The sequence below is a fragment of the Simochromis diagramma genome, unplaced genomic scaffold (assembly GCF_900408965.1).
Source record: "Simochromis diagramma unplaced genomic scaffold, fSimDia1.1 OVJJ01000302.1, whole genome shotgun sequence".
Lineage (NCBI taxonomy): Eukaryota > Metazoa > Chordata > Actinopteri > Cichliformes > Cichlidae > Simochromis > Simochromis diagramma.
Window position 1 is genome coordinate 4123993 of NW_024386792.1, and position 120485 is coordinate 4244477.

Below are 120485 nucleotides of genomic sequence, written 5' to 3' on the forward strand. Positions count from 1 at the left end.
TCAGAGGTCTTTTAGAGGTTTGATCTTTGGTCCTTTCATCAGACAATGCTGTAATTCTAATCTAAACCCACTGTGTAAAATGACACTGTTCCTGCAACCCCCAACCCTCACCATTCACACTTACATACACACACACATCCAATTTTGTTCACCCACGACAAAGAGATTCCCTGGGCTCAGTGTGGAGGGTGGTCTGCCCTGGTTTATTGAGTCGAAGTGTCAGAGTCTGACAGCAGCTGTCACGGTCACTTGTTAGCTGGGACAGTTAACCCTTGATAGCACAGTTGTCAGATGCAGCACATTGTGCTGGGTGGTGACATGTCGAACTTCACCCAGCTGCTGACACAAGTTTATCTGGGGCTGGGCACTTTGATGTGCTCAGAAGTTTGGTCATGTATGTTTTATGGAAAAATGTACAGGTTTTCTTTCTATTTGGAAAGATGTAAAAGTCGAGGTAAGTTTGAGATGCTAAATTGCCTCGGTGTGCATTCTGCTTGAGATTGAAATGGATTCACATACAGTCCAATTCAATTTTATTTATATAGCGCTAAATCACAACAACAGATGACTCAAGGCGTTTTATACTATAAGGTAAAGACCCTACAATAATACAAAGAAAACAGAGAAAATCCCCAAAATCATATGACCTCATGTGAGCAAGCACTTTGGCGAAGTGGGAAGGAAAAACTCCATTTAACAGGAAGAAAGCGCCAGCCGAACCAGGCTCAGGGAGGGGCGCCCATCTGCCAAGACCAGTTGGTAGTTAATGGATGAAGACAGGACAAAGACATACTGTGGAAGAGAGGCAGAGATTAATAATACCAAATTACAAGGTGTATAAACACATAGTGAGTGAGAAACACTGAAGAAGAAACACTAAATGCATCATGGGAATCCCCCAGCAGCCTCTACCGATTGCACCGTAACTAAGGAAGGATTCAAGGTCACCTGGTCCGGCACTAACTGTATGCTTTAGCAAAAAGGAAAGTTTTAAGCCTGATCTTAAAGGTAGAGATAGTGTCTGTCTCCTGAATCCAAACTGGAAGCTGGTTCCACAGAAGAGGGGCCTGAAAACTGAAGGCTCTCCCTCCTATTCTAAGCCTGCAGTCCGAGAGCGAAGTGCTCTAATAGGGTGATATGGTACTATAAGGTCATTAAGATAAGATGGGGCCTGATTATTCAACCTTGTATGTGAGGAGCAGGATTTTGAATTTGATTATGGATTTAATAGGGAGCCAATAAAGCCAATATAGGAGAAATGTATTCTCTCTTTCTAGTCCCTGTCAGTACTCTTGCTGCAGCATCAAGAAACTCCCTTTTAAACCTGCCAGCAGAACAGGGCTCAGGTAAGGGCGGTCATCGACCAGTTGGGGGTGAGGGGAGGAAGACAGGACAAAGACAAGCTGTGGAAGAGAGCCAGAGATGAATAATAGCTAATGGTTAAATGCAGAGAGGTGTACAGAGACATAATGAGTGAAGAAGAAACACTAAGTGCAAGGCCCCAGATGTCATGGTCCTGGGTCTGTGACCCAGCGTTTATGAGTCAATAATATGAGTTTAAGATTCTGTTCTAGGTTTTGGTTTTTGTGAAGTTTGTGTGTCTCAGGCTCTGTCTGCATTTTTTGCATTTTTCATGTTGTATTGTGATAGTCACTTGTCCTGTGTGCATCATGTTCTTTTTTGCTTCCCCTTGTTCCATTAAGCGTATCCGGTTCAGCTGTGTTCCCATGTGTCTCCACTTTAAACACCTGCCTGTGTATATTTGTCTGAGTCTCCGTCTGTCCCCTGTCAGAGCATCTGTTATGTTCCCATTATGCATTATCTGTTTAGTTCATGTCCCCTGATGCCCACCTTGGCATCTCCCTGTTCTGTGTCATACCCAGTTTAGGTTTTCGTTAGTTCCTGTTTATGTTTTGGACTTTTGCCTTTGTTTTGGACCAGTTTCACAACCTCAACAAAAGTGCTTGCTTTCTGTTAAACCTCTGCTTCTGTGTCAGCATTTGTCTGTCTCTGTGTGTTAGCCCTGCAACTTCCCTGCTGGCAACATGCACACTTGGAATGCCACAACCAACTGATGAGTAAATACAGTGGGGCAAAAAAGTATTTAGTCAGCCACCGATTGTGCAAGTTCCCCCACCTAAAATGATGACAGAGGTCAGTAATTTGCACCAGAGGTACACTTCAACTGTGAGAGACAGAATGTGAAAAAAAAAAAATCAAAAAAAAAAAAAATCCATGAATCCACATGGTAGGATTTGTAAAGAATTTATTCGTAAATCAGGGTGGAAAATAAGTATTTGGTCAATAACAAAAATACAACTCAATACTTTGTAACATAACCTTTGTTGGCAATAACAGAGGTCAAACGTTTACTATAGGTCTTTACCAGGTTTGCACACACAGTAGCTGGTATTTTGGCCCATTCTTCCATGCAGATCTTCTCGAGAGCAGTGATGTTTTGGGGCTGTCGCCGAGCAAAACAGACTTTCAACTCCCGCCACAGATTTTCTATGGGGTTGAGGTCTGGAGACTGGCTAGGCCACTCCAGGACTTTCAAATGCTTCTTACGGAGCCACTCCTTTGTTGCCCGGGCGGTGTGTTTTGGATCATTGTCATGTTGGAAGACCCAGCCTCGTTTCATCTTCAAAGTTCTCACTGATGGAAGGAGGTTTTGTCTCAAAATCTCACGATACATGGCCCCATTCATTCTGTCCTTAACACGGATCAGTCGTCCTGTCCCCTTGGCAGAAAAACAGCCCCATAGCATGATGTTTCCACCCCCATGCTTCACAGTAGGTATGGTGTTCTTGGGATGCAACTCAGTATTCTTCTTCCTCCAAACACGACGAGTTGAGTTTATACCAAAAAGTTCTACTTTGGTTTCATCTGACCACATGACATTCTCCCAATCCTCTGCTGTATCATCCATGTGCTCTCTGGCAAACTTCAGACGGGCCTGGACATGCACTGGCTTCAGCAGCGGAACACGTCTGGCACTGCGGGATTTGATTCCCTGCCGTTGTAGTGTGTTACTGATGGTGACCTTTGTTACTTTGGTCCCAGCTCTCTGCAGGTCATTCACCAGGTCCCCCCGTGTGGTTCTGGGATCTTTGCTCACTGTTCTCATGATCATTTTGACCCCACGGGATGAGATCTTGCGTGGAGCCCCAGATCGAGGGAGATTATCAGTGGTCTTGTATGTCTTCCATTTTCTGATGATTGCTCCCACAGTTGATTTTTTCACACCAAGCTGCTTGCCTATTGTAGATTCACTCTTCCCAGTCTGGTGCAGGTCTACAATACTTTTCCTGGTGTCCTTCGAAAGCTCTTTGGTCTTGGCCATGGCGGAGTTTGGAGTCTGACTGTTTGAGGCTGTGGACAGGTGTCTTTTATACAGATGATGAGTTCAAACAGTTGCCATTCATACAGGTAACGAGTGGGGGACAGAAAAGCTTCTTACAGAAGACGTTACAGGTCTGTGAGAGCCAGAGATTTTCCTTGTTTGAGGTGACCAAATACTTATTTTCCACCCTAATTTACGAATAAATTCTTTACAAATCCTACCATGTGGATTCATGGATTTTTTTTTCACATTCTGTCTCTCACAGTTGAAGTGTACCTCTGGTGCAAATTACTGACCTCTGTCATCATTTTAAGTGGGGGAACTTGCACAATCGGTGGCTGACTAAATACTTTTTTGCCCCACTGTAAGTAATTACACATTACACATTTTATAAAAATCTGATCATGTATCAGAAAGAAAGAAAAAATCTGATTTCAGCCAGGTGTTACCTTTAGCATGCACTGGGATGATTCACAGCTATGTGTGAAATAGCTGTGATGAGAGTCAGCACCTCAAAGTCTGCGGCCATGGTTCTCTACTAAAAAAACAGAGCAATGTTGTTATGGTGACGAGAGAGCTGAGACCAAAGATGAAGGTTCTTTAGATCCATGTTCAGTTCCTTACCCTTGGTCATTATATCTGGGTAAAATCTAGGAGGATAAGGTTGTGAATACAAGCGACTACAGTGAGTTTCCTTCATATGGTGGTTAAGCTTTGCCTTAGAGATAAGCTGAGGAGCTTGGTGATCAGAGGGATTTTGGAGTAGAGCGGTGGTTAGGTTCTGGTTAGGGTGCCTCCTGGGCGCCTCCAGTTGGAAGTTTTCAGAGGCATTCCCAAGTGGGAAGAGTACCTGAGGTAGACCCAGAGCTCACTGGAGAGATTATACGTCTCATCTGGCCTCAGAATGCCTGGGACACCCCAGGAGAAATTTGTAAGTGTTACTGGGGAGAACACTTTCCCCACTTAGCCTGCTGCTCCTGCAACCCAACTTCAGATAAGAGAATGATAATGGATGTAGACTAGATGGATTGATCTTTGAAGTACCTGAGTAACATGCTGCTTTGAGTGAGACAAAATATAAGTGGATGAAATAATTTAATAACTCAACACACATTTATTAGATTTACCCTGAACTTTACTCCTCCCAAAGGAATTTCCACATTTTCTGAAACAAAAATATATTCCTAATGATAAAATAGTCACCAAAAATATGAGGGTAGTCATACATCAGCACACAATATTACACAGTGACACACACAAACCTAACTGATTTGATCCAGTAATTTCCAGTAATACAACACACTTCTCTCCAGTGTTAAGTATTGCATCAGATCAAACCTGATTCTTTCCAACCAGATCATCAAGCAGATGTTCCATGTGAACACGCGCACTGAGGTCATACCTCAGGAGAGGAGGAGGTCGGTACATCTGGATATGGCTGAAGCATTGTAAGCGATAGCCATCATGACATCACCTCTTCCTGATTTGGCCTCTGAAGACAGATCTGCAGGGCAAAAATAGACTGGTCCTCAAACAAAGATCATGACTGCTCACAGAAAATCATTACACTATAGTGGGCAAACCACAAAGAGATATGAGGTCAAATGTCAAAGAGCAAAGCAAAGTGCTATAAATGGATAATGCGATTCTGTTAGATCTATTTAATGCCAAGTGGATCAAAAGTAAAACAGAAGAGAAGTTTTCCTTAGGACGGTGCAAATGCTGTAGGCATTTACGCAGAGTAACTTATTTTAAACATACCTGAGATTTTTTCTCAGGTATGTTTAAAAATAGGTTTTGGGTTTTTTTTTTAAACTTCTGTGATGCATGATTACTGTTGTGGCCATTTTGAGCAACAGATGATGTTTTTCTTTGTGCTTGGCATCATTTAAGTTATGTTTGTGTTTTTTCCCCACCATTTGGAGCATTTTTTTAGTGGAATGATCCATTAAAAATGGCTTGCTATGCAGTTAATTGTGCTAGCAAACAGTCCAAGACGTTTATGCGTTAGTTTGCTAGAAAGGCCCTTTGTTCCTCCTGGAGAATAGGCCCACTTCCCACCAATGCTGCCCACCATGAGGTGGCTTTATCACCTGCTTCTATTCCAGTCTTAGTTCTATGACATACGCGACAAAAGGTCACAGTGGCAGGAGTTTTGCTGCCGTTCCCTGTTTCTTCTTTTTTGTGGGTTTCAGCAATTTTGTGTTGTTGTTTGACATCTTTCTCAGAGTCTGCTTGAGCCATCCCCACCTTTAAGATCTATTCTTGTATCAGAAGTTGCTCATCTGCTGCTAAAGGTTGAAGTCGCTAGTTTTGTCATTTTTCTCATAACTGGATTAAGAGGATGTGGTGTAGGCACTGGTTCAGAAAAGTCTGGACTTTAGCTATGGCTTTTGTAGCTTTTGCAGTTGTCTGTGTCTCTGCTGTACATAGCAGCACTGGCTTGCTGTGCTGATTTTATACAACTTTAAGTTGTATAAATGTAGCTTGGTGGAAATTCTAGTTATTCATATGATAGTGCTAATTAACAGGCAGCCATGTTTGCAGCGCCTTCTAGTCTGCCAAGCTAAATAAGCTAGCTAGAGTCTTTAGCTAAAATCATACCCAGTATGGCGGCATCTGACACCAGGAAAACCAAAATTGTTGTTGCCAAAACCTTAATTGTGAGGTCATAAACTAGCAGGTAAAGTCATGTCAGCTATCTCAGCAAAAATCACAGTGTTCAAACATAAATAGAGGTACAACAGAGTTTGTACAATTCTAATGAGCTTGAAAGTTATTATTTGTCTTTATTCTTTAATCCAGCCTAAACTCTTTTAGTCAAACTTTCTTTGGATTTCTTGAAGGACATTCAAAGCTCTTCTTTGGACTTTTGCTGCCTTTTGTTCTGTTCTCAGTCAAGATGATCCCACACTGCTTCATTAACGGTGAGCTCTGGGGAGGTCAATTCATGACCATGTTTTAGGGATGACTATAGGGACTCACTGTTGTACTTCTCTCCTGGCCCTTCATACATATCGATGATGATTTGAAGCAAAAACCAAATTTGGATTCATGGCTCCATAAGCCCTGTTGACACTGATTATCAGTACATTTTTTGTGTGGTGACAGCCACATTTCCATCGAGACCGTTACCAGTGAATCTTTGGCAAACAGTAGATGGATCAACTGAATGGATAGATACATCTCTCACGTCATGTGTCAAGTCTTTGTTGATTTTTTCCCCCATTTCTCAAGAACATACTTTCAGGTACTGTTCATCTGCTGTTGACAACTTTTTAGGCTTGCCATTTCTTCCTTTTTCCACACGTGTCCAGTTTCCTCTAAATTTTTGAGTACACACTGCACACAAATTGTGGGGTAAAGACAGCTGTGTCACAGCCTCACAGAGCTGCTCTTAGTCTTAGTCTTAATCTGCTGGGTCGTGCTTATTTAGGTCGCGCTTTTGAACATTGTGTATTTGTTGAAATATTTAGAAATATGTGATTATTAACCCCCCCCCCCCCAGCTGTAATCACCAGTTCCTTACTGAATGAAGATATCTGCATAAGAATAGGATAATGAGCTTGTCTAAGTGACTGGGTCGTTTCATCTTCTTAAGCATTGTCACAGCAATAGTGATTAAATCCTGACACTTTATTTCAACTAAAAATGTCAGTGGAGTTTAACACTGGAAGCTCAAGCTACAGTGGGTGAAAGGAGCCACGAATGAACTAAATACAGACATGAGCGACGTGGGAATTCACTCTTCATTTGCACCCTGAGACAGAAACCATACCCAGACACTGAGATGATGTCACCAATCTTTAATTGATCCCTGTGGTTGCAGCTGTCATGTGACTGAGACAGATGTGGATATCCATGTTAAATCAGCTTCATAAATTAAATTATAATCATACATAACCATATATAATATAATCAGGGCTTTCTAGAAAAAATGGCTTTACAATGTTATTACATAAACCTCCATCTCAACTTTCACTTAGCTCATTCCCGAGTAAACTCACAGAGGCTGTAGTGAGGTGTCATGTGTTCAGCTGGCTAAGTGCACCACCCAGCTTCTCTCTCCATCGCCTATCATCAGTTTAAAGGCTTGGCTCACCCTTGGGGGTTAGGGGGCATTTACAACAGTTTTGCTATAGGACACCAGTGCAACAGTTTTTACCACTACTGTGCTTTATGAAGCCACAATAAATCTTTAATATGGTATCCGCACTTAGTCACTTACGTCATTTTCTGTTTTTATCAAATCAGACTAAAGCTTACGTGATGATCTAAACAGGAGATACACAAAATAGTTAACATTTGAACAATGATTTTATTCAAAAGCACTAAGCCAAATTTAAATCAGTTTTACTTTATTTACACAGATAAAAATAGAAAACCGATCTTCTTCAATCACCTATTAAGGTCCCCATTTATTTTTCACACAAACCCCCTTTAATCATTAGATGCACAATACTCCACATACACCAATAAATAAACCAAAGTGGGGCAACACACACATTTTCATAATACTTCAAATTTCACCCAGCATCAAATTGCACAGCAAGTGAGTCTGCGACCAGATAAAGAGGTTTAAAGTCCTGATTTTATGGCTCTATTTATAACTAAAGCCATAAAATAAGTAGAATTAACTTGAAAGTATCCTATAAACAGAGCTCTACGCCAAACAATTCATCTAAAAGTAGATTCAGTGCACCACCTGGTGGTAAAGAGTGGTCAGTAAAAAAGAAAAAAAAAAAGCTTTTTGGGCGTTTGGTGAGTAGCTCAAAAACATGAACACGTAAAATGTGTTTACAATTTAAAAAACATCCTTTAAGGATATTTAAAAAGCAAAAAAAAAAAAAAGAATCAATCAATCAATCAAAAACAAAGCAGTGATCCTAATGAGGTAAAGGCACACAGCCCAGCGTCATGGTCTCAAGGTTTTTAAGCATTTGCTTGGTTGGTTATTTTGGATTTTGTGATTAATTAGAGCTTCTTTTTTTGTTTTCATGGTCTTAGTTTTTACTGTTATTGCTTATCTGACCTTTGTTTTTTGTTTGTTTTATTAAGTATTCTGATTCCAGTTCTTTGAATATAGTTTTTGTATTAATTGCTTGGCCTTCTCCAGTGTTTTCCTTAGTGTAAAGTTGCTGTACATATGTATGTGTTTGGCCTCTGTTAGTTACTTTCTGTTGTGGTGTCTGTTTTGGCCCATTTGCCTGTTTATTATTATACCCAAAGACATTTTCTGGTTTCCTGTCATTTATAAATGTCATGGGGCGAATATAATAGAAAAGGAACGAAGGATAAAACTCAGACTCTCCAGCTCCAGAATCCTTGATCCCTGGGAGTGCACCTCAAAAAAGAAGATACAGCTAGGTCAGTAATTTGTTGGACAATGACACAATTTTTGATGTTTTTGTAGTTTTGCCTCTGTAAGCCGCCTCAGTGGTTATGTATGCGGCTGAAAGAGATTTACAGAAAAAAATTGGATGAAATGTTTTGGACTAACAGTCATTCTAACACACAGCCAAAGGCTCAAAATAAATCAGTAAAACTAACACAGGGGACAACCTTAGGAAAGCTTCTATAAACCTACTAGTATCAATAAAAATGATCAAGTATCATGTTAAAAACAAACCCAATATCCTAAAAAAAGGAATTTTTTTTAGTTGTTTACATTGTTTTTATTGTAATATCCAATAATATAATTAAAGTGGATCCTTTTTCCAGGATTAATATTAAAGTTTGTAAAATAAATTATTCTTACTATTTTTCATATAAAGTATGTTGCTATAATAACTGAAGTACAAAAGTCCCCCTCAGTGAGTTGGTAGCTTTAATCGCTCTTCCCCCCTCTGTTCTGTTTAGATAGAGACAATAGAGCCTGAATTATATGTAGTATATGTATGTGTATGTCATTAGGTGTCATGTCTGTATGGGGATATTTATGGATGCACATCCTCTGGTCATCCATGAGATGTCAGTGTTGTACTACTAACGGTTAGCGTGGCCCAAAGTGTTGCCTCAAAGGCGCCTTTGAGAGTCTCTTGGCAGCACCTGACTCACAGCTAAACACTGGAACATTTGGATGGAAAATGAGACTGTAACTCAGGCTTCAAGAAACATTCCACGTCAAATTATTTAAACTTTTCCGTCAAAATAGACTACATTTTTTTGAGAAGCCTTTTAAACTGAAATGGTTTGCCAGTAATTCATGGCGCTAGCATGGAGGCCAGTGTTGATTTCTTTGATGCCAAAATAGACAGAGTAAAGCCTAAAGTAAAACAATATCTCGAGCGATCGTTTATAACATCTCAGATCGACTGCCAGCTGTGGTTGCAGTGCGGTCAAGCTGAGGTGAGGTTTTTGGGGTTTGCCAGTTCGACCTCAAGTTTAGCTTAAGTGGACATTGAGGTTTGCTCTCATTTGTATGGGTTTAGAAATGGAGCAGGAAATGGGGGAACTTCTTGAGCACCATGCAGGTATTTCAAATTATGAAAAGACGGACAGCATATCAAAAACGGGCTGCGTGTGTCTAAGTAGTGTAAACACAGAAAGCACCCTGTTCTGTGCTCTGGTTTTGCACGTCAAAACAGCTAATTTGGACATCAAATCAAGTGTATAAACATGCAATTTGAGCACTGCGGTAATAAAACAATTTCCATCCATTGAAGTTTTTCGCAGAACACGCTGTTTCAATTTCCCAATTCAACTCTGAAAATTTAGAGTGCGTCCCCGTGGGCAGGGTGGGGTCACTGCGAGCACAATGAATGGGAAGGTATTACACAGTGTGACTAGAGCCCGTCTCCGCGTCTACATCTATGCTCCCCGACTTCTGCCCTTGTGAGATCATTGACCACTGACAGGGAATTGGCTGCAGTCTGCTCTCACTGAGTGATTCCCCAGTGGGACAACCTGCCAGGCAGCGAGCTTGCCAGCTACCCTCTCATGCATTTCTCAACAGAGTGGCCGCTGCCAGCTCGGCAAGTCTGGGTGTGTGCCACACAGAGCTTCCTTAGCTATCCCAGACACCTGAACTAGCACAGGAGAAGAGGGAAAAAAAGGGGGAGAAAACAGGGATAGCACGGTGGGGGAGAGAGCTCGGTTCAATAGCCAGCAAACAGCCACTGCAGCTGTTGTGGCCTTTCTCACAACGATTCCACTGTTCAGCCTTCCAGCACAGCACTAATTAAAACTGTGCCCATCCCTCCGCTTGCCAGAGCTTTCTTTTTACACATACATTTAGGGCACATGCAATCAGAAAAATGCTCTCTCAGACTCATATGGCATCCCCAAATCTACACAGTCTTTGCCCCCTCACAGTATATTACCAGTTTGCTTCAAGTTTGTAGTTGAGAGTAAAGCATGCCTGGAAGATGTGGGATATAAAAGGTAAACAAAAAGCGGGAAGAAGATTAAAAAATTAGGAATATTGCAGAACTGGATCAAACTTGTCTAATGCGATTGTGACTTGTCATCCTTCCTACTTTTCTTTCACTGTTTTTCCCTCCTATCATTGTCAGTTATGTATCTGTTTTGTAAGACTTGCCTGTTATAAAAAAAAAATAGTGATGAAAAATTCTTCATTCCTTGCTCCCAAAACGAGTTAATCCCTTTGGTTCCCCGGATTAAAAGATAGACTGTATATAAAAGAAAGAAGACACCCTTTTTGTGACCACACCCACATTATTAAATATTTGGATTAGCCATATTTGCATCAAATATCATTAGTTCTGGATCAAAATGTATTGCAGAACTGGATTTTCTCAACTGTGATATCGCTTCCTTTAGGTTGGTGATTTCCCAACTGTTGGCAGGGGGCCCCCTTGTGTGCTGTGAAGGTACTGCAGGAGGGCTGCAGTAATAACAGAAATTGAGTTTGAAAGTTACACATTTATATGCATCTATTTATTTACATAAGAAGTGAATTAAAACTGTAAACAAGAGGTGGTTAGCTTATACATATATCACTCTTTACTTTGACTTAAATTTACCACTCTTGTATTGAAGTTTGTGTCCCAATGGTCTTCGGGTCACACATTTAGCTTAACACTTAGCATATGATTGGGTAGCATTAGCAATTTACAGCCAACAGCCTGTGCTGTTTATGCTTTTTGAATAAAAATATCAAGGACATATGTCACATTCTTTTGTATTTTTATTAGAGTGAAAATTTACAATTGTGTGGGCCCCATTGGGATTGGTTGTTAAGCGGACCGCAGCACTCTTGACTTTAGGAATTGCTGCTTTAGTGGTATCTTTAATTTAAATATATGGCAATTAAAAATAGCTTGTCGTGTAGTCAGTTGCTCTGACAGCATGTTTAAAAACGCTGTGCTCCAGTTTTTTTTATCAGGTGTGTGCATGATCCACTCATATATTTATCTGCTAACCACATCTGCTAACCAAGCTAGCTAGCGTTAGCTGATCTATAGAAGTCCAATTCGGGTACAGGTTGAACTGGTGGCCAGGCTTGTGCCACAAGGCTATTGGAACAGTCGAGGTTTGAGCCTGTGGCTCTGTGCTCCCCTACACAGCAACAGGCTCATTATAAAGGCCCCCAAAATATTTGTTAAAACACAATATGGTTACTTCCGGCTTTAAAAGCAAGATGGTGATGACCACACTGTTAAAGACAAAGCTAGTTCACAAACCAGTGAATGACATGGATAACACTGTGGTTACTAGGTCCACCTTTTAAAACCAAAGCGCCTTCATTGAAACGAAAATGTGAAACAAAAGAAAGTATTATTTTTGTGACTGATTAATCTGTACATATTTGTTGTCAAGAGCTAACACAGCTAGCATAGTCAACAAACTGTGATAAAATGATAAAAACAAACCCTCACATTTTTTTCCCCAGACCATCGCAATGATACAAAAGAGAGTTGAGCAATGGATCATACCACATGAGCAGCTGGAAGCGGCTAATGCTTGCTTGATGAATAACACAGAATTAAACGATGGTCAGAATTGTTGATAATTAAATTAATTAGAGCAAATCACTTCTGCAGCAGAACAAAACAAACGCTTCCCTCCTGCTGGAGGACACGCAGGCTGCAGCTGAACAGAAGTACACTGCTTTCCTTAGCGGCTGGGCCCTACTCGCTACCCAGTGTGTTGGCTTCCAAGAAACCTCTGGTCCCAGCCACTTCCCCTCACCTTCTCCAGAGTGGGCATTCCAATATAGATTAGCTGGAAATCTTTCCTGTTCTACTGAGGATAATCCTCCGAACAAGGCTGCTCGGCTCTCATATCAAGAATGATTTAGGCACAGCGAATTCCGGTCAGGTTGAGACTGCTTTCATGTTATGATGTGGCTGTTTCAGTTCTCCTACATACTCTGTGGAGAGAATGGGAGCTGACAGAAGAAAGGAGAGGAAAACTGAGTTCAAAGTCATCATGTGGATTTGTAACATGAATTAGGGTCACTGTTACACTACAGCTCCATCCATTTCAAAGAAAAGAGGAAGTGTGGGTGTGTGCAGAATGAAGGGTGCCTGGGAGTTAACTTTAAAGACGTTTGAGGTCTTGGGGATATTTCCACATCAGGTTTTCCTTCAGCCTCACATGCACACACACACACAAACACACACACATTACCCACCACATAGCAAAACATTCATCAGGACTGTGTTAGTATGAATGGGAATGACAAGAAAGCCCTTCTGGGGGTCACACAGTGGAGAGTATTTACTCCACATAATGTGATTTAAAAGTGACTGAGAGGACACTGCTGCCTTTAAGATAACAGGAAGCTTTAATTATCACCATGTCAAAACTGGGCTAAATGGGTTAGTTAGGCTGCTGTGATGTGACTGAAACAAATGAGCCGTTCGTTTTTCTCAATATATATTCAGCTCATTTCAGTCAAATTCATAAAAAGAAAGAAAGAAAGAAAGAAACCCGGGGAGGTTACCACAGGCAGTGAGCCGTCACACTTTCTCCACTCCGGGGTGGATTTCTGTAGGCAGAGGCAAGAAACGAGAAAAAGTCTTCCTAACAAGATTTATAATTTTACGCCAAGGGTTCAAGCTTTTTGGCTTGTTCTACCCCCGAGTGGGATTGGTCAGCATTTCGTTCTTTAATTCATTCATGGAAACGCCACCTTATGTTCTTCCTCACAGCGAGTGTGTGTAAGAGGAGATGGGTCCAATCGGAACACAATGCGAGTTTTAGCTGTGGAGAAAAAAAATAAGAAAACACTGGCTCGTTCCAAACGAAAGTGAAAAGGACAGTAAGGGGAAGGACAGGGGTTTTTAGTGGTTTTACACTTCAGTGGTGCTGTTTGAAAGGCCTTTCAGCAACTTGGGTGGCACGGTTGTTCCTAGCATCTCCGTTAATGTATTGTCATTGGCTCCGTGCACTTGTCAGCATCATTGCTCACTTTCTCGGGACAAAAATGTTGATTTTGCTTTATATAAGGCGAGGCCAGGCAGCAAGCAGCAGCTCCTCAGCGTCGTACGTGAAATCGGGCTCGTTTTGTGAGAGCTTGTGTCACCGCAGACACGTCCAAATTCCTCTGACGTGTTTATTGTTGCCTTTTATTTCACCGAGGTCATACTGCACGGCTCACCCCCCCCTTTTTTTGCTGCCCCTCCATGAGAAATCTTGTGTGTCGTGTAAACAGAGGACCAGAAAATAACAAGCACAAGAAAAAAGGAAAATTTCCACCCCGGCGTCCCCTCGCCTCCCTCCCCTTTCAGTGTACCCACTACTTGTTGTCCTTTATTTGTAGCCTAAGTGCCTTGGCATTAAATCTTATTATTTTTTTGGTAAATAAACCAGTTTCTGGTAGGAATTACACACAACTTGGTGTGAGGTCCTTTTCAGTAAAAGGGGCCTGGATCCTTTTATCTAAAATGTTTTCTATTTCTGCTTTTGTAAGACACTTTTGAGTGCTTTGAAAGAGAGAAACCAGGTTTTTCTTGCGTTTCTGGGGGTGAGGTTGGGGATTTTTCTCAGCATTGTGGTGAGATTTATTCTAAGAGGCTGCATTTTTTCCTGATTTCCCTCTTTGTTCTCTGTAAGTAGTTCCAGGCCCCCCCTCACTCTCTCTCTCTCTCACACACACACACTCGTCTGTGTGTGCGTAAATGCGCACAAAGCTCTGTGATTTTGCACATGGGCGTACGCGTGTGCGCAGGGGAGGCACATGTGTGAATGTGTGCGCGCGAGGCTGAGGCGGGGACTCGACGTGACACCTGCTGTTGGGATGAATAGGGTCAGTGGCAGGGCTCTTCAGCAGGCAGCAGCTGCTTGTTCTCACTACAAACCCGACTCCCCGTGAGCATCAAAGCCTCGGGGACTACAACCGAGGGCCCTGACACAACACACAGTGCCCTCTACCACCATCTCCTATCATTACAGTTATTATCCTCAACTATTGCAATCCTCCCGCCCACCCCCTCTCCCTGGGTCACGATCTTAATCATTCGGAAGGAAACTTGAAATTGACCTGAGAAAAACATCAAAAAGCAAACTTCAATTTCCATTCTTGCGCTCTCTGAAAGCAGGAAGAGGTTTCCAGACAGCTGCTGACAGACAAGGATTCCTGGTATTTGGTTGGTCTGACCTGTCTGTGCTCTCTTGCTGTGTGGTAGTCTGCCCCACGTGTGACTTAGTGGGTCTGAAAAACATTCCCTGTGGCATAACAGAGGGAGAGGGGCAGAAGATAAACAGTGAGGTAGGAAAACATCAGTCTGTGCTTTAGCTGCTTCCAAAGCGAGTCCATCACGTTTATATACCATCTGTTTGGACAGGTTTTTTTTTTTAAATTAGAAATTAAGAAAAAAAAATAGCATCGCATTAATCCATAATCACATGGTAGACTTACAAAGTACACATCCTTTGGTAGCATTTTGTTTCACCGGCATTCTTCAGAGTTCACAGTGAAGGTAGGACAAATCCAGCATCTTCCCTTATCTATCCACCAGAGGTCAGCCTTTTATTAGCAAAATCTGAAGCCTCACAAAACCGCTTTTTTTCATGAGAAAATTTACATTAAAAGGGGGTAAAAATCTATAAATTACTAGCGATGCAGACCCTATATATGAATGATTTTGCTTTGCTGTGTTGTACAAACAGGGGCGTGTGTCTGAGGTTCTGAGATGAGTCACGGCACTAAAGCCTCCTGCTGGTTATTTGGGCTCAAACATACTATTAAAGTATACACATTGCAGTCCTTTTGCAGTGCACTTGTTAAATGAAGGGTTTGTCTACTTGATACTAAACAGGCAGCCGATGGTGCTGTGAATATTTTCAAAAAAAAAAAAGAAAATGCAAAAAAAGTTTCCAGCTGAGCTGAAAATTCTTAACAAAAACAAACAAGTCGGCTCAAAGTGTTCCCGCCTATTTTTACAGTTGTGCGTGTGGTTTTTTTGTTGTTGATGTTGTTGTTTTTGCTTATTAAATCATTCCTTAATGTTGCATGCCCTTTTTTATTTGACCCATGTAGTTTGCAGGAAGTTGAGCTAAGATGCAGGTGGCAGGAGTCTGGTCCTTTTGCTGAGTTTGTAGTTGAAGTACATGAGAGCCTTGGACTGCGGGGCTCTCCTGGGTTGGCAGGTGCGTCCGTTGCCGAAGAATCCCTCCAAACACAGACAGGTGTAGGAACCATCGGTGTTGAAGCAACGAGCATGGCGGCTGCACCGGTGAGCCCCGGTTAAACATTCATCCTCATCTTTGGAGAAGAAGAGAAGGAAATAATAGTTTGATGGCCTCACAGCATGCGAGTATGCTAGACCTGCTTTACAGTTGTTTTATCGATCAGCGGGAAGAGAGCGAAAAGGTTTTGGGACTGACTCCTCGAAACCTGCCTAATAGATAATTTTGCAGTGTTCATCACACAGATGAAAACAAAAAAGCAGCTTGCGGGTGAGCCCACAGCTGAGTGGGTGAGCTACGAGTGCTCATCAAATAAACATGGTCTCTGGATTCTCTGCTGCCAAAGCACATCTTCACATGATCCCTCTCCTCTGCCAATTAGCGCAGATGAGGAGAACATGTGGGGATGGTGCTGTGATCCATTTAGTCATTTACGGGGCTGACATGGAACCAATCTGAAAGAGATTTTCAAAAATTCATATCACTTCTGGCTTCACTTTGGTGGGAAATGTTATATCTTCTTTGCTCTCTCGCCATATTTCAGATTTTCTCAGTATGCAAACATGCCCAACCATTCAAGTCCAAGAAGACAACAAAATTCTATGAATTAGAAAACCCCCCCACAAAATACACACACACACACACACACACACATGCACACATACACACGTGACAGTCTGCTCAACAACATTGCTTTTTACCTCGGCATTTAACGGAGCCCTCCAGCGCCCCCATCACAAAACCGTCTTTGCACACACAAACGAAGCTGCCAAAAGTGTTCTTGCACGTCCGCCGTGGTGGACACACATCCTGCTGACACTCGTTTACATCTGGAACACAACGCAAATAAATGTTTGACTTGCACATCACTGAAGTTTTTGTTATTTAGGGGGACACAACAGCTCAGTATACATCACTTCAGAAGACCTTACACTGACTTACATTCATTTCCTGGAGATTTACACTAAACTCTTAACCTAATCTCACCCTAAGCTTTAACCGTGTGTTCACCTTAATGTTTGATGATGACGACTTATTTTTTCCCCATGAAGAAGACATGACCACATATTGTGACTCTGTGAACAGAGTCCAAACCATACCATGAGTCCACACCTGGACCACACACACACACACACACACACACACACACACACACACACACACACACACATGCGTGCACACAAACATGGCCCAGTCTTTCCAGGACAAGGTGCTTTCTTGTCTTCACTCAAAACAGCAATTACCTTCTAAAACACACAAATGAGTACCTGGACCTCACGTCATTGCTTTGAAAGGTGCGCTGTTAAAAGACAAGGAATGACCCAAACGCATACAAATTCAGGTGTGGACCATGAAGCTGTGTATGGGTTTTTGGCACACCCTGCAAGTCACTCATGAAAATATAAAATCATAAAGTTTGTGAACCAAGACCACAGATCTATGGAGCTGAACTAGTTTTTAAAGCCGACCTGTTTATGACACTTTAAGCGGGGTATAGATTGAATAAAACCTGGACATCACCAACATTACGTCACAAATTTGGTTTTAGATTACCAGTTTCAAATCTTCATCATTAATGTTTGGTATTTTGGAGAAGCTACCTTATATGGATGCGAGGGTAGAGTGCCTCGCAGATTCTAGATGGGACACCTCTCAATCAACACAACCACACCCCTAACTCAATTATCAAGGTAGGTGAGTTGTAAAAAGAAGAGGGGAAACCATCCACAAAGGCCAAAACGATTTTGCCCCCTCTACCAGGTTGTAGATATGCTTTTTCAGTGTTGAAAAATTGGGCATTTTATCATGGGAGTTTATAGGGATTAACTCATTTCTTTCCAGCCTCAAGTGGCCACTAAAGGAACTGCAGTTTTTGCCACTTACAAGCTGAACTTCTACATTATCTTTACTGAGGGCTTCATTAATGCATATAAGATCCTACTGAAAAAAAACAGAGCATCTTCAGAAAATTAGTTGAGAAGTACTAAAAGGAATTTCTAATATTTTGCACCAACTCTGTAAGCGATAAAGGATTTTTTTGTGTGTTATATTTGAATTATTTTAAATGTCTCTGTACCTAATAAGCTGACAACCAAATATTTCTTTCCTAGATAATATACTTACTTTAAGGAAGAGGAGGAACACCTGCAGATTTTTTAATTATTATTTGTCATTTGTCCCAGTGTCATTTAAATAGAGCAGTATTTCGGTGAGAGAAAAACAAAAAACAGTGACTTCCCACTGCCTTTGAAGTTGACTAGCTCCCACAAAGAGTGTGTGAATGCCCCTTAACAGCTGCGAGGTTCGCTTCATTACAGGACAGGAGTCGTCAGGAGTTATCGAGAGGGACTCCAGCATTTTAGGTAATTCCCTTCATTTTAGGTTATTAAAGGCTATTTTTACCACTGGGTGGACAGATCAGTGGATGTCTGGTAACTTAGCTGCAGGTAGTTGACATAATGTGCATGCTTTCATCACACTCAACTGAGTGTGGAGGCTTTATTTTTATTTTTAGGCTTTGAGCAAACATTTCCTAATAGATTCATCTACGAGTTCTAATTAAGCATTTATTCAGACCTGATAGTAAGTTGATGATTATAAATCAAAGCTCTTTAGCTCTTTAGACAGACATCAGTCTCTCCCATATATGAGAATAATGTCACATTGACAACTAACAGCAACAGCAATGGCAATTTTATTTATATAGCACGTTAGATTACACATAAACTCAATGTGCTCAACATAAATGATAAAACATGACACCTTTGTGGGTTAAAGGCAATAAAAACAACAAAATAAAGAAATAAAATACTATTTAATGTGCAGCTTATTATTTTTGAAAACTGGTTAGATCATCAGAGGAAAACAATACGTGCATTTGTGTATCATCTGCATAAGAATGATAGAATATGTGATTTTTTTTAATAAAAGTACCAGGTGGGAGCATATAGAGGTCAAAGGTAAAGGTTAAAGAGTAATGGACCAAGAACAGACCCTTGAGGAACACCTGATTAAATTTTTATATGTATAGATCTAAAATTAGTTACTGGAACTAAAAAAAACAACAACCTCTATTCTTTAAGTAGGATTATCAAGAACCTGACCTAAACCAAACCTAAGCCTTAAATTAAAATTAAATTAAATTAAAATTAAATTAAAATGTCATGACCAACAGTATCAAAGGTGAAAAAGCGAAAAAGTTCTGATCTTTTGCTGAGGAAAGAACGATTAGAAGTAGGTCTGTAATTGTTAATGAATCAAACATATTTTTCTAGAGTAGCAGTGTGATTAAAACACATTCTGTTAAGACCTGTTGATGATATTTACTGCATGGGTAAATTTAAAAAAAAAAAAAATACAGATTTGAACAGTTACCGGTCTGATTATCGGGTGAATAAAAACTGTGAAAAGTTAGAATCTAAACGGGGTGACATACTGAGGGTGTTTCTAATGAGGCACTACCTTCACAGGTCTTGTTGTCAGCAACCAGGTGGAGGCCGGGGGGACACAGACAGCGCGGCGCTCCCCCTCTCTCCATCTGGCAACCAAACTGGCAGTGCAGGGAGGAACATGCGGCCTCTCCTGGAAGACAGACAGGGAAACACTGGCTGAGGATCGGTCAGAGGGTCACACACACTGTCATGCCACCACACAGTACACGAGCACATGCTCTGCAACACTCAGACCAGTAATGAAGCTGTAAACAGAAACGATAACTGAATGCTCCTTAAAAACTAAAATCTTACATGAATCACTAATTTATGCTCTTTGCTCTTGACCCTGTCACCGCCAAGGTTTGTTATGATATCACTTTCCATAATATAAACTGTAAATTTCAGCCATAAACATTTATGCAAGGCTAAAAGGATGTGTAAGCTGAGTCCTCGGACACTTTAACCTCCTATTATGGTATGAAGACGGTGGAAAGCTTTTTGTAGAAAACTGATCGGAGAGAAATATAATCTGCCAGCACGCAGGCTTTTCTTAATGTGGATTTTAAGCATTCCCCTCCACAGGAAATTACTCACTGGTGCAGGTGTATCCATCTGCACTGAGTGTGTATCCAGGTTCACAGTAACAGCGATAGCTACCGTGCGTATTCATGCAGCGCTGGGAACACGGCCTCTCCGGCAAACCGCACTCATTCACATCTGGAGTCAATATGAAACATTATTCAAGCGGTAGATAGAAATCCTTGTGGTAAATGATGCAGAATGACGCAGGTAATGGTTAAGAAATCAAAAACATAAGACAGACAACGATTTTGTAAATGATACTCCACCTTCATTGCACTGCGGTCCTTTATAACCCATGGAGCATGAACACTTGTCCGGTCCCACACATTTCCCATTTATGCAGGACCTCTTGCACACCGCTGCGGACAACAACAGACACAATGTAACTTCTGCACACTGGTATGAGCTACATAAAGCAGCATGTAAAGCGTGCACAGGATAATGGAGAAAAACCTAATGTGAGCTATTTTAACAAGCTAAGCTATGCGTGCTAAAACAGGTGTTTAAACAGGTGTCTATGGGTGAGGACCTCCAGCTCAGCTGGTTACACTCACTGAATGAAGCTTTGTCTCATAGCGGTGCCTTCTGGGTCATTTTTGATGCAGTTATCTGACATAGCATGGCTTACACTGTGGTTAACTGTACTAAGAGACAACTTAAGAAGAAATAATACAATTCTATCATTATTTTTTATATATTAGGGCAGTTAATAAAGTTAGTTCTCATACAAATATTGTCAAACAGTAGTCTGGAAAACAAAGGGTAATGTCACAGTGGCTATATTCTTCTTTTATGTAGTAACTATACTTATACTTAGGCTCAGCACAGACAATTTTAAATCAAACAATCAAGATTTGGTTGAAGTGGCGACTTTCAAGGGATTTCACAAAACACATTGCATTAACTATTTAGGAATTACAGACATTTGTATGCACAGTCCACCATTTTTAGAGGCTCAAAAGTGTTAAGACAAATGACTGACAAGAAGTTTCATAGCCAGGGGCTCTCATTATTTAATTACAAATTAAGCAGATAAAAGATCTTTGGCTGCTTCCAAGTGGAAATGTCAACATGAACTCAAAAGACATGTCAGTACAAGAGAGGTAGGTCATGATTAGAAAAAACAAAATCAACATATTAAAGTGGCACAATCAATAATCTGGTCCATTTTTACAAACAATGAAAGCACTGACCAGCTCAGCAACAATAAAAGGCCTGAAACATCAAAGAGGAACACGAATGTGATTGATTGCAGAATTATTTCCATGGTTAAGTAAAACAACGTCATGACATCTAACCAAGTCAAGAATGGTATCGAGGAGTTCTTCAATCAAAAGGCGCCTTCATCAATGTGCAACAAGGTGCAAACCACTGGTTACACTCTAGAACAATAAGGCCAGATTAGAGTTTCCCAGGAAACGTCTAAAAGAGCCTGCAAAGTTCTGGGGGAAGAAAATCTCTACAATTCAAGCTTAACTCGTACCAGAATGACACGAAGAGAGAAACTCGATCATGCCAAAGCATATCACATCATCATCAGCATAGGCATGTATGACTGCCAGTGGAGGCGAGTCACTAGTGTTTATTGGTGATGTGACTGCTGATAAAATTATCGGAATGAATTGTGAGGTGTTTTTTCCTGCATCTTGAAGCAGAGCTAATAATACTAGACTAATTGAGCCATAAATTATGTGCTGAAAGAAACTGAAGCACCTCATAAAACCAAGGGGAATAGTTAACTCTCAGCATACATTTTACATTTTACATACAGCTTTAAATGTAAATATACAAAATATACACATTTAATTAATATCAGAAAAATGTCTCAAGAGCAATACTGTCTTTCAGGTTGTTACAGCTTATTATAAAGTACGTGTCATAATATCTCACATTTCTTTCTCTCCTGAGCTCATAAGTGACCTCAGGAGCTGGATGATTGGGGCTGTTGTATTACTGAACTGCAGAACGACTTACGCTCACAAATGCTGTTAACATTCTTCCATCCAAAACAACAGGAAGTCGTCTGACCATAGCTGCAGAGACCCCGACTTTGCTCCGGTTCATCCTCCACTAGCCTGTGGAGGCTGGGACAAGAGGTTATCTGATTATTAATCATCACCAGACCTCCAGGGCTTTAGCACAAAGCCCCTCTTATGCCTGGGAGGTAGGCAGTGCAATTAATCACCAATAAAGTTTTACAGCTATTTGCCCTTTGATGGTTTTCCCAGAAGCAGTTGTGAGACAGAGACAATAATATTAGACAAACCACACACAAAAAAATGATATTTAAATGTGAAAGAGATGAAGTAAGATAGATTATCCTACTTATGCTGAAATCAGTGTAAGGTAGAAATAATGCACTGTATAATAAATAGGGTGTGATTTTGGACATGAGATCGTCTCTTTCTCAGATAGGACATACAAGGACAAAGAAGTAACCGCTTAAGCTGAAAATGTCTTCACTTTTGCAAACAATAAAAATAGAAATGCTCTTGGGAAATCTGTTTCATAAACACCCAGAGACAAGAAGAAAAAGAGAAGACGGAAGAAGGGAAGTAACAGAAATAAATAAATTCCAGATTAGTTTTGAGATCACATCACAAGCAGGGATGAACATAAATCACAGTAAGCTGGAAACGGAGTTCAGTCTTAATACAGATGTTTCCCAGTGTTCACTGATGGTACTGCAGAGCACGTCTCAGTGTGCATATGCAGCGAACAACACAAAGCCAAAACAAAAGCAAGACAATATTTTTGGTTCATCTGCTAAATTAATAATTTGATTAATTTAGGCATCATTTGAGTTGTCGATCTACATATTACAACTACAGGACCTGTGTAGTGTATAATAATACTAAGGTTGCAGTATAAGTATGCTTACTGCTGTTTTGGGTTACAGTAGCATGCGTTATACTTATTATATTTATAAGTGTTTTAGTGCAAAGAGCAAGAAACATTTTCATTGTTTTGTTACTTTTTTCCTTCTTCACTCACCTTTTTGACTCACTTAATCATTTGTTATTATTAATCTGTGGCTCTCCTTCACAGTGTATTTTTTGTCCCATCTTCCTTCTTTCACCCCCAACTGGTCACGCCCTGAGCCTTATTCTGCTGGAGATTTCTTCCTGTTAAAAGGGAGTTTTTTCTTCCCACAGTCGCCAAAGTGCTTGCTCATATGGGGTCATCTGATTGTTGGGGGTTCCCTTGTTTCCTCTGCATTATTTTAGGGTCTTTACCTTACAGTATAAAGTGCCTCAAGGAAACTGTGATTTGGCGCTGTATAACTAAAAGTAAAATTAAACTAAAAAAAATTAATTACTTTGCACTTGACCAGAAATATAACCTTAAGGGTTAAAAAAAACTCTTTGGGGCTAAAATCACCAAAAATTCTTAATAAGATTCAAAATTAGATTAATTAGATGCACTTACTATCTACTTAAGATCTACTCTAACTTCTCTAATAACCAAGTTTGAGTAAAACTTGAAAAAGTGCAATGGAAATGGGAGACTGCTCACCTTCAAACTAAAAGTTGTGTCTCAGTGCTACAGTCAATATGTTTCAAATAGTGCAACTTTTTTTTTGAAGGCCAAGGGTCTCAGTTTTAGTATCCTCAGAGAGTAGTTTGCAAGTGTTAGTAAAGAAGTCAGCATATTCTTAATCACTTGACTGTACATATCATGATAATTGACAGACCTTCAAATTGGCGGAGCAGTTAGCATCAGATGGACATGTGTGTGCAAAACCTCCATACCTTTAGACAGATTTAGAAGCGTCTCATTAACCCAAAGTTACTTCCTGGAGGTGTCACCAAGATGTCTGCGGAGCAGTAACACTTTCTAGAAGGTCAGTTTTAAATAAGGGCTAGCTAGGTAGGTAGGTTGCTAGCTAGGTTAGCATGCAAAATGGTGAACAAAAAGGTTGCCATAACAACAGAATATTCAGCATTAACCAAAGGTTAGTTTAGCTTTTACTTTAACAACTTCTTCACTCAGTCAAAACTAAATTTAAAAAGTCTATGTTGTCTCAAAATCTTCATGATATCTTTTACTTGTATTTGGATTTTTCTACTCTTCTATATATGAATCCCCCACACTTTAAATCAGTTGTAACCAATGTTCGCTCTAAGCTGCGTGCATGCTCAATTGCGCAGTGTTGGCATGGTCTCTGCGCACATAAAATCTGTGTTGCGCACATAAAAAAAACAATCTAACCTGAATTGAAATTAAAATAAATAAGTTAACAATTCTGTTTTGCAGTGTTAGTCAGTAAGTGACTGGCTGCTCCAGTATGGGATTAGACGATGCCACCTTATCCCATAGTCCAGCCGCTGATGTGATTCACATTCGTATATACGCAGCTAATCAACGTCGACAGGCTATGACAGCGTCCGCCGACACTGGTGTTTTAGCTAGCAAAACGGCATGGCTGATGTGGAGTGAAGCCACGTTAATGACAACGTGTACAACCATTGGAGATGTGAGCAGGACAGACGGAACAATTGACGGAAAAAGTGTGGACTATGCCACAATTTAAAAACTATACCAGTTTTTAAATTGTGTTGATTGGCCACGTAAAACCATAGTTATGATAAAAATATATGCAATGTTTGTTTTTTTCCTGAATACTATTGTTGTTTATATTTACTGCGGGAAGAAACCGTAAAAACAGCGTTTTATAAGGAAAGCACTCTCCGCCTGTGAGCAAAAACACATACACACACACACACACCCTTCCACCCTATTGGTGGAAAAATGTACTCTGTGGACCAATCAAAAAATGATATGGCAACATGGCATTTATTTGTTTAGGAAGGGGGGAAGTGTTAGGCGTGACGGCGGTGTTTTGAGATGTGAGAGATTTGCGACATTTAGCACAAATCTTGTGTAGTTAGTGTGTAGTGTAGTCACTAGTTTTGTTGTGTGTTTCAGAACAATGAGACGACTGCTGAATGTTACAGGTGTTACAGGAGTGATACATCTCCTGTTGTCAGGCCTGCTTGTGATGTTCTCCTTTATCTCATAGTGGACAGAAATTATTTTTGGGAGTGTGCGGCATCAAATTTGACGCAGAACAGCTGATTGTTCTGTAAATAGTTTAGAAATGTTTATTTAAAAAAACGCCTTGGCTGCATTTTTAGGTAAACAGCTGCAAAAAACTTTGTTGTTTGCATAACTCAGTTACTTTGTTGAACAGAAGTAACTATATAATGAATTGCCCAACATTGGTCATTATATACTGTATTTTGCAGACAGAGAGTTACAGGACTCTCACCCAGACTCATACTCATAATACAAGTCAGAGCAAATAAATAAATGAATAAATAAATGAAGTTGTGTTTTCAAAATTGGAGTTCAAATTATTTTTACTTCCAATAGTGTTAACATACTACACAGGTCATGAACAAGATATTTTTTAAAATTTTCATTGTAAGTGGGATAAAGCAGTTAATTAAAAGTAGTCTAACATAAATGTAAATGCTGTAATTTGATTCTTTTAATAAACCATGTAACTTGGATGGATTCTAAGCTGGCGTGACCACAGTGCACACGTCTGCTGTTGCTCACAGTGGTCCAAGGGACCGTTCAGGGAGTTTGTGTGTTTGCTCAGACACATGAAAAATTAGAGGGAACATTGGTTGTAACTCTTGTCAGACCTTTCTACAGTTCCATATACACCCAGACTCATACTATTAGCAAAAAAAACCCCTTAATTCTTTTTAAATCACGTGGCTTTTGTTTTTTCTACATCTTTGATTCTATATTACTTCAACCATGCCCATCTGTTCATTTTTTATTGGATCTGTCAACCATACTGCTGCCTATTTAAAGCATCTGTACACTGTAACTACTTATGAAACACTTTCCTCATCCCGAGTCTTTAACAAAAAAAGTCTTTCTATTCTATACAATCACAATTTCTCCCTTATTATTTGCTTTCATCGGCAAATGTGTATTAAAACTCAATTGCCTGCAGGATCACCATGTGAGCTGCATTTGTAGCTGCTCTTAAATCTCCATGTTAACAGGCTGTTAAATGATCTAATACAAAGCAAGTGGATTAATTTAAGATGTTCACACTGTACAGGAAGAAAGAGTCACAACCATTACTTTTTAAAAAAGGCTTTTACAATATTCTTATGGTATTACGTTCACGTTTACCAGCTTTAGGGAAAACTGAAAAAAATCTGCATGTTTTTTAAGAAAGTTTAACAAATTCAAATTTCCTTCAAATAGAAATACTTTCAGAAAACTCTTACCCATCCCGATGATCAGCCAGAGAAAAGAAAACAAAATGTACCATCACCACAAAGACTTGCTGACTTAGTTTGGTCATTTTGTTCCACCACAGTTTCTATTTTAACTTCTGAACTACATATTAGCTTCTGCTATCCTCGGACGTTCTCGTTTTTCAGTGTCTGTGTGCTCGAAAAGCAGCGTTATCTTCTATCTTGCATGCCAAGGGGCATTTAGGTGTATGTGTGAGTGTTGAAGAGCGGAGGGGGTAATTGCAAGGTGCTGAGAGCAAGAGGTGTGACAGCTCACCTGTGTAAGAGACGCAAAATATAGAGTGGGACACAAAGAGAGGCGCAGGGACGAAAGAGAGAAATAAAAGAGGGAAGGAGGGTTGAGATTGCAAAGAAGCTAAAAAAGTCAGATCACTGGTCTGGGACCACTTACTGACTTGTTCCAATCCATATCACACTGCCTTCAACAGCAGATGTCGTTTGTGCTGCTGTCATTGTTCTAACAGTGCCTCCAAAGTCAAAGTGTTTGAGTGCCTATCTGCAGTCCACACTTATAACCCAATGAAAATGCCCCACTGAGACCCTGAAGAAAGATTTGGGGTTTAAATAGGCTAAACTTTAATACAGTAGCTCTTTTCCAGTCTTACAGAACAAAGCACTTAAAGCGCATACACATTCACAGAGCACATGCCACACACACTGCTGATTGGTCTGAGGCAGCTGGATTGTTTTCAGACTGTACTCCGGGTTGATTTATCAAGCTTTGTGTGACCGTTTAGCCTCACTGCCAATGAGGAAAAGAAAATCCAGATAAGAGAACGATATCCTGGGTATGTTGAACTTTTCTTTGGAGTAAAGGCCCCACGAGACCACAAGGGCAGCACAACAGACGATCCAAAAAACCAAAACAAAACATGAAAACAGTGGACTGATTGGGGATGAGAAACAGGTGGGGAATGAGGCACAGGTGACAGTAATCAGACACAAGTGGAGACAATCAGAGCGACAAAGGCACGAGACAAAGACAGGAAGGGAAAACAAAAACGGGACAATCAACAGAAAATTATCTATCAAAGAAAACGAGGGAACAACCAAAAGACAAATAACCAACACCGAGACATGTAACACTGGGGTTAAAGCAAATGAAAGTACACGAGAAATGCAAGAAAGAGTAGCTACCAACCAAAGCTTAGCACTTTTTTTCCCTTTTAGTGTTGGTTGTTGCTTACAGTACCGAGGGTTGGGACTGAGATCTCAGGGTTGGAAATAACTGCTGGCAGCCTCAGAGGCTGTGTCTTTGAAGCCTTAACTATTACCAGGACTGATCAGAGTGCAATCAGTTGTATTAAGCTCAAAGACGGGGTCCGTGTCTAGAGGCCTGGTGGTCTGCTCACTAGGCTAGACACACACTCACACACACAAATCCTGCTTTAAGGCTGCATCTGTCTGATGGATGAGCATGAGCTGGTAAAAAGTCTTTTCTTTCTTTTTAAAATAAGTTTATGTCATGAGTTAGCCTCCCTACAGCACACCAAACTGATTATGCATCTACCCACCACGCTCAAGCATTATTCAGCTCATTCATCCAGTTTTCAGTAAAATGGACCTTTTCTGCTCGCAGCCGACACCTCTGTTTGTCTGGCCTCAAAGCAACAAGTAACACATATTTGGCATGTTCCTTCAAAACCATTCAGCTAATTATGAGATTACTGCAAGTAGGTGGCCCCGGGGTGTCACCGCTGCAGAGGAGACCATAAAACCAGCATAAACACCCTCAGACTGCAAACCACACAGTTTTTAAAATCAGCCAATGATGCTTGTAGAGAAACTGGATTATTTGTGGTGCTGGGTGGGACGAAAGAAGGTGCCGTTCAGGGTGAGTTCACTTTCAACCCACACGCACAGAGGGCCCCACCCAGCCCTTCACCTTGGATGGTTTTTGTCAAACGTGTCACCACCACATGTCACAGAGCGAGTTGGAAAGAAACCATAAAATGGTTGTGCGTGGTCTGCCTCAAATTAGTGCCAAACCTCACTCCGTATCTGTCACACACAATACCATTAAACTTAATCCCGCCTGCCAAAAAGGGGAACGCGGCGAGGGGGAACGGGGGAAAGCGGAAAGTGGCCATCGACAGTGAAGAGAGAATGATAAACGCTGTCGGTGTTAGCTCAGTGTGTGGCAAGTGCAGGAGTCGATCGGGGGAGTTGAGCTCTGCTCTCTCCCATCTGCCAGCATGGACGCAGTGGGAGAGGATCAAGATTTCAAGTGTGCCTCTGAGCCAATCTGCAGATTCTCCCCCCACCGCCTTCCCCTGCCTTTGACCACATTAGAGCTGTAACACATTGGTGGTCTTTGATTCCTCAGCTTGAAAAAGGATGCCCCCACAAAGAGATCAGATATCATTCGGAGCTCCTTCGCAACCCCAGCTCGCTCCAAAGTACAGTGTGTCCGTCATAAATGATAAAGTTGAGTGAATCGCTGTGAAGTGAAAATACGATTCCTGGAACAGTTTTGGTGGTTAATCGCACAGAACATACAGTGGGCCCTTCTGCTCTTATTAAATTGCACTTAGTCATATGTGATAGTGACATGCGGGTGCGCTAAGTGACAATTCAGATGCGTTCTCACATTTTTTTGAGGGGTATTTAAAGTCAAAAGCACGGAAAGTCGAATTAAACCTAATTTTACAGCTGCTGGTAATCATTTTGGAGTTGAACGTTGTCACTAATGGATTAATTTAGACTACCTTGTCCAGGCTTCTTCTGCAAATTTTTTTCATTAGTTGGAGTTTCTGGAATATTAAATGTGTAGAGGATTTACTTGAGAATAAATTGCAGTTTTGTTAAATAAAATTATAAAAACGTGTGTAAGAAAGTCATGGAATCATTTCTCTTTGAACGACATCGATTTTTTACATAGTTCATGGATTTTCTTAACTGCTTCTTAACTTGCAGGGTGCTGGAAACTATTCCAGCTGTCAGGACACCCGGGACAGGTCGCTAGCCCTCATGTCTAGAACTGAGAAAAAAACCCTCTAGTAACTACAGTCCATTTAGATTTGTCAGTCAACCGAACAAGTGTGTTCTCCGGCATAGTAGGAACATTCAAACTCCACACAGAAATGCCTCAGAGCACCCAGAGGTTTAAATCCAGAACACTGAGATCACAAAGTCCTCGTTATCTGCCACTTTCTCTTTGAATCCTATTAAAAATTAACTTCCAGCGCTGCAGCTCTGGGCACATTTCTATCAATCTGTTATCAGTACTGACACAAAACATATAGACTTGTGGGCTGGTGTTCTTAGCGCAGTAGCTGCCCAGCAGAGATCAGAGTAAACAGCTGATAGGGGGAAAAGGCATTCAATTGACTGCACCTGAGGGGACACTAAAACACCTGCTTTCAACATTTGTATAGTTTCTGTTATGGACGTGCATGTGTACACATCCATCCATTAGTGTCTCTTTAAGTTTCATCAGGGCTGAGTCCTTATTGATAGAGCACTTTGGACTTGCGCTTTTCTCAACGACACCGATTTTCTATAGAGACTGATGAGACTGATGTGTTAACATGTGGCATGTTTAGTCGCATGTTCTCCTTAAATTGCTGGCTGTCTGAGCGGTGTCCAAAAAACGATGTGGGCTTCACAGATAATTGGCAAACCTTCTGGAGGGAACCTGGTCTTGTTAGGAGAGACGGCATCCATCCCACTTTGGATGGAGCAGCTCTCATTTCTAGAAATATGGACAAATTTATTAAACCCCCCAAAATATGACTATCCAGAGTTGGGACCAGGAAGCAGAGTTACAGTCTTACACGCCTCTCTGCAGCTTCTCTCCTCCTGTTACCCCCCCAAAACCCCATCTCCATAGAGACTGTGTCAGCTCCCAAACACACAAAAAGCAAACTAAAAACCAGCAACAAACAACTTAAATGCAAAAAATCACAAAGAAAGAACAATACAGTATCCACATCCGAACCAAAGAGTAAAACATTGAGGATTATTAAATATTAGGTCTCTCTCCTCCAAGTCTCTGTTAGTACATGACTTAATAATGGATCATCGATTTACTCTGCCTTACAGAAACCTGGTTGCAGCTGGATGATTATGTTAGTTTAAATGAATCAACACCCCCGAGTCATTCTAACTACCAGAAACCTCGAAGCACAGGCCGAGGGGGCGGTGTGGCGGCAATTTTTCACACCAGCCTATTAATCAGCGAAAGACCAAGACAGACTTTTAATTCATTTGAAAGCCTGATGCTTAACATTGTCCACCCCATCTGTAAAACTCAGAAACCAGCCATCCCTTTAACGTTAACTAGTAATGACTTCATGAACTTCTTCACAAATAAAATTTTAATCATTAGAGAAAAAATTACCCATAATCATCTCACAGATGTAATATTATCTACAGCTACTCTTAGTACCATTGATATTCATTAAGACTTTTACTTCAGTAATTACTTCCTCCAAATCATCAACATGTCTTTTAGACCCCATTCCTACAAAACTGCTCAAAGAAGTCCTGCCATTAATTAATGCTTCAATCTTAAATGTGATCAACCTATCTCTAATAATCGGCTATGTACCACAGGCCTTCAAGCTGGCTGTAGTTACCCTTTACTTAAAAAGCCATCTCTACACACAGCTGTCTTAGCTAATTATAGACCAATCTCCAACCTTCCTTTCATTTCAAAAATCCTCCATTAGAGCACTTCGCTCTCGCACTGCAGACTTATTTGTTGTTCCTAGAGTTTTTAAAAGTAGAATTGGAGGGAGAGCCTTCAGTTTTCAGGCCCCTCTTCTGTGGAACCAGCTTCCAGTTTGGATTTGGGAGACAGACACTCTCTCTGCTTTCAAGATTAGGCTTAAAACTTTTCCTTTTTGCTAAAGCATATAGTTAGGACTAGAGATGGACCGATCTGATATTACGTATCGGTATCGGTCCGATACTGACGTAAATTACTGGATCGGATATTGGAGAAAAATAAAAAAAAATGTAATCCGATCCATTAAATATCAAAAAAGCACTTCGCAAAACTTGCGACACAGCGTAACTCGGCTCATAACCGTAGCACATCGCAGCAGTGCGGGTCACGTGATAGAGCGGCTGTGTGTATTTGTAGCCTCGCTAGCAATCCGGCATTTCATCTCCGAGGAAGTGATCCCAGAGAGAAGTAAAGCAAGTGTGTAAGTTCATCTCTGAATGTTTGTAAAGCATTCCCGCGTTAAGCTTAACAACAGATATATGGAGCGACTGCCTCTCTCTCTCCCTCTCCTGCTGCTACTTCAATCATGAAACTGATTAATGATCAGCTGATCGGCTTTTCTGTCGCGAGTCCGTCTCTCTTCTTTGTTTATCGCCCACTTCGCGCCAGAAAGAGGAAACCAGCGGCTGAACAACAGCAGCACGTTTAAGCTTGATAAGCTGTTGTTAGAATTTATTTAATATTACTTTCTACACCAGGATCCTTTTCTAGGTAGCTGACGGCTGTAACTGTGCAGGGGCGGAAGTTTAGCCAGGGGGGCCGATAGGGCATTAACAGGGAAAAGGGGGCACAAAGACATACTTTTCTTTCTTATTCTCATTAAAAATGTCGAGCTTTTAATAAATAATTATCCGAATCTTACACCCAAAGTTTTAATCTGATGTAAAATGTATAGAAGTCCATTACTGTATATAGTAACTATTAAGTCTAATATACCCTAGTAAGCTATAGTACTTTTTCCTTTGGGAAGGTATCATCTGTGCAGTCTGCAGTTCTGTTGAAGAAAGATGTTGAATCTATTTGATTATTCTTGAAAAATAACTGATTTCTGTGTATTGATTACGTCAATTAAGCATCATGAGGTGGAGGGTGGGAAGTGGTTCCCTATTTTTTTTTTTTTTTTGCTGGGAGTTTTAGAACCCTATTAGTTAGGTTGCTTGATATTTCTGCTAAGTACTCTTTAAAATACCAGAATAGGAAGGATGGAGTAGGTTTAAGTTTATTAGATTGATCAGTATTGCTGAACTATGAAATATTTTGGGTGCAGTGTATTTTTTGCATACAGGTATAACAGAATAGCTTTAGTGTTTGTTTTTTTTTAACTTGAGTATGAACTTATACAAAAAGCAGCAAGATATTAAAAAAAACTGTTTTATTGATTAAAAAATACACTATATCGGATTCATATCGGTATCGGCAGATATCCAAATTTATGATATCGGTATCGGACATAAAAAAGTGGTATCGTGCCATCTCTAGTTAGGACTTGACCAGGTGACCTTGAATCCTCCCTTAGTTATGCTGCAATAGACGTAGGCTTCCGGGGAATTCCCATGATGCATTGAGTTTCTTCCTGTTAAAAGGGAGTTTTTCCTTTCCACTGTCGCCAAAGTGCTTGCTCATAGGGGGTCATTTGATTGTCTCTGTATCTATTATTGTACGATCTACTGTACAATATAAAGCGCCTTGAGGCGACTGTTGTTGTGATTTGGCGCTATATAAATAAAATTGAATTGAATTGAATTAACGTAATGCAGGATATAGCCACTAAACACCAGAACATGTATTAAGATTAATATCTGCGAACAGACCAGAGGATTTACCCCCTGCTGACCATGAGGAAGAATGCAGATTTAAAGCACTTCATGACTTCACTAGCCATCTTTTATTTACAGTCTATATCCAGTCCCCACTGAAAAGTCTGTGTCTGTGGTAAATTAACTGTTCTACAGGATGAATCAGTAATCAAATCAAGCATATAATGTATCTGAACCAAGTTTCTAACTGCATGTATGATAAACATACTACATGTGCACACTGCTTCCTCTTGTTTTATTAATGTGCAGAAACACACGTACGTCTGGTTCTAATCCACATGTGAATATCTGAATATCAGCATGTGTAAACGTCCATGAGTGTGTTTATGCATGTTTATGTTCTTCACATGATATGAAAGGAACAGACATTCCTTTAACACTTTATGAGTTTCTCTTTCTATACTTGAACAAAAAGAAACTGTTATCACAACATAAAGAGACGTACATGATTTGCTGTATTGTACATGTAAATAACAACTCTTGAAATTGTTTTAGGAATTAGGACTCAATGCAAGAAAATAGGACAGAGCAAAAAATGTTAGGATGTGTGGATGTTTTGAGGGAGTTTCTCTGGTCTATGAGGAGCTCTGCTGAGACTTCATCACTGCCTAACTAGTATACTTTTTGGTTGATGGTTTTAACAGGTGAACCCAGGATGATAAACAGTCTGGGGTCAGAGTTCACAGAGAGTACGCAAAGGAATCAGTCAGGGACGAGGGGTTAAAGGTTGAAGGTCAGAGATGAGGTCACCAGAGAGGACACCTGTGAGGGCCCGATGAGAACCATAGTGGTGGCTCTGGCAGGAAGACAGTGCAAGCTGCCCCTCTGTTGGTCTTCCTTGGTCTCTTGTGTTCTGGGGGCCTCTGGATGTCTGGAGTTTTGATCAGAGGTGGGACCAAGTCATTGTTTTGCAAGTCTCAAGTAAGTCTCAAGTCTTTATCCTCAAGTCACAAGTCAAGTCTCAAGTAATGTCAGGCAAGTCAGAGTCGAGTCTCAAATCACTGGTGTAAAAGTCTGAGTAAAGTCACAAGTCTGAAACGTTGAATTTCAAGTCCTTTCGAGTCTTTAAAAAAAAAAAGCATGTTGCAGTTATATGCTAAATGTAAATATTAGACCATGTAATTTTAAAATCTGTGTTTTTCTCAACACATGACGAAATAGTGAACGTAGAAAATATACACAAATTGTGAAATTGCACCTCTATAAAATGCAGCTCAATTAAACTTAGCTCCAAGAATAATTTTCACGGACAGTTCTGAGATAAGCTGCATGTTATTCTTGGATGCGCTTGTAGGGCCGGCTTTAAAATCGCATGACAAAAATATCATACACATTAAAAAAACTGTATCACCAACGGAGCCTGGACAACATTTGCTAGTTAGATGAAGTCAGCTACCTCATTGTAGCAAAAGAGAAGCACCACCTACCGTTCTTTATGCAACTTCAACTGTCGGAGAAAGTTGGAAGTTGTTCCATCTCTGTCTGTGATTCTCTTCTTGCATGTTTTGCATATTGCATTTTGTTTTTTGTTGACTACTTCATAGTTTATGTACCTGAAAAAAAATAACTCCTTGCAGCATTTTTGAGCGTTCTTTTTTTTTTTTTTTAAATCTGGTTAATTTGATTGGCTGTGCTACAGCTCACGCACACATACGTACGGAGTGTGGTTTGAATAGATGAATCAATGAATTGAATTAATGGTGCACACTTTCTATATAATATGTATGTTAAATTTTATATTTGGGGTGAAATATCAATTCTTTTCAAGTAAACCGGTTCAAGTCCAATTCAAGTCCCAAGTCATTGGTGTAAAAGTCCAAGTCAACTCACAAGTCTTAGAACATTTTTTCAAGTCAAGTCTAAAGTCATAAAATTAATGACTCGAGTCTGACTCGAGTCCAAGTCATGTGACTCGAGTCCACACCTCTGGTTTTGATCTCCTCCATACCTGCTTCATGCCTTGGAGGACGGGGCTGTGGCCCCCCCACACCCTCTAGCAGATCATTACATGAAGGAACCTTTTAAAAAACAAGCGCGTCCATGCTCACAGGTGTACACACGGGTGCTCACACACACAAACTACACCCTTTTTGGCTCCTACATCAAAGCACACTGTGCGCTGTCGATCTTACGTGCTGCACAATAATGTTTAATATTTAGTATTTACTGTCATATTCCCATATATCATCGTGATGTTGTTTATTCTATTGCTCTCGTTTTCTTCTGCTTGTTTTCTTTTTTCTTTCTCAACAGGTGATCCAGGTGATCGATATATGTATTTTTTTTTTGTCTGCTTATTTTGTTGGTTTTTGTTTTTTGCCCTTCTCCCCCGTCCCTCTTCTCAGCTGTTTTTCTTTCCCTCTTTCTTTCCCCCAGTCAAGTCTGTCCCGTATTCAGCAAGTGAAAATAAAATAAACAATAATAGGTGAATCAAATGGACCATTACGGCAAGGCTGGGATGGTCAATTTGGTAAAGTAAATCCGTTGGGCATCTTTCTTCGCCTTTAGACAATAATTCTGATGGCAAAAGAACCAAACGGGACAGGCAACAAAAAAAAAAAAAAAAAGGAAGACAGTGTAACAGTCTGGAGGGGGAAAATTAGGCTTCTCGGGCCATCATTACCAACTTTAAATCTTCTTTATACTTCTGGTCTGGTATGTGCATTTACAGTGCTTCAAAGCATTTGCCTCATTCCCAATTTCTTTTTTTTTCCGCAAATTTTTCACACGTTTCAGATCATTTAACAACAGAGAAGAAACAAAGTCACAAAGCCCTTTCTAAGACTTTGGGAAGGTCCCAAGTTCGCCTCCACCATCCATCCAGGTGTCTGTGTAGAGAAAGGCCCCCCATGTTTTCTTGGTTTCTTTCTGGATACTCCGGCTTCCTCCCGCAGTCCAAATACATGTAAATATTGGGGTTAGGTTAACTGGTGATTCTAAATTGTCCACGTCCGTGTGAATGTGAGTGTAGATGGTTGTCCATCTGTCTGTGTCAGCCCTGCATCAGATTGTCAACCTGTCCAGGGTGTATCCTTGTGTACCCTCTTGCCCAGCGGTAGCTGGGATAGGCCTGCACCCTTGACCAGATCAAACGACCAAAATTCCCCCATTGTTGAAGTTGTGCAAAGTATGGAACAGGATGCAATGCCACCGACATGGATGCATATTCATGCGGTAAATGTGCTCCAACCTAGCTTAGCTTCGGCACTGATTGTCTAGAGATTGCAACAAACGCACCTACTACGTTATCTGATTTATGCTTTATTCAGAAGGTTATTCCTTAGAGGCAAAGTCCAAAGCTGGCTGTAGGTGTGCTCAGCTATACAAATAAAGCAGTGTTCTGGCCTCTCTGCCATAACCACATTACAGCACCAGACCCTGAATATTTAAGTATTGTACAGAAAGCATTCTTCTATTTGGCTCTTCTCATTCTTCTCTTGGCTTCATATGACAAAATGCAAGGTTGCTGGTGTACATTGGCATATTTTATTGAAAACTAGAATCACTATCTTAATCTTACCAAGAACTTTTGGTGTTTGAAACTAAGAGCGTAACCGAACTAAGTGAAAAAAACTGTACCCCGACCACAGTCCCCCTGATTGTTAGTCTTTTGATTCTTGTCACTGTTGCCAGTCCGTCCTCCTCATGTAAACTTTGTTGCTTTTTTAAAAAGGACTGTTTGCTCTCAGACCGTGATATGGCACCGATACCAAAGAACAGTGTGTACACATCACTGAAACACCAGGAGTCCCGACAAAGTATTTAACACTGGGCTGTTCAAGCATAAATAAATGAACATGACTCATGAAAACACGTCTTCATCTTTTAACTTCTTCATTTCAACTGCATGACTTCATCCCATTCATGTGGACTGGCATATTTTCATGCTGAATGACATGAAATACAATAACTGTCAAACTGTGTACATGAAAAGTGCTTGTTGCTGCAAATGTTGCTGAAAATAATGCAGCCCTAAACCCAGAGCGCTGTGTGAGGGCAGTGTTCAGCTGCAGAGGATTCAGAGTAGATCACTTCAAATTAACGTTGCTGTGATAGAACTGGAACCTGAGCCCGAACTAAGCTGCAAACAGCATCGTGGGCTACAGATGACCAAACTATGCAGGCAAACTGCTTCCGCACAACAGTGAAGAAACAGGAATAACAGACTCAAATGTAAATGTAAAGGTATTTACTACATTAGAATTATATGGACTCGTGATGGGAGTAGCACAGAGTCATAGTATGCAGACAGGTTAGTTTTGAACCTTGCAGAAATAAAAGAAAATGCACAAAAAGGCAAAAATAAATGTTCTATCCTCTACGTTCATTGAAGTGAGTTAAATCATTTTTTAAAAAAAAATATAATAAAATAATAATAAAAAAGTGCACATAATATAAATAAAAAATAAATAATGTCAAAAATAATAATACAAAATTAATAGCACATTTAAACAACAGAAGCTTACCCAAAGTGCTTTAGAGACAGGCAGATTTACATTCAGGTCTCCAAAAAGCCCCAGTTTTAAAATATATGAAAAGCTGAAAGTTGGGTTTTATTGTGTTAACTCATTATAATGGAAAGTAAAAATCATAGTGATTTAGTGGTCAATAAAATGTATTCAGAATTTGAAAATTATTGACAATTTCTCTCATGATTCATGACACACAACTCCCCCCTACATAAGCTGTCGGTTATGCATATCGTCTTGATGCGTGCTCCATCATCCAGGTAAGTAAATCCCAGAAGGTTGATTCTGTTCATCTGGACGTAGTGTTTTCAGTGGGAGAAACGTTTCCTCACTCATCCAAGTGACTTCTCCAGTCATATCGGTATTGGAATCGGCAATACTCCTCCTATACTAACTTTGGCATCGATACCAAACTTTGCAGTATCGCCCAGCACTAGTGACGAGTGGATGGTTAAACTGGTCCTTGAATACACAGGTGGAGGGCGAGGTGATGGAAGACTGGCTTGTCTGCCAGAGAGTCGTCAGAAACAGGTGAGGTTGGGTCCTTGTGGGGAAGGTAAACCTGCATTACATTGAGACACTGACACTGGAGAGGAAATGATGGTACTCTTTAAAGGTACAGCAACTGAAGTATTGAAACAATCAAAAGAACAATAAAAGAAGATCAATCTGTACCTAGATCCTGCAGGTATCTGAGTTTTTTTCCACTTCAAACGTCAAAGTCTAACTTGAATATGCCTACAGTCACTGTGGCTGAAAAGTTTTAGCTTTCTTCCCTCGCAGTCTTTTCCTCCTGTCACCACTTTGTCATGGCTGTTAGGCTGTAGCTAAAGTGGGAGTACACAGTGTACAGAGAGGCAGTGCAGCCATTAGACACAGAGCTTTGGAGAGATTAGGATGCACACAGTACACCACCACCACCACAGGCAGTCTGTGTACCAAAACGAGGATTAAAGATTTGGCAATGGTGAGGCAGCACCAAAGAATAACTCTTATACATGCAAAAAAAAGCTATCAGGAAATTGTTAAGAAAATTTATACACCAAATGTGTTTTTCCTGTTATGTGGCACCAATGAGAATGAATTGCTTCTTTCCTAAGAAGAAATGGGCCATATTTCTTTTTCAGTGCAATATTTCACAGAGAAAAGTCTGTAATCTTCCATTTCTGGATAAAAACAACTTGAGTTATTTATGATTCATTTTGTAGAGTGCATTCTGTCACTGCAGTTCGAATTATAGGGGTGCATTTGGGTGATTGTGTGTGGGTTTGACTGAGAGGCCGTGTACAGTTGCAATTTGTTGTGCTGGCAGGACCATAAACAATCAGATTTCTGTTTATCAAGGCTTTCGTTGCCTCTTTGTTACACAGTCAGTGTTGATTTATTAGTCAAGTTAAGAGGTTTTTCCCTTTCTTTAATGTTGACCTCAAAGGAATAGTTAATCATTTTAGGAAATAGAGTTTATTTAATTTCTCGCAGCGTGTTACTCAGCAGTTTATTGTTTGTACAGTAGGTATGAAACTGAAAGCAGATTAGGAGAACTTAGAGCGGTGTGTGTAAAAACACTCCTGCCATCGTAGTAACACATGCTCACAAAAACACGTTGGTGTTTGACAGATACCACAAACCAACTTCAGTAGCAAGGTGCGACTAGTCCATACACGTACTAGACACTTTATCATATCCACCTTGTTGGTACCGGCTCAGACCTCCTTTTGCCTTCAGAACTTCTATAATTCTTCATGGCAGAGATTCAAAAAAGAGCTGAAAACTTTGGCATGAGAGCATCGCACAGTTGCTGCAGACCTTCCAGCTGTGCATTCATGATGTGAATCCCAAAGATGCTCTATTGGACTGAGGCCTAGTGACAGTCGAGGTCATTTGAGTAGGGTGAATTCATCGCCATGTCAGGTCAGAGGGCCCGGTGGCGCCAGTGTTCGGCAGCCTCGCCTCTGTCAGTGCGTCCCAGGGTGGCTGTGGCTACAATGTAGCTTACCATCACCAGTGTGTGAATGGGTGGATGACTGAAAGCGCTTTGGGGTCCTTAGGGACTAGTAAAGCGCTATACAAATGCAGGCCATTTACCATTTACCATGTCCAAAAAAAATATTTGAAATGATGACTTTTGTGACATGGTGTGTTATCCTATAGGAAGCATCAGAAGATGAGTACACTGTGGTCAGAAAGGCGTGGACATGATCAGCAACAATACTCAGATAGGGTCTGGTGGTCAAATTCTGACGTGTCCATCAATGTCACAGGAGGAATCAAGACTCATCAAGCCAGGCAACGTTTTTCCAATGTTTGGTGAGCCTGTGCAAATCTCAGCGGTGACTTCTGCTGCTGTAACCTATCTGCTTCAAGGTTCAACGTGTTGAGTGTTTTGAGATGCTCTTCTGCATACTTTGGTTGAATTACTGCTGCCTTCCTATCAGCTCAAAGCTGTCTGACCATTCTCCTCTGACCTCTGACGGCATTTCCGAGAACTCACTGAATGTTTTTCTCTTTCTCACACCGTTCTCTGTAAAACCCTGCATATGGTTGTGTGGGGAAAATCCCAGCAGATCAACAGTTTTAGAAACACTCAGGCCAGCCTGTCTGGCACCAACAACCATGACAATGAAATCACCTTTCTTCCTCCTTCTGATGCAGGCTAATCTTGACCTTTTCTACATGCCTGAATGCATTGATTTGTTGGATAATTAAATAAACTTTAAAAGGCACCAACACCATAGTCATGGCCTAGAGTTGAAATCGAGTGAATTAACACGGCAGGCACCTAGTGGCTATAAAGGAACCTGGGAATGTACTGGACACAAACAAGATGTCAGCCCTGTTGGTGCATCTTGTGGGTTTGAACCACAGTCATTGGTGTGAAGGTAAGATGACCTAAGGATTGTCACATGTTTTATTTTATCGGTTCATCATAAATAACTTTTGAAAATAATATCGAGTAAATTGAGGAGAACCTTTGCACCTCTTTTCTCCTTCAGTAGGTTAAAAGCATCAGTCACATTGTTTTAGATCAGTTTTCTTGGAAACATCAAAAGTAGAATTAACCATTTCAGGAACTGCACTTCCATTATTTGCATATCTTTTGGAATTTAGGGAAAGCAACGCCCACTCTGACTCTCTGCTTCCAGTTAGCCATCCACATCTGATTTTCAGATGCAGTTTCATCTAACTGCATCTGTGCTTAATTTCAGCCATTTAAACTGATGTAATCAGGTTTTGACTTTTGCCTTGCCTAGGCAAGACTGATCGAGAGTCCTGAGTATAAAACGATTACATGAAGAGGTCTACATTTGTTCCAAGGATGCATATAAATGCGTTTTGTGAGTCTGTGTGTTGCGCTATCACTTGTGCAAGACCCCAGCCTATTTGCCAGTGGTGTGTGATAAACACAGGAGAACAGGCCATGTTGGTACAGATAAGAAGGTGGCAGGCATCTGGCAGAGTTCACTGGCCTGGACACAGAAACATGGACAGGCTGATGCAAGCAACGGCTCACTTCTCCTGGAGGAAACCACATCTTTGCAAGCACCGAGAAACCAATTGTACTTCACTTTCTTTTTCTTCCTCTATTTCTTGTTGGGGAGCGAGTGTTTGAAGAGTAAATATGTACAAAGGCGTCACCATCACGAAGTGCTTGCTGGTTACACAGATCTAGAAAATTGTTTTTAGCCATTTCTAATTGGGAGAAACCAAACAGAAGAGCAGCAAAACCGGGGACGTTTGCACTGCTGCAGTGGTCAGGTGCCTGTGAACATGGCTGGTTTCCTACACACACACACACACACACACACACACACACACACACACACACACACACTATTTGACCCCAGTGTTAGCTCAAGTGTTAGCGGTAAGACTGCGGCGGATATCCCTCTGTTGACTCTTAGTGATGTAAGCTTGAGATGAGCCCAGCAGATTAAGAGTGAAGACAAACAAAAGGTCCTGCCAAGATGAGCCGCAGTGTATACAGATTAATTTAACAATACAGCCACACGAGCACTGCCGTAAACCATTTGCATAACTCCTTTTAATGTGTTTTGGAAAATTTCCTCGCTTTGCTTTGAGAATATACCCCCACGTGGAAACTTATACTTAGGTGGTCCATTCCAGCCGGCATCAGCTGTTTACCTAGCCTGCCCGAGGATCGTAGAGGGAAAGCAGGCAAAGAGCGCCGTGTTATCTTTGACAGCCACGCAAACGCTCATATAGACTGGATCTTACACACAGACAAATATGTGATGCATGCAAATTTATACATATTTATGAACCTTTACAGTCCTCTCAAAGACCGATAACCAGCTTAACTGAGATCTTTGTGAACAAAATGCCAGTGGAGGATTTCGCCCTGGGTCAGCGGTTCTCTGACAGATGGAACGAACCCTTGAGAACCTCTTGGCAGCCACCATGTTGTTGATAACCCAGTTTGAGGTATAGTTAGCCATTTGAGGAACTGTAGTTGCTTGAATGTTGCTTGGCTTCATTTATCACTGCGCTACACATGAACACATAGAGAGCATAGTGTTTACTTGTAAAGAATCGGACTTTGGCACCAATCATCTTGCTTGTATAAAAAGAGTCTCTGCTCAACAGAACCTGCCGTCCAACATTTCGACTCCATCTAGACGCACATCATCAGGCCTGTCAAGCTATTCTTTTTTCCCATCAGGAAATACGAAATGTGAATTTTGACAGGATCCCCTCGTCATTCTTCTTTGACATCACAGATCAGTCGAATCCTGTCTGGAACATTTTGTTTCTTCTGCAGTTCAGGACATGAAACTCCTGCCCCCCCCCCCCCCCCCCTTTCTCCCTTTTTTTTCAACCTCCATCCCTCACCCCCGTCACTCTTACCTGTCGGCCAACACTCAGTGCTGCTCTGGGCTCTCTGTGGGGGTTTAGCATGTGTTAACATGACAGATTGAGCCCCAGTTGGAACCTTAATTGCATCATTTCATGGATGCGAGTCAGTGCTGTGGTCCGGGAGAGTAAACAAGCTCCGAATCCAGGAGCCGAAAGAGAGGAAGGAGGAGGAGCAGGGGGGTGGGGGAGTGAAGGAATGAAGAAAGGATGGAGATGGGGATGAAGAGGATAAATACAAGTGCTGAGGAAGTGCTTGAGAATGGGAAATTTGAGTTAAACTGGGGGAAACTCAAGAGAGCAGAAGTATAAAGAAGTGCAGGGTTGACAGCAGTGAAAAAGAAATCTCTAAGATAATAATAATAATTAAAAAAAGAGACAAAGTCAACAGCTGATATCCACCCAAACCTCCTCCAAGGTGGTCGGCGCGTGTGGTTTGTTTTGTTATGTGATGAATGGAGAGCTTGGTGAGGGAGGAGGGAAGGCGCAGCAGCAGCCTGGTTGGAAAGCGTGTCCTCATTAGTAAGAGATCGGGGGACAGGGGGAGGTAAGATTTCAGCAGTAGTACTCAGCGAGGCCGCCAGGAGTAAACACATGAGGTCAAGGAATACACTACAATTAGCATTGTGACAAAACCTGATATACAACTGGAAAACTTCAATTAGCACATGCAGTTGCAGACATGCAAGCTCAGAAGGAACCTTCACACACTCCACATCCAGAATTATCACATAAATCAGTTTTAGCTTATTCATCTATTTTAAATCACAAGAAACCTTTTTTTCTTTGGCTTTCTGTGTGAATGCAGAAGAAACATCACTGTTGCTCCCAAGCTCCTTCCTTGACAAGACACCCTGATTTAAAAAGTTAACCTGTCACCACAAACTCAGCTAAATGTACAAACACACTCTAAATTTAACTGTGATTTTTGCGCTATTGTGGTGAAGACAGTGCTGCAGGGAGAGTCAGACAAGATATGAAGGAATGTCACAATCCTAATGAACATCAGGAGATGTTTTCAGAAAGTTGACATGTGACATGTGAGGTCACGGGTGGTGCCACGAAAACGCAATCGTCTGAGTTGTCATTTGAAATAACACAGTATAAATTGGCTTTGTGAAGGAAAGGAAGCGCCCGGCAAGGAAAAACCCTCGAGACGTCTCGTTTTTCTGGGGAATAGTTAAAGGAAACATCACCCAGGGTGGTCTAAAAAATGGATCTACCAGCTTTAAGCGGCAAATCATATATGTGCAGCATATTCCTCATACTACACTCAAAACCACAAAAAGACTGTTGAGAAATTAGGCCTTTGCCCATTTTAAACAGACTCAAATTATAAAAAGAAAATTATATATAGTTTATCCAATGCAGAAATGGCCACATGTTCCTGAACTTGCACATTTCTGCTGTAGTTTTTGTTATAAAGCTGAAGTCTATAGCCTGATTTTGACTTTTGTAGTGCCTACGACGTAACCTGCGTGACTGACAATGACTTGATTGGTATAGAAAGTTGCAGCTTAGGGTTATAGTTTCCTCTTACATCGTAAGTTAGGGCGTAGATTTCCCACAGAAGTCTATATCAGACTTAGGGAGGTGCACGTCAGGTTACATACTGGGTTATGGTGTAGGGTTCAGAGGGGTTTGATTTCCTGCTGAAGCATAAATTGGGTATAAGGGACCAAACTTTTTTTTATGGTTTATCTTTACTAAGTTCCCTTTCTTCATGTGTTGTGCTCTGAAATTTACACACAGAGAGAGAAAGAGTTTTCAGATAATGTTTTCAAGTTTTTTTTGCGGGGGGGGGGGGGGGATTCAGCTGTCATAGAGGGAGAGGTGGTGTAGGTCGCCCGTCTATCAAAGGGCTAACACTGAGTAACACAGGGCTGGAGACTGGTAGGTGACAGGCCTGGCCACCACCGGTTGCTAAGGAAAAATCACTATAAAAGTGATTACTAAAGCTCCAGTCATGCATGGCTAGAAATTGTTGCCCATCGGTCACAGTTTTTCCTATTATTATTAAAACCCTTGTTTAAAAATTGCTTTTCTTATTTACTCTGGTTATCTTTGTCTAATATTAAAATTAGACACATAGAGAGAATAGTGCCTTTAAACAGTTATAAATCAGGAAGGAGGCAAATACTTTTTAGCCATATATTTTATGCACTGCAGTGAAAGGCTAGTGCAAACCAACAAGCTGAGACAGCAGTGAGAAATGGCTCATCAGCACCATCAAAATAAAATGATTAGTAGCTTACAAAATAAATGTGTTTTAGTTAACTAACTAAATATTGTGTGGTGCTTGTGCTGAGGTTTCCACACCCTACAGGAGAACTGCATCTAGATGCTCCAGACTGTTTAGGCAATCAGACTTTTGCACCTTAATAGCAACACATACAGATACACCCTAGACACACACACACACTGGCAGCCTGAACAGGGACTGTCGCAGTAAATTTAATAGTACAACAGTTTAATCAGTCTCATCTGTTAATGTCTTGCACAGTAAGTCTAATTTACTCCTTGTGCGCATCTATTCATTATTTATAGAGGTATTAATTATCATTTGCAGTCCCGAGAGTAACTGGCGACCTACTACGAAATAGAAACACAATAGATAGAGCTTAATGAATTATTTGCTTTGTTCTGGCTGAGGAGAAAAGGAATGACGTGTCTCGTTTTAATCACGGGGCTATTGTTCTGCTGCTCTGTGGGTCTCCTTCTGTTACCCTATAAGTATTGCTTGCGCTGACTCTTGCAGTCATGTATACAGTATTATAGCATGCACTTCCAGCCATCTCAGTCCTGCAAATATTTGGTATACAGGCTCCTCGTGTTTATTCAAAGTACTGGGTTACACTGTTTGGGAAAGATAGCCAGACAAGGGCCCGTTGGGAAGGAAAAAGAAAACTATTCCAAATGAAAAGAAATGATTCATGCCGCTGATAGTGTATAAACTAAAATATATGTTGGACCTCGCAGCACTATTGGACAGTTCCACTTTATGCAATTTTGATTGGATCTGAACATTGCATAGACAACTTAGTATCGCATTACTCTAAATATGGCAGTGCGCGCTCTTTGGTGTGTGTGTGTGTGTGAGTGAGACCAGAGTGAGGTGGGTGGTCTCCGCTCACTTATCATTACACAACACAAAAGCCTCATTGGTATTTTGAGAAGAAAATTAATATTGCCATCAGCAGCGGCTCTTGCGTGTGTGCCTCCATGCTCGGACCTGTTTGTGTACTTCCGAAAATCGGAGCGGAGAATTTCCACTTCAGATGTGGAATTTTCCCAGCCTGAACTTTGAGCGATGGCATGACGCTGCATGACGACATCGCAGCCATCACTGGGCTTGCTCCTCACTGACAGCTCTGAAGGCAGCTTTTCCATTTGAAGCGAGAATGAAGGGAAAATCTGCGGTTTGTAGGCGCGCTGTCTCCGGTTTAACTTAAAATATTTTCTCAGCATCCTCTTTTTTACTCTTCTTACCTGGCCGGAGGTAAAACTGACAGTGGAAATGTTGCAGCTGAGTTACCAGAAACTCACAATATGCGGCCAAAGGACGTGCTTTTTTTTCTTTGATTACCATCCCGTTTTGACAGATTTATCCAAAATCTTCGCTAACACTTCATTTTATGAAAGCCTGCATTTAGTAACTATACTGAGGAAATGGACACTGACAGGAAACATGCTGAAGGCGAGACAGGAAATATGTTAACTTTCCAATAAGTTCCAAGAATCGTTCAGCAATTTAGCATAAAATTTGGTGCAAATTACAGGAGAAAGTGACATGAAAGGAAATACAATTATAAAGTTCAATGCCTCGAGCCATAAAAAAACAAAAATCCTGGTTTTAATTTGGGCTTTTTCCCCTTTCGAGGTCGTGTCCTCTTGCACATCTGGATAGCTTCCAGTGCTCCTGCTACTTTTAGATCTCTCTGTGGTTCTTGCACTTGTGGCTCAATCATCACTCTCTGTGAAATGACCTGACGTTCATGTCAATGATCTTTACTGATGATGGGAGCTGGGTCTTTGGCTAAAACTCAGCGTCAAAACAGCAGTTCTCAGTGGAAGATCCCACAGCGGCCATGCTAACAGTCCATGCCTCAGGTCAGGAGTGCAACATTTGACACCCATGGGGTCATGCACCCCATAGCATCAGACTTTCAGTGTGATATTCGTGCTGTGAGTTACTGGTTGAAATATTTATCCCAAATTACTAAACTGAGGTCATACTATTTGCCATTATGTGCCAGGATACAGCGCTTTGAAAAGGAGTGGTTTAGCTAAGCTCTATGCTCCTCTGTGCTTTACCCAAAATGATGCCGTGTTCTATTTACCTCAGAAGTTGGATATTGGATTTGACATCACTCTCTGCATGCGAATGTTCCAGTAATAGAGTCAGAAAACCAAGAAAAACAGGATTTGTTTTGCCTCTTAGCGAGGTAGAGCATGTGTTTTTATGTTTGCAACCACCATCTTGGATTGCTAACTGAGGGTTGGTGGGACTGCTTCGATTTTTTGAGCTGGAAATCGGACTTGAGCATTCCAGTTGAAAAAAGTTAAGTCTGGGAAATGGAAATTTTAACTTCCTACTTCAAATGGAACTCAGTATGTCCCTGTTTTTTGTTTTGAAACAGTGGAAATCCAGGAGACAAGTAGTGGGAACAGGATTTTCCCAGTGTACAGTGATGTTAACCTGAGCTGCATGAAGAAACATGGAGAGATTGCCCTAGCTGTGATTGAAAAGCGATATAATCACATGCTACTGTGAAAGGATGATTTTGTGGTCTGATTATTGAACTGCTTCCTGTTGGAGTGCTACCAAATTACTCGCCGAGGGACTTCGTCATTATGGTCACTGTCTGACTCCAGCTTGAATCAACACAGTGTTTGGATTCCTCCATCAGCTGAAGTCACCCAAATGACTGTGGTGAATGGATGTGGATAATTAATGGGATTGTTGTTATTTTACTTTAACAGTTAGTATGTAATAGTTGGTACCACACAGTGTAAAAGATGGGTGTATCCATCTACCACTGGTTTCTGGCATTTTGAAGCTTCCATGCTAGCATTTTGGCTGCTGCCTGGTTTTTTTTGATAGGGGTGCAAAGCACACACACACACACACACACACACACACACACACACACACACACACGCTAATTAGTGCTAAGTGAATTCACACAGTGAAATGGTTCAATTTAAAGATTCAAAGTAGTGGATGAGGCCTAGCAGATGCTAATCACCTAAACTTACCTGTGTAAGGACACCTGTCAATCAGAAATACCATGCCCTTAACTCAGTTATCCAGCTGGATGAGTTTAAATATAAATCATCACACTCAAGACTTGTTTTGTGGAACACACTATCCACACAGGCCAATATTACTTTTTACACTTCTCGATACTTTAACTTGAGTTTGAGTTTAACATGGGAGTCTGGGGACTGACTCCCTTTAGGACCCAGCCTGAAGTGGCACCCACAGAGCTGTAGTCTCCGTTATCCCCGCAATGGCTTCATTAGTCATCTGTAGGGATGGGTATCGTTTAGGTTTTATCCGATACCAGTACCAAACCGGTACTTTTGAAACGGTGCCGATGCTTAAACAGTGCTTGAACCGGTGCTTGAACCGGTGCTTAAAGAATGGAGAACACAAAATTGGTCCAAAAACCTCTCATGTTCAGCTGTTTTTTTTGTAAAAAGATAAAAAAAAATAAAAAAGATAACAAAAAGATAAAAAAGATAAGATGAAATAATGATAAATGATAAAATAAGATAAGATAAAAAGATAACAATGTTAGCCTTTTCTGCAGCTATGGGGCATATATGGCATCACTCTTGGCTGGAAGCAGTGCTTAAACAATGGAAAAAACACAAACTTTGTCCAAAAACCTCTCATGTTGAACTGTTTTCCACTTTTTCTTTGGTCATTTTAGCCTTTTTGGCCAGGGTGAAGGGAGTATCTGCCATCAAACAAGAAGACAGCCGCATGTAACTACGACGGTGTTTGCTAGTTCACCTTACGTGCATTAATTTAATAACGTGGTTAGCGTACTCAGCGTAAATTACACACGAACAACATTAAGCTACTCATGCAGAGAAGAACGGCTGCTGCTGCCATCATCATCAGTCATCATTTCTGCTACACTGGCAGGGCTAGTGGCCAGGACTCTACTCTTCGGGTTTTTGGGGGATGTTGCTAACTCTGTGTCCGATAACAGGCAACCCACCCGCAGTAGATGTGCTCGGTGTGAGGTCTCGCAGCAAGCTATCAAATACGGCGCATTTCTCGGCTTTTAACAAAATGCTATACGTCGCCAGGTTCGTCGAGTTTCCTCCTTTGCACAGTATCACCTTAAAGCACTTGTTGCAGGCTGCTGAGTTTGCATCTTTTGCTGTGAAGTACAGCCAGAGTTTGACCGCCTCGCCTTGGGCGTTTTTAATCTGTAGCTCTGCTCTAAAAGAACGTACGTACCTGGGCCCGCCTACTATCCTTGGAAACGTAAAATGATTGGCTAGAATCTAAAGTGTATGACATCTCAGGAAAAAAAAGCACAGAAATAAAGCACCAAAATGTGCGCTGCTTTTCGGTCTGGTTACTACAGTTTATATCAGAACCGATACCGGTACCCATCCCTAGTCATCTGTGAAGGTTGCTCCTTTTTCACCAAGCTCTGATTGAATAGGGAACCCTTTAATGGATGTACCACTCCTTCATAAGTCATTCATGAAATGTTTTCACTCCTAATAGTTACATTTATAGTTATGTTGCTCCAAGTTGGTCAATTTTAACTGTTAAAATTTTTTATGGAATAGTACACACTATGAACTGATTAGAAAATTTATATGAGAAAATCATTTTAAAAATAGATACTTTTTTAAAAACATCTTAAACAAGAGACAAATATTTCAGACATGCTATACATTTTAATAGACATATTGATATTTCTGAAGAGAAACCAAGTTATCCCTACTTTTATTTACAATACAGGAATACAAAATTGTCACATACAGTACAATGGTAAAAACAACATAGAGAATTTAAATAATTATTTTATTTGTGTAACTACTTAAATAATGAAAATGGTTATTCTATTCACACCACGCCGTCTCAGCAGCTACAATGCAACTTTCACATTAAGTGCTAAAAAATTATAATTTTCCATTTTACAGCATGAATTCCTTTTTGATGTTTTAAGACCAGGTACAGTTGTTTTATTTCAGCAAACACAAGGAAAGCAGGAGATGAACAACAAGCACATCATTTATGGCCACTAAACTTCAATTGACTAAACTTCAATTGAAAATCAAGTTATTGAAACTAGATTTTCAAAATAAAAGCTGTGGATAAAGTACAAGGATAAATATTTTCCTTAAAAACTGTTAAAACAACAGCTGTCAGTTCTGGGAAGACTGGCTTTACGGGTAGTGAAGAAGAAAAGTAAAAAAATTAAATGTTCTTATTAGGATGAGTCTCCGGTTTAAAAGAATACATCTATATGCATCTATAATAACAAACACATTCTTAAAATTTCTTGCCTTACTCTGGAAATGCTCACAAGAGAATTTGCACTTTCTTCCTCAGGTTAATGCCATCCCTGCCTCTGAGCTCCTTCCACACTGACTTGGTGGCCTGTCGGGATCTTTGATCATCTTACTACAGAAGCACAATTCTGACGGTCTTGCTGTGGGGGGGGGGGTGGGTGGGTTTTAGATGAGCTTCACCAACTGCTCCGAATGACTATTTGCAGGCACAGACATGCGTTACTTGTACTCTGGGCGAAAAAAGAAAACATCGTTGCGTGTCTTTTATAAAAGCTGCATATGTATAAGTACAACATGAAATGACATGAACTGACGAGCTTAGTGTAAAATTGCTTTCTATAAACACCATATTCTCCCATATATTATTACGCTTAAAAAAATAAACCCTCCTCTATGATAACAATAGTAATGCTATAGATTTTTTTGTAGATTTTTTCTTGTATTACTAAGTAGGTAAGCTCTATTGGAAATATACATCAGCGCGTTTCATCCCTTCCCTTTATAGTTTTGACTTCAGCTTTCTGCTTCAGTGTGTGACGCAATGAAAAGAGTTTGTTAAACCATACCTGTGACAGTGTGCTGTGTGAACGTGTGGAGCTGAAACTACTCTCATTGCGCTTTTAATAAATGTTGAAATTAATTTTGAATAAAAAAGTGAATGAAAGGAAAACAATACAGTGCATGGGAATCGAACACTCCGTTCAAATTGCATGAAACTGGCGCTGACAAAGTACAATGTTCTCAACTCGCTCATTCCTACGTCTGTGTGTAGATCCTCTCTGTACACTGATAGCAAATGAGTGATACGTTCTTTATACTGTAAATTGCTGTTTATGACTATGTACCCACAAACTGAACACAACATAAATGAGTCAACACAGCCTTCCTCTTGTTAGTGCTTTTGGAATAGTAAAGCAAAAAGCACTGCAGGCTCTATGAGACGCATGCCTCGTGCTCACAGTCTGAGTGCGTAGACATTTATTTCTTTGCTAGGTTTCAACGGACCGTGAACACAAACTGCATCTTGAGCCACCCAATTCTGAATCCTTAATGAACTCCTGAATAATCAACTGTCTCCACTGAAATGCCTCAAACTCCATTTTTTGTAAGGCAGCATAAAAGTCTCGGGGTTTTAACAGTCCGCTCCGGCAGAGTTCCTGTTCCTGTGGAGCCAGTGAAGGCGTTTTTAGAGCAGCAGAGGAAATGTCTTAGTGGAACTCATCAATCAGCTGTCTGCAGGGCTCTCTGAAATGTGAACACGGCTTGGATGCCAGGCCTGGTGTTCAGGAACAAGTAGCTTATAGGTAAGGAGAGGAAAAGCTTGGTATGGTGATGTGGTTTAAAAGCAGTCTGATGGGGTCCTGCATGTGTGTGTGTGTGTGTGTGTGTGTGTGTGTGTGTGTGTGTGTGTGTGTGTGTGTGTGTGTGTGTGTGTGTGCTTGCCCGTGAGAATGTGAGGGGAAATTAAGGGGCCACATTTAGCAAACCTCTTTAAGAGTCTTTTGAGGGCGAAAGGTAGATGTGTGTAGACTTGAGGATGGATGATGGGGAGCGGCCCCCTCCGCCACACCACTATACGACGTACTTGGTCAGGTCTAAGAGGTACGAGGTCATGTCGATGATGTGGTCAACTATCCCGCCGTTCTCCTGGTCGTTGGGCATACCCCGCTCGCTCTTCTCACACTGGTTGCCGGAGTAGCCACTCTTACACAGGCACTTGTTGGGCTCCACGCAGACTCCTCCATTGCGGCAGGCTGGTTCACATTTGGCTACAGTCACAGGGTATGAGAGAGTGAAAACACTTTAAACTTTGTTTTATTCAGACGTACTCTGATTTCTGATTAGGAAAATTATGGCAGATATTACTGAACATCTTTTCCACATCTGAAGTGAAAGAACACGTCGATGTTGGTCCATGTTATACGCTGAGGGCGACAGATGCACTCTTACCGACTCGGCAGAATTGTCCTTCCCAGCTGGGGTTGCAGCAGCATTTGCCGGTGGGAGTACAGCGGCCGTTCTTACAGTGTCTGGAACAAGCTGTCATCAGCAGCTCCGGTGGCTCCACCTGATGCTGGCACTCCTTAGGGGTGTAAGGCCTGCAGCAATTGTTAAAAAAAACAGAAGAAGACAAAGTAAGTATTCAGCAGACAGAAGCCTCTCAATATGGTGATTAAGCCACAGCGACACAGTGACAATTTATTATAACCAAATAAATAATACAAGACATTTCAAGTTAATAACCGGAGAACATATTTCAACTCTTAATAATAATAATAACACGTAATCAGAATTGTGTTGATTTATAAAGGGAAAATGTGGTTTAAAGGCATGTAGCTTTGGTATAACTCACTGTTTGGATGACTGCATGTCAAGAGATGTGCTATATGTTGTTTAAATTCTACCTATTAATCAGCATCTGCCTCAAATTAATGAACTGCTGTTGTGTCCAAAACAGAAATCAGTCGTTCAGCGTCCACGGGTCGTTTAATTGGGCTTACACAAGTCTGTTTAGAGGTTTGAGCCTCGCCCACAAACACATTTAGTTGCCAGATCACAACAGTTTCTACAAAGTTTCACGCAACCTTTTAAAAAAATGTCCTGTTAAACAAAAAGCTGAGACTAAACAAAAACAAAACACTCATCCAACTCACACTGGCTGAGCTACACAGTAACACTATACCATGATTTAGGATGGGACTGTAGGAAATGTGTTCTATTTAAGCATCTAACACTTGACTGTGATGTATTGTGGTAGCTATTTATTTACCGCAAAGCTATTTTTGAATGGTACAACAAGACAAATCTGCCATCGCACGCTGCGTCCGTGGTCTCAGATTTTCGAGCCTATCAGGTTTTGTTGATATGTAACTTAAGTGGGAAAGCACTTTTGAAGTGAGGGACTTTAAGATGTAAACTTTTAACTTGCCAAGTTAAAAATTTATGTATTTGCTCCTGAAGGAGGCGTGTGTTTCTTCTTCCAGTGACATGCTGTTAAAGTGACGGGGGCTCTTTTTCTACGTATTACCAATTAATAGCAAGTTAATATTTAAGCGTGTAGTTGGGACATGAGCTGCTTCATGTGTTGTTGTTTTTGTTTTGACTTCTTATTCGAAGAACGAAACGACATACGGGGTTAAAGCATGGCTCCCACAGATATGAACACGGTTTGGAAAATGCACACAGACACAAACAGAAACATCTCCACACCATATGTGTCAAGTTTGAACACCAGAGAAGCATATTATTCCATATTAAGACAAACATCCAGACACGCACATCAGCAAATGGGCTGAAACACAATTATTTCATATCACGCTCCACAAATCTGGAAATAATACAGTGAGTGCGTAATCAAGTTCGAATGTGAAGCGTCTGTTGGTGCCTATTACCCACCGGCCCACACACACACACACACACACACACACACACACACACACACACACACACACACACACACACACACACACACACACACACACATTTGCTAGTGTGTACATTTGTGAAAAGGAGAGAGAGGAAGAAAAATAGATGTGTAAACATTTCTGCTGTACTATACTACAAAACATTGTTGGACATTAAGGCGTGTGCGCATATGTCTGACACACAGGCAGGGTAACTGGACTCTTGTGGACCGGTGCTGGTATGAGAGGCGTGAGCAGTGAGGTCACTGAATGTGTATGTATGTAATTCTCACTCCACGAGAGGACGGGCCTCATCAATCATGGCAGGAGAGCAAATAGTCAATCAGCAGGAGAAGCCAAAACTAGATTGAAGACATACAACCAGCAATTTGTATATTAAAGCTCAAATCAGCTATTTTTAGAATACATATTACTTCCATCTGGGTAGCTGTTCCTATGGTAGTCACGTTTTACGTTACAATAACATCTCAAAACTTATCAGAGTCTTACGATTGTGTTCTTTCCTGTTTTACCTGTCTCTAAGAGCGAAGGCTGCCCGCAAATGGCATCAATAAGCTTTTCCTCCATTTCTGAGTGTCGGAGGTGTCATAAGAGTTGCTCTGACAGGTTTTGGTAATGCGGTGTAAATGCTAACCTGGATTTGCATGTAGTAGCCCCACTGAGCAGGTTCTGTGAGTAATGAAGCTGCTCAAAGTGTTTACTTTGTGTTTGTTGTGGAAGCACCACTAGATACTCATTCTATTCTGCTTTGGTGAGGTGCTGATCACCTGTTCCAGCAGTCGGTACTTCAGTATAAATTATTTTCATTTTACTTGCTGTACAGATTTAAATGAAAGACGCAGTTTTATTACAAAAAATACTAACAACTGGGGGATAAATACACTTGATTTTGTGCATACTAATTATATATTTGAAGAATTTCACAAATATATGTTAAATAAAGAAAATCTTAAATGCTGATTTCCTGATTTGAAAAGTGTGCTGCAGGTGTTCTGACAGACACACTGCCTGTGTGTATGTGTTAAAGTTGCTTTAAATTTTGAGGATGGAGTGTCGGTGGGGGTTGATTCCCATGCTCCCATCAGCACCCAACTCCATACTCCATCTCTGCAGGCTTTTGTTGCTGCAGGCTGCATGTAGTTAAAAAAAAAAGAGCAAAAGAGGGGAGAAAACAGAAAGAGAAGGAGAGGGAGAAAGAGTAAGAGTCCCTAGAGAATTGGGGGGGCTGGTCTGTAGCTAACACTGTTAATAGCAGGCAGGGGTCAGCAGCGCTACTAAACAGCCTGTACGACTGCCAGGGTGGCTGTGAAAACAGCACCTGCTGGTAGCACCACTTGACAAAGGCAGCTGGGTCAACAGCCACTGTGGGAATTTATCAACTTTGGGAGGGGTGGCGTATGTGTGAGAGTAAGGGAGTGGGAGAAGGCGATAGTGCTTCCACAAGAGTTACAAGTGGAGAGACAGAAAGAGAACAACTAAAGTCAGAGAGTGGCAGGAGACACTGATCATGCCATAACTGAACATAAAACAGAGCAAAAAGTGACAAAGCACGCAAGCACAGCTGCAAAGATAACATACAGAACAGGGCAGATGAATGCAGGATCAGGTTCTTTGTGCCTTCTCTTCTTCCCTTACGTCAGCTAAACATTAACAGTGACCATCCTTCAAATCTTCCATGTCGAAGGAGTGCGAATGATCTGCCTCAAACTTGTTGTCAGTGTGTATCTGTGTTTAGCTTGTTAGCTCGCAGGGTCTGTTTGATTGACACGAGGTGTATGTGAGAAAAGGGCTATGGAGTGGTGTACACTGTGCACTCTAACAATGGCCTAATCAAACGGCCCAGTGTGGTCTCTTTTGCTGTTTTGTCATCCAACTCCATTGTTTGGGGGCTCCTTTTGTAGCTTCTTTCCTTGTTTTAATTGTGTAAGAAATTTACTGTGTATTGTAGGAGCCAGGGCTATTCAGTGGGACTAGCAAGCAGCTTTGTCAAGGGGAGGACCACAGCGGAGATGTAGGAAGATTTAGGAGGGATAGGAAAATAAAGAAAAGACTTTTTTTTTCCTGTAGCGTGCTGGGAGCTGGCGTACCACACACGCACACAAGCTCGCATGTGCGTGTGTACCCACCACCCACATGGTTTACATCTATGCACACAACACACAGAAAAGCACACATACAGATAAATATATCCACGAAGGAGCACCCGTGGTCTCCTTCCTCAGCACATCTAGTGATTTGTGACTTCCATGTCTAATGCAGTTCATAAAGGAGGTCCCAGGGCCCTATTTGAAGTTCACTGTGTCTTTTTAAGGGCTCTGCTCACTGTAATTCAATCAGTCTAGCTTGCAGCTGACAAAACCCGAACGTGTGAAAAGTCCTTCTCAATACTGCTTTCCCTGTGACGAGCTGCAACATGAAGAATGGCAAATTGCATTTTGTACCAGAAAGCAGCAGGAGATCTGGCTCTATATGTTAATTAAGCTCCTGCCAAGGACTGACCGTAGGAGCAAGGTGGGGGTGCAATGTGAGGATTCTGAATTATGATGTGATAAACACGTAACTTTACTGTATGACCCTCAGAACAGGTAAAAGGACATAAAACAGGTTTGTTCCTGGCACAAATATAATGCTTTCACTGTACAAATAATTGTTATTAAATGCAGACTCAGTGGGACAGAAAAGAAGCAAAACCCAGGCCCTGAATACCTGCAGTATGTTCGAGGCACACTCAGGAGTGCAGAACCAGGGTTACTGATGTATGTTAAAGACAAGCAACAAAGGGTGGAAATTACATTTACTTTGCTGTGGAAAGGTAAAACATTAAACATGCTTACACAGATACCTATTCTTATCCTCTAAACTCTAAGGTCCTCTCATTGATTGTTAAACCACAACCACATCTTACAGTCACCACACTGAGATACTGTCAGTAAAGATATTAATGATAAATATTAATGCATATTTCTATCCCACTGCAACACCAAAAACAAGCCGCGCCTTTCTACATTCTTGCTTTCTCTCGCGTACAACCTCAGTCACACCACACCCATTCGGCATGTTTCAAAATGCATGGTGGCCTATTTATTATTGGAGGGGTACTCCAACTGACAAACAAATACCTAAAAATGAAGTCATTTGGCCAGGACGTGTTTACACAAACACTGCTGAGGGATTTTATGGTTGATGTTTCCTTGTAAGCCTTTACCGCTCCCCCTAACGGTTCCTCTTTTTCCCACTCTATGTTCCCAAACACAAAGTTGATTAAAACACAGCGTGAGATGCTATACCGGGCCACAAAAACCACCACACTCTAAAACAAACCTCTGTCTGAATGGGCTTCAGAGTCCAGATGTCCCTGCAGTAGGGAAGAGAAAAGAAGGGAGGACCACCAGACTTGATAACGTGCTGGGGTCAGACACGTTAGCTACCCTATTCATTTCCCCCCCTTTGCCCACTCTCTCCATCCTCCCTGTAACAAAATCCTAATAACGAAGCCAGAGTGTATTAGGAGTCAGGACTCTAACACCACAGGGTCCACACAAACTAAACAAGTCCAGTTGATGGTGGAAAGAACTGTTCTCTGGGAGAAACGCGTCCAGCAGCCATGCCAGAAAACATAAATACGAAGCAAGCCATCAGGGCCCCCTTTGAAACATCTGTGCTGTAATTAACTGTGCTAATGCCTGGGTGGCACTGCCGTCACCCAGGAATAATAAGATGTGAATATGTTTCTATTGTGTTCTTTCTCCTCAGTATGCTTATGCTACTTTATTTACTTCTCTTAATCACAAGCCACTCATTCACTTGAACCGGTAGGCCTACAGGATCTTATGCTCTCATCTCCCTGCAAAAGCACTGATTAAAAAGATAAAGCACAATCACTGAGTGGGTTTGGCTTGAGACTTTATATGCAGTTGGTTTGAATTACAAAGTCTTCTTATGTTTGAAGTGATTTCTGTACTGCAAATATTTCGGATCAAACTTTTTATACATCCCTCTTGTATTTTTGTGGGTCAAATTCATTCCGTTTTCATATTTCCTCATCTTGAGTGACAAATGTTTTTCACATGTACTTGGCTCTCCAAGCAGAGTTTATAGATCTATCACTATCAGAATGATTTCTAATACTGCGATGCATATGGTAAGGATTATGATATGGTGACATGTACTGACATATAAATGATGAAGCTGCACTTGTGCACATGTTCCCTCCACAGCTAATTAAGCATTAAACTGGAAAAGAAATGGATTTCACCTCCCAAAGGGAAGTAGACGTGTGCTGGAGGGTTCGAATCCACCAGCCAGCTGTGGCCTTCTCTGCCTGCGTGTTTGAGCTTCCTCCCACGGTCCAAAGATACGCATGTTAGGTTAATTAGTGATTCTAGACTGGATGTAGGTGTGAATGGCTGTCTGTCTCTCTGTGTTAGTCCTACAATAGACTGGCGACCTGTCCAAAGTGTACCCCACCTCTTCCCCTATGACAGCCAAGATAGACTCTAATCCCTCTGTGACCCTGAATTCAATAAGTGGAAGAAAATGAATGGATAGTGTATCTACATGGATATTTTGGCTATACAGAGTTTGTCCATATCACCCTGTTAGTGGTTAATATGTTGAAATGTCGCTACTTGACAACAGGTGTCTTTGTCTTTTCCCTCACACTTACCAAAATATCACTGTTGCATATTTAGCATCTAACCAGTAGACAAAAGATGAATAAAGCAATAGAATCAGTGCTGCTAGCAGTGTTTTTCTAAGCAAACAATTTGAAAGGCAATTTTTTTTCTCCAGTAACCACTCAGCATCCATTCTGGGAAGCTGTAATGTGCATAAACAATTCTACTTGCAGGAATGTGTGTAAGCAGTGAGGATGACACTGTTCTTCAATGTGATGATCTGTGAGTAACTAAGATCTCATAATATGCTGTTAGGCTCATCTAAATTTCACAACAAAACAATCACAGCATGAAAATAAAGCTGGTGGTTTACTGTAGTTCTTCCATCTGTAATAGGCAGTCCTGATTAGGGGTATTAACGGATATCCTAAATTTGATAACATGATCCAAAAGGAAAAACAAAAAATAAACACCTGCCACGCGATTGTGAAACTGATTTTATATTGTTGAAAAAGCAAGAACTACTGATAATTTCTCTGTCCCCGCTGCACAGGATGATTTCCAAAAAGTGACTTTGCTAACAGTGAAGTATTCACCTGCATTAACACTTGGTGTGCAGCAAGTCAGAACAAGTCAGAACAGCAGAGGTGTGTGGGTACGAGGATTGTAAAAAATATGTATATATACATATATATATACACACATATATATACATACATACATATATATACATATATACATACACATATACATATATCTCAATACTAAGAAACTAACTGACAATACAAAATTAATACTGATTAGATCATCTTTAGCAATAGTATTGATATCGGCGCACACACACACACACACACACACACGCACACACAGTTATCATAGATAACTGCACAGAACCTAGCTGTTGTCTACAAGCATTATCCATCTACCGGTAACTATTAACAGTTACCTTATAGCCACACTAGCTGTCTATTATCATTAAGCAAGAAGCTAACAGCTATGGCTAATATAAAAAAAATTATAACCTTAATGCTTGAGAAAACCTCCTGCCTGTCTGTAATCCTAATACAATGAGTTCATTTACAATGATATCACAAATATTTGTATCTAGAAAGTATTGTGTTTCTTTTGTTTTTGATCAAAAATAAAAAATATGGTGCCAAGTCACGAAAAGTGCAGTGTGACCTCAGCCAACCTTACATGTTTACCTTACTGTATTTTCTTTATGTCTGGCAACCTAAAAATGCTGTCATCACTGCTGTTATTAGTTTTATTGTTCTAAGAGGAAGTGTAATTTTTATCAAAATCAAAAATTCAAAAATTGTATCTAGTATTTAGAATATTTTCCTGGGTATAAGTGTCAAGCTTGAAAATCAAGTATCGTGACAACCTTAGTACATACAGCGTTTGCTGCTTCACCCTTCAGATATCATCCTCCTGAATTATTTTTCCAAACTTTAGCTGTGATTATGAATTCATGATATCGGTTAAACATCTTCACACTGTTGAATTATTTGCTTGTATTTTTTAATTTTTTTAACCTCCTTAACTTTTTAAAGCTGCGTTAATATGCCTAAAACAGTTAACGGTAAGAATTGGCTAATAGGCTAATAACATGCTAAGGTAACAATTATAATTGCTGTCTAAAAAAATCCCAAATTCTCCAATACTTGGGAACGGCTGTCCTGCTTGAATATACTGAAAATACTCTGTGTTGTTGTTGACAGGAATCACAATCAACTCTTAAAGCTACTGAAAATGTTGTTCAGACTAACTCGAGCGAATAACTCAATTACAACCTTTGGGGAATGAGTTTATAACTAAACTCAACTCAAGAGAGAGCGATTTACCAGTAGTTTTGTCTCTCATTGTCTTGGTTTGCCCTCTTGTGGACGTAATGCAGGATTTTTTAATGAATAGCTGAATGTCCTCCCCACTAAGAAGGAATCACTTAATCACCGAACAACTAACTACATACCAGCACAAATTACCAAGGGACTTCCTGCTTTTACCTTTTCGGGTCCACCAGCTTGTAGAGTTTCCCGCTGTGTGACTGCACCATGCTTTTACTACTTGCAAGTATGTAGACTTCACCTGCAAAAGAAGAACAGTTAAGTGGGAATCCCATCAGCATCATCTGCATGAAATACTTCCAATGTCCGAACAACTATTCAGCAGATCCCAGTGCCAAACTAAAGAAGAGACAAGACAAGACAAGGAAACACAAGAAAATGAAAGGGGAGGACATGAGGGGGTTAGGAAAATGAGTGTATCACAGGCTTCTGCATTTCTGCACTTGCCAATGGATTTTAAAAAAAGAGTTTAATGAGACAATTGGATACTCATGACTGGGAACCAGGCAGATGATTTAATGAGGAACAAGCCTGCAAGAAAATTCCATAGGGGGACAAATTGTAAACATCTGTCTGTGGGGCCTCTTTTTTGGGACATAGGCCTGGCCCCCGCTGCAATTCTTGCACCACTTGCAAATCCTGATCGAATACAGAAATCTTTAAATATCTCGTCAAACAATAACTCCAAGACCTGGCAACAACTGTGATCAAAGATTTCTGATGGCCGGGCGAACAATTTACATCATGTGTTCATTTTAATCAGAAACATCAGAGCTGACGGTTTACAATTCTTCGAGTGTGTGGTGGGGATCCAACTTATAAAACTGTCTTGTGTCAGTTCATTTCAGGTTACTCTGCATATATTAACTTAATCTTTAACTTGCCCAGAGAAACACTTAACACATGTCATGGTGGCACAGTAAATTAAGGAGGTTTTGGAAGATTATGACTATCCTACGAAAATGACAACTAACTAAGATGTTTGGACTACTTAATGAGAGGCGTGTTGGCTTTATCATCCATCCATCCATTTGCATCTTTATCAGGGTTGTGGGGGGCCTATCTCAGCTAACATAGGGTGAGAGGCAGGGTACACCCTTGACAGGTCACCAGTCTGATGCAGGGCTAACACATGCACACTCCACACAGAAAGGCCTTGGCCAGACAGTGGTGTTGTGAGGCAACAGTGCTAACCATCACGCCACCATGCTGCCTGTTTTCAGATTTTCAGTGGTGTTTTATGCTGTGGTTATGTGTGTTATGTATGTATGTGCTGTACACACAGACATACACACACACACACAGAGTCAACAAGCCTTCAAGGAGTCATGGATTAAAACCCTTGCTTCAGAAAATATGTCATAACATAGGTCAGGTGTAAATCTAAAGAAAGATCAGTGCAAGAGAGAAAAGAAACAAAGATAAAAGATCTCAGAAGCAATTACATTTTTAGCTTTTTTTATTAATTGCCATACTAACCCAGTTCATCCTCTCCAAAACCCAAGATGTGTCCAACAAGCATAGTGCCACAGGAGTCAGCTGAGCCCAGGCACAGAGCTTTTTCCTGCCACTCTTCACCACTCGCTGATGTGGAAGATGTAGACTTCTGAAGGATGCGAAGGTTACTAAAGTGAAAAGTAAAAATACTCATGGTAAGTGACTGCAGACTGGATGATACTGTAAAAGGTTTAGTACTACATTTGTGCACAGGGGAGAAAGCAAAAGAAATAAACTGTAGTAGCATGGTACAGCATGGTTCATGACCCATCTTCTTTTTCTACACCATGTCCCACATGGTGTTAGTTAGGAAGTCAGCCTTTAGTTTCAAAACAAACATCATGCCGGAGCCTTCACTTTGCCACAACAAAATGCTCCCAAATTGTAATAAGGCACAGAATTAACTGACCACACATTGTTTTAAACACGGTGCCAGCTTGCGATAATTGGACGGATTGGGGAGGGGACACACTTTACCCCCTTTGTTTACTCAACTGTCAGTGTTTGACATCAGCAAAACAGAGAAAACCAGAGAAACCAGAGAAAAGTGTGAACAGCACAGAGAGCAATGTGTAATCTCCACTGACACTCAATGGTCCGCGCTGTCGTGGTGACATGGGAGTCTATGTTTTCCTCCCATGTGGATGAACTTGGTGTTTACACTGGCACATGCTAATGCAAAGGAAATAGTTTTTAATATTAGAAGAAAAGTCATGTTGATCTTACTAAGTCATAAATCAACTCTAGGAGGATAAAGATGTTAGAATGACTTTGAAATATAGATTTTTGTCATCATGTAAACAGTTAATTCTTAAAAACATACAGCTACTTAAATAGTCTGTTTAAATATATTAATCAGTCATTTCTTTATTGTACTTACCCATTTTTATCTCCAAAGACATAACTGCCATAAAGTCTCCTAGACTGACAGCCCCTGTAGATGAAACCCCCCACAGGTGGTGCTCCACCACTGGAATGCAGGTCATAGGCAGAGGGCTCATTTTCTATTGGGACAAGGAGACATAGGTCTTATTTAGGCACTTCCAATAGACTCATAGACCTACTGCCATTCATCTGTAACACCATCACAAACTGTCTGCATGCATGTTTTATCCCAGAGACAATCTCTTCTGTCTCACTGATGTTGCATGGATTGTAATCTACTTAACTGCTTTTCTTGATTCATGCACTGGTGTTGTTTTGTTTGTTTTGGAATCAAAAACATAGACCACGTTCATCAGACATAATTGCTGTGTTGTTTATATGAGACACAAAAAAGGAGGAAAGAGGGAATTCTAGATTTAAATCGGACGTGTTTTATCAAAACTGGAAAAGAATGTATTGATCTTTTATTCAAAAGCGTGATGGTGAGGCAATGTGGCACATTTACTGGATTACGATTTCTTGGCAAGGAAAAATATGAATGGAGGTTTGCCGCCCTTAAAAATTTATGATCCGAGACGGGGTGTGCTCATTTCCCAACCGTAATCACTTTGGAGTTTGGGTAACTGGCTAAATCGGGCATCAGGCCAAGAGAGAGGTGGTCTGTGGCAAGAAGTGACATTTTCAAATGGAGTGAGAGATCAAAGTTAAGGATTAACTTAGCGCAAGGATAACCTGCCTCATATATTTTGGAACAAAGAGCTGTAATTTTCTTTTTGTGGAAAAAGGAAGGATAAGCAGTGTAAAGTGCTGCTGTTATTGATTATTTTCTCAATGTGAGAACAGCTAGATTCCTCTCAGCTGTGTTTTCAACAGCGCCAAACCATCATCTAGACAGTTATTATTGTTGACAGCTTTAAATCTTACTTGTGGACACCATCTTACATTCCACTGGCAAATCTACACACCACAAGTGGGGAATATTTCTGGATCACATCATTTTTACATTTAACCTTCACTGTTTCTGCACTCAACCTGGTGTGTTTCTGAATCTGTTGCCAAAACACTGTTCTTACTAAATGAAAGACATTCATAAAAACACATGTCACTTTCAGGGAAATAAATGTGAAAGGTTATCCAGGATGTTAATGTATTTTCACTTCTTTCTCAGGATGTAATGCAATCAAACAAAACTCCAGCAAAGACTGTGCACAACTGGGTATATTAAAACTCCTTCCAAACATGCGAAAAAGGTAAATATTGTGAACATTTTTGGAAATTCTCATGGAAATTGTAACTCACCATAATCGCCCCCCTTAGTAATTTCCAGTATTCTTCCTGCTGTTGTGTTTCTGCCACTGGCATCTGTACAGAGGATTACAAGACTCCCATTGTCTGACTGAAGTCGATCCACTGCACACCTACAGAGCACAGCGTGGCAGGAATGAATATAACATAACTAGAAGTAATATCCAAACACCAAACAAATAAAAGGTGGCAATACAACACAAGCACAAAAAGGTAATTTGCATGCAGTTGATTATTTCTTTATTGTAACAATGCATCTTGGTAAGAACTTTTATACCGTTGGAAAGCTTGTTTATTTCCCATTAATGCTAGTGCTACATTTGTTCTGGGTTGAGCACCAGAGTTGAGCATGTGCTGAACAGCTTGTTCTGCTATTGAGTCTTGTTTCGAACTTCTAGTAGCCTAGTTGCTGACAATCAGGTGCCTGACTGGCTAGTGTTTAGCAGCATCTTGGGATGAGCACGGACCGTGGTACACCGGTCAGTTGGTGTATGCCCCAGGCCATGTTTGACTGATCTGAATAGGGCTGTCCCATAGGGCTACTTCCAGCTGATGTTAAGCAAAAACCAAGCTGCTGCATTATTTGGAGGGAGGCCTCCAAAGTGAAGTTCCATAAATTGGGCAATGCCAGAGACAGGCTGCAAGGTAGGCGTCTCCGTCAGGTTGTTTCCTCACTCTCAGCACTTGTGAATCATAGGCAGTCTTCTACAAAACTACAGTCAAGGTTTGCAAGATGACACGGCCAACAGCTTTCTACCAAGACAATCCTGAACAGACTGCACACAGCTAGTCTCCGGTCTCACAGGGCTGCCATGACTGCCTTTCACTGCTGGCATCAGCAACATGTGCCCAGGAACCTGAACATGTGGAGGAACGTTACATTTAGCAGTAAGTCCAGGTTGATGCCATCACACAGGAGTGTGACCAAGCTGGTGACCAGCTGTTGTGGCTGTGTATAGTTCTATATAGCATCAAATGACAACAGCAGTCACCTCAACATACTTTATACTGACATACTTTATACTAAGGTAGAGACCCTACAATAATACAGAGAAAATCCCAACAATCAAATGAGACCTTTTGATCAAGCTCTTGGGAACAGTGGGAAGGAAAAACACTGTTTTAAAAAGGAAGAAGTTTTCATGGGTGCAGATCATATATCAAACTCTGTTGTTCAACCTGTAAATGGATTTTACTTGTGTCACCATATAAGAGGAAATAAACAGGCTTTCCAACTGTATAAGATTTATTGCTGGGAAGCATTGTTAACAACAAAGAAACAATCGACCCAACACAAAATGCCTTACTGTTTGTGCTAAGTTCATATTTTCTACAAGAGCAGTAATGAAAATACCCTATAGTATGAGCAGAATTTCTACATTTGAAAATTGAAAATTGAAAATCAGTCATAGCAAGAATCTTTAAAGAGTGCAGTGTTTCACTTACCTGCCTGGATCATGTAATCCATGTGCAAAGATTTCAGGTGGCTGGTTGGTGCTGTTGAAGTAAGGATTGCTCCGTGGTATGGAATATGGAGAAGCACAACTATCTGTGTCTATGTCGACCCTTAGCACAGACCCCGTGAAATCACTGCAAGCAAAAACAAGAACACGCATTCAAAATTGTACACGGTAGGTCACGATTGAAACATGGAGCACAAAGCAGTATATAAACATCAATAAAATGACCCTTGGACTTTTGATCTTACCTCAGTCCATCCATTTCTTCCATATCATCCAAAGTGATCATGCCATCTCCCAGGATGATGTGCAACAGACCATCAGGACTAAAAAGAAGTTGGCCCCCAAGGTGCTTCCTATGCAGCTCCGCCACTTCCATTAGTACTCGGACTGTCCTTGTGTCTACCTGGTTTGGGTTCTTCCTGAGAAAATCATAAAAAATTGCAAATGCAAAAAATATGTTTGCTAAACTGCATTTATAAGGAGTACCCACAACATTTCTATACCTTGATGCTTTTACGCTGTCTTATAAATAAGGGGACTTTTGTCTGCTCCCTTATTTTTAAAGGGGTCTGGGTTCAAATGTATGATATCTGAAAGTGGACAGCTGGCCTAAAACGTCATTCTGACTGATGTAAAAGCCACAGACATATGGTCATATAGTGTTTTAAAATATACAATAAAAGATAATGCTTTTTGTAAATGAATTTTCTGAACTGTTATCTGCTTTTTTCTTCACTAATTTGGCGCAACTTTATATCACACAGACTGTTAATGGGGAGCTGGCAGGTTAAAGGCCATTCAATTCAGCGTTCATGTTTTCACATGTGAAAAGCTCATGGTGATAGTGAATGTATAACATGCACTATCACCATGGATTGTCTGTTTGCTTCAAATAATGACTCTGTTAATGGGTACAATGACACCAAGGCATGGATAAGATATGCTGACATGACACGCTGAACAAAATCCAACATTAAATTACTTTAAATACTTTGTTTTCTGCAGACATTTAGTCTTAATCTAATGTATCGCCAAAGACAGTGGGTGGAGATGTAAAGACAGGGTGCAAAATGTTGCACAATTTCAAGTGAAGTGCAAAATGAGAATTTAGTTTCACAGTATCAGCAACTAATATGGCAAGTTGTGTTGTTTTGGGTAGTCGTGCAATTTTTAAAAAGCCCAAAGTAAAAAAAAAAAAAAGTATTTTAAGCTACCATTAAGTACTTTAACTACCATTTCTGTATTGGACCCTCAAATTAAGGACTATGTGCTGCAGTTACCAAGACTGCATGCCAAGATTATAATTAAGATTAGATCATTAAGTCAAACATACAACTGTGATTATGAAAATTTAAATGTAACACTTAAACATGTTCGTGAGAAAAGATTGTTTTCTTAATCACAGGTCAAAACACTGTTATGATAATGAGAGTGTTGCACATCTTTAGCAAAACACTTTTCTTGGCAATTTGACCTACTTTCTAAATCCTCAAAAGACAAAAATTATCTGTTTTGATTTCTTTGCATGTCTAGAAGAATCCTCAGTGTGCCTTTGAAGGTTTCGTTACCATGGTTTCTTGCAGAAATTGAGGTTAGCAGGTTGGATTTATTAGTGGTATAATCAAAAAATCCACAATTCAGTAATCAGAAACTTCCATATGAGAAAAGTTTGTCCTTTTTATAGTGTTTAGAATTTAAATAAAATTAAAAACAATGGGAAATGGGAATGTTCACCACATTTCATAGGTACAGTACTACAAATCACAGTTGTCTAAAATGAAAACTGTTTTGCATTCATGTGCTAAAGATGTCTTAAAATAAGTTTGCATATCCAGTCTCTATTAACCTCGACCTTTTATGTACCCTTAATGGTGTCATTTCAGGCAGTGGTTTGGTGCACCACTTCTCCCATTACCTCGAAACGGTGTATTCAACCACACGGAGAATGTGGTCGTGTGGTCCGATGGCCCAGCGCTCTTGGTTGGTGGTGTAGGAGACGTAGAGCTTGCCATTCTTCTTATAATTGGGGTGGAATGCCAAGCTTAGCAGGCCCCTTTCATCTCCGCCCTGCAGTCAGATGATAAACACAAAAGATCCAGGAGTTAATTATGTCCCTGCTTGGCTTGTGCTTGGCTGTGTGGGGTTGGAATCACCCCCCTTGGTCATCTTCATCATCCCCAACACACAGTCTCTATACATCCATAACCCCCTGCCTGTTTTAGTTTTCCCACTGTCCCCCCCCCCCTTTTTTTTTTTAATTTGACGTTCATCTTCCCTTTCACTTCTTTGCTTTTCTCTCACTCTTGCTTCTATTTCACTACACACCTTTAAAACATACTTTTACCAATCATTAGGAAGCATTTGACTCAGGGTTTAGCAGCATCTCCTCTGCAAATCATAGACTTTGCCAGGTCTTCTGCAGCCTGTTTATGTGCGCCTGTCCCCAGGGTCGGGGGCCCCAGTGACGCCCAGACCCTCCCGGTGGCCTCTATTGTGCGGTGATTTGTGTGTGTAATCTTTGGGGGATATCTGTGAATGCTATGCTGAGTGGCTGAAAGAATTTATTAGCTCACTCACAGTTCATAGAGAGCACAAAAGTGCAGAGTGCTTCAGTCCCTGCTTTTCGCTCCCCATCCCCTCACTCTTCACTGATTTACACAAAATCCATGCAAAATACGAGGCTTGGAAGGTGGTGGTGGTGGTGGTGGTGGTGGGGGGGGGGGGGGGGGGGGGGGGGGTAGGGCTAGAGTAGAGTAAAAAAGGAAAAAAAGACAACCTAAACAAGGAAAGAGCTGCCAACTCCCACTGTCTTGGCAACATGTTTAGAAAACATCTAAATTGCTTGTGTAATATGTAAACCTTTGTCTAACCCTGGAGGCAGCTACATCAGTTGTCACTACCTTGGTGGTCCTCCCGTCATAGTTAGCTGTAATAATCAGCTATAGCATTTCATTCCCCAGGCAAGGAAAGTCAGGTTGGCTTTTTTTTAATGTTTTACTCTCTCCCTGTATTTCTTCTTGACTACAGAATGAGCAGAATTCTCAGGTGTTAAGAACATTTTTTAAAGTGATCCTTAAGCAAGTATATAACAGCATTTCATTTACTATCAATAATAGCTTTAAAAAGGTCTGAAGTTACTACAAAAGCACTGACATTGCACTCATATTCCTCAGGTATTCATTCTCAAAACAGTAACAATGAGAAAGAAAATCAGAAAAGAATATATACATATAAATATTTGTTTGCACTATATTGGCACTTTTCTGGATAGGTGTAGTTTATTTAACAGGACAAGAAAAACATAAACTGGTATACTGGATCTACTAGTTCGGTTCACACTGCACTGGACCCAGTGCAGTCCAAACACAGGCTCCATACACATGTAAAAAGATGACTATTTGCCAAGGTATTACTCAAAGTACCAATGAGGAAAAACAGAGACCCACAGGATAAGCCACAGGAGGTCTATCAATCTGAATATAAAGTGAAATACTGTGAAGGTTGACAAATAAGTCTCCACCCCAAAAGGCAGGGTTCCGCTGCAAAAATTTATGAGTACTACTAAATGTCAGACCATTGAAGTCAAATAAAAACAAGAGTTATATGGGAGTGGATGCAGCACTCTTTACTTGGAGACACAGTGAGTACCCTGTGTCAAAAAGTTTCTTGATGGGAAGAGAAATTCTCCACCTCACCTTTGGAAATTTTGGATCCATATGTTAGATTTAGAGATGCAGTGACCCACATCCCCAAAATAAACTCACCATAGGGAGTGGGTCAAAAGCTGTGATTCCAAAGAGGCCTAGATCCGGAGCCAAAGGGGGACCACCAAGGTACACAGTGGTAAATGGGCTGAAATATTAGCTCCCTTGCTAATGACTAGCTCCTTCAGCAGCAGGCAGACAGCAGAGCTAGCACCAGAGCCATAAGAAACAAACACTGCATCAGCGAGCCTTTCACTGTAAGCCGGTCCATGGAGATAGCTTGATTAAAAGAAGACAAAGTGCCAAACTGGGACTCGTGAGCAGTGATCATGTTAAAACTGCTGCCAAAGCTGCAGTAGGTAAGATATTTTTGGCATGGTTCAAAAACTTACACACTATATAAACAACCTCATTTAAAGAATGTACAAACTGCATTTTTGTGCATATTGTTAGGTGTAAAGCCAATTCTGAAGCTTTTAGGGTTCTCTAATGCACCTACATATAAAGATGTTCAAGTACATTGACTAGAGTGATACCACGTGTGTAGCTGAATGCAGGAGGAGCTACATGTTTCTGCCATGTTTTTCCATCTATAAGGGATGATTCTCGTAGTTATAGATGCTGCACCTGTACTTCAAAGCTCCCTGATTGTTGTAGTGACTCTGTCAAATTGTACAAATCACCATGCACATTGTGTCAACTTAAAACACATTTTTTCCATGAATCTCTTTGTCTTTTTTATGACTACCATCATTCTTCCAAAGCAAAGTAGGGGACTTCTGATCTCTCACCAGGTATTATTTCTTCATTTTTCACAAATACCTGTCCCTGCATTTCACTTTTCCCTCAAACACTGTTCTCTGGAGCTCTGGGTTTGGCTCTATGGAACGTGTGGCATCATTCCAAATAAACCTGGGAATGTGAGGTGCAGGGATAACAACCAGCTGATATCTCTCAGTGATTATTTTCACAGAATTATGAAGAAAATGTCACAAGAAATGCAGCAATTTCCAATTCTGCAGGGATAGCTGTCACTGAGCATCAGTGACACAAGTGTTGGTTCATGCATTATAACCCTGAACCTTTTGATCCTCACTCCACAAAAAGACATTCCATTAGAGTTGATTGGAACAAAAACACCCTCTACACCCTTCACTCAAAGACAACCTGCAGCATGCATGCTCGTACCTCCCTCACAAACAACATACACAGTTTTTTTGCTGTCTCTTTTTTTCTTGTGCAATAAGAATCACACAGTCAATTTTCCACTGCAATGCCTTCAGCTGGTGATACTTAAATTCTTGGACCATCGAGAAGCCATGCACAAATTCCACTCCAACTAACCAAGAACGAGATATAATCCATCATCAACCACAAAGATGATGATTTTTTTTTAAAGCCAACAATATTTATATGAGCACTGCAGCATTTATGTGCAAAGCTGTTTTTATAGTACTGTGGTGTCCACTTGCATAGCTGTTCAGCTACAGAGAAGGAAGGATTATAGGATCTCGATCAGCGCAGTGGCTACAGAGGTGCACCTTTGTGCACACTATCACTTGTTTGTAATATGCTGATTGGTTAAAAAGTTTACTTAAACAGGAAAAGGAATAAGCACAAATAAGAAGAAGTGGGAAACAAACCCCAACAAAGATCAAGGACGCATGAATGAGAAATTCATGGCTGCAGTGGACAGTTTTAATTTTCCTTAACACTCGGTTTCACTTCACTACAAACACGTCCTTTATATAGCTCAACTTCTGCCCTCTCCACCATGGGCAAAGCTTAAGGTAGAACTACAACCTGAACAAGAGCAGCCAACACTACATACTGCTTTATTTTACTCCATCATATCTGATCTTCTGATGCCAAGGACAGCACAAATGCTCTGAATCATTTGGCTGAATAGGGAAATATTTTATGAGAGGCCCACTCACCCACATGCATAGTGATTCATAGGACTACTGTTAGCTCTGGGATGCTGGTCACCCATATCTGTACACTGTTATTATCATGCATTGTACTCTCAAGTAGCATTTCTAAAGTTTTTTGCACACCGTTTCTGATTGCATCTTCATAGGTTCCTTTGAGAGCAATTCCAAACACGTTCAAGGATATTTGTGGTTCCTGACAGGTTTAATAGTGTTAAAATGTATGTTTGTAAAAGCACTATAAAATTTTATGTAATCTTTGTATGCTGCAAGCATTGCTTTCCATAAATCATGAAAAGTACACAACTGGAAATACACCTGTGGTTCACTATTACTGGCAAATAAACAGGCTAACACATAACCATGTTTGCAAAAATAAGCTATATAACCTAAAATAAACTATTAAGCTTGCCGTCTTGATGCATTCTCAATCGAGTGACGAAATGTTTCTCCCACAAAACGCTACATCCAGATGAACACCACCAACTTTTGGAGATATTAAGTTCGCCCCAATAGATACTAATGCTGGGGAATGAAGTTCAAAAGATCAACGATAGCTTGCCAACTCACCAATCAAGGCCATTTTTAGCTCATTTCCAACTGATGCATTAAATAAATATTATTATTATTATTATGTAATTCATAATAAATTAAATCTGCCTTGCCATAGTTTCATGTCACATCTGGAGGATATTTATAGCAGCTGTTTTGATTTTTAAACTGTAGCGTAATGTGACTATACTTCCTCTATGTAACTTTTTGGTCCACCAAAGTGGGGAGAAAACGGTGATGAGTGAAGGGGAACTAGGTGAGGCATTTTAAACAGAGTGGATGAGTTAGTAGAGCTACAGGTGTAAAAAATTGGAACTGACATTTGAGAAATAAATTCTCAGCGTGTGTGTTTCTCTCTCACCAGTGTGTAATGAGTTTTCTGAATTTAGGCCACACATTGTATTTTAGGGAGTACAGCCCTAATTGGTGCATGTTAACCTCCTCTGCCATCCTTTCCTGGCAGCAATGCTTTGCAATCCAACAGGAGAAAGACAGTATGATTGAACTATGGAGCAAATCGCCCAGCCCTATAGGCTATGTAAAACATAGAGAGGATAAAAAGAAATCTTTGTATAATTAACTTAAAACCTATATTCAATTAAAAACAATACAAATGTAACATATTAAAACAATCAAGAATATGCTCATTTGATGCCAGTAACAGATTAAAACAAACAAAAAAAAACCCCAACAAAACAAACTTGGAGCAGCATATGGGGCCATCCTTTTGTCCCAATTTATTGCTTAATATAGTGTCCAATAGGGGTGCAACGATATTCGTATCGATATTGAACCGTTCGATACAGTGCTTTCGGTTCGGTACGCATATGTATCGAACAATACAACATTTGTAATTTATTTTATCAATTTTCCTTCTGACGATGCTGTCTGTGTTGAGCGCTCAGTGAATCTGTGTTCGACTACTCCGCCTAGGCTGCACTGTCGAGCGCAGATCCACTGAGCGCTCAACACAGACAGCATAGTCAGAAGGAAGAGCGCAGGGCACCTCCCCCACCCTCATTCAGATCTGGCGTTTGGAATTATTTTGGTTTTCATGTGACGTATGACCCTGAAGGTAAGCGAGTCATGGACTAAAGTAAAACAGTATGTTGGATGTGCCATGCAATGCTCAATTACATTGGTGTGAACTAGTGTGTTAGCGCAGTTAGCTCGTTAAAGTGTTTGCCGTCTAGCCCCATGCACGGAGCGATCGGCGGTAGCTCGTTAACGGAGATTTGCCGTGTTGTGGCGTTAAGGTCATTTCAACGAGATTAACCTGAAAGCACTAGTGGGAACACAACGAATATGACTGCACATTTACGCCGACATCATCCTAGTGCAAAGACAAGTGGAAGCAGACAAAAAAAAGCAAGCATGCTACTAACTTTAGCCGAGTCATTTAGACAGCTGTTAGCACATGATTCTCCTTATGCTGCTGAGAATATAGCCCAGAAGAAGCGGATAGTATAGCTTTTATTTTGGAAAGAGACATTTCTCTGTAATAAACTCTCTTTTCCAAAGATGAGTGATTCCTCAATCAGATACAGGGCTTGCAATATCGCTAGCCTGACGTCCCGGAGCTAGCGATTTTTTCAGTCGGGCTACCAAAATCTATCTCTTCCCTGCCCGTCGGGCTATTGTAGGAAAAATATATGTCAGTGCTTTTGCATTCTTTCAGAAATGTAGCTGGGTAATTATGTCATTGGCATCGGTGAGCCACTGTCAATATGTGACATATTGAAGTCGCGTTTGAATTTGCGCTTGTTTTTTTGCTTTCACTTTGCAATCGTGCGAACTGTGTATAGAGAGCGACAGCACTGATCTGTGAGTGATGATAATTTGTGCACCAATTCCTCTGACATCGTCTTATTAATCGTTAGCTTACTATGCAAACATGACAAGTGAAATCTCCCGCAGCAAGCTTAAACATGTGAGAGGTTGATCGCGCAGAGAATCGCTGAGCTTATGTGAGTGAGCGTGTAAAAGCATTTCAGTTCTGCTGAGCCAAATAAGACAGGTCAGGGTGAAGAAGTGACAGCCAAAGAAAAGCTTACCACAAAACGGAGAAGTTATGACAAATCAGACTATAAGGCAAAAAGAAAGTGCAGCTTTATGGTTTCATGGACAAAAGAATTTCTGTGGCTGCAATATGATGAGCTAAATAACCAGGGCTACACATAAGTGGTCCGCAGGTGCGCATTCGCTGTCAAAATAAAAAACACGCACAAGGGTTAGGGTTAAATTTAAAAACTGTACTTTTGAGTTAAAATATATATTTATAATTTTAATAAATGACAAATTAAAAATGCATGAACATTTTTTTGTATCGAAAAAATATCGAACCGTGACACCAAAGCATCGAACCGAACCGAACCGTGAATTTTGTGTATCGTTGCACCCCTAGTGTCCAATGTTTCTAATGGTTTACAGGTCTGAACTGCGGGTATGTGAGTTTTTCACCTGGGCTCTGTTATAGTGAATTATTGTTTTAAAATCTGGATGAGGAAAGCTATCATGTAAAAAGGCAAGAGATGTAAACCCAGTATATATTATCTTCACTGATGTGCACCTATGCCACAAACAGTAATATAACCACACACGATCACAGATAATCGCTTTGGAACTGTGCGCTGATAACAAACCCAATGGTCCCTATTCTTTTTAACCTGAAGGATGTGGAATAGATTTAAGAAACAACCCCCAAACCCTGGCAAAAAAAGAAAAAACAACATCAACAGTTACTCAGATTTGACATGCTATATTGTTTCTTTGCAAACAACAAGTCCAAAATAGGGCTTAAATTATTTTAACAATTATAGATTTCTGCAGACAGGATCCCGCTGAGTTACATAATCAACTGAAAGTTTGTAACATGAATATATAAATGGACAGTATGACTTTAAAAGCAAACTGAATTTCTAAGAACACCCACAGCCATGTAGAAGCCCACACCAGAGTGTAGTATTGTTTTTGTGCAGTTCAGCTAAATTGGCACCGAGGGATCCATGGAAGGAGGGGGACAGAAGAGTAAGAGGAAACATAGAACATTACAATCAAAGCATGTACATGAGGTTGATGATTAACCCGTTATCTGCCTTGTCTCTTGAGAGCATGGGTTCCTCTTTATGTATAAAGGCAGCTCCATCCTGTTGATTCTGCCAGTAAACACCTTAGCCCTCCCTTGGAGTGGATTGCACCGTTATGGCAGCCAACAGTTCAGAATAGGACTCCTGGGGCTTGCAGGGGGATTGAGCCACATCTAATTGTCATAATAGTGACTTTATCCACAACTAGTTTGGAGTAAATTAAGATAAGAGAGCTGAGAAGAGTGGGGTGAGCATCCCAAAGGGTGCAGCTTAATATTCAAATGCTCTGCTCCGTTTGACTCCTTGTAAGCAGAGGACCTTGTCAGTGGAGGAGCAAGAGGCATGCGTGATGGATAAACTTCCTGTCTGGGAGTGTGCCCCCCACAGACATCTAAGCTACCACATCTCCTCATGCAATCTAAACAATTCCTGAACAATTACCAAATTCAAAATCTGTGATTACCCAAGGTCTATGGATATAAAAATAAATCTCAAGAAGATTAAGTGTCTTTGGAAATGATATATCCATAGAGAATTTATAAAAAAAAAAAAAGAAGACATTTCAAGAACTAGCAGCGTAGCACGACACACATACTTTTGAGAATACATCAACTCAAGGACACAGCAAGCCTAACTATTTCCAAAAGAGTGTATCATGTTCAAAAGACATAAACAATAAAATTCCTGTGCACCTTTTTTTTATTGCTTTGGCTATGTTTACTTTTCCCACATAGGGCAGATAGCCAAACAAAAGTAGAACATATGTTTACCCTGCCATCCTCCCTCTTCTGGCAACAGAGATGGTCAGACAGACAAGTTAAATGTTACAGAGGTGCGGATAGATCCGCCTTTTCAGGTCTACAGGTTTTATTTGTATTAATAACACCCCCATGACTACACTAAGAGTGCAGGACGAGGAAAAAAGATTTCACAGACCTCTAATATGAAGTTATTTGTTTAACTGAACTACAAGCATAAACAAGGTTACAATTTAAACTTAACTGTCATTCCCATTATCCCGTGTGGTAGTCATATAAATAAGACCCTATAATATTGGAACCCTTAAAGGAACAATATGGGAGAGATTAAGAAAGCCATTAACCATTCTAATGAGAGGTAGCAGAAATTATCAGTTTGCTTAATGTTTGCACTGTGTACATTTAATTAGCAGGTAATAGCACAATGCACAATCACAATTAATGAATGACTGCTTGTTTGGTCTAATCATATAATATAATACTAATAGTATGCAAGCAAGACTGCCAAGGAATTTACCTTGCCTGGAGACATTCCATTACACAGGTGAAAACATTTTGTGTTGGGAAGACATGTGTTGTATTACTTCCTTACTCTAGAAATGTAGCAGAAATATTTTATGTACTCTCAGCCATGTTTCTTTCTTTCTTTTCCCCTTGTTCTTTACAACTATGATTATCTAGTTCAACATATTACCTCTATAATTCACAGGTAACAGTATGAGGCAAAGTTGGTCCTACCTTCAAGCCGCTCTGCACTATCTTGTGGATGTCCAAGAAAGGCTCCTTAATTAGCTCGAGGTTATGGTTGAGTATCCTGACAATTCCCTCCCTCTCAAGGACAAAGAGCCGCTGGGAACCATCTCCACAGTGCACCACAGCCACCGGCTGCCTTAGACCACTCAACACCTCCTGGGCACAGTAGCAGTTGTGTTTGTGTTTCCTGGGTAACAAGGAAGATACAAAATGTCAAGGGCCCTGTTCATATTTGCCATCAACATGCGTCTTGGGTGATCCGATCATAAACGGACTGTGCTAAGTGCGTCATTTCACACTTGGCATTAGCATACGTATCGAGTGACCACTTTTGACCGGATCTCACTCTCCCACTTTACAGGCAAACAAACAAGTACTCTACATTATTTCCGCTTGCTAAGACCAAATGTTAGAATCCTGCATGGGCTCAAGTTTGCAAACTCAATTTTGCTTGCAACCAGAGAGCAAACGGACTACTAAATTACTGGAACTTACTTTTTACCAACAATTATCTCTAAATTCCAATCCAGAACCACCACCCTGACTGACCAGTTTTGAGCACATGAGCTGAACCATAGCTAAACAAGGTCAAACACTATAAAGTGTTTTATTTTTCCTTGCACAACAGTATTATTCAAAACAAATGGTTAATGATAGCTGCAGGTAAACAACTCAATTCACTCTGCCAAAGTGCTGTTTTTCACTAGGGAGAGGCAAATCACTAGAGTACTACTAAAAGAACTGATGCCATTTGCTGTGCAGACCACCAGAAATAATGGACTGACTGACTGACTCAATGTGACTGCTTAATGGGTGCATTCAATACTCTACTGTACTATACTATCTCTATACTTAGATTTATTCAGCAGTGAACAAATAATCTAAGACACATTTTAATGCCAGATATGAACAGGAACAGAGAATGACTATGTCAGTGAATCCAGCAATAAGACAGAACAGGAAGACTTTCAGGTAGCAGTACAGATGAAAGAGAAAAACAAAATAACCCCCAAAACATACCAGGGTCTTTATAAGATATTTGGCAACCACCTGCCACCTCAACAAGTTCAGTGAATCTTGGCATTGACTCTACAGGAACATTTTTCTCACAAAAAGATATCTTGTCATTTTATCAGAACATCTAAAAGAAATGCAAATACCACCAAGAGCTATGGTTCACTGATCCACATCATTTTCATAATCATGACCTATTATGCTCTATAAATGTCTGATCACAGGCCAAAGGTGATCACACTGAACAGATCTGCAGTCACCCTTACCTCTACTGGGACAAACAGACCTGAAAGCAGTCAAACATCCATAGCTTTACGCCGTAGGCTTCAAATGTTGAGGGTTTTCCCATACATAAACTAAAAGAATAATACAATATATCCGGCAACAGTATACATTACCTGGACAACATTTAAAAACAATTATTGCTGTAGGTATTTAAAAGGTGTCCTAGCTGATAACTACTAAATCCATTTACATGCAAAGCAAAACTAAATCAGCTGCACTGTTATATTTTATTGACTGTCATGATCCTGGGTCTTGGAGCTCTGAGGGTTTTTTTTAAGCTTTGTACTCTTTGTTCTTAGACATTTTATTTGGTTTCTTTGCGAGTTTATGTTCTTAGTTGTCTGATTATAGGTTGAGGGTTTACTCCTGGTTTAACTTTATTTCATTTTATAACCTGTTTACTCTCCTAGTGTGTTTCCCTGTATTTGTTGTGTCTCAGTTCGTGGACTTCATTATTTGATTATTGAACATCACGTCCACCTAATAAAGATAGATTTTCTGTTTAACCTGCCTGCCTCCAGGCATCTGCACTTGAGCACTCTATCTGCAATTCATGACACTCAGAACAATAAAATATAAGAAAACTACCATTGCCCATCTTTATTCAAAACATTGATTTTTCTGGGCAATAATTGTGTGTGTCAGATCTGGCTCTTTGAAAGAAGAAAACTCATGAAGTTCAACCTCATCCACCTACATTTACCCTCAAATGTACCAGTGTGAGACGAGGGCAAGAACCCCTGCAGATTTCCAGGCTGTGGACATGACTACTTAGGTTAATCTACATAAGAGAGGTCAATATGAAGTGCTATGGCAAAAATCTGTCTATAATCATCCACACCACCCAGTGACAACATATATGACTATTTTTTTTGCCTATACCATAAAAGTGCACAATTGCCACACTGCATTGTGCAAGGAACACAGGGCATTTAAGCCCTGTGCCTTAAATCACCAAAATGAAGCTCATATTCTCAGTCGATAGCTCAGCTGACTTAATTCTGGCTCTTTCTCCCACCCTTTTAAAGTAATGGAGCCTGTTCACTGTCATTTATGTGCTTACACTTCTCAGAGGATATGAGACAGAAGAGACAATTTAAGCCCTTCACTCAGTAACTGTCGGAAGTTATTTGACGGAAAGTTGGTTGCTGCTGTTCAGGTGCCTAGTCTCTGGCCTTTCTGCCCTAGGGAAAACTGAGATGAAAGGCATCCCCCCATGGACAAAAGGGCAAAGCTCTCTGTGATGTACAGACCTTTGCAGTGAGGGAGGAAAACAGAATGACGCAGGATAAGCATTTTCATTATGTTAGCAAAGCTGAGCAAAAGCAGTCTGGACAAACTTTAGGATTACAGAAGAAATTGCATGGCATGTCAGTTTGAAAGTATGGACCATGTCAAAATGGACCAGTGAACCCAAAACATGTTCCAAAGCTACAGTGGGGCAAAAAAGTATTTAGTCAGCCACCGATTGTGCAAGTTCCCCCACTTAAAATGATGACAGAGGTCAGTAATTTGCACCAGAGGTACACTTCAACTGTGAGAGACAGAATGTGAAAAAAAAATCCATGAATTCACATGGTAGGATTTGTAAAGAATTTATTTGTAAATTAGGGTGGAAAATAAGTATTTGGTCACCTCAAACAAGGAAAATCTCTGGCTCTCACAGACCTGTAACGTCTTCTGTAAGAAGCTTTTCTGTCCCCCACTCGTTACCTGTATGAATGGCACCTGTTTGAACTCATCATCTGTATAAAAGACACCTGTCCACAGCCTCAAACAGTCAGACTCCAAACTCCGCCATGGCCAAGACCAAAGAGCTTTCGAAGAACACCAGGAAAAGTATTGTAGACCTGCACCAGACTGGGAAGAGTGAATCTACAATAGGCAAGCAGCTTGGTGTGAAAAAATCAACTGTGGGAGCAATCATCAGAAAATGGAAGACATACAAGACCACTGATAATCTCCCTCGATCTGGGGCTCCACGCAAGATCTCATCCCGTGGGGTCAAAATGATCATGAGAACGGTGAACAAAGATCCCAGAACCACACGGGGGGACCTGGTGAATGACCTGCAGAGAGCTGGGACCAAAGTAACAAAGGTCACCATCAGTAACACACTACAACGGCAGGGAATCAAATCCCGCAGTGCCAGACGTGTTCCGCTGCTGAAGCCAGTGCATGTCCAGGCCCGTCTGAAGTTTGCCAGAGAGCACATGGATGATACAGCAGAGGATTGGGAGAATGTCATGTGGTCAGATGAAACCAAAGTAGAACTTTTTGGTATAAACTCAACTCGTCGTGTTTGGAGGAAGAAGAATACTGAGTTGCATCCCAAGAACACCATACCTACTGTGAAGCATGGGGGTGGAAACATCATGCTATGGGGCTGTTTTTCTGCCAAGGGGACAGGACGACTGATCCGTGTTAAGGACAGAATGAATGGGGCCATGTATCGTGAGATTTTGAGCCAAAACCTCCTTCCATCAGTGAGAACTTTGAAGATGAGACGAGGCTGGGTCTTCCAACATGACAATGATCCAAAACACACCGCCCGGGCAACAAAGGAGTGGCTCCGTAAGAAGCATTTGAAAGTCCTGGAGTGGCCTAGCCAGTCTCCAGACCTCAACCCCATAGAAAATCTGTGGCGGGAGTTGAAAGTCCGTTTTGCTCGGCGACAGCCCCAAAACATCACTGCTCTCGAGAAGATCTGCATGGAGGAATGGGCCAAAATACCAGCTACTGTGTGTGCAAACCTGGTAAAGACCTATAGTAAACATTTGACCTCTGTTATTGCCAACAAAGGTTATGTTACAAAGTATTGAGTTGTATTTTTGTTATTGACCAAATACTTATTTTCCACCCTGATTTACGAATATATTCTTTACAAATCCTACCATGTGAATTCATGGATTTTTTTTTCACATTCTGTCTCTCACAGTTGAAGTGTACCTCTGGTGCAAATTACTGACCTCTGTCATCATTTTAAGTGGGGGAACTTGCACAATCGGTGGCTGACTAAATACTTTTTTGCCCCACTGTATGCCTGCTTCTCATAGGTATAGAAAAAAACCCAAGAAGCTAATTTTGTTAGAACACATGGCACTGTCAAAACTTATTTTAAAAATTACTTTAGAGCTTCCATGGTATCACACAATCAATGCAGTAAAACACTGTAAAAGTCAGACTACATACCTACTGATTTCTTCTATTTTCTCATCTCCCAAGTAGTTAGAATCCTGACGATGTGATTGCTTTCGTTGAAAATCTGGAAAACACAAACTGGCATCTCTCCTCCCATAGTATTGGCAGAACTCATCCACATCGGCTTGGAACAGTTCTAGAAAACACAACAGATACCGAGATATGAAGTCATGCACTCACTAGATACTGAATGGCTTCTTATACTTGGCTCGTCTGGCCTGCTTGCTTTGGTTTGCCTATAATGTATTGTGGCTATTGTGCAAGAGAAGATGAGATTGTAAGTGGAGGCAGAAGAAGAGAGATGTGATGAGAAATGATGTGATGTGCTAGTATGTCGGGGAGAGTTGGAGTTCTACTTGACGAGCCAAAACAAATCCTGGCTAGACTGAGCTGAAAAGAACAAGTGAAAGCAAACTGGGCCAAACCAAATGGATCACAGATTAGAAAGGGCTCTACAGTGAACTATACCTCTTCCGGAAAGAAGAATGACTGCATTCTAAATTTTAGTTTACCTTGTCATTATTTTTATTCATGAAATAATGCTCATGCCTTAGTCCTAGTAGAGGAGACTGTCTTTCTATTCAGTTGGTTCAACACCATGCAATAATGAGGTTGCATTTGCTACAGCTGGATGATCCTTTAATTATAACTGCTTTAGATAGTTAAACCCAGTGTGCGCTGTCGATGTACACTAAATGAAAGCTTACTGGAAATGAACAGCAACACATTGCAAGTGGCAGCAAAATTCATCAAGCTTGCTGAGGAAGTACACATCTCAGTCGTTGTACATGAAAAAAAAATCTGAAATAAACCTAGTACAAGAACTGGCATGATGAGGACTATAATTTTGTCTGTTTGGCACTAAAAATATAATTCTTCAACTGATTCATAGATCATTTGATGGTTGACTAGGTTGTGACATACACAGAAGTGGTCTTAAGAAAGCTATTTCTAGGGAAAAAAAGAAAAAGAAAAAAACCCCACTGCATCCCAACGAAGACTCCACAAAGCTCCACAAGGAGTTCAATCATTTTGAAAAATGTGAGACACAAAGAAAGCCAAATATATGATTACTAGAATTATTAACTAGGTAAAACCTTGCCAAAAGCATCTGACTCTATACCAGAAACAATATGTCTCCATCGCAGTGAATTATGGGAACCAAATTAATTTCATGAATCACACATATACCCCCTTGAATATATTCTGCAACACTATAGATACAGAAAAAAATAATTTGAAAACAAATGTCAAAAAAGTTACCAAATTACAAAACTCTTCTAAAACTACATTTTTACAACCTTTCCCATCATTATTTCTCAAAATCAACACATTAAACGGTTAACTAATCTGGTGATGCTGGATGGCAGTTTCCAATTTTCAAACTGTATTCATTCACTTAGCTGGAGTTAAAAATGTTATTCCTTCATTTTTCTTGCCAGTCACAGGTATCCTAAAATGTTCTTTGATCAAATAAAAACAAACAAAAAAAAAAAAAACCCAACCAAATTACTTGTTTTACTCTTCAAAAAGGTCTGGCTGTTTTGCATTACAGAGCTGCACATGGGCATAGCCTGTGAAATGAAAAAGTCCACCTGTTTAATATGGCATGTGACTGAATAAACAAAATTGTTTTCAGGGTGAGAGCTTTTCATCACTTGAATTGCCAAACAAAGACATGATGTTCCAAAATGCTGACTGATTGTATTTCCATAAATTCTGCCCATGAGTTCAAGGTAAAACTGACATCACATCATTCCTTATTTCCCTTTGGCCTGCTAGTTTACCTAAAACAACTTAGTGCCAGAGGAGAGGGTAATCTGCATAAACACAGCAGTCACACAGAGCTGCCCCTCGAGCCAGTGCAGTCACAACATTATTCCCGGCAATAAGCAGAGTGCGCAGTGGGTCTTCGGGGCCCTTAGCGACCTAAAAACAATCTTACCAATATTGTTTCCTTTAGTCAATCCCTCAGAGGACAGAGGAAAGCAAATACACCAGTGGTAAAAACACAAACAGGACTCTCCCTGTCCCTCCTTTCATCTACTCCCTTTGCCCCACACCGCAAGGGTTGACCGCACCAAATACTGGAGGTGATAGGATATCCCCTCAAACATCTAAACATAACATGAAGATCAAACACACGTAGAAACACACACACAGCTCTGACTATACCACCCACACTCTAGTGTCTGCAGTTATCTTAACCATGCTGGTTGGGGACATCGAATGGAGGGTGCGGGGATGAGTGGAGGAGGACATAAGAGAAGTATGGAGAAGGTGGGAGGGCCCCAGGCAGAAGTGAGAGTCAAGGCAGTAAATAGCTTTATGGAGAAAAGGGGTACGTGGGCTAATCAAGGATGGGTAGGAAGTTTCATGGTTGCAGAACGACAGTTATGGGTGCAGTAAAGGCTACTGTTTCAATTTAATACCTGTGACTGGTGATTTTGTATTAGCAAAACAGGTGACACTGATAGGCAAGGTTTGTGGTTACTTTGTGGATTATGTTCACTTTTGCTGCCTCCCATTACAATATTCAGGTACAATATAAAAAAGGAATTGCACATTCAAAAATTCCAACTTAATTGTTACCATTTATGCAAATGCCTAAGAAAAGCATTGCTCATATTGTACATCATTCAATCAAATTAATCTGTCTGTAGTTTGGAGATGATTTTCAGGAATCGCCAATACCTCCTTGTATGCGTGACAATGTCTTCTACCTACATTGCAGGGTGTGCACTAACAAAAGATACTGTAAAAGAGTTAACATTAAAAAAAAGGCAGGAAACAAACCAGGAGAAAAGAAGTGAGAGAACAAGGGAGCAAAGGCAAAGACACACAGAGTGAGAGACAGAACTCTGTCCATATTCCTGGCTCCCCACTGCTAAAGTTATACTTCCATCTGGTTATCTTCCAAGGCAACCTGGGTGGCCCACCCAAAGTACTTGACATCTTGATGCACTTCAGCAGTTTTACATACACACAACCTTTGTAGAAAAATAAATGTGTCATTCGTCACCACATATGCTGATCTGTGGGGGCTGATGGGGGGTGTACAGGGAGGAGCCTACAGTGGGGGGACGGGGTGGGAGTCGTGTCTGGATTCTTCTCTTGAGGTTTTCTGGTTTGACTCTCTGAGCCCATATGTCTATCAATTCATAAGGAAACAATGTAACTCTGACAATGCCAGACTTCTTCTTTGCCTTTGCTCTGTAGAGTCCGTCTCGCCAACATCAGTTGTAGTTGAATTGTTGTACATGATACTACGGTAGGCCATTAAATGCAGATGAGCAAGGACTCCGATGGAATGTATGTGTTTGATATTTGACTTGAGCTGCAGCGTATCATGTGGGTGGATTGCAGACAAGTGTGTTTGAAACTGTTCTCTGTTTGCAAATCTTAGCAGATCTAATCAGTTTGTGGCGACCGAGACTGGAAGAAGACTTGGCTGTAGGAGAAGAGACAGTCAAGAAGTGTTTGATCTTGTGTGGTGTGCACTCTGAAGGTACCTGTGATCTTCTGAGAGGCAAATGCTTCAGTGATAGAGGCATCCCATTTAACAGTACATTACACATATAGGAAACTGTTGCATCAATGGCTTTTTGTTTTTTTGTGTTTCTGCCATCTAATAGTCAGGAACGACAGAGGCCAGTACAGCAACACTTCAGCTATGTTTACAAATCATGTTAACCTACTACCCAAATGAAAACAGTTTAATGGCAGAGCATGAGAGAGTTGTTTTAGGTGACAGTTTATGTCTGAGGAAGGCAAAGCACCCAGCAGTCATGTCTAGACCACAGCTAGGGTGCATATGCATCCCAAATACAGAATCAACTCCAGCAGTTCAGTCTAGCAAGTTGTATCCAGGAACAGGTTATAAAATAGTTCACTTTGCTCCAGTCAGTCAAGTTTTCTGGAACACAGGTCAGGCCGGCTGGATTTTGTCAGTGCATTCATGAAATTTGTTTTCACACCCACCTTTGCATATTTAATATTTTCCATTCACATGTCACGAACTGTCTGCATATTGTTACTACCTTCAAGGGGTTCAGAAAGTTAATTTATTGCAAATTTCTGCTGATTAAAATAACCCTTCATGATCCCAACAGACCTAAAAGAGACGTGAGAACAACAATATCGGCACCTGATGACATAAACACAGCTAGACTCGATACTGTGTCATAAGAAGCACAAAAATCACTCTCCAAATTTGATTACTCAAATGTGCTAGGCCAGCCTGCACACTAATCAGGTGCTGGGTCCGTACAGCCAGAGTGTGGCAAGTGATTTTACTGATGCATTAAGAAACGAGGTAGAAAGCAAGAAAAATGGGTGAGACAAGCAACAGCAAATCGGGGTGAGGTCAGATGAGGTAAGAGCTGAATAAATAAATATCCACAGACCAGACTATTGACGCACCACTTCTTGCATAAGTCCAAAAATCTTCCAGCTGCACATGCATGTGCAAGCTGAGTCTCAATGAGAAGTGTGGCTGGGTTTGATTTTTTTTTTTTTTTTTAATAAATCAAAATCAACATGTTCGCATCATTTTGAATTTATGAGAATTACAAATGACCAAATATAGCACATGCTTACTTTAACTTAATCTTTTCCACTGTGTATGTTTACTTGGATACCATCAGGTAACCACACGGGCAACATTAAAGTTATAATAATGGCTATTATTATCTGTTTAATTACCTGGTATGTGCCCCCTGCAGGTGTAGTAGAACTCGCGGCAGAAGTTCTGGCAGAGCCGTGGCAGGTCTGGCTCCCTGTGTGGCATCTTATCCATGTCCAAGGAGTGGAACAACACCTGGGCATTGGGGGAGCAGCGAGCACACTTGATCTCCTCCAGGAGACGTCCACATTCTGTATTGTTGGTGGAGAAAATCTGGAGACCACACGCAACAAGGGCATACGCCTGATTAGAACGGCTTGCTGTTTGCTTTTACCTCTCACTTCACACTCACTACGCAAGCAAACATATAGTTTAGGGTTAGCTGGACATTTGGTGATAGCAGCATGATAAATATTACACTATGAAGAAGGGAGAGTTTAGATTGTGAGATTCATTTTCAAATCTTTGTTTTCAAATTCCTGAATATGACGACACTGAGAATTTAGAAAAACTACACAAGATGCTTTCAAATGATCTCACTGAGTTCAAATTACCCTTTAAACTGGACTTTTATATATTTTTGTATATTTATTTCAGTGTTAGGCTTGTATATATCAGCTCAGTAAATATGTGTATATGATGTCTAACATTATGCTCCCATTTAACTACATGAAATTAGCCAATGTGATATATATAAAGCAAGTACTCACAAGATTTAAAGATAGTTATAAGATATATATGACGTATAATTTGTTCACTACATACATGAAAAGTTTAATGTTAATGCCATGGACTCTGTTAATGTTCTACAGTGGATATGTTTGGGTAGTTTTTATTTAGTTTAAGTTTTTATTTCTTTCAGTTTGTTGTCTTCAACAACTCCACAATTGCATCTGCATCACCCGATTCCACATTTTCAGCAGCAACTAGTGATGTCACTTACCTCCTTGTTCTCCCACTGGAGATTGCATGATCCCATTCATAAAAGTGAATTCTAACAAAGGTCTAAAAGTTGTTTTTGTCTTTTCCTGAAATACTCAACATGCTTAAATTTTCTATACAATTGCAACATTTTTTATTCAGTCGCCTTTTGTACAGACTTGTCAAGCCTACAGTCTGACCTCCCTTTCTGTATACAGAAATAAACAAAAAGATCATCTCATTCTCTGCCTACTTACCAAGTTCACAAACACTTAAAATCAAATTACGATACCCACGCTTGACAAATTTCAAAGCAAAAAATGAATGAAACCAAATAAGCGCCTCAAAGCCTGACTTGAGGTGATTATGCAAAGGTATACATAGACTTCATCCAAAAGAAATTAGCAGGATTATTTACATAACAAATTAGCTATAATAAAACACAATGTAATCTGTTTTAGGTCAAGTGCTGTTTGCAGGCAGCAGGCTGGTAGTGCTTTGCTCTGTGTGAGGTCCATGTGTAAACACCAATTTAGAGATAGACAGGCACATCATTCCCTCTCTGGTATCAACAAATTAGCAGTCTGTCGAAGTCAATTAGACCAGGGGACCCAAGGCTAACATATGGACACCTTACACTTTACTCTAGTTGCAGAGCGAGTTGAAGCTGCAGAACAGATTTTCTCTTCAGAAGTTGTACAGTGCTGATTTTGCCCAACAGGTGAAATACACTTTCAGACATGCAAATAGGAAATCGCAATTCATAGAAGGCAATGTAATGGACTAAACAAAGACAGAATCATACTGAATGGTATCTTTGTTCTGCAATTTATCTAACCCCTTTCCAAAAGGGAGCTCCGCGCTGTATGTACAGTGTGTTCCTCTGTCTCGGTATCCTCTACGCTCATGCCATGTAGTGTTGCGGGCATGCCTGCTCTCCTGCTCTAAATTGCCCATTGATTCTGCGTGCCATAGGCTGGCACAAGGTCCACAGAGAGTAGCATTTGTGTGCTCTCAACCATGCCCTGTGTCCATATGTTACTGGGATGGGCTCCAATGTTGCCATCATCCAAACCAGAACAAGTGAACCTTTGTTTGTTGTCTCTTGCTCAATCTTGGTGAGTACACGCCTCAAAAAAAGCAGGGAGAAAACAGCAACAAGGAGGCTCAGCTGTCACACTTTCACAGAGATCAAGAGCAGAGTCACAATCGGAAAAAAAAGTGGAACTACAATGGGGTAAGAAAATTAAATCATGAGTAACTTAACTCCCCTGTCATTTCAGATTTTTACATTGCATTTTTTTATTTATTAAAACTCCCTTCACACCTGCAAAGCTCAGCCTCGTGTGGGAGAACAGCTGCTCCTTCTATGATCGCATCTGCATGACTCAACAGCAAAAATTCACAGAAGAAACACATTAACACATAAAAAAATGAAAATGTAAAATACGATTCAGCTGGAATAAAAAAAATCAGAGAAAAAATCTGGACAGTCTTCACACAATCAGGGAGACTGGGATAGGAGAAGGGAGACAAGAACTGAGGTAGGCAACACTAAGCGTTAACAAAACACTTGTCCTCAGGGAATAGGTGTAAGTTTGTTGCGGGGGGGGGGGGGGGGATATAGTGAAAGACACGCACCCTCTCAAAGGCATTAACACTTGGACAGGGGCTCATGACTGGGGGGAGAATGATGTTCTCCAGCTTCTCCCATTAGTGAAACCAACAAACACAATGGTGTTGTTGTTATTCTTTTGCCATAATCAGAAAGGGCTCCGTGTGTGGGCAGTGTAGTTGGGAGGAGGAGAAGTCGAGTTCGTCCTATTCAGTTTCGACCCCCCCCCCCCCCCCCCCTTCTTATTTGCATGACTTGAGCAAATTAAATGATGCAATATGGCTTTTTGTCGCAACACAAAGTGAGATACCACCCAGCCACTGAATGATTCGAGGGGTGGTTTACATGAGAATGGCCCGGTGAGGATCCAAAGGAATCTGCTACAAGTTTGGCCGCATACACTCGCTGTTTTTTTTCTCCTTCCTGCATTTCCGAAGAGCGGTTTAATTAACCCCCCCTCTGAGCTTTGCGCTGCATTACATTTTAACACTTACATTATTACCTCGGTTGGCGCCATAACGGTCAAGAGTGGAAGGTAAGAGCGCGAGACACTTAAAAGACGTTAGACAAACAAACGTCTGAGCGTTAACTCTGAGAACCAACGGCTGCCAAACAGCCGGCAAGAGGGGAAAAATCCTTATCAGCTTCCAGTTCCAGTAAAAAGGTCGACGGCTGACTTAAAAAAAAAAGGTACAGCCGAACTCCTACCTTGTCGGGTAAATGGCTCAACAGTTAGTTACCTAGCGCCTCTTTCTGTCACTCTCAGCCGGCGGTTGGAGCTCACTGTGGCCAGCGTAGAAGTAACGTAAATCGGGCGAGTGATTGCCATGGTAACAACGAAGCGGATTGGACACACCGAATTAGAGTTGAACCGTATTATGCGAAGCTGGTAAACATTTTATTGCTGAAAGCAGGATTTTTGTTCACTTTTAAGGCTGCCTCCGATAGAAGCAGATTAAGTTGTTCTCCGAAGATTGTATAAATGCTACAGCGATACTGAAAAGAGGGGGAAATAAATAAATAAAATTAAGCCACGCATATGCTTACAGTTTTATGAATGGGGATTTCACCTGAAGCTATTTAAAGGTCGCCTACCACTAAGGCTACAATAGCTTTCCCACAGCAACATAAAAATTAGGACTTCTTCTTGGCAGCATAGCCCAAGGCAACTTCCTCTTGCCATCCTCAAATTCAGCTGTCGGTAGTAAGAAGCAGAATGACAATGCACAAAGGCTGTAAATGCATGTCCTCAGGTGCCTTAGCAATAATAATAATAATAAAAAAAAAAGCCAGTCCTTTCATTAGAAGAAAATGCTGCGTGTGCGGACGGACTTTAACTTACCCTGGGATCCCTGCGGTGCAGGATCTGATAGGCGGCTCTCCTGGTGGGGCAGCAGGATACGCGAGGATACAGCCTGTGGCAAACTTCTCCTCCGCTGCTGCCGTCAAGCAACAGTTTTCGCTCCCTTTTCTTCAGCCGCTTGGGCAAGCTTCCGTCGTAACATCTTCTTCTCCTGGGGCTCATTTCTCCTCTCTCGCCAAACTTTGCGTCCCCACATTCCCACACGTTGACCGCGATGGCCAGCACAAGCACAAATTGCAAATGCTTCATAGTCTCAAAAGATAATAAAATACGCTTGCAATAATATTAATTATGATAATAGAAAATAAAACAAAACGCGTCCCTTTAAAAAAGAGAGAGAGAGAGAGAGAGAGAGATGTTGACCTGGAGTGCACTATATTTTTATATGTATATATTTCTCCACGCAGGAAAAAAAACAACAGTCAAATTTGTACACGCAGGTGTTCTAAATGTGATTCGTTAGTATGAAAACAGGTGTTTAAAATAAATTAGCCCTACTTTTCCCTTCTGGTTATACAGTATAACTTCGAAAATTAAAATAATATAATAATAACAATATGAAAGCAAAAATAATAACACAGTTTATCCTGATGAGCAGAAAAAGCCAAAACCCGCAAAACAGTGGAAGTGGAAAAAATACAAAAAATAAAGCCGTGACGTTCCTTTAAGATGTAATTCCTTTTTGAGCACAGCACGGCAGTTTGGACATGCACAGGTAAAAAAAAAACATATAAGAAAAATAAAAGTTGCCTCTCACTAAAGTCCTCAGAGCGCTCACATGTTTTCCCGTGCTCTTTCCTCCTTCTTTTTAACCAGCGCGCGAGAAGAGGAGCGAGCACGGTGACGTATGACTTCGCGGGAGCGCGCGTGTGGCCACAGTCGCGTCCACGTCGAGGTAAACGGTTACCTGGCAGAGCGGCGGACGGAGACAGGAGGTGGTGGGGGGAGTAAAGTACTGAACGCTCATTCGACGGTAGAGGCGATTAAAACGACTGTTGCTCATTATTCACTGCCTTCCTGTACTTATCACGTCAGTGTAATGACTTATTTTGACAATAGCGCGAGAGAAATGTAATAGACTATTAAACTTCTCCTGAATTCCCTCCCTAAGACGGCGGTCGTTGTTCGTAAATATGAAAAACCTTTGCAGTTGTACGTCAAGTAAGCATTTTTCTTCTGATGTAGTGTGGTGTACCTAAGGTATATTTACTAAAACTGTACCTGCACGGTTCTGGGGAAGGCTAACGCAGGCTTTTAAGAATGGGTAAACTAGCCAGTGACTATTTTAATACGCAGTAATTACTAGCTACGTAAAGACTTGCATATGCTCTTTTAAACTTGTTAAAAACAATCAACCTGTGCCGTTTTATACTACTTTTCTGTCTGCCCCCCCCCCCCTTCATATACAGATTCTCACCGTATTTTAGTTAATGAACAGTCATGTCAAAAATGACTTGCCTCGGTTCTTGAATGGCTTTGCTGTGGCAGCGACTGATATCTCTTAAGAGACTGTAGCATTAGAGAAACGTCACATTGCATATTGTGTCATGGGTTGTTTGACTTCGTTTATGGTCTAAAGGCTTTGCTCTGCAGTACTTTTCTTGTAGGCGGTGGAAAATTGGCTACAATGCGAATCAATCACTAACAATCTGATGCCCAGTGATTTGTTCCTGTACAGTCGTACTTACAGTAAGGCATCTTAATTTGGCTAAAGTCTCCTGATAATACCAAATGTGGGACAAACCCTCTTTCATTCCGCTCTTCAGGAAAGTCACATGATAGCAATCCAAAAAGGACTGTTCAACCCAAAGCAATTACCGGAGAAACATTGGGAAAACCTGAAATCAGTTACATTAGCGGCACCTGTTCTTACTTGGGGGTCTCCGGCACTCACCAAAGCTGCGGCACAGCTTATCTACAGGAATCTGGAGCGGGTGGAATCCAAGAGGGGTTGGTTTGATTGTGGGCAATTATGGAAATGACTCAGTGTGCTATGAAGCTGTGGCAGACCCTGCCAGTTCTGACCCCCTACCTTCTACATTCTTTACATTACAGAACTGGAGATTTTTCAGGACCAAAGCGGGGCCGGAGCGCTACTTGCTTAACTCTGGTTTAAGGGCAGATCAGGGCCATAAGAATAGTAGGAATCGTCCACCACCAGCACCACCACCACCAGTATCACCACTAACATTAGAGCTCCGAGCAGAAGAGAATATAGGTGCATTGTCAAGCAGCGTGAAAACATGTGGGATGCAGCTGTGGAGCAGAAAAGAGTACATCTGCTCGGAGAGATAGACCCAGAGAATCACAGTTAGACAGACCACAATTCTTAGCTGACATAGTGAGGCACAAGCTCAGAGCTGAGGCACATATACATGCATGAGAACAAAAATCAGACACTGACTCTCTCTTTGCTTGGCTCATTTGGCCCATTCAGATCACATATTCAGAATGCTGACCTAAGTGAAACATCCACATGCAAAGTGCGTGATAATTTCCTGATGTGATACCACCTGCTACACCCTTTCATTTCTGCAGGGTCAGTGGGGGAAATCTTCTCTTCGCTCAGCATCTGAACCTCTTTTAAGGATATCCCAAGGGATGATGGTTAGGTTTGCGTGTGACCACATAAGCATCAACAACATGACTCTCATTGCCGCCTCTGCTGTTTCCCCCTAAACTGAAGAAATGCTTACTCTGTTCTCTCAGTCCGTCTGTTATTGCGTTGTTTGTCTCATAGCTCAGCATCGTGATCGTGTGCGTCCACCAACGGAGTAACGACAGGACTCCACTTGTGTATTTTGTTAGTGTTTCCATTCTAGGCAGTCAAAACCGCCACCTCACACCTAACAGTTCATAAGTCCACCTAAAGTTGTCTCTGAGTGTTGTTGGAGGTGGCCAACATTTAACTGCAGGGTCAGCAGGGTTCATCTGCAAAGATGAAAGCACAAATATAATTTTTATTATTGCACTGAATAATAATAAAATCTTGAACTTGAACAGAACATAATGTCTTTTCTAAAAAGCAGTGGAAAAAAAGAACAAAACAAAACACTGGAATTAGTCAATTTCCATCTCTTGTGTTGTTGGTGTCATTTTTAAATGTCTCTTAATTAGAAATCTTGAAGTACCTCAATGGTAACTGGGTTTCCATGGGCATCAGTACAGCTACAGCACCTCTACAGCTAATACAGCTTTGTGGATGGACTCACAAACAAAGATGGACATAGCTAGAATGACATCACCCATTTGTATCTCCATTTCTGACTATGAAATCTCACACTCATTAGCTACCAACTTGTCAGTCACAAGTCATTATCCAATGAGCATCACCCCAGAAAGCCTTCCTTCCTGAAACTTTAAAAATAAATTTTCATTCAGTATGGTCACAGATTAGTTGCTGAGCCTATAAACTCATTATGAAAGTGCCAACAGAGGTCAAGTCCAGGACTGTTTTTCCACTGATTTCTAATAGGTCCTATTGCAATCAAGGGCATCGCCGCCTAGTGGCTGTTAAAAAGAATGCAGTTTAAAAGCACTGTGCAGGTTTCACCTTTCTTGCAAGCTAGGTCCATCTTTTGTGGTCTTTATGGATAGATGTTTCTGACTTCATATTAAGAAATGCATGTGTGTGCATTTAAACAAAAATTAAGCTCAAGGTGCTTTAGAGTGGGAGGTAAAGACCCTATAATAGTGCAGAGAAAACCCCAACAATCAGATGACCTTATGAACAAGCACTTTGGTGACAGTGGGAAGGAAAAACTCACTTCTAATAAGAAAAAAACCTCTGACAGAACCAGGCTCAGGGAATGGCAGCCATGTGATTATCAGTATTATCTGATTCTAATCTCAACTTTGACAAACATATAAACAAGTTCAGCCAGTCCTGATACTCCCACATGAGGAATATCTCAGAAACATGATCAATCGTTTTAATAACACTTAGACTATCATTCATGCTTTTATTGCTTCTTATCTTCTGGTTAGACTATTGTAATTGTCTTTCAATAAATATCAATCAGAAGACATTAAACAGACTTGAGATTTGCAGGAGCCAGACTTCTTACAAGAGCCAAGAAAAGTTAAGATATTACTCCAGTCTTAATGACTCTATACTGGCTGCCCATTACTTTTTGAAAGGATTTAAATATTTTACTTATTACTTATAAAGCCATTCATTGTCTGGCCCAGATTTTATACCCAAACTGCAGTACTTGCACTAACCATTACACAACCTCTGATCCTAAGAAAGAAACCTGTTAACTGTTCCCACCTCGAACTTAAAAGGCAATCGAGCTTTTCCTGTTAGGACTTCTCAGTTGTGCCTCAAGAAGTTAAGCTTAATTCTTTATAACGCTTCTTCTTTAAAAAAAAACACTGCTAAAGACTCATTCATGCAACAAATTATATCAAATTGTTGTTCTTTTATTCTGTGTTTCTGGGAAGCTCTTTGTAATGCTGGTTTTGCTAAATGCTATAAAAATAGGCTTTGTTATTTTTTATTCAGATTAGGTACACATGTCAGTGTTCCTTTTAGGATTAATTTTTGCTTTGTAGGAATAACCACTGGTTATGTCAACTGGGCATATTTCCTAAACTTTCTAGCAAACAGGAGTTTGTGAAAAGGAATATTGTGTATCAAATGCTTTTCTGAGATGGAACAAAATAAAGCTCACGGGAAGAAAAGGAGGACAAAAGCAATAAATTGCGAGGTGGATTTTTACTAACCTGTAACCTGAAATTGGAAGGCAGTAGAGGTGATTATTATGCAAATTGTCTAGTGGGGTCTAGAAAGAAGAAAAGTAATACAAAATGAGAAAGGTATTGATTTACACATATAAAGGTAAATGTCTTAAATATGTTTTTAAAAGAAACATTAAAAAATGCTCATAAGGTAACACTACTGTGTATATATGGATCGAATGTTGTGTGGGCAGCTGATTGCAGCCATTTCATTATAAAATCCATTTTAAAAAAACAACACAAACATGTATTTGACTTATGTAGTACAATATTATTATTAATTTTTCCCATTTTCCAAGAGGCAGTCTGACTATTTGGAGTGAAAATAATGTTTCCAGCGTAGTTTTGCAGTCATACGGCAACTGTGTTTTGTTTGTGGTGAGAAACGTGTTTGCTTGCTTTAGATTTGGTTGGTTCAAGTAAAAGATCATTGGCTCTGAGTTAAAGGTGCAGTCAGTTGTTTTTGGAAGTTATTTAACATAAGAACAGGATACTGTGCTCATAAATATACATTAATAAGTGTGTAATTACATCTTCTAACAAACTCAGAATTCAACCATTAAAAAGGGTGCACGTTTGTAGAACCTGTCATGTTGACCCACTGTCTTGTATACAGCTGCTGATATAGACGTCACCATTCTGCCTACTTGTGTTTTATGTTTGTGACTGGAGACCGGCCAAAGAGGAAGTAGTCGTAGGGGTTTAAGTGCCATGGAGGTAAATTTTTATTTGTGTGCACTCTGTTTATACATTGCCAATATTGTCGCAATTACTTATTTTTAGCAGATTACACATGTGACCCTCCCAACTTTGGACAGCTGACAACGATCTGACCTAATAACAGCAGTTAGTTATCATTAGCTAACATTATTCCAGCTAATATTAGGCTCGGGTGTCCTAAAAATCACTTTCTCTCTGACAAACACTTTGATTATATTCACACATTTTATGAAAGTCTATTCCAGGGATGGCCAACTCCAGGCCTCGAGAGCTGGTGTCCTGCATGTTTTAGATATCGCCCTGGGTCAACACATCTGAATCAAATGATTAGTTCATTTGTTGTCTCACAATGACTAGACCATTAGTCCTGTGTGCTGAAAATGTTCTGCATGAATTTAAATGTGACATAAAAGCATCGTTTACAGGCATCCATATGTGTTGAGTTGCTACTGATGGACCAACTCGTTAGACAGAGCACAACAAAGGACACCTTGTGCATAATTTGGAGACGTGTGCAGGTTTGACAATTTACTAGCGCCAAATCACAATAACAGTTGCTTCAAGGCATTTTATTTTGCAAGATAAAGGCCCTACAAAAATACAAAAAACTAACAATCAGATGACTTCTTATTAAACACTTGGCAAAAGTGGAAAGGAAAAACTCCCTTTTAACAGGAAGAAACCTGCGGCAGAACCAGGCTAAGTGAGGGGCAGACATCTGCCACAATTGACTGGGAGCGAGGGGAGGGAGACAAGACAAAAGACAAAGGGGCAGCATTTGGCAACCCAACCTACTGAGATGCTAAGATGGAATACTATGAGGGTGAATACGATAAACATTTCACCTGCCTAAAATCAGCATTTTAGTATTATTGTGACCAAGAGAGAAAGGAGATTTCAGGAGGGCTCTAACATCGCTTCACAAAGCCATCACAATTAGACTGTCAGTGCTTCATGTAGATTGAATAATACCCTATCCTATCTGACCACATCAAAAATCCCAGTACAGATATAGCAGTGAACATTTTTAGATTATATCTCTGTTTCAGCCTAAAAGATATTGCCTTTTTGAAAAATACTGCTCCCCTTCTGTCTTATTCATATAACCATAATAAATGTGGCTAGTAAAAGTATGACCATCACAACGTCAGATAATTGGTCTTAGAAAGTCACAGAAACAGTTATCCACCTGCTAAAGATGCAGTTATGGTGAAGTAGCCCTACTTATTTGTTTGGATTTCAACAGTTTACACTTTTTAAAACAAAAGGCAACACAAAGCTATTATCTGAATGAAATTACTTAGTTGATTTAACAGTGGTATAAGCCCCAGAATCAAAGCACATACAGCTCATACATACAGTATGCACTGCACAGTGAAATCATTCAGCGCACTCCTACGGTGCTGAAATCACATGACGTTATTTCATTTTTCTCCCCTCCACTGCAAACATGAAATCATTAATGTCAGCTCACTGTTAACAGTCGTCCAACCATGTGTGTACTTTTCTTTCATGGCATCCATCCCTCACCTTGCAGCACACAGCAGCATTGCGTTACTCTCACACCTTCTTTAATGACCCTGCTTTGGCAATCGCGCGCCTTAAGGCATACAGACCTCGGAAAGTGTTCACAATGTCATTAATAGTTCTGACAACAGCTTAATGAGCCTCTGCCATCTGTTTATGAAAGCTTCAGGGAAAAGCAGGAGAGAAACAAGAAAATCAGATCCAGTAGCCATTCCCAGCTGTGCAAGTGTGCCTGATTTCCACTTGAACAGATCTAAACACATGAGGACATTTTAAGTGTAGTGACTTATGCAGCGTCATCCGTGGTGAGTCAGTGACTGAGCCTGGGCTGTCTGCCCAGTATCAACAGCCTCTAAATCACGGGCTTCAACCATAAGACCACACTACCTCGCCTTTAGCTTCCTCGCCCCTCCTTCCTCTGTACCACCCCGGAGTGTCCTTAGGCCTTGTTTGGCTAAAGTATACACATGGCATGAATAAGTGAAGCCACCCAGGGCTCCCTAGTATGGTGGCACGAGACACATACCGAGTTGCACAAGCTGAGAAGATGGAGTGTCCCGTAACTGCTGGAGCTATGCTAAATGCCTGATGCATGTAAATACACACAAATACAGTGACACAGCTCCATGGAAATAAATACAGCAGCTTTGGCTTCCATTGCTCCTTTCAGGAAAAGTAGAAAGCCAATCAGTCATTTCTTTAGACAGATGTCTTTCCAGATGTTTCAACACAGTGACTCTTTAGATTTCCAACTCAGGGAGCTTATGATGAGTCATTCTGTCTTTCACAGGTCTCGAATCTCTCGCTCCATGTCTTTTTTTTCCAGTCATAAAGGAGACAGCAGACAATAATTGAAGCAATTATAAAGTTGTTCTGTTAGGATTTGGCTAATTTCTCCTATACTCTGCTTTGAAAGAGGCTATTTCCCTTTCCTCCTTTTTCCACTTTCTTTGGTCTTCTCCAAACCCTATAATAGAGAATAGCATAATCCCCCCTTTACCCTCCTCCAAGTAAGAGGTTAATGTGCAGATTGATGACTCTTTATGGTAACTTGTTTGTAAATGTTTCCATCGGGGTTAAACAGATCCCAAAGTAGTACCATGTTAGGTACTACATATGTGTGCAAATTGCAGATTCATTACAGCGAAGAATCACTGTACTGAAAATGAATTTGGTGGGATGGGGGCAGGCAGGCGGCTGGTGGTAAGTGCAGTCTGGTGTGGGCAGCAATGATGGTGGTCCCTGACTGTCGATGCTCTCTCTCTTCTTTCCCTCCCTTTGCTCCCTCATTCCCAGTACCCCGCCGTCCTCAGCCCATCTGTTCCTGCTTGGCCTCTCGAGCTCTCCATCAGGTAGGCCTGAGCCATTGAGTGCTCCTTCAACTCATGGCATCTGAATAAACCAGGCAGAGGAGTGTGTGTGTGTGTGTGTTTGCGCATATGCACCTGCACATGGTCTTTTTTTAATGTACCGTCTACAGTGTTTGATAAATAGGGGCCTTCAAAAGTTATTAGCCAACTACTTAAACTGGCCAGCTCTGTCAAGGTGACATCAAAAGCCATGACGCACATTTTTTTCCTCCCGTTGCATTTTGCTAACTAAAAACCCTAAAAAGTGACTGTTTTAACGCTCTTTCAAATCTAAACAGCGTTTCTCTCTCCAAGCAATTTCTACCAGTGTGAAGAACAACACTGCTAAGTTTACACCCCAAATTCTTGCTTTTGCTTGACGAATGTGGAAAACATCAATTCTCGCTAAACGTGAACATTTTATCTGAGGAGTCAGTCAAACAAAACGAGTAGCAGGCCCACCAACCAGATTAATCAGTTCCACTCTTATTTAGATTAAGCAAATGGAAAGAATTTTACTCCATCATTTGGAAAAGTACTGTAGTTCTCAAGGTGGTCCTCAGCATGGGTGTAATTGGTCTGATAGTGCCCTGTACAGCTTCTCCCAAAATTGGACGTCATATAGTTTTTCCAGGACTTGTAGTCAGTTGTGAAATCTCAGTTTGCACAGTCTCTTTGCGTCTGGCTCATTTTACATCGGAAAAGGAAAAGAGGTGACTGGAACAGAAGGTGTGGAATCAGTTAGAGAGGGTTTTTTTGCCTTGCATGCTCCCATTTAAAGGTCACTGTTTGAAAAACGACTTTGTTTTATTGTCCGTGGGAATCGTTGCGAGGTCTGATTTCAGAGTAATATTCCTTTGGCTGGTCCTTTTTCTTCTGAATCAAAAAGTCAAAGTGAAAACTTCCCCTTTGTCTGGGATCTGATTACCAAGCATGAGTCATTTTTTTTATGATGCACCAGTCTCTCCTGTCAGGATGCTTTTGTTCTAATCCCTTTCACTTAGTCTGAGGTATGTCTGCTATAAAACACTGCCCAGTTATTACAGTATACATTTTCACATTTCTTGCCTAAATGTAACTCAAACTCTGGTCTCTTTTGTGATTTCGGTTCATACTAGCCATGGAAGGTTTTTGGTTGTAGTTCTGATAGTTTTGAAGTAGGCTAATAGCTTGAAAAAAGTAAAGTACCTGATTTGCTTTTCTTAGCTTCACTCGCACTTGAACTCAGTGTGACGCAAATTTGTTTCATTATTCATGTTCAGGTGCATTTCTATCTCGCTTCTGCTAATATTCCTTATGAATCACGTAGCACTTTGATAGCTAGTTGATAGCTAGTTGCTTGTGCACAAATGCATATTAGTCAGATGTGTTTTGCTTTCTTGTGGCCTGCCTTTTATTAGCAGCAGAGCGATGGCAGGTTTGAGTTAGTCGCTTTATATCATGAAAATGGGCAAGAGAAAACAACTCAATAGGGCTTTGGAGTTGACGTCACGCCGCAGTGCATTGTGGGATTGCGGCACCATGTCAGAAGGCAACAAATCAAAACAAACGCACTGTGTTGGAAGCGGGACTGCCAGAACCATGCTTAAAATCAGTGCAAAAGGGCTGTATCGCGACCGATTGCGCCCAAAAGCCAAGAGACGGTACTTGGAAAAAATAGCGTGCAGTGGACTGGAAACCCAGACAGCCTATCGCCGTTGTCCTATCCCGATATCTTCACGTACCTTGTCTGTGGAGTCAGCGCATAGGGGAAATCATTTTCGTAATTATAAATCCCTGGAGGCGCACATCTGATTCACAAACAGTTGGGTACAAGATTTGGCTGTTTTTAAGCCTGCACGTTGTGAGTACGTTGACCATATGACCAAGATACAGCCAGAGGTTGCACATAACATTGACTTCTCCTCAGCACCTGCCCCAAAATCTGCTCTAAATGAACGATTCACGATTGATGCCAGCTGTGCGTTGCCATGTAAATAGTTTGCATTTCATGTGTATGTACTTGCTAAGTACATGTGAACAGATCTTGAATAAAAAAATAAACATACTTTTTTCTGTTTTATTGAAACCACTTTACAGAAAGTACAATTATTTACAACGAACTGTACATGCAACACAGCAGTTTTATGAATATTCAACAAGAGCAAGTTTCATTTGGCCCTGGTTTGACAACCACACTGGGGCACATATTCACCAAAACACAGCACACCTTAACAATCTTATCAAGCAGTGTTGTGTCTTCACCCTCACATGATGTGAGTAATCAGATTGGCATTGTAGTGCGTAGCATTTTGAACTTGTTACGCAAACTACCTATTACTCGCTCAACATGAATTCTCAGGTGGGCAATTGCTCTCGTTTGGGGATGGCAGAGAACTCGATATCCGCTCGTCTGACCGCTGTAATCCAAGCCTGACGTCTTCGTTTAGTATAATCGGATACATGAGATCCCTCCCGTGACATGACGGGAAACGATGAAAAGAGAGCCCATTTTCCAGCTTCTTGCCTTCCCTATGGTGTGATCTACCGTTGCAACCGACAACACAGTACGTACGAACCACAGCTGACGCTTCCGTGTGCTTTGTCTGGCCTACTGTCATGGCGGGAGGGGGCCGCGTGACATCACGCTCCAAAGCCCTATAAAAAAGATTACCAGGAAGAGTCAAGCTTACCTCAGAAATCACAGCATGGGTTTATATGTGTGTTAAATGTAATATGTCATCGATTTTTGAACAAATGGCTTCTTTTTCTTTCTGTTGTTTAATTTATTGTATGCACATTCGGGTATACAGCGCAGTTGGGCAACAGGCTCCAAAGTGAACCACATAAAGTTTTTACTTGCTGTCCAAATGTTTCTTAGTTCTACAAATAGTGTTCAGGTCAACTTTGGAAATTGATTTACTCAACATAATCTGTTTTGGAGTCAGGTTCAGTTCCAGTTGAACTTTGGATTTTATTATTTAGAACGCAAGTATGCACAACTACTACAGGTAGCAATTGTTCCTCTAACTCCTGTACTGCTGTCAAAGGACTATTTTTCTGGAACTCTTTAACATGACCCGGCCCCGATGGACATACTGTTGGCATGCTTTTGTTGTTTTTGTTTGGTTTTTGTTAGCCACTGTGCATTCATAGACTGTATAGGTGGATAACAGTGACACTGATATCTGCTATTTGACATAAGTGCAAACATAAAGACAGTATTAGAATTTCACTCACTAGAACTGAAGAACAGACTATCTGTTGTGCAATAGAAAACCTCCAAAAAGCACCACAACAACAAACACAATTAAGAATTAAAGTTCAGCAACTCAAAAAAGTGATGCCAAACAAACTGCTAGTGGTCAAGATCACACCCTGTCACACAATAATGTCAGCAATATTTGCTTGAGGTGATCACTGGAGAAACTGCAGTTTTTGGTGTTTGAGCACTAGCTTCATTTTCATTTTCTACAAAGTTTTAAGTAGCTGGGCTATCAAATCCACTGTCCAAATAAACTTATTTGGGTGTTTCAGTGTCAGTTTGGTTTAAGGTCACGCTTGATATACTGGTAAATTTACCAGTATATCAATGTCTGCCCCTCACTTTCCACTTTTCACTTTCCACTTTTGCCAAGTGCTTGCCCATAAGAAGTCATCTGATTGTTGTTGTTTTTTTTGGATGGCGCTAATGCGTTACTGAGCTAACCACGCTAACGCATTGATGCCGTGCAGCTCCACGCACGGGGCAATATGCGTTAACTCACTAATGGAGATTTGCTGCGTTAATGCAGTTATGGCATTAACATCATTTTAACGAGATTGCTGACAGCACTAATATATATATCTATATATATATAGATATATATATATAGATATATATATATAGATATATATAGATATAAATATATATATTAGGGGTGCAACGATACACAAAATTCATGGTTTGGTTCGGTTCAATACTTCGGTGTCACGGTTTGATATTTTTTCGATACAAAAAATGTTCATGCCTTTTTAATTTAATTTAAAATTATAAATATATATTTTAACTCAAAGTAGTTTTTAAATTTAATGTTGCTAAAACAACAAAATAATTAAAAAAAATAAAATCTGATTGAGAAATCGCTCATCTTTTGAAAAGAGAGTGTATTACAGAGAAATGGCTCTTTCCAAAATAAAAGCTATACTATACGCTTCTTCTGCGGTATAATCTCAGCAGCATATTAAACATATCAGGTCCCCATAAGGAGAATCGTGTACTAACGGCTGTCTAAATGACTCGGGTAAAGTTTGTAGCATCCGTGCTTGTTGTTTTTGTCTGCTTCCACTTGTCTTTGCACTAGGATGATGTTGGCGTAAATGTGGAGTCATATTCGTTGTGTTCCCACTAGTGCTGTCAGCGTTAATCTCGTTAAAATGACATTAACGCCATAACGCGGCAAATCTCTGTTAATGAGTTACCGCGGATCACAAGCTAACACACTAGTTCCCACCAATTGAGCATTGCGTGGCACATCTGACATACTGTTTTACTTTTGTCCATGACGCGCTTACCATCAGGGTCATGCTTCACATGAAAACCAAGATAGTTCCAAAGGCCAGATCTGAATGAGGGTGGGGGAGGTTCAATTTGCCATGTTGCAATGAGCTTAGCTTCTGTCTTGCTAGCTTGCGCCGCACTCAGTGGATCTGCGCTCGACAGTGCAGCCTAGGCGGAGTAGTCGAACGTAGATCCACAGAGTGCTCAACACAGACAGCATCGTCGGAAGAAAAGTTGATAAAATAGATAAAAAAATTTGTATTGTTCAATACATATGCATACCGAACCGAAAGAACTGTATTGAACGGTTCAATATCGATACAAGTATTGTTGCACCCCTAATATATATATAAAACACCCAGCACGCCCCTGCGGGCGGTTTATCCTTCAAGCTCGGGTCCTCTACCAGAGGCCTGGGAGCTTGAGGGTCCTGCACAGTATCTTCGCTGTTCCCAGGACTGCGCTCTTCTGGACAGAGATCTCCGATGTTATTCCCGGGATCTGCTGGAGCCACTCGCCTAGCTTGGGAGTCACCGCACCTAGTGCTCCGATTACCATGGGGACCACCATTACCTTCACCCTCCACATCCTCTCGAGCTCTTCTCTGAGCCCTTGGTATTTCTCCAGCTTCTCGTGTTCCTTCTTCCTGATATTGCTGTCATTCGGAACCGCTACATCGATCACTACGGCCGTCTTCTTCTGTTTGTCTACCACCACTATGTCCGGTTGGTGAGCCACCACCATTTTGTCCGTCTGTATCTGGAAGTCCCACAGGATCTTAGCTCGGTCATTCTCCACCACCCTTGGGGGCATCTCCCATTTTGACCTCGGGACTTCCAGGTTATACTCGGCACAGATGTTCCTGTACACTATGCCGGCCACTTGGTTATGGCGTTCCATGTATGCCTTGCCTGCTAGCATCTTGCACCCTGCTGTTATGTGCTGGATTGTCTCTGGGGCATCTTTACACAGCCTGCACCTGGGGTCTTGCCTGGTGTGATAGACCCCAGCCTCTATGGATCTTGTACTCAGAGCTTGTTCTTGTGCTGCCATGATTAGTGCCTCTGTGCTGTCTTTCAGTCCAGCTTTGTCCAGCCACTGGTAGGATTTCTGGATATCAGCCACCTCCTCTATCTGCCGGTGGTACATACCGTGCAGGGGCCTGTCCTTCCATGATGGTTCCTCGTCTCCCTCCTCTTTCTTGGGTTTCTGCTGCCTGAGGTATTCACTGAGCACTCGGTCAGTTGGGGCCATCTTTCCAATGTATCCTTGGATGTTCGTTGTTCATTAAAAACTTGTGCAAGAGTAGTTCTTAATCACTGACCTTTTTTTGTATTTTTTTTTTATCTCATATATATATATATATATATATATATATAAAAACACATTACTACTGAATTACAGATACAGAAGATTTAATACCCAACAGGTTGTTTCATAGTATCTCATGACATGATGATAGTCACCCAAACGTTAGCTTCTTATTCCTGCACTGTTGTCATCTGCTCTACGCTGATATTTTCTTTCTGCTATTTTCTTGAAAGCATTTTTATAGTAACTTATTTTGATAACTTGATCAATAATCAGCGGCACTGTGAAGATTCAAAATTACTGACTGTAACATAAAGAAAGGCATGATCTGTTATTGTTGGTGTTGATCCTACATCATCATAATAATGTCGGTCCAGGACCCTAGCAACTAACCAGTCAGCTTGACTGAGTATTCAGCTAACATTAGCCAAGAAATTAGCTAATACTAAAACTATCAGTAGCAAACCAACAGGAGTAACCTAAATTTGGCTAAAAGCAAATCTAACTCGATATTTGTTTGTTATTCATCAAACATGCACATGGTGAACACAGTCGTAAGGACGCCAGTGCTCAACTGAACGGTCAAATGTACAAATATATATGATTGTGGGATTTGTATAAAAATAAAATCTTTGTTGGGACTCCTGCTGTTTCGCTAAGCTTTCACTTAATCTTTCAGCTGGGTGAGGAAAGCAAAATCTGAATTTATTTAACATAATGCGGCAATCGGCTAATGGCTCTGTCATGAACGTGCATGTTAACGCGCTGAGTGTGATTGAGCAGTTGTGACCCCGGCCTTAGACTTCTCTCAGCGGGGTTCATTCAGACGAATGGGGTCAGCGCCCTGTCTGCCACTGTATGCACCCTCCCATTCCTCAAAGCTTCACACTAACACAATGTAAAGGTTTGAGGTAGGCTCACATGGTCTGTCAGACAGGCTCATATGCTCTGAAACACATTGAGGTCCTCCAATCAGCACGAGAACATAAAATACTCAAACAGTCGCACTCCTTATACCACTAAGCACTCAAAAACATAAACACTGCTTCATTATCCCCATGCTCCCCTCACAGCCATTTAGAAGCAGACAACAAATTAACAAAAGTCACTGACCATAAACACACGCAACATGTGTGTAGTTTCTTGTGGGAATGATCATTTTGTAAATAATTTGGGAAACAAAGTATAAATCAGGACAGTGTAAAAACCCGAGTTTATCTTCAGCTAATTGCAAAGATACAGAGCTGAACTTTCTGGGTGCAGTCCCCACCGTGCTACATTCCACTTGCTGATAGCAGCATTGGACCACCAAGGATTTTAAGTATACTTACATGACTTGATATGTACAAAGACTCTGATAAAATGCTTCCCTCTGCTGCTTATCCATCCTCTCCTTGTCAGAGAAGCAGTTTTGTGCCAGTAAGACGCCATCTCCTAGATGACTAGTCTTAAAGAAGAGCTTTAAATTCTGTGCATTGCTGGGTCTCAAAGACAGTTTTCAGCTGTTTCTATTCATGTGCCCCAAGATACATTTCAGTTACGTTTTCATTAATTATGGATTAAAAATGAGTGCCAGTTTGCAAAAAGCCCCACCAAATTATCCAAAAACTAAATAACACTACGGCTAAGTACGATTCCTCTGTCTAATTTTGGAAAACCAACCCTTGATAAAGTATATTTGGCACAGGTGTTGTACATAATTGTGCACAGCAGTATTATTTCGCAGATTATGTTCAGCACAAGCAGGTGTTTAGCGCCAGTGCTCGCAGATGAACCATTTGTGGTATAATGTTGTAAATGGCTTTATTTCTACTCACTCTTTGGCAGTGGAATGTAAAAAGAGTAAATGGGGGGACTTGCCAACCTCAGGCCACAACTGGAATCAGTATTCCTTATACACAATGTCTTTGATTATAAGGTTGCTATGAGTCTACAGTCCAAATCATAGAAACCATGTGGCCTGTTTTTTATTAACATGCTAAATGAACTGAGCATTTATGTTCTTGTGGTGCGCTCGGCCCACCAAAAGAGAAGGAACTCGCCAATGCTGGTGAGATAAAACAGCCAGCAAATTAGGGGATGGATTGATCATAAAACATTCAAACAAATTTCAACACTTGTCTTTTTCTTGGGAATGTGATTTTTTTCTTCTTCCAGTCTTTCACAACCTGTGGCTTGCACGCCGTCTAAGAGACAGAGGCTGCCAAGTATCACCGCGTGCTCCAAATATTTGTGTGGTCATCTGGATAGTACTGTGGAGTCGGATCACATCAATAATGTTCAAACAACTTGAACCCACTTCATGTTTTACACTGTGCTGTCCAAGTGTTATTGCCTCAGGAGATAAAATGGGAGCAATAATGTAATTAATTTTAATTCCGTTTTATTTATATAGCACCAAATCACAACAACAGTTGCCTCAGGGTGCTTTATTTTGTAAGGTAAAAACCCTACAGTAATACGGAGAAAACCCAACAATCAGACAACACCCTTCAAGCAAGCACTTGGCGACAGTGAGAGGGAAAAACTCTCTTTTAACAGGAAATAACCTCTGGCAGAACCAGGCTCAGGGAGGGGTGTCCATCTACTGTGATCGGTTGGGGGTGAGGGGAAGGAGAGCCAGAGATGAGTAATAACCGATGATTAAATGCATAGTGAGTGAAAAAAAGGTGAGTGAAGAAGACACAATCAGTGCATCATGGGAAGCCCTCAGCAGCCCAGGCCTATTGCAGCATAACTAAGGGAGGGTTCATATTCACCGGATCCATCCATAACCATATAGTTTATCCTTTTAATGGACGTCTTTTTATTATCTATTTTCTTCTATTTTAACAAAAAACCATCATTCAGTCAATTTGAGTTCCAACTGAGTATAATTGCTTGACAATGAGAAAGTACAGTTATAGTACGTATGTCTCTGGAAATTATGTACAGGTCAGTTTGTGGATCAATACCAAGAGACTGAGATTTTAAGATGTTAGAAAGTCAGTTGTGAGTTGGTTGTGAGTTCACTTAAACTCTATTTTTTTCCTTTTCCATTGGACTAAATATGATCGATATTTACCTGCTACAATTCATCCTTTGTTTGAAAAAAAGCACCTTATTTTAAGTCTACTGTCTTCTGATAGGATGCCTATCATAAACAAAGAAACGTGAGTGAAAAGAAAAGTGTTCTTTTGGCATGTCAGCTATTGCAGTCTTTTTACTAGTATTGTACTGTTGAAACATGGTTTTGTTGTAGCATCTTTATCTTACAATACTGACACTGAAACTACATTCTCTTTTTATTTCTCACAAAAAGCACCATTAGGACAAATTCAGAATACATTTCTGTTTAAGGCACTTTAAACACATTTCAAGCTAATGATTTTACCGTGGTTTGTTGCTTTCATCCCTACTGTTTACTTCTCTTTGTTAGTGTCTAAACAGTTTTTACATTGTGCTTTGGTATGTCCTAGGAAACGATTTTTAGATCCACACACAGAAATATAGATTCTCACCCTTTCTTTTTTCAGCACATGGCCTTTAAATTGTCTCATTTCAGACTTTGTGCTGACAAGCTTCTGCCTATCTAGCCCACCTTGGATCGCTACCACAGCATCATCTGGTGACCAAAATAGTGTCTGGCGGTACTGACATCCGCAGTCATGGTATACAAACATCTGTCGTTTCACAAATAAAGTTATTGTACACTCCTCGTTGAGTCATCACTGCCGAGACCTCCAGTGTAGACGGAAATGTAACTTGAGAGTGTAATACAAACCTGAGCGCATAAAGCACTGAGGAGAATAGCTGCATTTATTGGAAATGGCGTGGTCTCCAAGATCAACTTCTGCACATCCCTAAATCACCATGCCTGCAGCCTCATTAGTAGGCTGCAGAGGAGGGGAAGCCATATTTTAGCAAATGTTTGCATACCCAAGTGTGACAACTTCACCCGTGGCCAAACAGAGAGGTGTCATATGTTTGTAAGTGTCTTTGTTGAATGCTTAGCAACCAGTGGTTCAGACATTTATGACTCTTGTAGATGCATGACGAAATCACTTTCCATCCTAGCACGCAGTCCCAAAATGTACTGGGTCCCCAATGAAGGCCATAAACCAGAATAGCTGTCACAGCAATAAGTTGTTTTATCTAATTAAATACAACATCAGGTACGTACATAAAAAAAAATGCATGATTTTATGCTGCAGATATATGCTTAAATCATGGAACGAGTTTCAATTCAAGTCAATTCTGTGGATTTTATGGTCTGTGGATAAAAGTATTCCTAAAACACTGTTGTGATGGCTCTCAGTCAACAGCTTGATAGCCAAAAAAATCAAAAACCATACCTCAATTCAATTTGGCACTTTCAAGGTCATCTCTGAGTGCACATCTGGAATGCTTCCACTGAAATTTAAGGCTTGTTATTTGCTGTCACCTTCTCTGTTTTGCTGACTTGGCGTAATTTACTTTTGAGCCTGACTGTCTCCCTGAGTTCTGTATGCGAAGTTCAAGTTTTTGTTTTGTTTTATGTACTTACTGTACTCTATTGCCATTAAAAGCAAAACACACATCCCCAACCACTGATTTATAGAGTGGACTATAAATAAGTGTTTGAAATGCACATTTTCTTGTTCTGTGGTATCAGAATGACAGTTGCTACAATTTGACATCTCAAGCTAACAAAATATCACACAGCGTTTTAAAGCCAAACACTATATCGACACATGGATACATGATGGAGGCAGTTCAGTATACAGATTATGCCAATGATAATTGTTTAGCAGGTTGTTTGGACTGGCTGTGTATCACAGTGTGGAGTCCTGGCTAAATATTTACTGGGTGCCGCGGAGGTTAGAAGGCATACTTGGCCGAGCTCGTGTCTCTGGTTCACGAGCAAACGAGGGTTAAGATGGTGAGGTCATCGCCACCAACTAATGTCGTTAGCGAGCCAGTGATGCTCACTCCTGACCCCTTTACCATTTAGGGGGCCCTGGACTGATATGAGTGTTATTGACCCAGAGGCCAAGCGTGGCATGTTTGGGGTCTGCAGAATATATCCCAAGCTTTAACCTATACAACGAAGCCAATTATAGCTGCGAAAGGCCAAACAATACAATCCATCAGTCAGGTTTCTTGGATAAACAGGAGTGGGCGGCCTATGTCGGGGTGTAAACTCCAAATCCCAGAGAAGCTAAGGGTCAGCAGAGTGGATTTGGTTGTCTAATTGGGGGTTGGTTGGACACTGTGTGAGTGTGTGAAAATGAGCAATATAAAGAGAGTGTAAGAGAGTCCATACCATTGTGTGTTTGTATGTCTTACATATGTGTGTGTGTGTGTGTGTGTGTGTGTGTGTGTGTGTGTGTGTGTGTGTGTATGCACCACTGCTCAAACACTATGGGTCCAGAGGCACCAATACACCTAATGAATGTGTGTTTGTTCTTCAGACCCCACACACCTCTGTTTATTTGAACATGGGATAGTGTTCCTGAACTGTTTTATCCTCCTTGTGTTTGCCACTTAACACATGCACCGCAGTGCTGGCCTGTGCGGCTGTGTGCACAACATTTTTTTTAAAAAAGAACAAAAAAAAATCAGTCAGTGTGACAATAATGATAGACAAACAAGCATTATCTTGTAGTTTGTGGACACAGAGTTCGTCTTCGTTATTTTTCAGCCTTCATTATGCAGCAGGGTTATAATCTAAACAGCTCCAGCGCAGACCGTGCCAAAGGCAACGGGCCAACGGAAGATTGGCGGTCGGTTTAGTGTCAATGATGTGGTGATGTGGGTCAGGGATAGCAGCAGCAGCGGTCATTGCACAGTGGCTAAGAGCCCAGCCAGACCACCGGGGAGGAGGCCTTCACCTCTTTCCTCTGCCATCAATCACTCCCACAGGCATAAGCAACGATAGATAGGTTTGATTGTCTAATTGGATGTAAGCAAAGATAGATGCAAGCAAACAAAATAAGATACTAATCGTCACATCTCATCATGATTCATTTTTAATTTCACAGAGCCCAGGGAAATACTGTGTAACTAAATGATATATATGCCTCACTCAAGTTCAGCTAGGCAGGGTGAAAAGATGCATAGTGTGGCGAAATGCATATATCCAATGGACACATTGACAGGAATCATATCATCTGGTAAAGAAAGAAAGCCCAGCTTAGACCATTTCAGGAAGTTACAAGACCTATAAACACAAGTTTTGTGTATTAACTTTATATTTATGCACAGACTAAACACACTCAAATAAATCCCTGACATATAATTTTACAGTAAAAAATTCACATATTGATGTATATTTACCCCTTTTGTTTCACATTACTGTACAGGTGCTATTTGGACCAAAACTTGCAGCAATGGTGAGTGTGTCTTTGACCTTTGGAGGGTTGTCCAAAGGTGCAAAAACATGAAAAATAAGCATATATTAAAGGTCAATAAATCTTAATTGCTGTGTTCATTTTAATCAGCTTCACACACTCACTCAGTCTCTCTGCACATGTATGGATAATGTTGCACCTCTTTCAGTTCCCACCAGCACTTGCTATTCTCTGCTGGTAGTGTGATAGTATTTACTGGGAGCCATTCCTCCTGAGTCTTTCAGTTGCCTGAAACACTCTACTCCAGCGCAAGGCCTTGTTGCCCACCCAAAGAGGTTATAGGGATTCTCGACAGCCCTCTCTCTCCCTAAGTGGGTGGTCCTCTGGGGTATGGCTGAAGCACAGGTGGAGCATTGTAGGGGTACTCACAAAAATAACCCCCCTCACTCCTCACTAACAACCCCTCCTGCCACCTTTTTTTTTTTTGCCACGCCTGCTCTATGGAAAGGTGGACTAAATTTTGCAGAGCCTTTCATTAGATCATTAAGACACTAATGTTGACATATACAAATTTGTGTGTTAGCCATGGTGGGGAAAACTGAGCATATTAACCGGTTATGTAGATTATAGCAATTTTTCCTCAGCCAGACTTTTTTGATTTCATAATCTGGTGGCTTGGAAAGTCCCATCGTAGCAATGTATATCACTTTCTGATAGAAAAATATGAGCGGTGAACAATGAACTTGTGTGATGTCAATAAATAAATAAAAAAAACAGCCTTCTCTACTAAAATATTCCCATACTCCAGTTTTGTAAATAATTATAGTTCTGCTGAATCTGTTTTATAAAGTTTACATGGTAGGTTCAGTGCACCCTATCTGTTGTTTGAAACCCTGCAAACCACCAGCAAGATGTTGACATATGGCAGCCCTGGTGTAGTGCACCAGGCATGGATTACTTGGGACCATAATAAACAGGAGCATAAAGAGGGATCTGTGCAGAGGGGGTGCCCTGTGAAGGTTGACTCTCCTCGGACCTCCTTGTCTTCCTATCACTGTGTCTATGTTCAGCCTTTTTGTAATACCTACTATGACGGTAGTGAGGTAGGTTGTAATCACACTGGCTCTCATCCAATCAATAGGACTGTGTAACTTGGTTGGTAAGAGGCTGCAAGCCACCTGCTCATATATAATATACATACAGTGCTGTGCAAAAGTCTTGAGCAACCCCTCTTCTTACATTCTTGTAAGTTTTTTAAGTGGTCTTGAACAATAGTTTTCCAGAGTTCCTGAGGGTCTTTCAGAGGTTTTAATTTTTAGTTCAGTCTTTATATCTGACCATTTTATAAGGTTTTTTTTTTTTAAATTATTTTTTTATTTAACCACTTTACACTGATGTATCAATCATTCGAGCGTAAACAAGGCACCTAACTCAAGGGATGAACTAGGAAACAGAAAAGTTAGCAAAGAACCAATCAATACTTCTTTTCATCAAATCCGTGGGGCTGCATTTAAGCCAGTGGTGTTGGAGAAAATTGTCAAAATTGATGGAATTATGAACACAGAAAAGTACCATCAGTTTTTAATCCATCATGTAATACCATGTGGAAGAATGGCAGTAGCTTCATTTTTCAGCGTGACAATGATCCCAAACACACTCCCAATTCAGCAAAATTCAGCATATCACGCAGTTGATACATGAACTCTTATTTGATATATAATAGATATATGTGTGCAGACTTAGAGCAGGTGCTCCCAAAAGCCATACTGCAATGCAAGTGGGCACAAAAAGAGTTGGCTGTGTGCACCATCCACCTGTACTTTACCATTTATACTGGGTTTAGTAACATACTGAGCTGCATGCTCTGTGAACCCCTGCAGAAAGTTTTGTGCAAATAAAAAAATAAATGCTTGTTAATGTTTTATTGACCATCTCATTGCGGAAAAGTACTGTAAAGACTGACAACTTTGGCAAAGCATGCAGTAACAGGTATTTCAGACAATGATGGGAATGTTGAAGAATCAGCTAACTCCATGTGAGGCTAAGTATCCATTATCAGAGTTCCTATCCTCTGACGTCTCACATAACTTCCTGGTCAAATCTTTGCGAGGGCCAGATGGTTACATTGGCCACTGGGGATAGCAAGAAGCCCAGAGAGACAGTTTTACAATGTGCAATTACGGGACAGATAAACTGAACGCGCAACAAAGCAAGGCAATTCCAGATCCCTGGCTTCTAGACTTTGATAAGGCAACAAGCTGCATTCCTTGGTCAATTTACTGTCTTCAAAATTGAAATACCAGTACTAATGGACACTCTAACTGTGGCTTGAATGGAAGATTGTTGTCTTAAATGAGACCAGAGCACAGTAGATATACTGTAAAGCATGCTCCACTGATCAAGCACTCAAAGCTTTCTGATTTGTTTTTGGCTTGGTCACATCCCAATTGATGCTAGAGGGGATATAGTTTCTTAACCAATGAGCAGGGCTCTACATATTGCTACACTCTGAGTTCAGCCTGTTTTGTTCCACATTAACATTTCACAGAAAGATCAGGCGCCTGCCCTCTGTGCTTTACCCCGGGGAGTATGAATCCCACGCAAACTGACACTGATACAATCTCCAGGTAATGGCTGCCTGACTGCAAGCCAGAGGGAGTCTGAAGATATACTGTGTGTGTATGTAAGTGCATGTCTGACATGAGGAGCTACCCAGCACCACTGGTGTGGTCACGAGGCCAAAGTTCACTCAGAAATGTGTGGCCTGGGGTCACGAGGTGCTATGGCCTCCGTTAACGGTGAGGGTAGAGTTTCAACCTCCACCCTCACCCTCACCTCTTTCTCCAGGCTGTTCCAACACTTACATTTCTCACCGTGACACGCATGACGACCCGACCTTTTAGTCAGGTGACAGAAGCTTGATGGAGGTGGATAACAAATCAAGATGACATGGCGTTAGAATACAAAATTACAAGGCAGTAGTTTGGTGGTATAGATTTGTTCATGTGTTTAATTTGCCTTGCAGAAAGTTGACAATCAAACAAAAACAGAAATGCATTGACAAATCATTTTTTATGTGGTAGGCTGTATGTTGATGTTGCACTGTTGTAAATGTATGGTGCGCATACGCAATGACTAGTGTACATTTGAACAAAAGCCGGTGTTGGCTTCCATACAATTCATAGCCACAGCTGTGTTATGCCTTACCTTTGAGCTCACATTTTTAAATACTTTACATTTGCACTATATTTTTTGGAATCAACTGCAGTTCTCTTAAAATATATATAAAATTGGGTTAAAATAAGTTAAAAATATTACTTACTTGCTAATGCCTCATTATTTATCAGGTATTATCCATTATGTAATGTTATACTATCGGAAGAATATTACTTTTTATGTTTGGACTGAACTTTCTAAGTAGCATTTTTCTTTCTTTTCCTTGTATAAGATTAAGAATGTGAGACTTTAAATTGTAGAGAAATAACTGTACAATGTATTATACTACTAAAAAACATTTTAAGCACTTGCAAAGTTGCACATTTAACAGTCCTACAAAAATATCATAATTGACTTGAAGTTCTGTTTGTACGTAACTGACAGCTGTAAGACGTACCTGTTTTTTTATCTCATTTTTGGTCTCCACCAACTATATAGGGAAACATCAGGCTCTTTAAGAACTATATGCACTACTATGTTCCCCTGTTAAGTGTGAACCATTAATGTTAACCATTATTTATATACCTACATGATATATAGTCGTGGAAAAGAAAGTACACCCTTATTCCAATGCACAATAAAAAGTTTGCTGGTGTTTGCCAAGTTCTAAAATCCCATAAATACAGCCTCAGATAAACAACAACACATGTTACACCGTGTCGTTATTTATTTAACAAAAACTAAGCCAAAACGCATAACCAGTGTGTGGAGGAATTTTGGCCCCTTTTTCTTTACAACATTGCTTCAGTCCATTGAGGTTTGTGGTCATTCGTTTATGCATAGCTCTCATAAGGTCCCACCACAGCATTTCAATCAAGTTGAGGTCTGGACTTTTAATTTTCTGAACCATTGCAACACCTTGATTCCTTTCTTTTCAACCATTCTGTTGTAAAGTTGGGATTAGTGTCCTGTTGCATGAGCCACTTTTGGCCAAGCTTTAGTTTTTAGACAGATGAGCTCACATTTGACTCTAGAATATGTTGGTATAAAGACAAGTTCATGGTTGACTCAGTGACTGGAAGATACGCAAGTCTTTTGGCTGCAAAAAAACCCCAAATCATCACTCCTCCACCACTATGTTTGACAGTTGGTAGTAGGTGCTTTTAGTCATATGTTGTGTTTGATTTTCACCAAACATGGCACTGTGCATTTTGGCCAAACATCTCCACTATGGCCTTTTCTTGTCCCTTGGACACTGTTCTCGAAGTCTTTTCATTTGTTCAGATGCAACTTAGCAAACCTAAGCCATGGTGCCAGGTTCTTTGTAGGGAGAAGAAGCGTTCTCCTGGCAATTCTTCCAAATAAGCCATACTTGTCCAGTCTTTTTCTATTTAATGAATGTTAACATTTGACATGCTAACTGAGACCCGTAGAGTGTGAAATGTAGCTCTTGGTTTTTTTTTTTTGCAGTGGCTGTAAGCATGACACAGTTCTTTGGCCTTTTTTCTGGGACGTCCACTCCTGGGAACATTGGCATCTGTCTTGAATGTTTTCCATTTGCTAATAATCTTTCTCTGCAGAATGAAGGAATTCAAATTGTTTGGAAATGACCTTATAAACCTTCTCAAGCTGACGGGTGCCAAAAGCCTCGAAATTACTGCTGATGTCTTCTCTCCTTGGCATTGTTTTAAAACATATTTTCATATCCTCCAGCCCAACAAAGTGCAAAAACTTCTGCCTTTACAGAGGTGATCACACTTGCTCATCAAGAGCATTTAATTAACAGCACCAAAGTACTACTTATCCTTTTAATTCCTATGAAAACAGTATTTGTTTTTACTGTAACTGTTTTTTCACAGTGTGTCATGTATTCATCTGAGGTTGTTTACATAATTTTTGAACCTGCTAAGGACTAGATGATGTACTGATACATAAAACCTTGAACTGAAAGAATAGTACTTTCTTTTTCACATTGCTACATAATCATAGAGGCTTTAAATAAATAATATTTCTTCTTTTGTAACCCGAATAAAGACATCCAGCTATGTTTTCTAATGTAAAATTGCAATGGAAATGTAATAGTGAAGTGTCTGCAAACAGAAGCTCCTCTTCCTCTCTGTTTTACTTGCGATTTGTTCTAGTAATTTATGGTATAAATTGGTGCATCCCACAAAAATGCACCCAGACGGTATGTGATCCTCAGACAGGACAGCGTTTCCTCCTTTAGCGGTCACATCTTGTCTGAAGGATCAGTCTGGCAAGCTCATCCATCCCAGACAGACAGGGAGAGAGGATTTCTCTCCTTTATGATGCTCCTGAGCCCAATGCTGAAAAAAGTTTTTCATTTGTATCCTGACTGATGTTGCTAGCAAATGTTGTTGACATCTTTGGCAGTCTGTTTTTCCACCTTGCTGTATTTTACCTTATGCTTTTCTGTTTTACAAGACTTTTCCCCTATTATTTTTTCTGTTAACTTGTACATTCGTTGACATTATTTTTGGTGTAGTGCTCTATCACTTGTTTTTTGTGCCTCTGCTATATTCGCTCCTCGCCACTTTCTGTCTCGCTTCGTTCTGTCTCTGTTTCACTGCTGGTGTTTTTCAGAAAAATAACAAGGTCTGGGGCTGTGCGTGTGCATGTGTTTTGCACTGGCTGCATAGGCTGGATGCTCTGGCTGCACTGGGCTGGCTTCTTGTGTGGTCCCCCGGCAAACTTTATGATTTATTCAGCTAAAGGCAGAGGAGCACGACCCCCAGTGACCACAGAGAGAGAGCTGCACGTGGGTTTAATGATTTCACCACAAAAATGTCTGCTATGGCTGGGCCTGCATGGAGCTGTGTTAGGGGAGGGGGACTTGGCTGACCGGCCTGAGTCAATACAAATGCTTACCATTACACTTCTGCTTTCAGGGATTACGAGGAAAGGAGAAGACAGACAGAAATCTACATTCAACTGGTATGTTTCGAACTGTTGTCTTACAACAAATGATGGGTTATGTATGCGTGTTGTCGTTCTTTTATCACGCATTCTGCAAGCTTTCTCCATCCCAGCTCCCCCCCATGTCCTGTAGCCAGTGGGAGATTTCACAGGCATTATTGAAATGTGGACACTGAGGATGATGTAACCAAGCTTTCAGGAACAGAGAGAGGGGCAGAAATAATAGATGGGGGTGGGGGGTGGGGGGCAACGTTGGGGTAGGATGGTGGTTGGGGGGAGGTATTTGGCATATTTCTCTTTGCTGGTGTCCAGGTCTGCTGGCTCAAGACACTGACTGCTGAGGGCTTGGATCTGGATGCTACGCTTGGTGCTGCTTCTCTCTGTGTCTGTTTGGCTACAACTCCCCAGAACAAGATGATGTCATTCACAGGGATTTGTGAACATTCTTGATAAAGAGACAAAATCACGGGGGCGAGCCCAACGTTGCCAGAGTGTGAACAGGTCAAAGAACTATACCACTCCTCTTTATGGGTGGGTCGATTTTTATTGCTTATAAACTTCAAATATTATAAATGCGTGAAGCTGGAAAAATAATAATGGGAGTTGAATAAGCTACAGTGATGTCTTAATACTATTCGACTCCTTGAGTTTCAGGTTCCTGGTAATGAACACCTGAAGTCCTCAGTGCCCTCAACCATTTTTATGTTCATTAACACTTTTGCTTCTCCATCATATTATTATCCGCAAAAACACTTTGTGATCTTTTTTTTTTTATCTTCACAGTGTTTCAACTGGATTTCACCAAGGGGAACAAACCATGCACCACAGCTAAGCTGACTCTGATGTTTTCAATCACCAATAGGAGGAGCTCCATCACAAAAGCAATTGCAAGGATCAAACTTGACTGAAATCAGTCAAAATTCAAAGCCAAAAATCAAGGTTTTTGCTGTGAAAAAGATGTTTCTGATCTGGCACAGATCAGCATGAAGATACTGTGGAAAAGTGAGATCAACTGCTTTTTGACATGTGAGGCAAAAACAAGCCAAAAGCATTTGTGTCAAACCTCTTGTCAAATGTAGTTCCAGTATTCAATTCCCTTTTAGTTTTTCTACCTAGACACTAATTTTTCCTGTCTCGTAGTAAGGAACGCAAAGGTAGCTTGCTCGCTTTTTGGAAAGGTGAGCAATACAATCAAAAACAATTAGCTAAAAGAGGCTAAAAAGGTGAATGACACAAAACATCTGGTGAAAATACCTGTGTTTCTGAAAACACCTATTAGTGCAGTTTTTCAGTTCAATTCAGTTCAATTCACTGAATTTATAGAGCATCAAATAACAGCAGCCTGAAGTCTAAAAATTTAAGGGGGTTCAGACAGCGTACCGTAAAAAAATTCACAGAAACTTGTTCAGTTAGCCCTCAGCAACTCAGCAACCTTCTGATGATCTTCTGGCAACCTCTGATTGCTTAAAAAAATATGTAACCCCCAACCAGTTGAGGAGTGTTTGCTGGAGACTGCTGTATACCTCTTTAGCAGTTTCACATACCGACATCAAGCAACCACTTGCCAACTGGTTGGGGAATGCATATTTTTCCCAGCTAATCTGTGACTGCCAGGGGTGACTGAGTGGTCTCTAGGCCTGTGTGACTCAGCCTTTGGTAATAAGTTTCACAGTGAATGCCTGCAAGCACTTGCCAGCTGGTTGGGAAATGCACATTTTTCCCTAGCAAGCAGAGCACAGTTGCCAGGGCGTCACCAACTGGTCTCCGCACCTATCTGACTGGAGCCTTAGCAGGCTCATTTGGTTGGTTAATAAAAAAAAAATAGAGAGTGCTTGAATTTATATTTGTAATTGTACTATAAGCTCATAGCGCATTCTGCCACCTGCTGTGTTTCATGGAGTGGTTTATACTTACACAGGTGGCTCAATAAAGGCAGGTGCTGACACACAGCTACAGTGGTTTTTTCTTTGTTTTAAGCTTTCCATGTTGGTGGTGCACCAACGTTAAAGCTTCATTTTAAACCGCTTGACTTTTTTGTTTATACATTCAAACCTCTACTAAGTGCTCCCTGCTATGGACAGAAGCTCTCGCAGGGTAGTATCGCTTACACCACAGCAGGTTCTTGTCTGTGTCTGCAGGACTGTCTCCCAGTTGTCTCTGCGTGAAACAGAGAGTGAAACCATATCAAACTAGTCATCATTACAAGCCCATTCCAAAACCCCAGGAGGGATTACACAACGGTCAGTGCGTAGTGGGTGTGACACAGGCTTCTCCGTCAACCCCAGTGCTCACAGTGAGTAATGAGTCCACCCAGGAGAACCTAAGCACACGCCCAGGGCCCAAGGAAATGTATGTGCTCACCATGTCTGGTATGACAACCCCCCCTCCTCGACTAGCCAGGAACAGAAACTCATATCTGCCTCTGTCTTTGATCCCAATAATCCCTCCCACAAAACATATTGTGTGGTTTTTATATGGCGCCCTACATAAGGTAAGAGGCTTATTGCATCTTTTGCCTTTGTGCACATTTGTGCACATAGACAAATGCTTGCTTTGTATGCTTGTCTTCCCTATCTCTCTGTTTTTCTATCGCACACACATTCAGCCTATGAGGCCCAGACATAAATCAATATGACTCAAAATGCAAAGAAAACATTGACCCAAAACATACAGCACAGCAATGATGAAGACATTTATTTGCTCAGCGGGGTCTGTGCTGATATGTGAACGAACCATTTTGTTTGCAGAGAAAATGGAGGTGAATCAATTGATGTGCGAGGGGTGTAATTTAATGCCCAGGGGTCTAGTGAGCCAATTATAGTTGAGTGTGGATTTTTTGTGGTATAGCTCCTGGGTTAGCTGCTGAATAGACCTCCATTACTACATGCTGTGGAGAGAACATTTATGGAAGATAGAGAGAAGAGGAGGGAGTTGAACTTTTAATTCACTTCAGTTATAATTGGAAAATCCAGGGGGAAAATGCGGTGCAGATGGCCATCCGGCAATGAGACAGCTCTTGTTCGTCTCGTCTTTTTTTTCTTCTCTCTGGCTCACCTCTTGTCATCCTGGTTTCCTCCTCCCTCCTTCTTGCTTCCTCCTGCTCCGTGGAAGGATTTGGTAATACCAGTTGGTTCCAAGTGTGACACATCCTCTCGTTCCTCGCTCCTTCTCTCCCCTCTAAACCCCCACCTCGGCTGCCCTGCAACCCTGCCCCTCTTTAAGGAGCGTTTGTTTTGGGCCTTGTCACCGCCATGGTCTGTGTGATTCCAGCCACGATGGTGGCGAACCGTCTCTTGCTAATTACCACACTCCAGATGAGTCACAGAGGGAGAGAAACAGAGAAAAGAGCTATTCCGCTATTTTTGGCCCTTGACATCGGCTCCATAAGAGACTCCCCCCCCCCCTCTCTGCCCCTCTGATCTCTGGACCTCCTCAACAGATGAAACAAGCACATTGAGGAGGGCCTCAGTCACTGGGCCCGCTCCTCTTCATCGGCCTGGTGTTAACAGCTGCCTGTTTTGGTTTGTGTCATACACACAAACATTCATGCGCAGTGTTTGAGTTTGAAGGCCTCTCTTGGCAGGCCCTCCACGTCCTATGACATATGATAAACGTTATTATGGTCTACTTCACATTATTCTGTACACGCTGCCAGAAGAGATCACTGTGTTTTCTTAGAGCGCGGGTCATTTGGCTATTTAGTGTTTGAACAGCTGTAATGAGCACTCAACATTAATAATTTAACTCCGGAGAAAGAGGCCGGCTATAGATGAAGTCTTTATTAATGGAAAAAGAATTGAGATGGTAACATTTGCTTAGTTGATACTACATCATGTGGTTGAGGTGATTTTAACACCACAATTTAATCTCTAGCAGATGTGACTTTGGGGGGGGTGAGGAAACTCCGCTGAATGTTTGTCATGTCTACATTAAGCTATTGTTCATTCATTTATTCTTGTGAAAATATCCACATCCACCGCGAACAGTCTGACTGGTGGGAGTGCTTCGTTTCTTAATGTTTATTGGTCGGGAGTAGAAAAACATCCTTAGGGATGGAGTGCTTGCTATTACAGATTTCCATTTGTCACTGATGTAAAATAAGCACATTTGTTTCATTTTCACTATGACACATGGGGAGCAGTAAAAACTGTGCTCACACTGCTTTTAAGCCACCGCAGCATGACCCAAATTAGACTATGTGCCACTGTTGTAATGACTAGCTAAGGCCCCAATTTTACCCTTGACAAGACTTAAATAAGGACCCATTTGCTCTGGCATCAGTGGTGTAGGTAGTAAAGCAACAGGTCGGCTGGCCAGACATGTGCTTTCTGCCAGAGCAATCTATCATTACCAGTGTAATAAGGGGAACTGACTTTTTTCTTGTCTTGCAATTGAGAGCAAAATGAATGCTTCCACACAAAGTGATAATCATGAAGGCTTGCCAAAGGGGAGGCTGCCAGAAATCCACCACTGCTTTCTTTTTCTGTGTTTCATCCCAGCGGCTTAGGAGGCCTCATTGTTGGCTGATTGCTGTCTAATTTAGTGCAAACGTCAACATCTGCAAAGTCTTCCGAGGTCACATATTTGCTACTATAGATTTTGATGAGAAGAATAAGATTGTAATTAAAAATTGGTCAACACGACTGTTCTCCAGGGGATTGGGTGGACGGATGGATGGATGAGCTCACCCTGCGAGATAAGGTAAGAAGCTTGCCTCATTGTTAGGAGGTTCAGAGTTCAGTTCTTCCACACATGTTGGTCTGCCTGTTGACCTGTGAATGGACCCAAAATAGAAGGGAAAGGACATATATGAGGTGCAGTGAAAAAGCTCTGCAACTCCACCCATAAAAATCAGAGTCTCTACTTTGATTTAAGTTTGGCCAACCTCCTCTTGGAAGTGGACTCCTTGGGCACATCTGGACCTCTGAAAATGCTGGTGCTATTTTTACAAATTTAGTTCAGATGACGTGCAGTTGTGCATCTACACAGGTCTACACAAGCACAATGGATGTCTTCTACTCTATCTCAATGAAGACCTTACAAACTGAATTTTATTTTGAGGAAGATCAAAGGGAACCTAATCTGATGGAGACAGTCTGCACTGAATGAAGATTGTGTTTGGGTGGTTGAAAAACATTATATTTCAGTGAGTTGTGTTGTGGCCTACAATAGCACAATGACATGGAGCACATTTAATGTTCATCCATTTCCCCACCCATCTGCCCTTTGTCCAGGTCCAGGTTACAGGGGCAGCAGTCTAAGCAGAAAAGCAGACAACCTACCTACCTGGCTGAACTCGACTCAACTTGAGTCCACTCTCCTCAGTTTTATGTTGTTTTTCCATTACAATTGAGTACCAACCTTGATTTGTGTGGTGGTTGTT

At 40.8% G+C, this 120485-nt stretch overlaps 2 protein-coding genes and 1 long non-coding RNA gene across 11 annotated transcripts; 1 reads left to right on the plus strand and 2 right to left on the minus strand.

The window, feature by feature from the left end:
• Window positions 1-15322: 15322 nt before the first annotated feature.
• On the minus strand, window positions 15323-26726 carry LOC120728759 (epidermal growth factor-like protein 6). Of its 2 annotated transcripts, none has more exons than XM_040023880.1 (7): window positions 26635-26726; window positions 21931-22040; window positions 20223-20315; window positions 19969-20091; window positions 19403-19522; window positions 16642-16770; window positions 15323-16016 (listed from the first exon to the last, which is right to left on the minus strand). In XM_040023880.1, the coding sequence occupies exons 1-7, from the start codon at window positions 26694-26696 to the stop codon at window positions 15808-15810; spliced, it is 846 nt and encodes a 281-aa protein (XP_039879814.1). In that variant the 5' UTR covers window positions 26697-26726; the 3' UTR covers window positions 15323-15807. The 2 variants fall into 2 exon arrangements, with proteins under 2 accessions (XP_039879814.1, XP_039879813.1); XM_040023879.1 differs by lacking the exon at window positions 26635-26726 and adding an exon at window positions 26214-26592.
• A 22369-nt stretch (window positions 26727-49095) lies between these two features.
• LOC120728761 (hedgehog interacting protein) lies at window positions 49096-89352 on the minus strand. 7 transcript variants are annotated; one of them, XM_040023885.1, is made up of 15 exons: window positions 87907-88487; window positions 86879-86930; window positions 84711-84903; window positions 79998-80142; window positions 75492-75693; window positions 66638-66789; window positions 64968-65141; window positions 64706-64849; window positions 63254-63372; window positions 61950-62073; window positions 61052-61197; window positions 59732-59813; window positions 51632-51780; window positions 51267-51450; window positions 49096-49911 (listed from the first exon to the last, which is right to left on the minus strand). In XM_040023885.1, the coding sequence occupies exons 3-15, from the start codon at window positions 84802-84804 to the stop codon at window positions 49878-49880; spliced, it is 1749 nt and encodes a 582-aa protein (XP_039879819.1). In that variant the 5' UTR covers window positions 84805-84903; window positions 86879-86930; window positions 87907-88487; the 3' UTR covers window positions 49096-49877. The 7 variants fall into 7 exon arrangements, with proteins under 7 accessions (XP_039879819.1, XP_039879818.1, XP_039879815.1 ...); XM_040023884.1 differs by having other exon boundaries at window positions 86879-86938; XM_040023881.1 differs by lacking the exons at window positions 86879-86930; window positions 87907-88487 and adding an exon at window positions 88509-89352.
• Window positions 89353-94614: 5262 nt separating this feature from the next.
• Window positions 94615-118560, plus strand: LOC120728763. Of its 2 annotated transcripts, none has more exons than XR_005694781.1 (3): window positions 94615-96871; window positions 115075-115120; window positions 115886-118560. It is a non-coding gene; the product is annotated as an uncharacterized LOC120728763 (long non-coding RNA). The 2 variants fall into 2 exon arrangements; XR_005694780.1 differs by lacking the exon at window positions 94615-96871 and adding an exon at window positions 113632-114944.
• The last annotated feature ends 1925 nt before the right edge of the window (window positions 118561-120485 follow it).

Coding starts and splice junctions, on each gene's coding strand:
- LOC120728759 (XM_040023879.1), bottom strand. CDS start 26,290: ATGACCAAACTAAGTCAGCAAGTCTTTGTGGTGATGGTACATTTTGTT. Junction 22,041..26,213: donor CTGGCTGATCATCGGGATGG/GTAAGAGTTTTC, acceptor CTCTTGTCCCAG/CCTCCACAGGCTAGTGGAGG. Junction 20,092..20,222: donor AGGACCGCAGTGCAATGAAG/GTGGAGTATCAT, acceptor TATTGACTCCAG/ATGTGAATGAGTGCGGTTTG.
- LOC120728761 (XM_040023881.1), bottom strand. CDS start 88,778: ATGAAGCATTTGCAATTTGTGCTTGTGCTGGCCATCGCGGTCAACGTG. Junction 64,850..64,967: donor GAAGAAATGGATGGACTGAG/GTAAGATCAAAA, acceptor TTTTGCTTGCAG/TGATTTCACGGGGTCTGTGC. Junction 61,198..61,949: donor GTCTTTGGAGATAAAAATGG/GTAAGTACAATA, acceptor TTTTCACTTTAG/TAACCTTCGCATCCTTCAGA.